The 111,481-nt window shown below is 45.2% G+C and overlaps 1 protein-coding gene across 3 annotated transcripts; it reads left to right on the forward strand.

The window, feature by feature from the left end:
- The first annotated feature begins 531 nt into the window (after positions 1-531).
- SHQ1 (SHQ1, H/ACA ribonucleoprotein assembly factor) lies at positions 532-68,508 on the forward strand. 3 transcript variants are annotated; one of them, XR_008329095.1, is made up of 13 exons: positions 532-620; positions 3,381-3,555; positions 4,839-4,900; positions 5,714-5,836; positions 9,409-9,566; positions 11,540-11,652; positions 13,293-13,423; positions 20,627-20,781; positions 21,807-21,860; positions 24,011-24,134; positions 31,364-31,484; positions 59,781-60,623; positions 68,249-68,508. XR_008329095.1 is itself a non-coding variant. In XM_053378177.1 (12 exons), the coding sequence occupies exons 2-12, from the start codon at positions 3,413-3,415 to the stop codon at positions 60,442-60,444; spliced, it is 1,848 nt and encodes a 615-aa protein (XP_053234152.1). In that variant the 5' UTR covers positions 532-620; positions 3,381-3,412; the 3' UTR covers positions 60,445-61,507. The 3 variants fall into 3 exon arrangements, 2 of the variants coding, with proteins under 2 accessions (XP_053234152.1, XP_053234153.1); XM_053378177.1 differs by lacking the exon at positions 68,249-68,508 and having other exon boundaries at positions 59,781-61,507; XM_053378178.1 differs by lacking the exon at positions 68,249-68,508 and having other exon boundaries at positions 537-624; positions 59,781-61,507.
- Positions 68,509-111,481: the final 42,973 nt, after the last annotated feature.

Here is a 111,481-nt window from a genome sequence, read left to right on the forward strand (position 1 = left end):
GTGGCTCAGGGGCATATGGACTTTAATGTGGGGATACAGGAGCTTCTTAGTTCTTCGAAGTTTTGAGCAAAGTAAGGAACTAGGAACTGAGGATGCAGCTTCGCTGCCATTCAGTAGTATTAGCTGATTGGAATATTACTGGAAAGCCAACACAAGCATTTGCATTGGAAAAAGAAAAAAAAAGCAATGCCTCTTTGCAGCGTGGCCAGCGGCAAACACAGAACTAGGGAAAGTCACACGCAGCTGCCCGCTTTGCTCGCATCGCCCGTTATAGCGAACCGAAAGGAAGGCGCAGGCGCGGGATGGCGACATTCCTTTCCCTCGCCGGGCTCCTGTCACGTGACGCTCACTCCGCCGCACCGCCCTCTTTTTTCACATTTTCGGCGATTTGTGAATGGGCGCGAGCCGACAGCTCCTGCCAATGAGCTTGTAGCCCGGCCTCCCAAGCGGCCCGCCTCCGAGAGACCCTTGTTCTCCATTGGAGGGAATAGATGTTGACCGCAGGCTCCAGCCAATTGGAAGCCTATGCGCCATCGGGATGGGCGGGCCGTGGGCGGTAGGGGAAGACGGGTTCTGCCAGCGCGTGTGTGGAAGTGCGTGGTCTTCGGTCGGGTCGGTGGGTGAGTGTTGGCCGGGGCTGGTTGCCGAGCCTGGCGTTTTTCGTAGTCTTTTAGAGCGGGGATGGAGCTGTGTGGAAATGGAGGCTGTAGCCGACAGTAATACGCGTACAGACACACATGCACAGATATACACTCATGCACACACCAACATACACAGAGACATGCGCGCACATATCCACACACTTATAAACACACACACACTTATCCATGGCTAAAGGGAGCTGGAGGGGAATTTGTAGCAGCAGCAGCAGCAGTCTTTTATGCCACCCTGTGTTGGGATGGCACCATGTGTGTTTAGCTCTTAGAATCATAGAATCATAGAGTTGGAAGAGACCACAAGGGCCATCGAGTCCAACCCCCTGCCAAGCAGGGGGTTGGCTTTTAGACAGGCATGCCCATTGATGTGTGTGTCAGAGAGTAAGTGTGTAAAAGCAGCAGGTTGTACCTTACTGCGGACTCTTGAGTCACTCACCATTTAGAAACATGTTTGCTGTGTTCTCTGTGAAATGGAAGCAGGCTTTATTTGAGGCTCCCAACTCACGATAGATGTCAGAGGCAGCAATGCCTCTGAATATATCAGTTCCTGTTGTGGGGAAGGGGAGTTGCCAATGGGGAAAGTGATATTGGGTTCATATCCTATTTGTGGAATTCACATAATAAAAATGTGGCTGGCGATGCTGAGGTTAGTTAGTGGTTCCAAGTTTTTTATTTGCTAGAAGATCTGAAGCACTTTAAAAAAAGTAAAGCTCATGTATCCCTGAACTCCCAATTAAAGTTTGTATGCTCTCATTTTGTATTTTTATGTTGTGAACATCCGTGTGATCTTTGGATGAAGGCTGGTGTACAAATTTATTCATTTAATAATAATAATAAATATTAGGATATCCCTTGGCTTATATATATGTACATGAACAGGGGTCTCCTTCCTTTGTCCCAACAATAATGTTATTCAGTTAAAATAATCATGGTTGTGAAATGCTCATAAATGTGTGATGGCATCATAATACCTTAAAAAAGTAACTGGGGGTCTGTACACTAAAATGTGCTTTCAACCAGGGCAAATCATATGCCCAGGCAAATAGGAGAGTGTCATCTGAGATTCGAGTGCATCATATGTGTCTCAGAGCTCCCTGTGGATACGTGGCACAGATGAGGGCATCTGTATACAACAAAAATAAACAAGCTGGTGGGGGGGAAGTAACTGTAGGTGTCCACACTGAAATGTGCTTTGGGCTGCCTCAGAGCATCCCCCAGGAATTCCTGTAGAATTGTTGATCTGTTAGGTGAACAGAGGTCTCCTATCAACTCTCTCTCACCACCTTTAACCAAATACAGTTCCCAGGATTCTTTGGGGGAAGCCATGACTCTTTGAAGTGGTGTGATATTGCTTTAAATGTATAGTGCAGATGGGACCTACTATACTAAATGTGCTTGAACACGGGTGTATTGTACTGCTTCCTTTCTTCTTCTAGCTCCACTGTCTCACCAGCTGCTCCAGAGCCTGACTGAACATCTCCAACTCATGAACACTCTTGATAACATCATCTGTTTCTGCAGTGTGCCCTACTTTCCTTCATCTTTGGCAAATAGGCCTGTCATCATAAAATCTATCCTGCGCCCAGTGGCTCTTTCCACTCTGTCATGTGCTGTGACTCCATTCCCTAGCTCTCAGAAACTCTTGTTTCAGATCTGCTTGAACTTTTGCATCTCCCTCGGTATCTTTTTTTCCAACATACTTTCATTGATTACTCATATCAGTCATGTCAGCATTTTCCATCTAGTGTCTTCTTCAAGGTATTAGCTTCCAATCTTCCCATCCGGAAGGCTCTGATGCAGTCATGCTCCTGACAACATTGCTGTGTAAAAGCTGTATTTTGTTCATGATTTCTCAGAAGCTTGATGGCATTCTCCTTAAAACCCTAGGAAAGTGTTTCCCCATTTTGCCAAAGAGGCAATTTTAATTCCCTATGAATAGCAGCATCCTACACTCTTTCCATAGACCTTTTCTTGAGCAACTGCTCTTTGTCCTCAGTCCTACTTACTTCCAGTCATTTAACCGCTCCTAAGCCTCAAAGCATATTCCCTCAAACTTTCAGTAAAGTCCCAAAATCTTGAATAAAACCTTTGCTTTAATTCACACAGGATACACACTTCAAACATTAACCCCAGCCCATTGAAAGATCTATTCTTCCGTCTCCTTTTGATCTGATAGTCATTAATGTCTCTGCTTTCTGCCACTTGCACAACTCATGTAACCCAAAAATGGATTGCCAAATAGCTTTACATCTCCCCAAAGTTACTGTTTCCTTGTGTATTTTCCCCTGAAAAGGTACAGCAGCCTGGGAGGGTGCTCCAAAGACATTGGGTAGTGTTTATGAGATTTGGACCCTGATGGCTGGGCCTGTCCCATGCTGCTTCATCACCAGCATTATTACAAGTGGTGTTCTTGATGTCTCTGAGATGGTTGCCCTGTGCTTTAGACTCCTCAGGCCTTTTCATGGTGCCAGATATGATGCCTCAGGGTCCTACAATTTTAGGATGAGGGGTGGGCCCCACTGCAGTCACCCTGGAGTCAAAGCGGGGGGGGGAATTTCCCCCTCATAAAATTTACGAAACTATTTCAGACTGCCAGTAAATGGACAATTAGAAAAATTAATTAACAGAAATCCATTTATCATACTCAGGTGTTCATATGTCACTGATATTCTCTTATGTTTGCTCAGATGGTGATTCTTTTATTTCCATGACATAATTTTTCAGGCAGCACCTTTGGCTTGTGAACAGTATTCAGCATGATAACTCCAGCGTTTGAACTGAGTCAGGATCCAGATTTTCTTACAATAACAATCAAAGTACCATATGCACGAGTTTCAGAGTTTGAGGTCTATTTTGAAGGGAAGGAGTTCAAGTTTTATGCGAAACCGTACTTTCTCAGGTAAGTAACATCACTTCATTAGGTTGAGTTAAATTACTTATGTATTGTTTGTCACATTGTGTTAATAAGCGCTTCCCCACATTTGTGTGTGAGAGACAGAAAATCCTTAATATAGGATACATTCTGGAATCACATATTGGCTGAATTCAGTCTGTGGTTTGTTTTGAGAATTATCCTGGGACCCACAGTGGTACAACCCTGGCTTGTTAATCTAGCTGCTTTGTGCAAACTACAATAGCCTGTATTCAAAAGAGATGAGAAACTGGTTTGTTCCAAACCATTAATGAACACTTCAGATTTCCTCCTTATTTGTGCAGAAGAGGGAGAAATAGAATGTATGAGCCCAAGGCTTGCTGTAGTACGTTGTTTTGTTTCAGCCGTGTGCTTACACTTCACCCTGAAGACTTTCTGTGAATGTGTTCTATACACACATTGTAAATGACACCTCTGGCATTTATATAGTGTTATTTTGAATGTTAAAAACACCTGGCATACATACTCAGTATATTCTTGCAATAGCTCCTTAAGAGGCACCAGTATTATTTCTATTATAGAGGGTGGGGTGAGACTTATCACTTTGTGATTTCATGGCTGAGGTCGGATGTGAACTAGCTCTTGTTTCTTGTTTCTGAATTTTATTTTTTTTCTCCTGGGTTTTCTCCTATATCAGATACCAGCATGGGCATCTGGAGTAACACTCATGCTTGTTGAGCAAGTCTTTTCAGTGGACAATTAGTATTTATTAAAATATTGAGAAAGCAGGAAAGACTAGGCAGGACTTGAGAGGGGATAGGGCCTTAAGGTCATGCATTCACCATTCTGCAAGGCACACGGCAGTTACCAGTGTGGTGGAGTGGTTAAGAGCGGTAGACTTGTAATCTGGGGAACCGGGTTCATGTCTCCGCTCCTCCACATGCAGCTGCTGGGTGACCTTGGGCTAGTCACACTTCTCTGAAGTCTCTCAGCCCCACTCACCTCACAGAGTGTTTGTTGTGGGGAAGGAAGGGAAAGGAGAATGTTAGCCGCTTTGAGACTCCTTCAGGTAGTGATAAAGCAGGATATCAAATCCAAACTCCTCTTACCTAATCTGTCCTTTTCTGTCTTCATTCTCTGCTCTTCTCGCTACCTTACTCAAATCGCACAGCTTCCAATTGGGCTTTCTTTTGCATTGAAGTGTACATGGAAGGAGGTTTTCTAAAGCCTTGAACCAGTCCCTGCTTTCCTATTATTCTTACCCCTGCATCAGATATGTAATTAAACGCCTTTAATTCCACCTCTCCCAGATTGGCTCTTCCAGGAAGAATTGTCGAGGATGGGAGAGAGAAAGCATCGTATGACGACACAGGTTTGTAATTCTTTTTAATTAAATATCTTCATATGGAAGAAAGTGTGATATGCAAGATTCCACTGCTGTTACATTTGCTTCCACTTCTAGCAGTAGTATAAAATGAAGATAGCTGTCCTGGTTGTTTCAGAATGTTTTGCTTCGTAGAGATAAGTGGGATGGTTTAGGTTTGCTAGATGGAAGACAATGATGCTTCCCATGTCACAATTTTCTTTGTGCAGAGAGCGTCAAGCGCAGCCTTATCTAGTGGAATGTGTTGCATGACAAATTATGAATTTGGGAAGAATGTTTTGTGTGTGTTCCCCATCTTCTTAGCTTGGGTTTTTGGACTGATCGAGCAAGACATGTAGTAGATGTATTTAATTTGTGCCTCTCACTTGCAATATGGAAGGTCGTGGAAGAAAGCAAAAGCCACTTGCCCTCGTTCTGTTTGAAGAGGGGCCTTTTTGAGATATATGAGGCCTAGATGTGGAACTGCATCTTGTGTGACTTCCAAATCTTTCCACTGGGAGGGTGTGCAGATCCTCCTTTTGTAAGTTAGGATGGGAGCTGAAAATGAGCTGTAATCACCCGTGCTCCTCTTTTTCTGCTTTATGAATGTGTGAAATCATTAATGAATGGGGAGCGCTGCACTTGCAGGCCTCTGTCCCTGGAGTAATGCAAGCAAAAATGAGAGCAGGCAGGGTTTTGTTTTTGATTTTTTTAGTATAGTCTGGCCAGCAGTTTTGCTATTGCTTTTCAAAACACCCTAGTAGTAGCTTATCCGGATAAATGGGGAAATGCCTTTTGTTAACTCAATCCTTTTCTTTCAAGGGGTTTTTACAATCCATCTTCCCAAGGAAGTTCCCGGAGAGAATTTTGATGGGCTAGACATGTTGACAGCTCTGTTAGCGCCAAAGAAATCCAGATCTGCAAAACCTTTAGTCGAAGAGATGGGTTTGTATAATTTTAATTTAAAAAATGGCTCACGGGTTCATTCTCTCTCCCTCCCTCCCTCCCTCTCTAAGTTCAGAGAAAGATGAATTTATGTGCTAGATGTTTTACTTGCCCTGCTTCCTGCAAATAGGAATTTAATGCTTTACAATGCTTCTGGTTGTTCATAGAAACACAGGAAGCTGCCTTTTATGCCTTCTTGGTAATCACACCTGCCCTGTGGGAACCCGCCCCCTCCATCAGATGTCAAGGAAATAAACAACTTTTTGACTTTTAGAAGACATCTGAAGGCAGCCCTGTTTAAGGGAGTTTTTAATGTTTGATGTTTTATCATGTTTTTAATATTCTGTTGGGAGCCACCCAGAGTGGCTGGGGCAACCCAGTCAGATGGGCAGCATAGAAATAATAAAATTATGATTATTGCCTTCCCCAATCAAGTGCTGCCCAGATGTTTTGGATTACAGCTCCCATTATGCCTGACCATTGGCTATGCTGGCTGGGGGCTGCTGGGAGTTGTAGTCCAACCATGCCTGGAGAGCATTGATATCAAGGGAGCCAGATCAACACTAACTGACACCATCTCTCCAAGATTTCCTCTCTCGCCTTGCATGCGAACAAAGCTTATGTCTGAGTCTCCCCACCAGCACTATCATTTCATGATGGGAGAGGGAAACAGCTCTTATTGGCTATCTGCTACCGCTCCAATTTCTTGTCTTTAAATGCCAAGGTCAAATAATAATAATAATAATAATAATAAATTTATTATTTATACCCCGCCCATCTGGCTGTGTTTCCCCAGCCACTCTGGGCGGCTTCCACAAAGACCAAAAATACACTAAAATGTCGCACATTAAAAACTTCCCTGAACAGGGCTGCCTTAAGATGTCTTCTGAATGTCAGGTAGTTGTTTATCTCTTTGACATCTGATGGGAGGGCGTTCCACAGGGCGGGCGTCACTACTGAGAAGGCCCTCTGCCTGGTTCCCTGTAGCTTTGCTTCTCGCAATGAGGCCCTCGGTGTTGGACCTCAGCGTCCGGGCAGAACAATGGGGGTGGAGACGCTCCTTCAGGTATACTGGGCCCAGTATGTGCTCTCAGTTGTCACTTTGCGTAATGAAAGCTGCAGTCAGCTCTCCCTGAAGTAGGGCTACATAATGGGGTACGAGAGCTGGGGGGAAAATCACATCTGGGAACCAATGCGCCCCTTTGGTTTCTTATAGTACATGGGTAAAGGTAAAGGTACCCCTGATCATTAGGTCCAGTTGCGGATGACTCTGGGGTTGTGGCGCTCATCTCGCTCTATAGACCGAGGGAGCCAGCATTTGTTCACAGACATGTGGCCAGCATGACTATGCCGCTTCTGGCGAACCAGAGCAGCACACAGAAATGCTGTTTACCTGCCCACCGGAGCGATACCTATTTATCTACTTGCACTTGACGTGCTTTCGAACTGCTATTTTGGCAGAAGCTGGGACCAAACAACAGGAGCTCACCCCATTGCGGGGATTTGAACCGCCAACCTTCTGATCGGCAAGCCCTAGGCTCTGTGGTTTAGACACAGCGCCACCCGTGTCCCTAGTACATGGGATGCAAAATCATGGCCCTCTAGTGGCACTGATGGCTCATTTATCAGAAGGAATGTGTTTAGTGTTACCGTATTTTTCCCTCTATTACACGCAGATTTTTTCTCCTAAAAAGTAAGGGGAAATGTCTGTGCGTGTTATTGAGCGAATGTGTGGTCCCTGGAGCTGACAAGCGCGAGTGAAGGCAAAAATCAGGCAAATATCAAATCGTCCGGAGAAGGGAAGCCTTGAAAGGAGGAAGCTGCTGCTTTCCTGCATTCTGCCTCAGGGTCTTACTGCCCACCCGCTTCTGTTTCCTTACTGTGTTTGCTCAAACGGAACAAAGAGCAGAGAAAACCCCTCCCCTCCAGGCAAGCAGAGTGGAAAGCAGAGCGTCCGTCCTTCTAATTCCTCTCCGTGCGTCTGGGACTCGAAGGCAACATGCAGGTTGGGGGGGGAGAGAGAGAGAGCTGGCTGGCTTGTGGGGGGACGGGACTTTTGCCTTCCTTTCCTCCCTCCGGTAAAACCCCTCTCCTGCATTCTTAGCCAGCTGCTTCTCTGCACACCCCTCTCGGTGCTCCTTGTCGCTTCTATGTTTTTCCTTCCCTCCCTACTTAAAACGTGGTTCCAATCACGGATCCACATGGATCCTCAGGATCTTTGCATTGAGTCACCCCAAATTCACCATCAGATCACATAGCAATGATCTGATGCAAAAACAGGGCTGCAATGGTGCAAAAACATGGCTACAAAGCACGGATCCACATGGATCCTCAGGATCTTTGCATTGGGTCACCCCAAATTCACCATCAGATCACATAGCATGTCCATGGCTACAGCCTGCACCAAAAAAATCACGCACCCACTGTTGCCTGGGGCTGCAATGGTGCAAAAACGTGGTTACAAAGCATGGATCCACATGGATCCTCAGGATCTTTGCATTGGGCTACCCCAAACTCACCGTCAAATCACATGTCTGTGGCCACAGCATGAAGCACAAAAATGATACATCCACTGTTTCATTCAGAATTTTTTTTTCTTGTTTTCCTCCTCTAAAACCTATGTGCGTGTTATGGTCAGGTGCGTGTTATCGAGCGAAAAATACGGTAACTCTGGAGTCGTACTTTGGTTCTCAAATTTAATCCATTCCGGGATTCTGTTCAACTCCCGAAACGGTTTGAAAACCAAGGTGTGGCTTCCCATTGGCTGCAGGAGCTTCCTGCAGCCAATTGGAAGCTGTGTAAGCCGCGTCGGATGTTCGGCTTCCAAAAAACGTTTGCAAACCTGAACACTCACTTGCGACATTCGGGAGCCGATTTGTTTGACAACTAAGGCGTTCGACTACCAAGGTACCACTGTACTTGACCAAACTCCATCTGAAACCAAAGGGGCACATTGGTTGCCGGATGTGAAATATATTGGTATTATTTTCAGCCCCCCCATCTCCACTAATAATTTCCCCATATATTGCCCAACACGCTCTTTGATCTCACCATTGAGAATTAACCTCACTTGTCATTTCCGGGTCTCTGGTGTGCGAGTGCAGTCGCATGCAAATAGAAGATTCATCAATGGGGAGTTGGGAGTATATACACATACTTCATTATAAACCTAAAAGTAGAATTCATTATAGTGAACTGGGCAGATTTATGTGTGATGTTGGCCAAGTACTAATCCTGTCTTTTGCTCAGTATCAGTTTTTCTGGTTCTTTGGTTTATATCTCTGTCTTTCCACACCAACAAATGTAGCGTATGTACCCCAAGTGAAGGTGCACACTTTCCCGCAGTATTAAATGACATGGTTGGAGCCTCCACCCCACAGGCCTCATGAATCTTGTCCCTCTTAATCAAAGTGACTTCCACTGTGTGGATGATCTGGGAGGCAGTGTGAAGCAGCACAATTCCAGTTTCCAAACTGGGGGCTCTGGTGGTGCCTTGCGGAATTTGAGAAGAAATTTTCTGATAGGAAGATTTGTTACCTTTTTGCCCCCCCACCCCGACCTCAAAACTTCAGGTGCTGAAATTCAAGAGGAGGAGGAGGAGGAAGAAGAAGAAGAATTTGACTGGGAAATTGAACAGACTCCTTATGTGGAAAGCAAAGACAGCCCCTTATGTTCGCCTTGCACCTATGGATTTGGAAATCTGAAATCGGGAGTTTTCAGACGTCTTCAGGTATGTTCAGGTATTTAAAAACAAACCACAAACCCATCAACTCTTCTAATAGGCACAGCTTCTTCCCTCAGTCCCCAATCCAGAATGAAACTTGAAACGCATTACGTATTAGCGTGAAGGAAATCGCCATAGCATTGTCATTGAAATGGAATAAAACCAACACACAAACATTGATATCTGGGTGGACCCCACAAATAAATATGCGATGTCAAGGCAACATGGCTGTTCACGTTCATTGGGTAACATTCAACGAAGTTTTACTCATAGGAGACCCGTTGAAGTTGGGGCCAGCTTAGTCACGCTCATTAAAATCAATGGGTTGAAACTTAGTTGAATACCATCCATTCTTATAAGCAAACAATATGTTTGGAACCACCTTGAGGTTGGGCAGTGGCCCATTTGAAACAACCCATACAATGTGAACATTAACTTTTAAGGTGAAATCGTCTGTCCTTAACTTTGGCAGTAGGTCCCATGGAATAAGGCAAAGGGAGGTTGCTTCCATTGTTTTCTGCTGCGTTCTTTCCCATAGCCTAGAACCCTGTGGAGCAGCTTTTCAGAGAGCAAGGCGCCACAGGGGGTAGAAGGGAGTCGTGAAAAATGCCTTCCCGCTCTGGTTGTCTAGCAGGAAAACTCTGTGAGCTGGAGTTCCATTTGTGAGAACTTTGAATCCAAACGCATGCAATGCTTAAATGGCAATCATAACAAAAGGTTGATGCGTTCTGATCATAAGTGCCCTTTTTGCTGATGCCATGGAATTTCAGTATAAAGCCCCACGTGAGTGCCCCCAGGTTCATGATGTTTAATAAAATTGTGCGCAATTTTGCATTGGCTAATTGGCCCGATGCAAAATTTTCACAGCGTCATTCGGGAAGGTAGCCCATTTAGGAGAAGGAAAACTCTGATCCTAAACCTCCATTGCCTTATAGGCAGGGGCTCCAGCTCCTGGGGGCCGAGCGCTTTTGTGTCCCCCAATACCTTTGGGACAAGGGTTACCCCCCCCACGTCCAAAAAGCATGGAGCCGAATGTGGCACTGCTCCAGTGGCCAGCTCCTTCTCACCCTGCTGCAGAGGGGAAGGAAGGTTGAAGTAGCCTCCTGGTGGTGGCGGCACTAGCATAAGGAGGTTCTGGCCAGTCGGCAGGCTTGCACCCTGGGGAGGTTGCTTTGGTGCTGCTGATGCAGCGGTTTGACTTCACCCCCGAATACTCACTCCATTGTCTCTCGAGGCAGGTGGATGCCAACGTTCAGGGGATTTCCATGGTCTGAGATAGTGTGTCTTCAGCTGAAATTTGTGGAAGATGCTTAGCAGCCTGTAACGATAAAAAATTACAGTCAAATATAAATCTTAGAATCATGTTGTCTCTTCTTAGGTGCTGCAGGCTTTCTTGTTTTTTTGGTTTTGGAAAAAAACACATGATTTTCTCTGTATAAGCAAAGAGAAGAATCCACACAGCGCAGTTCTGTGTGAAGAATACAATGCAGGGAATGGAAGTATTGTATTAAATGAACTGTTCAGCTTTCTTCATTATGGAAGCAGTGGGGTTCTGTAAATACTTGTTCTCAGGCTCCTGTTTTCAGTCTCGTTTAGGAGTAATGTGAAGGTGCTTCTTGCGGGAGCTTGGAATATTTTCAAATAGGCTATAACCATGGGTGGGCAGATACCAGCGGAGGTGGTTCCCTTGGACCTCAAGCTCCTTGACCATTTTCAGTAGCGGCCTCATGTAGAGCCTGTTGCAGAAATTCAATCAAAGTTTACTTGGAATGCAAACGACTGAGGCCAGGCAAACTCAGTCCATAGCTGGGCATAGTGCCATTGCTGGTTGTAGACTCTCTTTACTCCTGATACTGTCTGAGTCTCCATTGTCAGCTTAGATTTGAGACGAACCTCACAAGTTTTCTGCCTAGACCTTCAACAAAGTCAACCCCCCCCCCTTTACAGGTTTGCTTATTCTTTTGTGGTTGTCTTTGCAGGATGAACTTAATGATGTTATCGATATCAAAAATCCAGACGTGACCCCTGCAGCTGAACGCAGAGAGAAAAGGCTGGCAGCAGAAGATGCCAAATTCGATCCTGATCATTACCTGTAAGTCCTTGCATATGGCGTGTTTCTGCAATATCTGGTTGACCATCTTGTCATCATTTAATAGAAAGTGGATCGAATAGGCCTATTTTTTAAATAGGAAATGAGTGGTTTCCGTATCTCCTACTATTTTGCCTTATGCTGCATTTTAGACTCTCTTTATGTATAATTGCCACGGAAGCTGATGACTGATATGATTCAGGTTTGGTTTTTCTGAGACACTGTTAGAGCCAAAGGCCAGCTGAAATTCAAGCTGAGTAGACACAACTATTGCAGAACGTTGTCAACGTAAGGAACCCCACGACTCCCTGAAATTACCTTTCTTACTCCACATAATAGAGTATAATATTCTTGAGTATAGTACTCTAAAGTGTAATAGGTGCAATTGACCCACTGTGGCCAAGAGAAAGAAACTGGGTTTTTGCTGCATATTTCAGCTGTTCGCCCTTGAGAAATGGGATAATAACTTGCGTAGGGGTTGCCTCTATATCAAGTCCACTGGTCCATTTATTCCAGTATTGTCAACAATACTGGCAGTAGAGATTGCTTCATTAAGACAAATGAGGCACTGCCCCACCAACCTTAGTCCCTACCCCCAGCCAGCTCCCACCTGTCTGCCTTCTTACTTACAAGCAGCTCAGGGTGACACTGCCTGCTTGTTTCCTCCCCCTTCGTCCCAGTGTACCCGCTGCCTTGCGTGACATCTTTGGGAGGAGAAAAGGCTGAGGAGTAAACCCTTCCTTAGTGGAGTCCCTAAGACGGTTGGATGGTGCCTGGTATGCCTCCTTCCAGCAACTCCTGCAGCCAAGCTGGTGCCAAACGTATTGCTGTGATTTATTTTGGACCACATCAGCGAGGCCAAGAGACCAAGTCTTGTCATCTGGGCAACCCAGGACCTCCTTACAGACCGCACAGGCTGCTCCCAGAGAGTTCACTTCAGTGCTGCCAATGCAGCAGAAACAACGCAGGAGGCAGCAGTTATGATTTACCAATCTCTGCAAGCCACAGCAGGGGCTGTGATTCTCCAGCTGTTTGACTTCACCCCGTGAGGCACACTCCATTGTCTCTCGCAATAGATGGAGAGTCCCAATGTTTCTCTTGTAGAACTTGGCAGGGAGGATGATGGGGATGAAACTAGGATTAGTGGACTACATCTGCTCCCTGTTCTGTCTGCCTGCATTGTGCCCTACTCGTCTCAATGGACTGCAGTCACCACTGCTACCTGGCGATTGAGCCTGGGTCTTTTTCCAGGTAAATCATGTGCTCTACCAACGGGCTACAGCCCTTCTCCCATATCTCATTGTGTTATTCTATTTAGTTGCACGGACAAGGGGTGGGTGGAACAACAGATGTGACTCTTTAATTTTGTAAAGTGGGGTACATTTAAATCTGCACAAAAGTCTGTACCTTCCGTTCCCTCCATCCTCCATTCCGGTGAGCAAGATATAACTCACTTGCATCACCCCTGTAGCAAGATACACAAATCTCAGGTGGGTCTGGGAGTCCTGCACCTCTAGGTGTGTAAAACCTTTGCATGCTACTGAGAAGCTCAAGGAAATGATGATTATGTATTATGATTATTTGGCAACATACACGAATGCCTAATCTTGGACCGTGATGCAGGAATCCTTTTATCTTTCCAGTGCTGACTTCTTTGAAGATGAGACTATTCACCATCTGTTGAAATATGAGCCTTGGTGGGTTAAAGCCTCTAGAAAGAAGATGGATTCCCAAGAAAGCCATCCTTTGAATGAGAGCAGACAGGCAATAATTGGTAAGACCCCACTTTCCAGATCTTCTGTGGATGTTGATGGACAGCTGCAGGCCTCTTTAGTGGGTATTTTTCAACCAGGTATTTGCTCTTCTTTGCAAAAAAGGAGGGACTATGCAAACATCCCTCCCCTTCTTTTTGAAAGGACTGTCAAAAGTTTGCTTGAGATTTTACGGCACAGTAAGAACAGAGAAAAGAACCATTGGGAGTGAATTGCTGCTTTGCTCTTCCTGTTTTCCCAGAATCCTTCCTTTCACTCTCCCAGGCCAAACAAGAAGCCTAAGAACCCTTAGAAAGGATCCTAAACGTAGGCAACGTTTTCCTGCTTTTTGGTTTCTCAGTCTCGGAGCTGGTCTCATATACTGTGTGGTGTGACTGGCGTGGGTTCTGCACAACACTGGACCAGTCCCAGAGTCTGCCTAGCAACAAAGTGAGAATATCTTAAGCGGAGAAGGGTCAGTGCACAACACTATCAAGAGGGGCAAGAACCTATTTTCACTGTATTTTCCTAGTGTGCCCAAGCAGCCTGTTAAGACCACTGCACATTTATGAACATATGAAGTTATTAAAATTCAAATTTTCATTTGACATTTGTCTTAGCAGTTGAGTCAAACAGCGACTTGTTTCATTTTGTTGTTGCTGTGCTTTGACTAAAAGCCGTTTTCAAATTGGATGATACTGATCTTTTTGCTATCTTCCTTCAGTTAACTGTACTGTACTGAATGACAGTATTAAGGACTGCTTTATCTGCCCTTCTATAGTTGAACCATTGACAGTAGAAGTACTTTCTGTTCTTGCCAGATATCTCGTGGTGAGGAAAATTAAACTTGTACTATTTAAAGAAATCTTAAAAGCAAACGGTTATTAGCTTTTGTTTGTAAAGGCATTTTGGGTTGCAAAATCTGAATAAGAAGCACACATTAGAAAGTTGCTGCTGCTGCTGCTGCTGTTAAAATCTGTATATGGCCTATACCTGCAGGTCTCAGGATGGTTCAAATTACAATATAAACACATATAATACATAATAAAAATAAGAACAAAAACAACCCAATAACATTCCTTCAACACATTTTGTTAGAGGGGGTGTTTACCAATGGAAGTCATGGATTGTTCTTCCATGGAGACTCTAGAGAGGAAATGGATGAGCATTTAACTTCTGGCAGTTAAATAAGTTGAAACAGGGCTTGTGAGGACCCTCATAATTCTTATAGTGTGTAACCTTGATACAGGTAAAATCTGAAGAAGGGCTGTTAAGAATAAGGGGGCTTTAAAAATGCATGACACCTGTCTTCCCTGCTGTATCGCAGTGCTTCATAATAAAATGAATCTGAGCCTGACTCATTTTATAATAGATGAAATTCTTACTGTATTGCTATGTGGTGAGATTTACTCTTCAGAAGAGGTATTGCACCCGTGTCATGTAATACAATTGTATAGGTGACATTTTGAATGGTTATCTGCGGCGCTTAAATAAAGCAAATTAAATAAAGCAAATGTTTTAAAAAAATATTGATTGCTTTTGTAAATTCTCTTTATTGACAACAGTCACTGTAACTGCAGAGGCTTTAATATTTTCAGAAAGAAATGCAAGGTCTGATTATATCAGATTAACAACATTTTTTCCCTTTGGAACCTGCAGCCAAAAGCATGAGGCCACTTGCATTAGATTACAACACTTACAGACTTTCTTATAAGTCATATTCAAAACAAAACATAGTTTATCTTTGATTTTTTTGATTATTATTTTTTTTTTGCATTTTTTGGTTTGCTTGATTTGCTATACTTTATTTCCAAGTTCTGAGACAGGATGTGTGCCTATCACAGCTCTTAGCTGCTTTAGCTTTTGTGCGATGCATCTGTTTGCTTCCTTGCCTCTTCTTCCTTTGCTTCTTTCTGCTCCAGCCTTCCTACACCAGGCTGCTGAAAAGACACCCCCCCCTCAAAAAAGTCAGCAGAAATAAGAGTGTGGTGCAGGCCGCCATCATTTTTGGCTTTGTGACCAAGTATCCCTCCAGTAGAGGGCGCTTCATTCCTTTCACTGACAGGCCGAAATTTCCTTTCCTTCCATTATGCAAAGCAAGTCAAACAAATTCTTTACATAAGCTTAACTAATTACTTGGCTTTTCTCATGGGGTTGGGGGAAGGAGATGGTTAGCTTTGCTCCCCAAACTGAAGCCTTGCTCCCCAAACGTCAGGTGAAAGGATTTAACTTCTTTTAAAAGTCACGTTTGGCTTGCCTAACAGCAGTTCATTTTTATTTGGTTTCACAATGCAGAATTCTAAAGCTCTGTTTCAGGCGACAAGCAGTCTTCATAAGCGTAGGCAGCCACATGCATTTAATATATCATTTACATGCTCTGAGGTAATTTATTTTGTCTCCTAGTAATCTATCATGCTTACTAGCGATCAGTCTCCGATTTCCTTTTATAGGAGAAGAAAAATGATGCTTTTTTTTTCTTTTAAGGCCTCGTCTTTCCCTTTGCATCTATGGCTCCAATCCTATGCCTGCTTTCCTGGGAGTAAGCTTCCTTGGAACTTGGTGGGAATTACTTTAGAGTAGATATTTGTGGGATTGCACTGCTGCCGCCTAAATGAAATGTTCACAAGTCTTATTTATTAGGTCCTTGGATTTAATGAAAGGGTTAGTGTTCTGCATCCCAGACATTCAAATGTCTTTTGTGACAGTGATAGGCAAAGGGATTTCGGAAAGGTCCTAAAAAGTTATGGCCACAGATTGACAGGGCCCAGACCAGGTTGCATGTGTGACTATCCTGTAAGGCTGAGGTGGTGGTCCATGTGGTACGAACTAAAGATCTAGGTATGGATTCTGCTTCCTTGAGTGCCATGTTTCCACACCATTATGATTGCTTGCCTTTTTGTTGTTGCCCTAAAGTGGAAGTGGGGAAACTGCCCCTCCAGATATTGTTTGGACTTCAACTCCTATCACCCCCCAATCTTTGGACCACGGTGGTTGAGTCTGATGCGAATTGGAGTTCAGCAGCGCCTGGAGGGAACTGATTCCTCATCCCTGATCTTGAGGAAATAGAGCACCTCATCTTTCATACCAGAGACACTTGCTCCAGTGTAGTATAAGAAAGTATAGGCTTTGTCATTGCCATTCAAGACAATTAGTTTGGGTCATTATAATTGCTTGTCGTAAAGGACAGCAAAATGAGTCTTAAAGATGGACAAATTTACTACAGCAGCAGCTTCCATCTCATTTTATCAGATGCATGAATAGCAGTCCTAGGTTGGCACATACATGGTTTGGAACGAGGCCAGGAGGAATGGAGAGGAATATGTATCTGTAAGAAACATACGAACTGTGTTTCTTCAGAATAATCTCCAAACCTAAGGGAGGAGAAACTCAATTTTTCTACCTCTTCTGGATTGATTTCTTTCTTCTGTAGTATAAATGAATCATAGGATTGTAGAGTTGTAAGATACCCTGAGGGTCATCTAATTCAACCCCTGCAATGCAGGAATCTCAAAGCATCCATGACAGATGGCCATCCAACCTTTGCTTAAAAACTTCAAAAGAAGGATTCCACTGTTGAACAGCACTTGCAGTCAGAAAGTTCTTCCTGATGTTTTGTTGGAATCTCCTTTCTTGTAACTTGAATTCATTGGTTTGAGTCCTACCCTCCGGGACAGGAGAAAACAAGCTTCACCATCTACCATGTGACAGCTTTTTAGCTATTTGAACATAGCTATCATATCTCCTCCCAGTCTTCTCATATTCAGGCTAAACATACCCAATACCCAATTCCCTCAACTGTTCCTCACAAGGCTTGGTTTCCAGACCCTTGATCATCTTGGTTGCCTTCCTCTGCACATGTTCCTGCTTGTCAACTTCCTTCTTAAATTGTGGTGCCCAGAACTGGCAAGTGTAGTCTGAGCAAGGCAGAATAGAGTGGTACTATTACTTCCATTGATTTTGATACTATACTTCTGTTGATTCAGTCTAGAATAGCATTTGCTCCCCCCCCCCTCTTTTTTTTCATGTTAAGCTTGTGGTCCACTAAGATCCCAAGATCCTTTTCACATGTACCATTGGTAAGCCAAATGTCCCCCATTTTATATTTGTGCAGTTGGTTCTTCCTGCTTAAGTGCAGAATCTTACATTTCTCCCTTCTGAAATTCATTTTTCGTTTTGGCCCAGTTCTCTAATCTGTTATGGTATTTATTTTATTTCATTTGAGAATGGTTTGATAATATGTTTGGACATATCTCAGTATTACTAGAGTGGCTGGGGCAACCCAGCCAGATAGGTAAAGGTAAAGGGACCCCTGACCATTAGGTCCAGTCGTGTCCGACTCTGGGGTTGTGGCGCTCATCTATCTTTATGGCCGAGGGAGCTGGCGTACAGCTTCCGGGTCATGTGGCCAGCATGACTAAGCCACTTCTGGCAAACCAGAGCAGCACACAGAAACGCCGTTTACCTTCCCGCTGGAGCGGTACCTGTTTATCTACTTGCACTCTGACGTGCTTTCGAACTGCTAGGTTGGCAGGAGCAGGGACCGAGCAACGGGAGCTCACCCTGTTGCGGGGATTCGAACTGCAGACCTTCTGATCGGCAAGTCCTAGGCTCTGTGGTTTAACCCACAGCTCCACCCGCGTCCCTTACCCAGCCAGATGGGTGGGATATAAATAATAAAATTATTATTAGTATTATTAGTCCTTGAAAGAATTTAGATGTAACTAAACCACAGAGCCTAGGGTTTGCCGATCAGAAGGTCGGCGGTTTGAATCCCCTGGGCTGAACGATCGGGGTGGAGATGCTCCTTCAGGTATACAGGACTGAGGCCGTTTAGGGCTTTAAAGGTCAGCACCAACACTTTGAATTGTGCTCGGAAACATACTGGGAGCCAATGCAGATCTCTCAGGACTGGTGTTATATGGTCTCGGCGGCCACTCCCAGTCTCCAGTCTAGCTGCCGCATTCTGGATTAATTGCAGTTTCCGGGTCACCTTCAAAGGTAGCCCCACGTAGAGCACATTGCAGTTCTGTTAACATCTTTCCTTATCTCTATCAACTTAAAATCGCGTCTGCAGTTCAGTTATTGCTGCATGTTTTGATTTTTAGTTTTAGTACAACCTGTATATGCATTTCTAATTTTCAGCTTCTTCAGATAATTGCTATGCTGTTTCATACGTCTGTTAAAAAAAAAGAATCAAAGCTTGGTCTATGTTTTACCCCCCCCCTTCACTCAACTATTGATGCCATTTACATTCAAAGGGATATACCTGAAAGTACTTGCATTGACTGTTTAAAGGGAGCAATCTTTATCCAGTCTAGATTTCAAAATAATTGACAACTACAATAAGTTTTGAAGCGAGGGTGGAACACGTCTTGAAGGGATGTCTTTAGAATCTAAAACATTTGCATTAGTCATCTATCAAAGGTCTTGCATTAGGGAATCGACTGCTAGCCTGACTTGTTGATCACTAGCAGACTCGGATATGTTTTGTATAATGTGGTTCTGTTTCATTTGATCTAAGGCAAATGACATAGGACAGACTGACGGTCCATCTAGCTTAGTATTTTTCCCATTGACTGGCAGCTGTTTTCCAGGGTTTCAGAAAGGGAGTGCTTTTTCTAGGACTGCTAGAAAGTGCTGGGGTGCTTGAACCTGGGGAGCTTAACATGCTCTGCCATCATTGAGCCACATTCCTTGCCTGACCTAAGTGTTATATCTTCCTTGCTGCCAGAAGCTTTGCTACCACATCCTCTGCTTTTAGGCAAAACTGCCTCTGGTGCGTTCTCTCTCTCAGCTGTCACCTAGGAGCAGCCATTTTACTTGGCAATAGCAGAGGGAGAGATGGGAAGAAGGGACACTCCTTCATCTCTGCTGACCTTCGGTTCCTCCTTTCCCTCAGCTATCTCCATTTGAGCCGATTCTTTATAAGAGTTTCGTGGGCAGTATCCAGCGAACTTGTTCCCTCAGCACAGGGATTTACCCTTCCACGGTGGGACTTTGCCCCTCTTCTCTGTCTCCCTAGGTGTGCCCTGTTCCCTCCCCAGAACTGCTCCAAAAGGTTGGGGAAACAACATAACTGGTGGGGTTTTTTTGGGGGGGGGTGCATGATGGTGGAGGTTAACGGGAGTTGTGTTACACAAGTGGAAATCCTTGCAGTGATGGAACAAGTTAGTTGGACACCACTCTGTACCTTGAAAAACAGGTACCCGAGTTTGTTTTCAACTTCCTCCCTCCCCGTGCCCTTTTCCTCTAAGTGTTGTGCCTACCAGATTGTAAGCCTGAGTGCAGGAACTGTCTTTAAAAAAATTATTATTATTATTATTATTATTATTATTATTATTATTATTATTATTATTTTATTTATACCCCACCCATTGGGCAGCTTACAGCACATTAAAATTGCAAAACATTAGACATAAAAAATTTCCCAATACAGGGTTGCCTTCAGATGTGTTTTAAAAGTCAGATAGTTGTTTATTTCCTTGACATCTGATGGGAGGGAGGGTGCTGCTACTGAGAGGACCCACTGCTCAGAGAGCCCTTTTGTCTGAAGAGTGGGTTTATTTTTTTAAAAAAATTACACACTTTGAATACCCGAAGAAGTGTCTCCACCTCCATTGTTCTGCCTGGACAATGAGGTCCAGCTCTGAGGGCCTTCTGGTGGTTCTCTCACTGCGAGAAGTGAAATTGCAGGTAACCAAACAGAGGCCTTTCCCGCCAGATGTCAAAGAGTTAAACAACTGTATAAATTTAGTAGACATCTGAAGGCAGCCCTGTTTCAGGAAGCTTTCAATGTTTTATTCTTATTTAATGTTTTGCTTTGTATTTTTGATGGAAGCCACCCAGAGTGACTGGTGCAACCCAGTCAGGTGGGCGGGGTGTAATAAATTTTATTATTATTATTATTATTATTATTATTATTATTATTATTATTATTATAATATACTGAACAGAAATCAGATTGACATATGTCCCTGTATGCAAGAGAATGGAATAGTTGCAGCTTTTTTGACTGCATGTGGTGCAAGTTGAGAAGGAAACTTCTGTTAATTCTGAATGGATGCAGGCAAGCAGGTGTAATTAACACAGGAGTAATTCTGGGGCTTGGGAAGAAGTTCTCATCAATACTACCCTTGTTAATTCAAAGTATGTGGTTTTTAGTGTGGCTATGGATATGGTGTGTTAAAATAACCTCTGTGTGTGTGGGTTTTTTTGGTTTTTTTTAGTTTCCTTTACGGAAGATGAGAAAGAGCAGCTAAGAAAATTCACCAACAGAACTTTCCTGCTTGATAAAAGAACCTGTCATCAAGTATATCTGAGCTTAGTTGATATACTTCTGGCTTATTGCTATGAAGTCTGTGCCACTGAAGGAGAGAAGAATGTGAGTTCCTCCCCTCTACTCCCCTGTATGAAACTTCAGTGAAGTGGATCCGCTAGAATAGCTACAGGGAATTTCTCTGTCATCTGGGAGGCAGGGCTTTTAAAGCGGACTTTGTTCCTGGTGTTGAAAGCGCAGGACCGAAATGCTATATCACTAGGGTGGTTTGCCAGGCAGCTGTTTGAAATTAACAGTCCAAAGTGTGAGGTATTCTCTTCTCTCGCTCTCTCTCTTGGATGCTGCTACGGCAACTCTGCTGAGCTGTATTTAGCAGTAGAGGAAAGGAGGAGGAAATGATTTTACAGCTAACAGCTGAGGGATCTTCATTGTCCACATGTTGAATTATTTTATTTTTTTTCTTTTGTGGGGGACAGGTTTTCTTGGATGCTTTTTAGACTCAGGAGCATTATTTTGTTGGAAGCAAAGATTATTTGTTGAGAATTACTGTTCTTGAGGCAAGGCACCAAGTCTTCTGTAGCATATCCTAGTCTAGTGGTTCTGTACTTAAGAACAACATGGGCATTTCCACTGCCCGTTTGGGGAGATCTGTTGTGGGTTACCTGGGAATGCGATCTTTGGAGACAGAGAGCTAGAGGTGCAGGTTTGGGTGGGAGGAGGATTGAAGAAGCACCAGAACCTAGAAAATCTGGATGTCTGTAGACAGGTTGGAACAGAGACTCAAGCCAGAGAACTGGCTGATGGAAAATGTTCACAGTGCATAGAGGGTAAGGAAAAATAAAGGTCCAGAAATGGACATGCCACACATGTTCAGGGAGATAGTACTGACCTAGGTGCTCTAACTCTTAATTATTCCCCCCCCCCAATCATGGTTCTCTAAAGTCTAACACCAAAATATACAGAGGGTGAAGGGGAGAGGAATTGAAGTTGGATAGTATCTGCAAATATATGGAGATCATCTAAATGTGCTTTAATTGCAGTTTTCAGTTTCTTAGTTCCTGTGCAAGTGGTTTCTTTTTACAAACACAGTGTTGTGTTCTAATTTGGTTTCCTGAACCCCTCCTTCTCAGGTTGAGTCTCCATGGAACATACGAAAGCTTAGTTCAACTCTGTGCTGGCTGGAGGTAAGATCAATTATAACAAGTTAACATGTTAAACAGAGGCATATCTGGAAAAGGTTTACTGCTACCTTTCACCCTATCATTTCTGAAGTGGATATTTCTTCTTAGGTGGGCTTTTTATTAGTACTATTTTATTGGTTCTCCCAATGCCATCTCTACTTGTATCTTCATTTGTATTGTTATACTATCTTTTAAATCTTTGGGAATACAACTAGATTGAAAACAGGGATTTCCCTTCTTAAGAGGACCTCCCTAGACCAAAAGTGTTAGATGCCCAGTTATAACATCTATTGCACAGGAGTGAATATCCCCTTTGGGGACAAAGGACTTGAGAGGGCGATTCTGGTTTTAGACCTGGTCATGACACTGAAACTGCCTTGGTTGCCCTGATTGATGGCATTTGCTGGGAGAGAAAGAGGGTGTGTGAGCCTGCTCATTGTCCTTGATCTCTCAGCAGCTTTTGATACCGTTGACAGTGGTACCCTTCTGGAGTGGCTCTGGAAGTGATAGAACCAGAGAACTGTAGAGTTGGGAGGGACCCCAAGGGCTGTTTGCTCCTACCCCCTGCAATGCAGGAATCTCAGTTAAAGCATCCATGACAGATGGCCGTCCAACCTCTGCTTAAAAACCTCCAAGGAAGGAGAGCCCACAGCCTCCCATAGGTGACCATTCCACCGTCGAATAGCTCTTACTGTCATAAAGTTTTTCGGATGTTTAGTCGGAATCTCCTTTCGGGCCACTGTATTACATTGGTTCTACTCCTACCTTCAAGGCTGTTTCAAGAAAGTAGTCATCTCACAAACTTCCACCTTGTCATCTGTACTATTTACCATCTTCACTGAAACTGCTGGGAGCTGTCATCAGGAGATTTGGAGTGGGATGTCCTCAGTATGCAAATGATACCCAGCTCCATCTATTCATGCCGTCCGAATTATGGAAGGCAATTCAGGTGCTAGACTGCTTGGGCTGGATGTGGGCCAATAAATTGAAGCAGAATCCTGTTCCTTCTTCCAAGTTCTTGGATTCAAGAGTTTGGGAGATGGCCTGTCCTGGAAGGATTAGCCTCAACTTGAGATAGCTAGCTACAAGACAGTTAAGAAGATTTCTCTTCTTAGGCAGTTTGCCCAGATTTTAATTTTAAAATCTTTTAAAAGAATGGCAAACATATTTGCTCTTTCAAAAGGACTCTTAAGGTCTATTGCTTGTTGAAGCTGCTCCATTCTCTAATGTGTTATTCTTTTTTAATTTGAAAAGGGTATTAAGGGATAGCTGTGTTCTCTTTGAACAACGTAACTGTAGCATGGGAGTAAGGAAGAGAATACCTGTATAAGTTCACCCTATGAGTATCGTGCAAATGTGAATTAATCAGAGTCTCTCATAGGAGTGGGCCCATTTATGAATAAATCCCAATTGTAAAACTTAATGGATGGAAGGTATTTCTTTTCCTTTTAGGCTGCGGGGATATATTAATTCCCCGGTTAGATGACAAGAAGCCTGATATTTTAGATTTCAGGCGTATTAGTTAACATAAAATCAATAGAGGTCCTTGTGCTGAGAGCATCAGTCAAGTAAAGCGAAAGTAAGACTCTGCTCAATAAGAGCTTCCGATAATTGCTCTGCCATCGTGGCCAGAACAGAAGGGGCAGATGATTTGCTGCGTTTTACAGGACATTGGCAAATATATTCCTCCTTGACGTTTTTAGAATGTTAACTTAATAGCCGTGCTTATTTCGGTTAATCAGGGTATATGCCCTGTGGCCTGCTGAACTGTGGGGATGATGGTATGGGGCCTGTAGATGAGGCTTAGGGGCTTTCCAATGTGAAACTGCCTGTAATTTCATAGGAAAGTAACAACCTGCTGTTTCCTTTTGTCTTACAACTACTGTTGAAGTACAGTGGTACCTCGGGTTAAGAACTTAAATCATTCTTAACCTGAAACTGTTCTTAACCTGAGGTAATACTTTAGCTAATGGGGCCTGCTACGCCGCCGCCGCACGATTTCTGTTCCCATCCTGAAGCAAAGTTCTTAACCCGAGGTACTATTTATGGGTTTGGAGAGTATGTAACCTGAAGCGTCTTTAACCCGAGGTACCACTGCAAACATGTTTTCTCCCCTAGTAATTGTGGCCTTTAAAAATGTTTGTTCCATGCAGAGTTTTACTAGCATTTCGGAAGTTCTGATGTCCTTTGGGAGAAGAGTTATGTGTTATCCACTCTACCGACACTTCAGTTTAGTGACTCGGGCCTTAAATGACACCATTACGATATTACAACTTGGTAAGATATTTAAGTTTTATCTTTACAGTTTGGCTATGGCAAATTAGTTGGGTATTTGTGTGTGGTGAACACATTTGTTCACAAAGGCATAGTTTTAGATAACTTTACAAGGAGTCTGGGTTTATTCATGGGGCATCTTTTTAGGAATTTAATGTATCATTTTATTTCTGTTTATAAACATTCTTAAGGCTGCAACATTGGCCTAGGACTAAGTTTTATTTTTGAGTTGACACGAGTACGATTGCAGCGCAAATCTATTTTATACTGAATTGTCATAGTCTAATCAATTTTTTTATGGGGACGTGGGTGGCGCTGTGGTCTAAACCACTGAGCCTAGGTCTTGCCGATCAGAAGGTTGGAGGTTTGAATCCCCACGATGGGGTGAGCTCCCGTTGCTCGGTCCCTGCTCCTGCCAACCTAGTGGTTCGAAAGCACGTCAAAGTGCAAGTAGATAAATAGGTACTGCTCCGGAGGGAAGGTAAATGGTGTTTCCGTGCACTGCTTTGATTTCGCCAGAAGCGGCTTAGTCATGCTGGCCCACATGACCTGGAAAAGCTGTCTGCAGACAAACGTCAGCTCCCTCGGCCAGTAAAGCGAGATGAGCACCACAACCCCAGAGTCGTTCGCGACTGGACTTAACTATCAGGGATCCTTTACCTTTAATTGATTTTAAAAGTCAGGTTTAATTTCGCTGTTACTGTTTTATTTTAAGTTAGCTGTTACTGTTTTATTTTCAGAAGTTATTTATGAAAATATTTCTAAGCTGCAATTTCATTTAAAAAATCAAAGCACTTTACAACAATTATAATAAAAATGCAACAGTTAAAACAAATCACCATAGTACATGTCATGGTACATGACTTGCTTGTTTAAAAAACAAGAACAAAAGCAAGGCAACCAACCAACTGTTGTCTACGGTGCAGTAGGATTTGTCCCTGTGTTGAGCTTCATGAGATCCTTTGTCTACAGATAATCCTGAATATACATTGAATGGAAATGTCTCGGACAATTGGCTCGTAGCAAATTCTGACAGTGGGTGATAATCCATTAAGTTTTACTCAGAGTAGACCTATTGAATTTCAGTAGGTCTCTTCTGAGTAATGCTTAGTTGAGTGACACCCAATGTGTTGTTGAAACCCACCTGTAACAATGAGCAAAGCCTTCTGTTGAATGAACTAGGTAGAACCAAAATATCACTGTACCCCTTTGAGTCTCCCAGTCTCTCTACTCTTCATAATGTTCAACTGTGGGTTGTGGGGTTTTTGTGTTTTTTTTAAGCATTGTAAAAAGTCAAAAAGGAACTGATTTAATTCTTTCCATACTGGCAAATGCTTTCCTTTGATTGTGTAAAGTTACCCAGGAAACCATTGTTAAGATGAAATGTGATTGGCTCAGTTGAATGATTGTTGGAGTTGTGGTTGGAATTTAAATAACTTAGGCTTGAGTGTATAGTTGACAAAAATGAGTTCTTAACCACGTCCACTTGTACTATTTCATTGGAGAAAGGAGGAGTGTGTAGCATGATCGATAATGATTTTCCAGATGCTTTGAGAGAACTTAATGACACGTTATTTGACTAAATAAGTTGGAAGAATAGTCCTAATAATGGTGTGTAAAGATAATTACTACAAATGTAGTATTATGAGTGGAAGTGAGTAATAATTGGCATTAAAATGTCAATACTCGTGCACTGAAAGCCTGTCGTATCTATAAGTAATGGGTGTAATCCTGCCCACATTTATCTACAATTAGAGGAATAAACCACTGACATTTGCAATATGCCCTAGAGTGGACAAAAATACTTAAATGAAACCTGCTTTTTAAAAGAAGTTGAGATCCTAAAAAAGATTACAAAAAAGAACCTTTTAGTTTTAACACAGACAGAAAACAATTCATCACAGTCCCAAAGACTGATTTTAAAAGCTTGCAATAAGGAGGTCTTCAAAGCTTGTTTTAAAGACAGCATTGTAGGGGCCACGCATACCTTCCTAGGGAGGGTGTTCCAGAAACATGGGACCACCATTCTGCAGCTCTGTGGGTTAGAACTTCTTTTTTGAATGGGACCCTAGCATTCTTCAGAGTACAAGAAGGCCTCTCTTGCTACTGAAGGTTAGAACTGTAGTGGTGGTCTGGGGTGAGAAGTGCAAGCAAGATGGGATAAATATTTTGCATTAGTCATGTTATAGAAACTGCACTTCAGTATTCTCTGATGAAAAGGCTCAAGTGGTGTCTGTTGTCTATCTGTGCTTTGGCTTAGGATGGGCGTTTGAATTGACTAACCTATGAGAAGCATTCTGGCACGGTATTGAGAGTGGATGACCCTTTAATCTTCAGGCCAAGTAGCAAACATGAGTAGCAAAAGCAGTGGCTATATGGGGGGCAGTATGCCTTTCACAGCAGCTCTTGTGCCAGAGCTCTAAATTACTATTTAAACTTGGAATTTTAAAAGTTTCACTGTTGCTAGGGAAACACTACAAAAGAATCCAGGTCCCTGAGCATGTGGTTGCCTTTTTGTGTGTGTGTGTGCAGACTTTTGTCTTGGGAACAAAATATGTTAGTGCATTACGGCTCGGTGTCCTTTGATCAGCAGGACATTGACATGTTAACACTTTTACTTCCTCTCATGTCGTGTTAGATCTAATTTTAAAAGGCAGCATGTACAAGCTCGGTTGAATTTGATAAGCATTTGATTAGCGAGTTAGTAGGACATGAAATATTAAAATGGCTTTTGACATAATTAGTAAACTAGAAGAGAGAGATGGTGTAAAAATAGATTAATTAAGTAGCTCAGATGCATTTTGTGAATTTTGCAGATGTTCTTCTGCAACCTGTATAGCTGAAACATGCTTTCAGCTACGGTAGGAAGAACGTATTTAGTTTGTTTCCACGTGTAAGGATTGTGTTTGATCTAGATAGCTAGCAGTGGCAGCTAGACTGGTGACTGGGAGCAGCCGCCGAGACCACGTAACACCGATCCTGAAAGACCTACATTGGCTCCCAGTACATTTCTGAGCACAGTTCAAAGTGTTGGTGCTGTTCTTTAAAGCCCTAAACGGCCTCGGCCCAGTATACCTGAAGGAGCGTCTCCACCTCCATCGTTCACCCCAGACACTGAGGTCCAGCTCTGAGGGCCTTCTGGCGGTTCCCTCCCTGTGAGAAGGGAGGTTACAGGAAACCAAGCAGAGGGCCTTCTCAGTGGTGGCGCCCACCCTGTGGAACGCCCTCCCACCAGATGTCAAGGAAATAAACAACTACTGTACCTGACTTTTAGAAGACATCTGAAGGCAGCCCTGTTTAGGAAAGTTTTTAATGACTGATGTTTTAATGTATTTTTAATATTTTGTTGGATGCCGCACAGAGTGGCTGGGGAAACCCAGCCAGATGGGCAGGGTATAAATAAATAAATTACTACTACTGCTACTACTACTACTACTACTACTTTTGATAAAAGTAGGTGAAGTATGTACTCTGGCTCACTTTCCCATTCTCCCTAGGTTCTTTGTATATCTATGCACTAGACCCAAATCCATCTTCTACGAAGCAAATCCCATTTATTTTAAAGGAGCTTGCTGCCTTGAAATACTGATTGGCTTAGGATGCCAGGTCTGGTTCATGAGCCTTTGTAACAGGAAATGAAATCTTAGGTCTATTTGATTCTATCTGAAGGAGCGTCTCCTCCCCCATCGTTCTGCCCGGACACTGAGGTCCAGCTCCGAGGGCCTTCTGGCGGTTCCCTCACTGCGAGAGGCCAAGTTACAGGGAACCAGGCAGAGGGCCTTTTCGGTAGTGGCGCCCGCCCTGTGGAACGCCCTCCCATCAGATGTCAAAGCGATAAACATCTACCTGACATTCAGAAGTCATCTGAAGGCAGCCCTGTTCAGGGAAGTTTTTAATATGTGACATTTTAGTGTATTTTTCATCTTTGTTGGAAGCCGCCCAGAGTGGCTGGGGAAACCCAGCCAGATGGGCGGGGTACAAATAATAAATTATTATTATTATTATTATTATTATTATTATTATTATTATTATTCAGGCAACAGAATATTAAAATGTGTTTTGAGTTTCAACAGTTTACTAAAAGGGACATACCAACAGCATTTGATCTTGGCTGAACATTTGGTTCAAACTCCTGACCCAGAGATGGAACGTATCCAACCTGAAAACATACCTCGCTTGTTGCATGACTTTGTGTAGCTACCAGCCTGGCAATTCACCTCAAGCGTTTGGTATCTACTTCTTTAAACGTGTTGGTACCAAGATGGTGGTTTTGCCGCAATATCTTTTTAGAATACAGTGGTACCTCGGGTTAAGTACTTAATTCATTCTGGAGGTCCGTTCTTAACCTGAAACTGTTCTTAACCTGAGGCACCACTTTAGCTAATGGGGCCTCCTGCTGCTGCTGCGTCACCAGAGCACGATTTCTGTTCTCATCCTGAAGCAAAGTTCTTAATCTGAGGTACTATTTCTGGGTTAGCGGAGTCTGTAACCTGAAGCGTATGTAACCCGAGGTACCACTGTACATTCTGTCTTGGCATAGCCAACAAGGTCCCAGCAGCACAGCCGGTGGATGGGAATTGTAGGAGTTGTAGCCTAACAACGTTTGGAACGTTCATGTTGGTTGCCAACCTTCTTAATCGCAAAGTCACTCTCTCTGGATCCTTCTTTAACTAGAGCAACATCTGCGCACAAGAGGAGCGGATCACCAGGCTTGGATGAACCTCAGTGTTTGCAAAAGTACAAAAATGTTTAGAGAGAAAAACATTCAGGGCGAAGGCACACCAAAAGAGGACTGAGCATTCTCAGTAGGAGAGGGGCAGGGGGACGGACTCTCTCTGCACCACAGTGCTGATTTGGAACCAGGGGGGTGGGTGGAGAGATATGTTTTGCATTTTTGTTAGAGACATGTGGTAGGTTCTGGCTGCATTTTAAAAACAGCCTGTTTAACTTGAAGTGTGGCCCAGTGTCTTTCGCCCAAACGTAGCTAAAGTTTGCTGTAATGGTGCACTGCATTGCTTTCAACGGGGTTTAATCCTGATGATCTGTATCTTTATTGGCTAGAAGCTATTTGGACTAGCCTCAGCATCACTACAAAGGCACATGGGGCAATAACTCTGCTTAAGCTGAGCAGTTCTGGGTCTGGTCAGTGCCTGGATAGGAGGCAGTCTGGGAACCTGTTCTACAGCCTTCAGAAAAGCAGGATGTTTCTACAAGTAAACAAATAAATCTCCCTGGTGAAAAGGATCTTGCACGAAAGACTAGGGGTTGCGTTCAGCTAACTTCTGCTTGTAGGAGACCCTTTGAAATTGATGGCCCATAATGTTAATTATGGCCAATAATTTCAGCTGAGTAAATGAGGGTTGAATGCAGCCCTAGAGCACAAAGTCGTGATCGGCCATGTTTTTAGTATATCGGTATCTGAATAGTCTTGTTCCTCCAGATTCTGCTAACGGCTGTTTCAGATGCCTCTTTGGCAATGTATCTGAAAAACCATAACTTCAAGCAGTGTGTCTAATTAGGAATAATGCTTGTGATTCAAGAAATTACTTTTTCTCATGTGAAGTATGTAGGCCAAATTTTGATTTCCACAACTTTCCAGCAGTAAGCTTTAGGGTGGAGAGGAGGGCAGTTAATACCTCTAACTCAACGGAGAGCAAAGTTTTCTGGTTAGTTCTTAGGCCAGTAATTGACTTGCAGCTTTGTGCATGTGTTCTCTCACTAGCTTGTTTCTTCCCCGCGCTGCAGGGAGCAGGGAGCCCTGGACTTTGTTTTATAGCACATTCCTTCTCTGCAAACCTTTTACCTATTCTGTTCCGTCTCAATCTCTCCCAGCTGGAGATATTCCAAGTCATGGGATCTTCGACAGCAGAGGGAGTTTTGAGTCGAATACAACCAAGGAGCATTTGATTTGTCACATCGCCCATTACTTATCCCTTTCAGATTCTGATGTGGAGTTACAAGGGAGAACAAGGCTCAAAGTCTTTGAAAGCTGCCACCCCACCCCTCTTTCATTCAGGTGCTTATGTTGACAAATTGTAGGTTTGTATTCTCCCCACCGGCCCATGAGCATTTCATGATATATTTGAACTTTTAGCATTGCTTTTTGCGGAAGAAAAATCCTCTGGAGAACAGGAAGTGATGGTGGAGAAGTGGGTTGAAGCTGTTCAGTGCAGAGGTCTCGTGCTTCAGAAATCAATTTAACGTTGCTGTATAACTGGGCTCTCATTCATTTTAAAAGCTTGCTTCGTTTTTCTGCACACAGGAGTCTTGAGATGGTGCGTTACCTGTAATAGCAGCAGTCCGCCAAATTGCAGGAACTGGTCTTGTTTGTTACCTTATGAGAAACTGAGCATTTCATTAATATCTAGGCACCTGCGCTGACATGCAAAAACCCCCTCAAAACAAGATGTAGCCTTTACTCTCAATGTGTAATGGAAAAACCAAGTTTCTATTCTCTTGCCCCTTTAAGGCAGGACTGGGGAGCTTTTTTCAGACTGACGGCCACATTGTCATCTGGGCAACTTTCTGGGGGACCATCTGCCAATGGTACCAATAGTGGATGTGGCCAGAGGCAATTTTTTCCTTTGTACAGTGGGCTAGTATTGGCACACACTTGCATATGTACACAGCCAAGAATTCAAGGGCATATTCCAGCCAGGCAAAAATACTCGAGGGCAAGAAGTAAGCCTCCTGTGGGAGAACAAATGGGGATGGGGTGTGTGTGAAAACGCTGCCTTGACAGGAGAACCTTGTACCATGTAACTTTGAGGAAGACTATCTTCAACCAAACCACATAGTACATTTAATTGTTTTACACCCCGCAAGGACTATTATTACTGGATGAAGATTTACCTTTGAGTACCATTTTGAGGTTTCGCCTCTTCTTTGCTTCCTTCAGTTCCTAAACGTGCCACCTTCAAACCAGAGGTTGTTTTAAACCACTATTTCAAGTGTTTTTGCATTATGTGTGAACCAGCCTGCTAAAGTTTTGCTCTTCTTCCTTAATTCTGACATGTAAACAGGGGTTTTACTATGCTGGCAATCTGCAATCTTCTCAGGTTGTCATGAACCACTGATTTATCCTAAAGGGATAATTTGCTGCAACTAATAGCATGTTACTGATAAGGTGTTCAGTCAACTTCCACCCAAATTTTCAAGTAGGAGAGTTTTATAAGGACTGGCTGGTGGGGATAAAAAATGTAAATGTGTTCATATGGTTTCCTCTCTTACAGGCAAAAGTGCAGTTCTGAAGTGTCTGTTAGATATTCACAAGATTTTTCGAGAAAATGATCCTGCGTATATTCTTAATGACCTTTATATCACAGATTACTGCGTTTGGATTCAAAAAGCCAAGTAAGTTTTATGTCTTGTCATTCTCTTGATGAAAGCATTTTGGTATGATTGATCATACCAAATCATAAGGAATCATAAGGAATCATAAGGAATCATATGATTCCTTATTGCAAATGGCACTGTTTTCTTGGAAGGCAAAAGCAGAAACTTTTAATTGAATTCTACATTGATGATAAGATTTGCTTTCTTCAGACAAGTTGTATATGCACACACATACAACACACACAAAAGTAGGCTGCGAGTGTTAAAAAAATTCCTGTGTTGTGACAATTTTGAGAACCAGGAAAATGGCTTAACTATGTTAAAGTAAAATTGCTAAGCAGCGTTTTGCAGAGTACAATAAAAACTCATTCAGCTGAGGAGATATATTGTAGGCTTTTCATATTGTGTACCAAAGAACTCCCAAATTCTGACAAAAAAAAGATTACGCAGTGTCTTTATTTTGCATAAAGGCACCTAATCTGTAGGCATTTATTCTGAATCAAAAATCTTGATTGCTTGCAAATCTGGAAGCAAAAGAGTATTGTGGCAGAAAGGAAAGGCATAGCTAAATATGGATAAGCATATTTGTGCTGAGGGTAAGTAAAAGTGTTTGAAAAAATGATGGAAGGGATATGCTTGAACTATGGGGTCTTTTGCAAGTCTTATCTCCATGGTTTCAAATATAATTGCCACCACTGGGCTTTGAATCTTTTTCTCACTGAGAATAATGAATTGTTGTTGTTGTTGTTGTTGTTGTTGTTGTTGTTAAAATTTGTATACCACTCTTCAGCCGAAGATCACAGGGCTGTTCACAACATAAAAATACAAAATGAGAACGTGAAATATATAATCTTCTACATCCAATCTCTCTTACTGAGTAGTGTTCTCACTTTCTAGTTTACTGTCTAAATAGTTGCAATCAACAAACTAATAATAAGTTGGTTGTCCTTCCTCCTGATTTCATCTAAATCACACTAAGGCAAACATCAGATTATATAAAGTTTAATTAATGTTATAAAATGTAGAACCATATCTTAGAAAGCTTGTGCCTTAGAGCAGTGGTTCCCAACTGGGATAGAGATATCAACATTTCCAAAAGTAAAGGGTCCATGGCTTGGCTTTCGAAAAATAGGGGGGTCTGCAGCACTTAGCTTATTGGGAACCACTGCCTTAGAGCATGCCCACCAGAGGTGTAATAAACCAGCTTTAACTAAATTGCATTCCAAATGTAAGCATTTAGAAGAAATAGTCTCTGAAGAGTTGAGTACTATTGATGGATTAGTTGCAGCTGAGTGTCCCAAGTTTTGGTGTAAAGAGAACTTACACTTCAAGTTTTCTAATTTGAGATGTTTTCTGATAATAGAAATAGTCATCTGGTCTACTGACTGACTTCTATACCTGCTAACCCCAGAAATGGTGGTATTAGATTGTGCTTTTTGCCACCACTACAAGACTTGTCAGAAGTCCCTGAGCATTTGGAATGACTGTGTGGCAAAATTGGAGGTGTGGAGATAAGAGTAATTGCCTGTGTAGAGAAACTTTGTTTTAATGTTATGGTTGTGGTAAAACTGCTTAGAGGTTTTATTTACAATTAAGCAATATCTAAATTTTGTTAAATAATTTATATAAAAATACTGTTTGGCATACATATTTAACTGCGTGAAGAAGAAAACCCTTGTCCTTTGCTCCAGGCCAGAGCCAAATAATATATACATAGTACATAGCATATGAATTCTGCTGGCAGCCTGCCATTTGGCAGTCAAACCCTCACAGTTGCCCACTGTTTATAAGGTTACAGCAATGTGCAGGCAAGGTTTCAACTTTTATGTATGGGGCAGTAGCATCTAAGTAGTCAGTTTTGTAGTTTAGTTGTTTAGTCGTATCTGACTCTTCGTGACCCCACGGACCAGAGCACGCCAGGCACTTCTGTCTTCCACTGCCTCCTGCAGTTTGGTCAAACTCATGCTGGTAGCTCCGAGAACACTGTCCAACCACCTCGTCCTCTGTCGTCCCCTTCTCCTTGTGCCCTCCATCTTTCCCAACATCAGGGTCTTTTCCAGGGAGTCTTCTTTTCTCATGAGTATTGGAGCCTCAGCTTCACGATCTGTCCTTCAGTGAGCACTCAGGGCTGATTTCCTTAAGAATGGATGTGTTTGATCTTCTTGCAGTCCATGGGACTCTCAAGAGTCTCCTCCAGCACCATAATTTAAATGCATCAATTCTTCGGCGATCAGCCTTCTTTATGGTCCAGCTCTCACTTCCATAGTGGACATTCCATTCAGATCTATTGGACCATAATTATAGGTTTTGAATCTAGCAGAAACATGTTGATTGGTTGGAGGTCCTGGCTGAAGGGTATATAAAGCTAAGCTCAGTGCTGTTGCAGAGCCAGTTGGGCAGTCTGAGGAAACGTTAAGGAAGCCTGGAGTGAGAACCTGAAGCAGCAGCATACCTGAAGAGTATGGGATCAGCCTAGAGGCTGAAATCATGGAAGACAGAAGCGAGGAAGCTCTGCAAGACAGGAGTTGGAAGGCTCCCAGCAACAGATTTGGGGTATAACTGAGGACAGTGTGGCTGTAGCTGTCAGTTGACCGCAGGAAGCAGCGAGTTCCTGACTGTGTAAGGCTGTGAACCCTGTCCAGAAGGAAGACGTCAAGTAAAGCCTGTTGAACAAGCCTGTGAGTTTACTGAGGCGGACTTACAAAGGGCAGCTGGTTATGGTTATCTGTGTGGCTGCAGAAACTAAAACAAGCATCCAGACATCTTAAATCAACACCATTAAGCAACAATAACATCAACTACTGAACCAAGTCTAATAACCTAGCTGTAAGATTTATTAATTATCTTACCTTCAGCTTTTAACTACAAATTTCTGGTCTGTTTGTTCCATGCCAATACCCAGTTACGATATGTTTGAAGGATAAAAGGTGAATGAAAGTATTGAAATACATGGTATTAGTGGAACTAAAAAAGAGGGCAGGTAATTTATCATGGTGACACAACTGGTGGAATGAGAAAACGCCAGGACTACAGTTTCTGGCTAAGTGGAGAGGGTGGTGGGATAGTGAATAGTAGTGGGGTGTTTTTTTAATAATTAAAAAACCCAGTTGGATCCAGTAAATTTTTGTCCCCTGTGTGCTAAGTTGTATCCCTGTGGTAGTACTAATTCATATCCTTTCCAGTTACGTTGGGTATTGCTTGCTGTGGTAAAACATGAGCAAAGATTACCGTATTTACGCCAATCTAATGCTCCATTGAATCTAACGCGCACCTCAGTTTTCAAAACCAAAAAAGTATTTCCTGGCAAATGTAAATGCGCCATCAAATCTACTAATGTGCACCCTAATTTTCATGTCGTGATTTGGCCCCCCAAAAAGAGTGCATTACTTTTGAGTCAATATGGTAATATCCCCCCTGGAAAACATCCTTAAGTCAGAGACACGGCATGTGGCTAATCTCTTCTCTTCTCTTCTCTTCTCTTCTCGGCTCCTCCCTTCAACTTATTTCAAGAAAGCATTTGGCAGTATCAGACTCAGCATATGCTGCACCATAAAGCAAATACTGCATGCCCAGTAATTTTCTAATAGTTATTGCTTTAATTATTCCCTTATATGCATTCCACATAAACCATTCTATTTGTATGCAGTGCAGCAATTAGGGGTGGGTGAGCCATATTGCACAAATCTGCAAAACACGAAAGGGGGAAGCTGTTAATAGGCTCTCCCAGGTTGCAGCGGATACATAGAGAGCAGCCGAGGCAGCTCATACAGGCATCTCGGCAGGTGTCGTCAACATTTTATGTTGAAAAGCCAGATGCAGCCAGATGGAAAATTGCATCTTTAACCCCCGAGGTCATGCAGCGTGTCACCACTTTGCTTGATCCTCCTGCTAAGCGAGCTTATAACATCCCCTGCTGTCAACCTTGTTACTGCTTTAGTTTTCACAATAGAATTAAAATTAATTTGTCAGGGGTTTTCCCTCCCTTTTTCTTTTTGGTCAAGTATTTAAGAAGTGGCACTAAATGCTGCTTTGGGAGTACTGGACATCTGTCATAGATAAAGAAAATCCAGCCATTCCGTTAAGTGCTTGGTTTTTATTCCCCCTCTCCCTTCTCGTTACTTACATAAATTTGTTGGGCCTCTGGAATCCCTCTTGAGTTATGAAAATATTTGAAAGGCGGCAGATATGCTATATAATAGACGAGCTGCAAAAAAATTGAGGTGGGGGTGCAGAGGCTGGCTTTTCATTTGTTTGGATCAAGAAGACCACCAGAGCTGGTGCAGTTTCTTTCCCTCTGGAGTGATTTAAGACGACCTGGTCCCTCGCTGAAGGAAAACCGTATTCCTTAGTCTAGCTCTCATGCTCCAGGACAGAAACATATCTCTCTTTTCCTGATCAGTGCGAAGAGTGCACTGACTTAAACCTTCAAAGTGGCTTTCTCTCTCTTTATGGTAATAACGAAATTCTAATACAGCATGGAACTAGTCTTTCCTTTCATGACCGCTAGTTACATCAATCCAGTGCATGTGTCATGTTTATTGTTCATAGACCAACCTGGGACCATGTCCTTCCTCTCTTCCCTTCCCTTCCTTGCCTTCACTATTATGTAGCAGTATATGTCTCTGTTGTTAATCTAGGGTGAAATGGGACATCGAACCCTGTTTGAGAGGAAACACAACTAGTGTTTTCCATGGTTAGCTTTGGGGTCCATGTAATACTAAAATTCAGGCAGGGAAGGGAATGGGCCATTGGATTTTCTCTTGGCAGAGGCGGAAGAAACATGTCTTCCCAAGGCTGGCTCCATGTTTTTCCTTGGCTAGATCTGGACCTTTTCACTTTCAGTCTAGGTTTGTCTGCGTAAAACTACATAGCTTTCAGTATAGGTTGTTTCACTCAAAATAACGGTCATGTAGTGACTCTCTTATTTGAAGTCATGAACGTAGACTTAGAATCTTTTCTTCACATGTGTCTTCAAGCACAGTATATTTTGTGAATGTGTGCACCAAAGGCGATTTAGTGATTTGCATGAAATCCTTTTGAGTATGCCCTTGGTGATGCCTCTGACTGTGTCACTTTTCCAGCAGCCCCAGAGTGTTGGTTTGCCTCTGAGTGACAGATATGCTTCGGATATAGTGCAATCCACGAAGGCCTCAGCTTTGCAGCGGCAGCTCAGCCCTCCATGACCCAAAGGCTCAATTATTGTAATTCCCTCTTAGCGCAGCTTACAAGCAGAACATCGCTGTAGCTGGCAGCACTTTCAGGACGTCGCATCACATCTGCTTATGCCTTGGAGAAGACATGCTGTGTTAAGCTTGTCCTTTATTTATTGCTTGGGTGGCCTTTGGTCATGGATAGGGTAGTTTTCAAAGCCCCTGGCTGATAGAAGGCATTGTTGCCTTTTTCATCTGCCTAGCAATTGTCCTTAAGAGTGTGTTGTTAAGCTTGTGTTCTACCTGACTTGCTAGTGTACAAAGGGGCCCAGGTAAGTGCATTTCTAGCTTTTTGTGGTGGGGTTTCTCTAAAGCTATCTATGAGAGCCAGTGGCCAGAGCATTGGTCTTGGGTCAGGAAGGCCCAGGTTCAAAACCCTTCTCAGCCATGAAGTTAACTGAGTGACTTTTGGCCAGTCTGTTGACATGATCTGATCAGGCCTGTTATCAGCAGAGTCCAGGAGGATTTGGAAAGAATCCCATCTGAAAGAGAAGGAAAGCTGGCCACATCCACGTGTCACAATAAGCCGGGGTTTGTAGTTTATCCTGATTTATTGTGCATGAGCAGAATGTATGCTGCCCAGTTTGCTCTTGCTTTACTCCTCCCTGAGGCATACAGAAGAAATGAACAATGAAGTTGTGGTGAAGCTCAGCCTCCCACTAGTTCTGAGCCCAGGGTTCTAAACAAGCCAGCCACAAACCATGGTTTTTAGGTTGAATAGTGATCATGATAGGGAGAAGCAAACCACAGTCATGGATTCTGATGAAATGGCAAATCAAGGGTGAATAATGTTGTTTGTTAGTTTTCTACTCCTTGGTGGGCCAAATGCAGGCCTGTGAAGAGGGCGGGGCAGCAGGGTATACTGACCTTGGGCCTCAGAGGGATAAGCCAGCTGGGGGACCCTGCCAGGGGCATGCCAGACTTACGCTGTCATGCCAAGAACAAGACTCCTGCCCTGAGCCTCAGACAAGCTCTGCATGGGCCTGTCCCAAACATGAGAGGTTAGTGGGACAGCTTGCCTAATCGGTCACTTGATGTCATCATGTATGAGATCAGGTGTTGGCTGGGTGGGAAAGGCTTTCTTTAAACAGCCTTGCAGGCCATATTGGGAGGTGTGGCTGGCCAGGTTTGGTTCGTGAGCCAGAGGTCCACTCATACATACATACATACATACATACATACATAAGTTTATTTGTCTGCCTCCTTTCCATAATTCAAACCGTGCTCAAGATGGCTTACGACATGAAAAAATACACAATAAGGGTGTAACAAAAGTAGTTGCAAACAATAAACAAAACATAAAAATGCACAGCCAAACGGAACAATTTCCACATAATCGCAACAAGATCTCAAATAAAGATACAAAAAACCAACAGCAGCAACCACCCCATCACACCCAAACAGCACCCTAGCCCAAGAGCAGCCTCAGCTTTTGTAGTCAGGGCCCCACCCTCCCAGGCCAGGTGGAAAAGGCTTGCAAGGCAGGGAGAAGGTCCCACAGGACTCACAGCCAAGATGGTCCAAATTTCACTCTGGCTTTCTGGAGTGCTTATCATCCACCTCTAGACCAACCTTTGGAACCACTTAAGCACTATTGCATAGGGTTGCAGCCAGTGTTGGTCCTACTCAGTGCAGATCCATTGAAATGAATGGGCATGACTAACTTAGTTCCAATAATTGTTATGGGTCTACTGTAGGCACTGTATAACTTAGCTGAATATAATACCCCCCCCCCTTTTAAATGCCCTATCCCGACCTATCCATATTCCAACCACATTTCTTTCCCTTTTTAGTTTCCCTTTCTATCCTGAAGTACAACGCACCATATCTACACCCTGTCACCATAATATATCTGTAAAAGCAGCAACTGCACCAAGAGCATTTTGTGAGTAACGGAGGCTGTGTACAACAGCGCACAGGCTTTGAACAACAATAGAGTTTGCCCTGCAGGCTGGAAGGAGCGACAGACGAGTCTAGGATGCCAGAAAGTGCCCTTTATTATGTGCTTTACCAACCCTGTATGACATGGCTTTTAAAGGGGGTAGATGGGAGGATTTAAGCTCTCTTCCCAGCTGTTGGCTCACGTTTTCCTTTTGATGCTCCATCTCTCTCCTCTTCCTTCCCCGCTGCTCATTCCATCATCTTCCCCCCTCCCCACAGTTCCTCTTCCTTGCGGCTGTGTCTGAGCAATGCACCTTGCCACAGGTAGAGAGAGGGGATGCAAGCAAAGCTCTTCACTCCCTTTGGGTTCTCGCTTTGATTTCTCTGAAGTTGCGGGGCAGGCAGCAGTTTGCTATCAGCTTGCAGAAAGGGGGGTCAGCGATTCGTGTCATCTCTCTTCAGTCAGCACTTCTCCGCTGTTTCCTTCTGTTTTGACTACAGGGACGACATGTAGCCTGTGTAGCTGCTGCCTTTTTAAGCAGGTGCGGCTTGCAGCTGTGATCAAAGAGGGGAAGCTTCTCTCCATGCAAATAGCATCTTTCTGTTCTGTTCGCAGCCTTGTCAGTAGCTGACACCCTTTGGCAGCGATTCTACTATCAGCCGCTTAACTGGGGTGAGCAGAAACGGAAAGGAAGGGCAAATGTTCCTTTCTCACGGTCCTTTTGATGTTATATTGAAATGATAATCTTCTAGTGGGGAATGGGGATTTTGTGCCTCCACTGTCAGCTCTTTCTACAAGGATTCCCCATGCTGCCACGAGTCGCTGTAAGCTAATGCCCGGGACTTGAGACAGCCTGCGAACGCCCAGAGGAACGACCGTGCGATAATATATTACGATAGACAGGTTTGTGTCGTTGGATGAGAGAGAACGGGGAAGAACCTCCTGCCATTTGTCATTTTGTAGGACTCTGTTTTGTAAACCCAAAAAGATCAAGATTATGCCAGGTTCGTGGAACAGAAAAAATACGTTTTTTGTTGTGGCTTCTCCCCCACCCTTTCCCAGTTACCTACCATGAATGTCAGGGCATCAGTTACGGGAGCACAGCTACAATTTAAATCATGGTCAGTCCTAGAAAGGAAATAAGTTTTCTTATATTTCATCAGCTGACATGCAAGCCCCAATCTTGTATGTCATTTCTACTGTGTCCAGAATCTACTTCAGTGCCCCTGCTGGCCAATATTTTTTCTGGAAAGGAATTTGCAAAAGTCTCAATGGGATGATGGTGGCAATTTGAACTTCCCCTCTGTCTGAACAGAATCGGAGCCTCCTGCTCATTTCTCCCGACCTCCCCACTTAAAAGGGAGAAGAAGAAGAAGAAGAAGAAGAAGAAGAAGAAGAAGAAGAAGAAGAAGAAGAAGAAGAAGAAGAAGAATAGTAGTAGTAGTAGTAGTAGTAGTAGTATGGATTTGATATCCCGCTTTATCACTACCCAAAGGAGTCTCAAAGCGGCTAACAATCTCCTTTCCCTTCCTCCCTCACAACAAATGCTCTGTGAGGTGAGTGGGGCTGAGAGACTTCAGAGAAGTGTGACTGGCCCAAGGTCACCCAGCAGCTGCATGTGGAGGAGCGGGGAAGCGAACCCAGTTCCCCAGATTACGAGTCTATCGCTCTTAACCACTACACCACACTGGAGCATAAGTCAGATGATGAGTTAGCTCTTACTGCTTAGTCTGTCGTGACCCATACCTGTGAACATATGCCTGAGAATCTAGAGCTTGTTTCCTATCAGCACATGTATGAGGAAAGATGTGGAATAAGCTTGGGAAGTTCATGTATCTTACAAGGGGGGTGTTGTCTGCACACATGCGCATAGATCCTACATGCACACTTAAGGGTCATGCTGGATGTGATGCTCAATCCAATTTAAAGTAGAGAGTGGGATTTAAAGTGCAGCACTTTAAAACTGGAAGAGGCTGAAAGTGACTCTCACTTGGAGGAAAAGAACAGCTTTAGTAGTGTTGCTCTTTAAATCTCTCCCCACCTTTCCACTTTCCTAGGGAATTGGTGGGACCTGGCTTAGGCCTTGCTGCTGTCACAACTTAATTGCACCCTTGGTTAGATGGAACACTATTCCAAAACAAAATTTATTCCTGAAACCAGTGCTCATAACTGTAGTTTAATTAGAGTTTGTACTTTTTGTGTGTGCATGTGCACTGAATGAGTCATCTCTTTCGTTATTAATATTTTTCTGCTGCACTGCTGAAGCGTGAGACGTGCTTTTTCTGGCTCAGGTGGAGGGTCCGTCTAGTCCAGCACTCCTTCCAGCAGTGGCCAGCCCACTGCCAGGAAACAGCATCACTGCCGCTGCATCCTTTGATTGGTTGCCAGGCTTTGGACTTCGTTGACATTTTTGGGGGGGGGAGGGGAGGCAATATCAAGCAATTTCCAAAGCTCAAGTAAAAACCTGCCTCTCTCTCAAAACTGGAGTGGTATGGTTTCTTTATTAAAAAAATCATTTAATATTCCAGGTCCCTCTCCCACTCCGCTCCTCTTCATAGCACACATCTGTGTGGACTATAAATTCTCAGCGGGTGTGTTTACTTTAAGAGATTTCCTGTCCAGATTATGAAAATAAATGCCACACCTTAGCATTTTATCCTCCTTTAGCATCTTGTGTAGATGCTTTACTTGAAGCGAGCCTCTGAAGTTCTGGACATTCGGAGTTAATGGAGGAAGAGATGATGTTCAATCCCTAATCAGACTTTTGGCACCACTGCCTGCATGGGGACATCCCTTCCCTCTCCCTTCTTCCTCCCCATTCATTCATTCATTCATTCATTCTCTTTTTTATATTCAGGTCCTTTCCCCCCCCCTCCAGCTAGCCAGTCTCCCTCTGGGACCTTCAGCCTCTGCTTGCCTCCAGCCTTTTCACTCCTCCCTCCACCCATCCATCCATGAATTCTCTCTCGCCCTCTAGGCAAAGGCTGCTTCAGCCAGTCAGCCTGCTGCGCTCCAGCCTTCCTCCTGCCTGGTGCTCTGCTCACTTTGCTGCAAGGAGAAAAGCCCAGCGGTGCTGTACCAAAGCCCTACCATATCTGCAGCTGCAGAGAGGGCCAGCGCTACTGAATGGAGGGAAATGGCAGAGAGGCAGGTATTCCTCTGTCCATGGGCTCACACACCGGGGGGCGTGAATCATGAAGGGCTGCTCAGTTTACTGTTGTTCTAGCTCTCGCAGCCAGACTCACCCCCCCCCCGCTGCAAACCTGCAAAACGTGGGGGTGATGGATTGTATTTGGCTTTGGAATTGGCATTTTAAACATTTTTTTTAAAAAACGTTTTAAGAAAAATATATCACATGTTTCATTTGAAGTAAGATCTGCCTCAGAAAGAGTGTGATGTCCTGTTGTTTTCTGCTGCCCTTTGTGAGGGGCGGGAGGGGTGTCCCTGTCACTGTATGCTGAAGAAAACTAGATTTTTCCTCTTCCACGGGCTGCTGTCACTTCAGCTCGCAGAGAAGGAGAAAATTGGCTTCCAGTGTGAACCCAGACATTTCATTTTCAGACCATAACGATAGGTTCCTCTGAAATATTCTCATGCCTGTTTACACACCCAAGTTCACTTCTAGCATTCATTTGCACCTTGTCCTTTCCTGCTACCAGTATCTCTTCACCTTACCAACTCAAGGAAAGGAGGGGGGGGGGAAACTATAATTGGGATAAATGCCGTTTATTCATAGTCCGTACAAGAGTCTTGTATGTTCAGCTACCTCTCTGGGCGCTCTGCTCTGTTACTGCTGCTTTCTTCCTTGCAAGACCTCTTGTGTACAGTGTGGAATCGGCCGTGTCATTGTTTTGACAGCTGATAACCACCAGAGGAGGTTTCGCATCTACTGTGTTGCTTGTTATCCTGCCCTGTTGAGGAACTGTCATTTGCCCCAAGATGCTCTAGTAATTTAATTCCGGCTTCCTGTATGTAAGTAATGCTATTTGCAATGCACTGCCGTAGCCTGCATCCCCCCCCCTTCTGCTTCTGATAAGGTTGTGAATGTTCTTTTTTTTAAAAATACCATTTCCCAGAACCGGAAGAGCCAGGTCCATTAATTGGGCCATTTCAATATCCGTACCTTCTGTTTCCTGCTACTCTTTCCACTTGCTGATTAGCTGCTGTCGAAAGGGCCTCTCTCTCTCTCTCTCTCTCTCTCTTGTACTGGCTTTGACAAACACTAGAAAGTGAATGTGCGTATTTGACGGATGCATCTTTTGCGTCAGATGTCAAATACTTGGAGCTCTGCATTGCTTGAACTGCAGCCTTTCCAGTGCTCTCCAGCTGAACAACCTCATGACGAGCCTCTTGGTGTGAGGAGAGCTCTCCAGGGAATGGCCTTGGTGCGTGAGGCGCACAGTGGCGTGTGGGGAAGCCGCTCGCCACTTGTTCTCTCCAGGGGTGCCTTGACAGGTGTTTTCAAGAAGTGTTGCGGCCAAGCTGCTTTGCCACATTGGAGAAGCTGGTAAAATGCGGTCTTGACTATGCTACCACTCAGTGGATTTGTAACTGGCTGACTGACCGGACCCAAAGGGTGCTCATCAATGGTTCCTCTTCATCCTGGAGAAGAGTGACTAGTGGGGTGCCACAGGGTTCTGTCTTGGGCCCGGTCTTATTCAACATCTTTATCAACGACTTGGATGATGGACTCAAGGGCATCCTGATCAAATTTGCAGATGACACCAAACTGGGAGGGGTGGCTAACACCCCAGAGGACAGGATCACACTTCAAAACGATCTTGACAGATTAGAGAACTGGGCCAAAACAAACAAGATGAATTTTAACGGAGAAATGTAAAGTATTGCACTTGGGCAAAAAAAATGAGAGGCACAAATACAAGATGGGTGACACCTGGCTTGAGAGCAGTACATGTGAAAAGGATCTAGGAGTCTTGGTTGACCGCAACTTGACATGAGCCAACAGTGTGACGCGGCAGCTAAGAAAGCCAATACAATTCTGGGATGCATCAATAGGAGTATAGCATCTAGATCAAGGGAAGTAATAGTGCCACTGTATTCTGCTCTGGTCAGACCTCACCTGGAGTACTGTGTCCAGTTCTGGGCACCACAGTTCAGGAAGGACACTGACAAACTGGAATGTGTCCAGAGGAGGGCAACCAAAATGATCAAAGGCCTGGAAACGATGCCTTATGAGGAACGGCTAAGGGAGCTGGGCATCTTTAGCCTGGAGAAGAGGAGGTTAAGGGGTGATATGATAGCCATGTTCAAATATATAAAAGGATGTCACATAGAGGAGGGAGAAAGGTTGTTTTTTGCTGCTCCAGAGAAGCGGACACGGAGCAATGGTTCCAAACTACAAGAAAGAAGATTCCACCTAAACATTAGGAAGAACTTCCTGACAGTAAGAGCTGTTTGACAGTGGAATTTGCTGCCAAGGAGTGTGGTGGAGTCTCCTTCTTTGGAGGTCTTTAAGCAGAGGCTTGACAACCATATGTCAGGAGTGCTCTGATGGTGTTTCCTGCTTGGCAGGGGGTTGGATTCGATGGCCCTTGTGGTCTCTTCCAACTCTATGATTCTATGATTCTATGAGATGGGAAGTGGGTCCCGACAGCCAGGCTGATTCAAATCGCCTATAGCATTTGGTGCAAGGCCTTCTGGATCCCCTGCTTTTTGTTGTGCCTCAGTTAAAATGGCAATGTTCTAGTGACTAAAAAAAATTTCAAGCAAGCCTTTTTTGTTGTTGTTCTGGAAAGGTAAAAAGGTAAAGGTAAAGGGACCTCTGATAATTAGGTCCAGTCGTGACCAGCTCTGGGGTTGCGGCGCTCATCTCGCTTTAGTGGCTGAGGGAGACGGTGTACAGCTTTACCGGTGTACCTTTACCGGGTCATGTGGCCAGCATGACTAAGCTGCTTCTGGCGAACCAGAGCAGTGCACGGAAACGCTGTTTACCTTCCCGCCAGAGTGGTACCTATTTATCTACTTGCACTTTGACGTTCTTTCGAACTGCTAGGTTGGCAGGAGCGGGGACCAAGCAACGGGCGCTCACCCCGTTGCGGGGATTCGAACCGCCAACCTTCTGATCAGCAAGTCCTAGGCTCTGTGGTTTAACCCACAGCGCCACCCACGTCCCTGGGAATGCAGCTATCAAGCTTCAGCACAGAAGTGACACTGCTAGCTTCTCCCTGTTTCCCAAAATGCTGTGGAATTCTCAGGAACAAGAGAGAACCCATCTGCATATCCATGGCACACGAGTAGAAAAAGTATTTCTTTGCTTCTCTCTTTGTTTTCTCCTACCATTCGGCTTCGGCGCGCAGAGTGCCTCAGGAGGACAGCACAGCTGTGAAGATGCTATCCTGCCCCCTTTTCCCAGCTTCAGTCTCAGGAGGAAGACTTTCCATGCTTCACGCAGGGTGGCAGAGCACTCATCATGACTCGTGTGGCAAGTGGAACTGTGGACCCTTGCTCGCAGAATCCAGCTTTTTTCTTGGGGCAGGAGTTTGGCTTTTTACATAGGCCTGAACGTGAGGGCCTTATGCTCACGACTGTTTGTGGCAAGGGTTGTGCCCCTGGGTTGTCACTTCTGTTATAAATTCGGTTTGCAATATAGATGGACAAATGGGAACTGCGCCATGGTTGCAGTGTATTCCCAGCACCTAAGAAGACAGGTGGTGTCAGTGCTACAGAAAGCCTGAAACAGGTGTTCTGTAGTGTTGACTCTCTGAGGTGAGGGATGTTTCAGTAATGGGAAGGGATTAATGACACTTCTTTTCCTCACTGTGACAGGTCGCCTTCTGCTGTAAAGCTGGATAATTTCTTTTTCTGAAACATCCCTGCATATTGCAAGACAGTTACCTTCTCTACCCCCCGCCCCTCAAATTCACCAGGATGTGAGATGTCAGGGTCATGAACACATGTTTTCTCTCCTCTCATGATCCTTTAAAAAAATACCAATGTTTGTAGCTGCCACCCTAGCATTCACTGCTCTCAAATGTAGACTTAATAAATATACCTCAAACAGTATGTCTAACTTCTTGTTTCTTTAGGGATCCACCGATCCCCTCTGCTTCTCTCTCTCTCTCTTGGCTCAGCTGCTGTCAGCAGTACCCCAAGGGAACTCATATTGGAGTTTTCTGGATCTTTAAACTTAACAAAAAACAAAAACATAAATGTAGGCATTTCTACAGAGTACCCAAGTATGTAGGAAACAGTACTGTATTTTTGGACGGACCCAGTGCTTTTTTTCTGGGGGGTATGCATACTCCTAAGTAATTTTTGAATCTTTTTACTTTTGTCCATTTACTGTACAGTGGTACCTCAGGTTACATACGCTTCAGGTTACATACGCTTCAGGTTACAGACTCCGCTAACCCAGAAATAGTGCTTCAGGTTAAGAACTTTGCTTCAGGATGAGAACAGAAATCGTGCTCTGGCAGCGCGGCAGCAGCAGGAGGCCCCATTAGCTAAAGTGGTGCTTCAGGTTAAGAACAGTTTCAGGTTAAGTACGGACCTCCGGAACGAATTAAGTACTTAACCTGATGTACCACTGTATTTATTTTTCCCAATTTGAACAATAAAATAGTGATTTTCTTGAGTCAAAATGAGAGTACCCCTGAATATTTTTTTTTAAAGAAAAAAAGCACTGGGTGGCCCCATTTCACTTCCAGGCTGAATAGACACTTCACCACCCAAGTTTGCTGCTAGAGGAAATGATGTACTGTTCAGAAGTAGCTTTGCAGTGCTTGGGGTAAGCTCCCTGTGGTAAATGGCATCTGTATACCATTGACGACAGCAACGCAGCGCAGTCTGGTTTTTTGCTGATTGATCACTGCTGTTGGCATCCCCTTTAGACCAAGCCGGCATGTAGTGAGAGGGCATTGCATCACTGCGCTGAGCATAATGAACAGATGCAGGAGCTCTCCTTTCCAAGATTCCGCAGCTATGATATTTACACAGCCACTTAGCAAAAGCTGCAATTATAAAACCAGTGGTATTCAGATGGTGTATAATTTGTGTACACAATACCATGAAAGACTAATCCACCCTTTAGGCGAAGTTCCTGTTGAGTCTAGCTAATTACCATGGGACACATCATGTTGCATGTGTTCGCAAGGAAGCCGGAGCCGGGTCTCAGTGCTTATGCAGTGCGTAGTAGCCCTTGGTATTAACTGTGATTCTGACTTGTGAAATTGTAGAACAGAAGTCCATACGCATCTGCATTTGGGACAGAAGCATAGCTGTTAACTTTCAGTTTTGAAAATAAGGGATCAGCAGCCTCGAAATAAGGGATCAGCAGCTTCACCTGTCCCGGGGACAGCCTACGGGATATCTAACAATCCGGGATAGCAGCAGGAAGCAGCGGGAAACGGTGCTGAAATAAGGGAATTTCCTGCAAAAAAAAGGAAGGTTGACAGCTGTGGACAGAAGAATGCATCAGTTTTGTTTGTGTCTTAAGTCTTCTACACTGAGCGTACTTTCAGTTCCTAATAAATATAGCAGAGCACACTCACACATACATGTGCATGCATGCAGAGAAATGGCACATACATGTATGATTAAATTTACATCTATTATTTTTGAAGCTTGTTAATGGCAACCTCAGATGTTAATTAGAAATAACCTTGAAGCTGTGAGGAAGCACATTGAAATACAGCATATCTGCTAAGACATCTACGTTAAAAATGCAGTCACTGAAGATCTGTCTCTCCAGGCACACCTTTCAAGGCTTTTACCTTTTGAGAAGAAATGCTTCAGTAACATAGGGACTTTTGCAGCCTGAGATATATTCTCTCTCTCTCTCTCTCTCTCTCTCTCTCTCTCTCTGTGTGTGTGTGTGTGTGTGTCGGAACACAGTTAAATACTCAATTGTAAAGCATTTTTGTCTTTCAAGTGCTGCTCATAAAATGGTTCTGTTGGTTCATTTATGGAGTTCTCCCCTTTAAAAAGTGGCTGAATTTTCTGTTTCATTATCTGTTATGTTGTTGACCCTAGCTGCTCCTGGATGAGAGGGGCTGCTTCAACACTCCATCTGTGGTATCGTCTATATTTTATTGAAGCATAATTGAGCTTTTCATGTATTTTAGTTCTGCACCTTCTGTAGTTAAATTGATGTCAGTCCTTGTCATCTGTCTGCAATTACTGCCCCTAAATTATATAGAAATTTTTATTTCCAAGGTGTGTGGTCTTAACTCCCTCACCACTTAAATGTTTTAGAACTTTAGTGCAGAAATGAACACCTTGGCTCTGTCTGGATGTAAAAATGAGCTTTAATATTATTATTTCTTATCATTGGTAGCTCTTTACTTGTTCCAACAAGAGAGATTTCCCCTTCCTTGAGATCTGAAAACACTCTCTTTGGCGATCACTTGTAGCCAAGTAAGATTGTCTTCCATAAACACGGAAATGAGTCCGTAAGTGACCGTGGAGGCCAATTCTGGATCCACACGTCCTTCCACAGTGGGGACATTGGTTTCCAGGTGGAAGTTGATCACTGTGTGGATTTGCCAATTCTCCATATGACAGCAACAATTGCAGATAACAATGGCTCTCAAAGTGAACCATTCACAGTGGGATCAGGTGTTAAACAGGGTTGTGTTATTGCCCCAATTCTATTCATTATTTTCATTGCCATGATCCTACACTATGTTGAAGGGAAACTCCCCACTGGAGTAGAAATCATATATCAAACAGATGGAAAGCTCTTCAATCTGAGCAGGCTGAAAGCAAAGAGTAAGGTTACTGTAACTTCCATCATAGAGCTTCAGTATGCTGATGACAACGTAGTGTGTGCATGCTGAGAGGATGACCTCCAAACCATCCTAAATATCTTCGCAGAAGCTTACGAAAACACTAGGGAAGCCTTTAACAATGGCAACTCTCATTTTTGAAAGAGAAAGGGGTGCCTCTGTCCAAAAAGTTCAGGAGAGCACCAGGTTGAGGAAGGCTGGTTTAAATTGTGAGAGGGCAGCAAGATCCTGATGCAACAGCATTAAAACCCAAGTAGGCAGAGGACTTGCAGGCACATCCAGAAATATTGAGCAAGCATGATCTTTGCACCCAGGTGGTAAGCAGGCCAGATTCCAGGTAGATTTATTCTTCTGACATCCTTCACTGTGTGTGCGAAATAATCCGTCTAGCCAGCTTTCTCTTTGTAGGTGAAGCAATTATGCTGAATTTTAAGCATCCAGCTCTACAATTCTGATGGGTCACTTTCCAACCCTTTGTTCTGCTAAAAGCTGTTAAGTCTTTTTTGGCAGAGTAGTTAATGGAGAAGCAAAGTGATCAGGCACACCCTACAGTTCAGCATGCCAACCTTCCCTCTCTTCTTAATGCAGGAACTCCTTGGCTGGTCACCTGCAGGGTACATAGAAATTAAATAACACTTCCTTGTAAAACCAGTGTGCTGTCCAGATGACCACAGTGTGGTGTCGTTTTGTATGTGAATGCATGCTAGCCCCTGGTATACATTGAAAGGGAATAGTGTTTGTTGTCTGCTTAATCGTATGATAGCCTGAGAGTTTTGAAGAGTTTGCGTGCTTTTTGGACATTTTGGGAAGAACCAAGGCTTTTTTTATTCACAGAGATGATGCACATTCTGCTAAAGACAGCAAAATCTCTCCCCGTTCTCTCCTCCACCTACACAGCCCCAGTACAGTGAATCTCCAAAGGGTATCTTCCAACTCCAGCATGGAGACTGGATACCCTTGGATTAAGTTATATCCATTTTGCAAGTGACCTTAGAAGCCAATTTAGTTGGAAGGTGAATTAGAGTGTTTAGGTTCTTGGCCTCAGCCATGCCTGCAATTCAGCAGGGTACAGTAATAGGCATCTTTTGCTCTGTAGGTGAATCCTGCCAAGATGTTTAACTACAGTGGAAAATGAATTTAATAGTTGTCTTTCAGTGGCATGTTACTTGGATCTTACAATATGTATTGTTGTGTGCTGTTACATCAGTGCATGATATCAGCAGAAGTTGCCTACACACACACACACCCTTTACAGATTAGACATGATATATGTGCATAAGAAACCTTTCTAAGTAGTAGAAGAAGAAGAGTTTGGACTTGATATCCCGCCTTTCACTCCCCTTAAGGAGTCTCAAAGCGGCTAACAATCTCCTTTCCCTTCCTCCCCCACAACAAACACTCTGTGAGGTGAGTGAGGCTGAGAGACTTCAGAGAAGTGTGACAAGCCCAAGGTCACCCAGCAGCTGCATGTGGAGGAGCAGGGAAGCGAACCCAGTTCACCAGATTACGAATCCACTGCTCTTAAACACTACACCATGTTGGGTTGCCATGATGTTGCATTCCTGTGATTAGTTTTGTAAGAAAATTACACTTTAGTAGGATTTGCATAGCCCATCGTTGAATGCAAGGTTGTGTCTCTGATCTGTATGTGCAAGTTTTAACCATCAGCTAGGATGCTCATACTCAAAAGGATGCTGAGAATTCCTTAATATGCATTATAAAAAATAAAAAAAGAGTTATGTTTTTACTGTGCAATAAACCTAGATGATAGAATGCTCTTAGACCAGGGGTTAGCAACCTAAGGCCCATGGGCTGGAAGTGGCCCGCGGAAGTTGTTTGACTGGCCCCCGAGCTGCCCCCGAACCAAGCCGCCTGCTTGCATGCTGTGCTAAACCAGTGTAGCGCGGTGTGGGGATCTTCTCGGGATTGATCCAGCCCAGGCAAGATAAACCTTGCTGACCCCTGTCTTAGACCATGCTTGTTGAGCTACACTTATTATTATTATTATTATTAATAATAATAATAATAATCTCCTACAGAAATCAAGGCAACCTTGTATATAATACAAGGTTATCTTTCCATATAGGTAGATTCAAACATGATACTTTTTCATGCCCCCCCCCCCAGCTTGGGAATGGTAGCAAATGGAAAATGTCGCCTGCGCATATATCTGCATTGTGACATCATTATTTGCACTTGCACTTCTTCACAGGCATCCTTCCCAAACACCACTGTGCAGTGAAAAATGTTAGATCAAAATCTGCCCTGCCTCTTTAGATGAGCTGTGCTGGGATTGTCTAAAATAAGAAAAGGCACTAAATTGTTTTTGCCACCTGATGTTCAAAGACTATGCAAATCATGGGGGATTAAGAACTTCTTGGACAAAATTTAGCAGAAACAACAGAATGAAAGCAGGGTGACTACTAGGCCCGCCAGCAAAGGAATGTAGCCTTCCCTATCAGTTGTCACTCCAGGTGTGTGGGCAACTTCTGAGATGCTGCCTCCCTTGCTTTGTCTGTTCCCCGAAGCTGTGTGTTAAATAAAAACATGCATACGATCAATTTAGCTTGCAATTAAACATTTTCCTTAAGCAGTTGGCACTACGACAACTGATAATTACCATGCACAACACTTTGAAAAAGCCTTATTATGCTTGTTTATGTAGGATCACTCTTGGCATAATAATAAGCTATCATTACTACAAATGTACTTACTGTACGAGCACACCTTAATGTAATCGCAAGGCTCAATTAATCACACGGGAGAATTAAAATGAGTGACTTTAATCTTCCTAAATTAAATGCTTATCAAAAGAGCCTTGAAACTTCAGGGCACGTTTACCTATGTTTTGCTTTATAGGTATCTCATATATATATATATGTGTGTGTGTGCGCGCGCGCGCGCGCGCATCTTATCTAAACTGCCCAGGGTTACATTCTCACTTCCCATCTTCTCGCCTTTTATCAAGCTGTTCCCCCCCCCCCCGTCTCTCTTGGGAAGTCGCTTCCACTGTGCTTGGCTCCTTTGGCAAAGATCACAAGGGCTAATAAGCTTTCCTTCTAAGTTGGCAAGTATATTCCTGACACTTGGTTCATCATGCTATGCAGTCAGTTTACTTAAAGGAAATAGGCTGGGGCGGGTGTGCAATAACAACACAAAAAAGGCTAGATTGGCGATTCCTGTGAAACTGATCTCTGCCAGCTTTGGCAGAGCCTTGGAGTGGCTGCAGCTGAATGACAGAGCATGTACTTTGCATATAGAAAGTCCAAGGTTCCATTCTGGGAATTTCTAGTTAAAATTGTCCTTGGTTAGCAGAGCTGGGGAATACAACCCCCCCCCCCCACTTCCTGTATGAGATCATGACGGTGATATTAGCCACTAGGTGATAGTTATTCAACACTTCTGTGTTTTGGGAGATTATCTTAAGGAAGGGAAGACCTGATTTTTGCAGCGGTACTGAAGCTAGTAATTCTCCACCCAGTTGGACTAGCCCATTCTCTCAAAAAGCCAGCAATTTCCAGAGGCAGAATTATATGTTACCAATAACATGAACTTCCACTGGAGCCCCCTATGGAGGTCTCCCTTTCATGATAGATCAAGATAGATTTGCCCCTTTGCAAAGATGATGAGTAACTTGGTTTTCCAGCTGTTGGGTGAGATACTAAGCAGGGAAAGTTAGCAGTGCACAACAAACTTTTTTGAACTATGTTTTGCATATGTAAGTATTAGATCCAGAGGAAGTGGAACAAGTTTATGGGAGACTTAAGGTGTTTTCTGTTGGAGGTGAGCTTTGATATCTGTCAAGGTGGTCAGGCTTTGGCTGGGTATACGACTCTGGCTTGGGCTGAAAGCAGGGTATAGTAGGGTCTAAGTGTGCTATGGGAGACCAGAAATCTGATGTTGCTTCAGCATGTACCAAACAGACTGAGCTCTATATAGCCGTTGCTGCTGTAAGCTCCAGTCCCCTAGGAAGGTGCCCTTTCAGTTAAAGGACCTCAGCTAGCTCCTTCACTCACTAACGGAGTAAGGGAGACTCTGGTCTCACTGGGTCTCCTGTGATGATGATTATCCTGTGATGCAGTCCTCCAGTTCTAAGGATGGCAGTGCTGTGTCCTCAGACCATGGCACAGACACAGATGGCTCATGGGGGGGGAGAGGTGTTTTTGGGAATCCTCATCCCCTGAAGACCAGGAATCAGGGTCATGACATCTTCTGACACAGGAGATAATTGAACAAGACTTAGGTTTCTTTATTACCACCTACTTTTTGTAAAATATCAGTGTGTCTCTCCCACCCCACCCCCAGCTACAACCACCCCTTTCTGTGAATTTACAGTATCTTAATGGACGCCAACATAAGAGCTTGTTGTCCTAAAGCAAGTATCTCCAACCTTTGGCCCTCCAGATGTTTTGGACTACAATTCCCATCATCCCAGACCACTGGTCCTGTTAGCTAGGGATCATGGGAGTTGTAGGCCAAAACATCTGGAGGGCCATAGGTTGGGGATGCCTGTCCTAAAGCCATCCCCCACCCCCCACCCCAGAATATAGCAATATTCTGTTAATTGGTGAACAGACTTACAGCATTTCCAAGCTGTAAGTGTTGGTTTCTCAAAGGGAGTTTGATTGTTGGTGCTTCTCTGTGGAAAGAGCAATTAAATCAGCGGGGCGGGTGGGCAGAGGCAGAACTGCTTATCTTGAGAAAATTTCTAATCTTATTCAAAAGGGATAGAGGGGGGGCACAGAGGAGGATTGTGGGAAGAGATACGGCAGAGGGAAGATCTCTCCAGAGGGAGCAGCTAACTAGTAGACCGGGGGTGGGGTGGGGTGGGGGGAGAAGCTGAAACTGAGAGTGCAGGTGCCAGTGGGAGCGGGATATGAACCCTTTTAAGCAAGAAGTTAAAAGTTTGGTATGGGTGTGAGAGAGAAAAGCAGCAGTGGTACAATTAGAGCTGAAGATTTGCCTGTAAGGGGACGAACGCTCTGGCTGTCACTGCGGGTGACTGTTTTCACTGAAGCTTTAGAAAAACAGGTACCATGAAACCGGAACAGGGAAACTTTTTCTTTGGCAACTGCTTGCCTGGGGAACGCATTTGCTGGAAAGCATGCCCGACATCAAGAAACTCCCAGAACGTCAAGAAGCTTGTTCTGACAAGGATTCTTCTTTCCAGGGACTGCAGCCTAAAGAACAGTTCTTGACAATGTCTAACTGCCTTTGTCAGAATGTTTACTCCAGCCACTTGGCTCTGTAGTTGCGCTTTTATTCTTTTTTAAACGGCAGAAGTTTCGCTTGCAGGGAAAGGGATCCTTGTAGGGCAGGGGTGTCAAACTCAAATTCATCGGGGCCGCATCAGCAGTTTGGTCACCCTCAAAGGGCCAGTTGTATCTGTAGGACTATGTTGTATCTGTAGGACTATGTTGTATCTGTAGGACTATAAGCAGACCCCCCCTCCCCCCCCCACATACATCATATGTACTTACAGTACAGGAGGGAAGGGTTCAGGCAGCCGTTGGATCTGTCACATCACAGGATGGCATGCGCTCAATATAAAAACAAGTGGAGGTTTCCTGAATGCATGTAAAGTGGAGGTTTCCTGTGTAGAACGGCCGGCGCCGCTAGAGGGCAGACGTTCTCTGGCTTGTAGGCTGCCGCGCATGCGCTGAAGAGGCGGCTTTCTTGTGTCAAAAAAAAAAAAAGCGAGAATAAAAGGTGAAGGCTGGCGGCCGGCGGCAGCTACACGGGCCACATGACGAGGTCTGGCGGGCCGGATTCGGCCCGCGGGCCTTGTGTTTGACACCCGTGTTGTAGGGGATTCTTGCACAATGAGAAGCGCTGGCTTTTTTTTTTTGCGTAGGCTGCATGATGCATCTCTACTTCAAATACGGCCTCGGAACTATCTCCTTCAGCCCAGTTGGGAGACAAGGAATGACTTCCCTATCTTTGAAAATAAATGCCAGCGTCCTTTTTTGAGTGAGTAATTTGTGTGCCTGGCTGGAAGCCAGGGCTGTGAACTGCTCTAACGCTTTGGAGTTCTGAAGCTTGCCGATCTGGCTGGTAGCCAAACACATGTAATATTCATTCTGATAACACGACTGCTTGCCTTTGAAATGTGTGGGTGTTGCTCTGTGGTTTCTTTGCACATGCCAGAGTTTGCACCGTCTCCCACTTCGATGCCCTAGTTGCATCATCTGAGAGCTACTCTGTCAGTGGTGCGTTCGGTGTTTCTGGTGCATACAGATTGGATTTCTTTCCCTTAGATTTACACCTAAGCTCCTATTTCAACAGAAGGTTTCTTGTCTTGGATACAGTGGGTGGATTAACACATAACGCCAAGCAGTGGTTTGGTGCTCCCGACGACAAGCTCTGTGCAAGCAGGCTACCACCATTCCTTGTGTGCTCAGCTTAATTAGTCACTCCTAGTTTGCAGGCGAAGCACAATCGATAATTTGCCAATGTGGGGGTCACAAAATAATTAAGTGGAGCAGCAGAGTGTGCAAATGCAGGATTCATTCCCATAGTGCTGAACTGTGGCAAGATGTTCCAAGGTTTGCATTGCTTGGATCAGAGAGTGGGCTGAAGAATTAAGTGGTGGTAAATGGGAACATACCACAAGGTTTATTGCCCCTGCAACAGGCATGGCCACCCATTTAGGCCTGAGGGCCACATTGAGGATTGGTCAATCTTTTGAAAACCGCATGCCAGTGGTGGCATGGCCAGAGCATGCACATGCATACTCTCCACACAAACAAGCCATGCACAGAGAGTACGCTTTCATTGTGTGGCTCCAACATTGTCAGTGGAGGCACAGGTGTGGCCTTGGTTGCTAGAGATATACTTGGCCTTTGCATTCCATGCTCCAGTAAGTTCCAGACTGGACTACAGTGGTACCTCGGGTTAAGTACTTAATTCGTTCCGGAGGTCCGTTCTTAACCTGAAACTGTTCTTAACCTGAAGCACCACTTTAGCTAATGGGGGCCTCCTGCTGCTGCTGCTGCGCCGCCAGAGCACGATTTCTGTTCTCATCCTGAAGCAAAGTTCTTAACCTGAAGCACTATTTCTGGGTTAGCGGAGTCTGTAACCTGAAGCATATGTAACCTGAAGTGTATGTAACCCAAGGTACCACTGTATTTTAACATGCTCTTCATGGAACCTGCCCTTAACAATGACTTGGAAACTTTTAACTGGTCCAAAGTGCAGCAGGGGTACTGGCCAGGGTTCATTTTATAACTCATGCAATCCCTGTTTTAAAATGGCTACAGTGGTTGACAGTCTGCTTCCAGGCCTGATTTGAAGGTCCTATGTCCCCCTAAAGCCCTAAACAGCTTAGGTCCCAAATATCTGGAAGACTATCTCCTTCCCTACAGTCCCTCTCAGGTGTTAAGATCAGCAAAGAGATCCCTCTTGGTAGTTCCATCACCCTCAGAGCTTTGGGACATGGTGTCCCTGGAGAGGGCACCCTCTGATGAAGCCCCGAAGCTGTGGAATTTCGTCCTCATAGGTGTGTCTAGCATCTTCATTGTATAGCTTTCATCATACCTCATTGCCCTGTCCTTTGACACCTGAGAGAGATATTTAAGGATCCGCCCTATTCTTCTGATTATACATTGTTTTAACTGATTCAGGGTCTGTATTTTTATATTGTTGTAACCTGCCCTGGGAGAAAAGCAATGACAAACTTAGACAGCATCCTAAAAAGCAGAGACATCACCTTGCCAACAAAGGTCAGTATAGTTAAAGCTATGGTTTTCCCAGTAGTGATGTATGGAAGTGAGAGCTGGACCATAAAGAAGGCTGGTCGCCAAAGAATTGATGCTTTTGAATTATGGTGCTGGAGGAGATTCTTGAGAGTCCCATGGACTGCAAGAAGATCAAACATATCCATTCTTAAGGAAATCAACCCTGAGTGCTCACTAGAAGGACAGATAGTGAAGCTGAGACTCCAATACTTTGGCCACCTCATGAGAAGAGAAGACTCCCTGGAAAAGATCCTGATGTTGGGAAAAATGGAGGGCACAAGGAGATGGTTGGACAGTGTTCTCGAAGCTATCAGCATGAGTTTGACCAAACTGCGTGAGGCAGTGGAATACAGGAGTGCCTGGCGTGCTCTGGTCCATGGGGTCACGAAGAGTCGGACACGACTAAACGACTAAGCAACAACAACAACCTGCCCTGGGACCTTATGGTGAAGGGTGGTTAGGAAATCCAATAAAGAATAGTAACACACACACACACACACACACACACACACACACATTCAGACAGCCTCTCCATTCTGTTGCTGATCAGCAGAGGGACCTCTCCTCCCAGCCCAGGACTGGGATGGCGAGGAAAGCTGTCCACTTAACCTTGCAAAGGCACATCTTCTCCCTCTGGCATGACACCATTGGAAGAAGGCCTTAGTGCTCGGGCAACAGGAAGGCTCTGTCATTGTTTAATAATTATTTTTATTCTTATTTTATACCCTGCCCATCTGGGCACCAAGACTTTCTTGCAGGATGCCCTGCCAGAGGGGAAAGAGGTGCCTTTGCCAGGAAAAGCAGGGATGAGCTGCCTGATTTTTTTGAGGGTTGGTGAACCAATAGAAGTGGCTTGACAAGCTAGATGAAGCCTGTGCCCCCCATAACATATGAACAGATGGCACCGTCTCTCCAAATTGTCAAGAAAGAAGGCGTACAGTTTCTAAAACACAGCTACTTTAAACCACAGTGCTAAAAGGTCGTAGAATCATAGAGCTGTAGAGTTGGAAGGGACCACAAGGGTCATCTAGTCCAACCCCCTGCAGTGAAGGAATCTTTTGCACAATGTGCAACTCGAACTCATGACCTTGAGGCTTAAGAATCTGCTCCTCTACCGACTGAGCTATCATTTTGCCTGAATGCCTCCTGCTTTGAGGAAGACGGATTATTGACCAGCCTCATGCACATGCGGTTCCAACTGTCCCCAAAAGCAGGTGCTTTGCCCAAATATGCCAAAGCGCCTGCGATTTAAAGGATTTGGGTTGTACTCCTTGCGGCTTTGAGGACGGCCCTTGCCAGCCAAGTGTCTTCAAGATGTTAATGGGAGTTGCAGTGCAAAACATCTGGAGGCCAGCAGGTTGGCAAAGGCATCTGTATATTTCTGCTGTGAGGGTTTTGATTTTTTAAAATAACTTTGCTATGGGACAATAATTAGGAGATGTCACCTCTCCTGGGAATTATAAATGGGGAAGTTTGCAGCTTTGCCAGAATGCCAAAAATATATCCTTTCCTAGAAGGCTCCCCCTCTTTTCTTTTTACACAATGAAGAGAACAACAAAGCAACAGAGTTGTATGAAATATGGATCAAGGAGGGAGAGAGGAAGAAAGGGAAGCCAGGTATAAATAGCAGCCGTGCATCCTGTTTTTTTTTTTTTTTTTGCAGTAGAGCTTTGTCTCAGGCTATCAATCAACTTTTCACCACTTCCTGCAACAGCAGGTCTGCTATAAATCCTGCCGTAACTGACTGGGTTTCATTTCCTCTGCCAAACCCTGCTAACCTGCGAGGCATGACACAATGACACCAGAGCGAGCAGCTGATAATGTAATACACAACTCCTGTGAGGCGAAAGTTAAAGTGCTTGTTCTCTCAGCTGAATGATTTTAAAGATCTTTATATTCTAGTTCCCAGGGGGGATAATTACTCAGTATAACACACAGTGCATGCCTTTAAAAAAAAATCCCCTATAGGAATTGTATTTTAAAGTGTGTGGTAAAGCAGTTGCCTTAAAAAAAATGCTCTAACCCTTTCCCAAATTGCTTCCATTCCAAGAAGCAAAGCAACATCTTCCCCCCTTTTTTTTTAAGGTTCCAGGAGAATGTTTTAGCTCAACCCCAATTATAAGGCTATTAAAGGCAAGGTTGTAACTCAGCAGCAGAGCACATCCAAAAGGTCCTAGGTTCAGCTCCTGGTGCTTTGAGTTACAGAATCTCAGGTAGCAAAGCAGAGACAAACTAGTGTCTGAGACCCTGGAGAGGTGCTCTGCTGTGAGATGGGGAAGACTGTAACTGAATGAGCACAGCTCCTGTTCTGCGGAAAGCGGATAGTTGCATTCTGCGAAGGCCAAAATTGCAGCTCAGTTTTGCTCCGTTTGACCTCTGTAAAGGTATTGAAAAGCACTCAGCCAGCATAGAGAGCACCCTTCTCCGTTAAAAGGAAATAACACACGCAAGCGTAGCAGTAAAGGCTCCCTTAATTCAAGTGTTACAGATTAGTTACTGTGCCATCATTAAATGCTTATTGAAGCCATTAATTTGTTTAAATTAATCCCCATCATTCTTTTTTCTTTTTTTAAAAAGTCAAATGAAGCAAAGCGTCCTCCGTTTGTGGCGCAGGGTTAAAGTGTTCTGACACATTGTCCTGCTTTCTTACACGCACAGCTCATCCCACACAAACATGCACTTGTTTCATGCCATTGATCTGCTCACTGAAAAGGATGCTAATCACTGTGTCCATAGAGGTGGGCAGGCAGCTCCTAATTCTTAATTTAACAGCATTAACTCTTATTAGTGGCTTTGGAGACTTCCCATATTAGTGGCCTCGGACAGTTCCGTAGCGCTATTGCAATGAAAGTATTCTTGTAATATTTATTACCATTTCTTGAGTTACTGTTTGATTCATTAACAACAAGTTATGTAAACACCAACGTCTGTTACGTTATGGTGTCTCGGAGCGTATAGTTGAGATTCCGTTGCAACCTTTGAAACTTGCTTTGTCAAATGCAGCCTATTGGAGGAGTGAGAATTTACCTTTCAGACTCCCCCTTTTGCAAACTCCTAACCGAGGGGAACAAAACCATTCACCAGGCTGTACAAATTATTGCTTATTGCGATTTATTTGCATGACGTTTACCACAGAACTGTACCAGGTTGCCTTATCCTATCATAGGCGGTGGTGGTAAAAAGAGACCAGGTTGTCATCTTTCTTGTATAGATAATACAAGCACGAGAAGGTATGGGACACATTTTCCTATCCAATTAAAAATAGAGCCCACAGATATTTGTTTCCAAGCCCAAGTCCCTGGCGACATACACACTTGCAGATTAATAGTTGCCCCCCACCCCCAGTCTGATATTAGGCTCAAAACCAGTTTTAATAGTGGTAGGAACTCAGCAGAAGGAAGTGATCTTCTCTTTAAGCTATTTCCTTCTGTTCCGTCTTCTGACATAACTTTTGCACTTTGCTCTAGGCTAGAGAGATATACAGCTTCATGTTGTCCCAATGACTTGAGGGATATCAGCTAATCAAATCTTCAGATAGAAGTGTTCTTTCATAATGTGGTGCTGAGGGTCTGGAAAGAGTTAAATGGAATGCGTAGTGAGTTTCTGCACGTTCTGGGAATTTGGGCAACCCCAGTTACAGTTTTGTCATCACTGAGGTTTGTTGGTTTTGATAATCTTTGTATCTGTCAGCCGCACAGAGTGTAACCAAAATGTATGTGCTCTCTCTCCTCCTTTTAAAGGTCAAAGAAGTTGGCAGCCCTTGCCGAATGCGTGCAGAAAGCAGAGCTGAGCAAGGCCAAATTAGGTTTCGAGCTTGACGAGCTGGAAGCAGCGGCCCTTCTCGTGCAAGAGGAAGAAAAGGAGTTAAAAGCTGCTGGCACAGACGTCTCCAAGCTGCAGCTGCCTCCCTCCGAAGGAGCTGCTGCGAGTGACTCTGAAGACTCAAGCAGCACTTCATCATATGAGACAGGAGACTCCGATTCAGATGAACAAGAGTCCTCAGCCAGCGAAGATGGGGAAATAAATCCTTTACAAAGCACACTCCAAGAGGAGAGGACAGCCCTGCTTATTGACTGTAATGGATTAAGGCGAGACATAGGCACTTTGACGTTAGATGCTAGTAATGAAAAATCAAAGGCTCCTTTGCAATCTACATCTGTTCCCGGGAAACTGATAGAGGAATTAGGGAAGCAAATGCAGGCGGCAATTAGGCTTACGGAGCAGCCTGAAGGTTCGCCTTCTGTAAGTGGCGGCAGCAGCAGCACTTCAGAAGAGACAGGAACAAGCTGCACAGCTCAGCCTCAAGGACTTTCACCGGATCATAATGGAAAGAGACATTTCTTAGAGGTGACTCCAAAGCCCAGCGCTCTTCTGCTTCTTGGCAGCACAAATGAAGCTTCTTAAGGAAATGTGGATGGGGTGGGCTAGGGGGTTGTGGGTTTTTGCAGCGCTAGCTGTTGTGGTTCATTTTAACAGCCAAAGGCCACTTCAGCAAATATTCCTCTGTCAGATACCAGTGATGCATGCAAATAAAACAAGACTGCCTATTCTCTGGAGTTAGTTTTGAAGTGGCATCATTCAAGGTTAGTAGTATTACAAAAGGTATGATCAAACATCAGTGAAGCTTGCTGATTTGTATTCTGCAGATTGCTTATAGTTCAAATCTATATTTAAATGTTGTATTTCATTATCATGGTTTCCTAGCTCCTAAATTTTCCACTCGGGATATTACTGTCCTCCTTATTTCAATTTAACCATTTTGAAGTGTCCATTGTACAGCAACTAGCAGTAGGCTTTGGTCATCACAGGCACTCACATCTAATAAGATGTGCTTCAGTAGTAGTTGCATATGCGATATCGTCAATGCCACTGCTGCCTGATCCTGTACTTTCTCACAACTTATTGGGACTTATTGCCAGGTAAGAATACATAGGATTGCTCTCATCTTTCTTTTTTTAAAAAAATCTGCAATACATGGCTGTGTATGGTGTTTTTTCTTTCTTTTTTGAACATGTCAGAATATATTTTACCTTTTAAGTATGAACAACTGATTTCAGGTTATCTGTACTCCAGCTGCGCTGCTAATACGTGATTGGGATGGAGGAAAGGTGGGTTTAGTGGTTGGTGCTGGTCTGAAAGGAACAAAACATTCTTTTTAGCTGTAACTCTTAACAGTGGCTCACCAAAAGATGCACCACCATTCAACGATGGAGCTGAGTATATATTGCGTTTTTCTGCCTTTTAGACTTTTGCCTGAACTACCAACTTATCCTCTTGCTTCGGTCTTGGGTAGCTGAACTTCATTAACTAACTGTAGGCAGAGTTGTATGTGTCTTCTGCATCCCTGTCCGAACGGTATGCACATCTCTTGAACTTGGCATCCTGAATTCCACTGAATCCTTTCTTTGACAATATGTTGCCACTGTGGTGGGCAGAGGCAGAATAAATTTTCCAGACTATGCCAGTACATTTTCACACGCTTGAATTGTTGTGGAGATTTGAAAAGAAGTACGTGTCTGTGTATATGATACATACATCCCAACACTGCAGCGCTCCAAAGAAACCTATATTGCAAAAGTTTATAGTGTCCCATTCTTCACACTTGCACTTCTGTTTTGTGGCTGCCAGCTGGGGAAGGGAGCCTGCCTGTTCTGTTCTCAGAACAGCTCTGTTTCTCTCTGAGAACTGACAGCTTCTGTGTTTGTGAAAGCAATCTCTTTATTCTGTCCAAAGCATTGTCTTGCCTCCTGTGTAGGTTACTCCATTCTAACTTCATTCTGGCAGAGTTGGAGCCTGACCTCTCCACCTTTTCTTTTCTCTGCCCTGCCCACCAAACGCTCAGGAAATTTCAATAAGTGGAGATAAAATCCCGCTTCCCCTTTATGTGTTGGGAATATGTGGAATGCAAGAACTAGTGTGCAATGGTACCCTTCAATTCAGCCTAGGTGATACGCCTGGGTAATGCACGACATAAGGTTGCCTCTGAAAATGGCACCCACTGTCAGGTGTGTTCCCCCACAACAATGTAACCCTGTGCCGTGACATCATTGCGTGCATTGCTCCATCCCTGTCAGTGGCAGCCAACTATGTGGAGTGGGAGAAGACTGTGGTGATGTTACAACACAGCCAAGTGTTTCTAAATGTTGTGAGAGGAAAGGGAGGAACCTCTGTGTGGGGATGCAGCTTTCAGTGGCACTCACAGGATGCCTGTAGCATGTGTTTCAAACTTCTGACATTGTTAAGAAAGAGGAAATGCCTCATTATACCCCACCAGCAGCTAGAAGCCAGTGCCTCACATTTGCCTCCTTCCCCCCACCATTGGGAAGTCTGTGTTCCTGATATTTTTGTTCCCGGCATTCTAATCTTGCAGATATCTGTTCCTGCCCTGCTATAATCCCTGTTCTGTTCAACCATCTTTATACCTGCCAAATGAACAAGCAAGGTTGGCTGTGGTGCTTTCACCAGCCAAAGCCAACAAGGGAAAAGGCCCAACTTTTTCCAAAACTGTGGCTACAATAATCTATTGCAGATGTGTTTTGAGTTCAGTCATCTGTATTTTTTTTTATTATTATTATTTTATGGTCAGCCAGCCACCCTCTCTCCCAGTGCTTTAACTGTTGCACTTGAAAGCTGTTGCACTTTTGCATTTGCACTCGTAAGCGGTGTATAAATTTGTTAAACGAAAAGGGTCCCCCTCACACATCTTCCTCACACTGTCATTCCCCATGCTTTGCTTTGTGAGGGAGGGATAGTGCTATTTTAGATCACTTCTCCTACGATAGATAAATCATACCCATTCAGTTACTCAAATTCATATATACACTTCGGACAGCTGCATACTTTCTATAGCTGACGCATTACAGTATGTTCCTCTGTTGTTTACCTTAGTAAAACTTGTAAACTTTGAAGGAGGATGCACGCACCTAAACCTGTGTCTTCCTGATGCATCTCCTCTTCATTCTGCTTTGTGAAGAAGCCAGCTCTGCTGCGACCTGTGTTTGAAGTGTGAAGCTGCTCTGTTCTGTTCCTTATGGAAAGTGACCGCCTTCTGTGTGTCCCGTTACAGTATCTGGACCTATTTTAACCATGCTGTCCATATTCTAACAGCAAAGCTTATTTGGAGAGGTTTTTCCTTTACTTACGGACGCGGGTGGCGCTGTGGGTAAAACCTCAGCACCTAGGACTTGCCGATCGCATGGTCGGCGGTTCGAATCCCCGCGACGGGGTGCGCTCCTGTCGTTCGGTCCCAGCGCCTGCCAACCTAGCAGTTCGAAAGCACCCCTGGGTGCAAGTAGATAAATAGGGACCGCTTACCAGCGGGAAGGTAAACGGCGTTCCGTGTACTGCGCTGGCTCGCCAGATGCAGCTTGTCATGGTGGCCGTGTGACCCGGAAGTGTCTGCGGACAGCGCTGGCTCCCGGCCTATAGAGTGAGATGAGCGCACAACCCCAGAGTCTGGCAAGACTGGCCCGTACGGGCAGGGGTACCTTTACCTTTACCTTTACCTTTACTTTACTTGGAACTCTGTCCAACTGAAGGCTTTTCAGAACCTCAGGATCTTTTGCAAACATTGCAAGAGCTTTTCTCTTTGAGATGTTTAGGAGCCCAGGTTAAGTCAGTGGTTAGGGCTTCTGCCTCATGTTAATAAATGCTAACTGACGATTAATACCATTCTTTATTTCATAGCTCTTTACCCCAAACCTAAGTGATGAGGTGACCAAATAAACATTTAAATAAATGACTGTTTTCCAATTTGCATTAAAAAAAACTTTCGGGGAGTGTGGTTAGCCACTTCAGAATGCTGTGGGTTAATTTTAATTGGAGGTTTCCCATTCCTTGCCTGGCTTGAATGTTGTAAACTGTCAATCATCTACCTGAAGCAAAAAAAATGGAACAGTTTGTCTTAGCCCTGGTTGGTGATCTGTGTACATGTTAGCTGATTCACATAATTAGTTCACATACCTGCTTGATCTGAGCAGAAAATAGAAAAAAAATTGGTCAGACTGAACAGGAAGTCCCCAAAAGGATCAAATTAATGAATCCTCAAAAGGACGATATCTTAGCATCTGTATATCAGTGTGACACAATGTAAACAGAACACTTGTTTTCAGTATTCTGATTTGTTGTTGTTTAGTCATTTAGTCTTGTCTGACACTTCGTGACCCCATGGACCAGAGCACACCAGGCACTCCTGTCTTCCACTGCCTCCTGCAGTTTGGTCAAACTCATGTTTGTAGCTCCGAGAACACTGTTGTTGCCTTTGTCCATGGAGTTTTCTTGGCAGGGATACTGGAGTGGCTTGCCGGTTCCTGCTCCAGGTGGATCACGTTTGGTCAAAACTCTCCACTATGACCTGTCCATCTTGGGTGGCCCTGCACGGCATAGCTCATAGCTTCTCTGAGTTATTCAAGCCTCTTCACCACGGCAAGGCAGTGATCCATGAAGGGGATCAACAGAACACTTGTGATCCATGAAGTGATCCATGAAGGGGATAAACAGAACACTTGTTTTCAGTATTCTGATTATCAACATGTTAATCAACATGTATACCTGAAGGAGCGTCTCCACCTCCATCGTTCAGCCCGGACACTGAGATCCAGCGCCGAAGGCCTTCTGGCAGTTCCCTCATTGCGAGAAGTGAGGTTACAGGGAACGAGAAAGAGGGCCTTCTCGGTAGTGGCGCCCACCCTGTGGAACACCCTCCCTTCAGATGTGAAGGAAATAAGCAGCTATCCTATCTTTAAAAGACATCTGAAGGCAGTCCTGTTCAGGGAAGTTTTTAATATTTAATGCTGTACTGTTTTTAACACTTGATTGGGAGCCGCCCAGAGTGGCTGGGGAAACTCAGCCAGATGGGCAGGGTATAAATAATAAATTATTATTATTATTATTATTATTATTATAACAACAACAGGTTTTTCACTAAATGCACTCAGTGTGTTCATGACAGAACTGAAATTCTGAAAGAAAAGTTTTCTGGCTGGTAACTCTTGAAGGGTAATGCTGTAGATTGGCCAAAGCTTTATCTTTTATTTTAAAAAAGACAACTTCCCACCTTTGACTCCTCTCCCTGAAAGATATGTAGAGTTCATTTCATATCAGATGAAGGAAGCACTGATGAGCCTCTATTTACTCCAGTATATGATGAATGTACCAAAGAATTTGATTCATACCTCTGGAGTGAGTGAGCTCAGCAGCCTGCCACAGTTGACACAGCTAAATATTGTCAAAGCTGGTGTCTCAAGGCTAGAGAAAACAAACAGGGAAACACATGTCAGGCAGATAAATGGCTCTGCTGCTTAAAGCTGTCCTGGACGCCATTTGTTTCTGAGATAAGGCAGAAGGCTCTCCAGAGCAGCGAAAAGATAAGACAGAAGAGTGGAACGAATGTGGAATTGTGTCATTAGCTGGATGCTTTGCTGTCGGAAGGAAAAGGAATTTGCACCAGGAAAAGTTTGGGTTATGTGTCTACAAAATAGTATACACCTTTGGCACACTGTCTGAAACATGCATAGACTACCCTTTTCAAACTTCACATGTGGATGTTGTGGGGTGCTTGCTTCCTCTCCACATATTCATGGAAGCAATGTGTGTGTGAGCACCCTAGAACAGGGGTCAGCAAACTTTTTCAGCTGTGGGCTGGTCCACCGTCCCTCAGACCATGTGGTGGACCGGACCATATTTTTTTGGGTTGGGGGGGAATGAACGAATCCCTATGCCCCACAAATAACCCAGTGATTCATTTTAAATAAAAGCACACATTCCACTCATGGAAAAACATGCTGATTCCCAGATCGTCCAGATTTAGAAGGCGATTGGGCTGGATCAGGCCCCCGGGCCTTAGTTTGCCTATCCATGCCTGGACTGTTTCCCCACCCACATCATGCAGTGTTGGGAGTGCTCCATAGAATGACATGGGGAAGTACTTTTGTGTTGCACTGGGTTGCTGTGGTTGACAGTAGCTCTTTCTCAGAATTGTTGCAGTTCTTTGAATGAATTGGATCCAACAATCTGATTTCTGACCATTTCTCCCCAAATCACCCAGTGGCAACCGCCTATGCTGCATCCGGTGAAGTTCTGGAGGGATTCCAAAACCCTAGGGAGCAGTTTTGATGAAGCTGCAGTAGGAAGGAGGAGGCAGAAAATCCCACATTGGACAAGCAGATCTCCCCTCATGGTTCATAGGATTCAGCTGATAATTCAGTGATCAAAGATCCAATGCTGTTCATGCGTGGTTAGGGGCCATATTTCAGAGGGAGAACATCTGCTTTGCAATCAGAAGGTCCCAGTTTCAATCCTAGATGGATCAGTGGTCATACTTGCTATAAAGCAATGTCCAAAATTGATTTTGGAACTTGACTGAGTTGAGATATTCCCATCAGGTTTTACTTTGGGCTGTCTGGGATTTGTAGTACGGTATATTATAAGCTCATTAAACCTTACTATGCATAGGTCAGAGGGCTATTGTAAAAACTTAAATGTCTGTAATAGTCTAAAGTTAAGTAACCTGTAGGTTGTACTACTCTTAAGCAGGAGAAATTAACCTAAGCCCCCGTAAGATGTATCTAGAGGAGCCCAGAAATTTGTGAGAGTCAACGTGCAACAAACATTGTTTGCCCTTTCTGCCCATTCCAACCAATAGCTAGAAAAGGTGGTGGTAATGACTGTTTTAGCTTCAGACAGCAGTGGATGCCTAATTTTTTTAAAAAGCCACTGCTCATTGTTTGAAATCTCACACTATGTTGAAAGCTTGTCTTTCAGTTTTGCAGTCACCAACACAGGTTACCAACACAGGCCTTTGGGCACCTTTGGATTTTTGAGCAAGTACTGCAGATATGATCTCCTCTGGTACTACTCTCTTCTCCTCGACCCCCCTCCCCCCCCCCAGAGAGACAGAAAGAAAGCACACACATGTTGCTTTTGCAGGGGATGTAGGTAAAAATTGGATCCGGTAGTATTAATATGGGCCTTGAAAAACATATAGAGCTGAAGTGGGGAAAGAGAGTCACTCTTGTAACTTCCAGCTTCAGCTCTATGTACTTTTCCAGGGAGGAAAGGGTAACCACGTTCACCATCTCACAACCAATCGGCAGTGTGCAAGAGGACTCAGAGGCTTTGTTAAGACCTCTGGGTATAGGGCGGTATTCAATCCTATTCAATAAATAATAATAATTGTTGGTGCCAGGGGAAGGCCTTAAGGGTAATACTGTGTCACATGATGGCAGTGACCATCATACTGCAGGCAGTAACCTGCAGTAACATATATTTTTATGCCATTTGCACATCCATGTTAGCATTCAGTTAAGTTCAGCCTTTATAAGCGAAGCCTTTAGTCACAGTAGGAAAGAAGAGGCAAGACACAAATCTAACAAGAAACTGATCAGAATCAGCTCTGGCACTCAGCAAGTGGCCCCATGAGAGGAGAGGAGGTGAAGTCAGGACCTGGTGTCTGTAAAACATTTAAGACGTTAGCAAGGCTCTATGCGCCATCTGGGCTCCATTTCAGACTATGGCCTATCTTAGGTGGGTGCTGGACTTCCAGGCAGCTTCCATTTCAAAATGTGAGAGAGTGACTGGTGGTTTTGTCATGGCACCTCCAAAACAGGAAATTCTAATATTACAGGACTGACATTTCTGCCAAGCATCCTTTGTGCTCGTATCGGAGCTGTGCAAAAACACCGCTATTTATATGACCTTCAGCTAATGTAGTTTCCAGAATGCTGAGCATGCTTCTCCCCAACCCAACCCCAATTCTATGCCGTCTGAAGGAAGCTAATTGCTTTCTACTTTCCTCATTTCCCTAGTTCCGAGTGCATGTCCCTGATTTTAGGAAAACACCTTTTCACAACCACAATACTCACCCCAAATTTTTATTCTCCCACAGAACAGAGTTCTTATGGCCATAGGAACTGGGGCTCGGAGAGAGAGAATAGCTTCAAAACCTATTGCCTGTGTGTGTGTGTGTGTGTGAATACACCTGCTGTGGATGGGTGCTTATATTTTTGTTGAGGCACAGAGATGGGCACTGGAAGCAGGAAAGCAGCACAGCCTGAACCTTTGGAATTTCACATGGCATCACAGAACGCACTCTGCTCTGTGGAAGGACTACTGAGTTTTGGATTTCTTTACTAGCACCATTCACCCACTTCACCAATTTTAGCCTAGTATATTATGATCTATTATTTAATATTGCTCTTGTCTGTCATAGACATTGACCCCTGGACCCTCCAGGACTGTAGGTTTCACACCTTTGCAGAAAGAAAGGAGAGAGGCATTCACAGCAGCAGCAAAATTGCAGCTGTGAAGAAAAGGAGAAGGGGGGAACATCATCCAATGATTTACAGCTCAAGGTCTTGGCTGTTCCGGCTTCTACACTTGGACTCCAGGAAACACCAAGAGCTCAAAGTGCCAGGGGCAGCCCAGTCAGATGGGTGGGGCCCAAATAATAAACATATTGTTATAAAATTATTAAGAAGTCAGCACACGGTCTCAGCATCAGCTCAGAACAGAGGGTACATGGCTCAAAAGTCCATAAGCAGAATTCTAGGATACTTGGCAAGAAGACTGAGCTTGCAAGCAAGCACTTCTATGGGGATTCGGCGGGGGGGGGGGAGTGCTGGGTTGGTTTGCGCTGACACAGGTGATAATGTGTCCTTTGCAATGGGACCTGATCCCAACCCTCCATCTCCAGTTCAGCTGGCTCCACTGATTGGCCAGCCAGCTCTTCGGCTACTCCTTGAAGCTCGTTCTCTGGAGGTGGGGTAGGGACTGACTCAACCAACTCCTCCCTCGCCAGGACATCACTGCCTGAACTTTCCCCACCTCCAGTGCCAGGGGTTGTCATTCTTCTCCTCTGTCAGATCCAGCCATTCCCATAATTTCCTGGCTGGTGTCACAGAGCCTGTGACACCAGTGTCTGGACGTGTGAACCCCATTGAGAAGCATTGAACCATTGAATATTGAAAAGCACTGCATTTGAGAGGATGTCAGGCTGCCCTTTTGTGTGTTCTGGGCCATCGTGTTTCAGCCAAGCAAGCCCACTGCTCTTGATGCTGCAATTCTTGCGCGTGCATTAACTCCAAGATGTAGCCTTCCTGGTAAGGCTGATGTTTGCCCCCAGGAAGGCAGGAGCTGTGCAGTTCAACCTGTAACCGGGATAAGACGGAACAACGTGCCATCTAATTACGCAGGAGCAGCAAGACGGTTCCAGTGAGTGAGTCATAAATGTTAATGGGACTTGTAAGCATAAATCACCGGTGAGCCAAGCAAGGAACTAATCCCATAAATTCCACTCTTAAATATTTCCTTGGCAGTGGCCAAGGCTGGAGAAAGACACCCTCCTGCCCCTGCTTAAGAGTGGCATAATTGGTTTCTGCCTCCTGTCCACACTCCCCCCCCCCCCAGTAATTTGAGAGGAAACTGTCCCATTCACTACAGTAGATAAATTGGCCTGCCTGCTTTGCTGGCTGCAGCTCCGCCCTCTAATCTGCTGCACTGGCCATTGACTTGCCTAATTATGTGTATTACAACTGCAGAAGGCTTACAGGCAGCAGCAGGGGGGCAAACTGTGGAATGAGTGCAATGATTGTTCCATCTGTTCCTGCAGAGCTGGAAGGGGGTGGGCTCTGAGGCCAGGCGAGAGGATAGCATCCAGCACAGGTGCCGGCGGGAAGGGGAAGTCCCTCCAGCGAGGGCTTTACCAGCAGCAGAAGAAGGAGGAAGTCAACTTTTCTCTTTGAGCATAATTACAGCATATTGAAGCATTGTACGTTGAATTAGCACAGCCAGGATACAATGGCAGTGTTGAAATAAAACCAGGGGTTTTAATAGGGTTTTTGAGACTTGATGCTTTGTTGTGGGGTGCGGGATTCTTCAGCAAAGGGTGGGAGAGCGTTACTTACCTGCTGCTTTTCTCAAGTGCATTCAGATGTACCTTGGCAGATACATCTGGGGAAGCAAAGAGAAGCAGCTGCCATGCAGTAACATAATAATAATAATAATAATAATTAATAATAATAATTTATTATTTATACCCCACCCATCTGGCTGAGTTTCCCCAGCCAATCAAGTGTTAAAAACAGTACAGCTGTTTTTCCCTGAACAGGGCTGCCTTCAGATGTCTTTTAAAGATAGGATAGCTGCTTATTTCCTTCACATCTGAAGGGAGGGTGTTCCACAGGGTGGGCGCCACTACCGAGAAGGCCCTCTGTCTGGTTCCCTGTAACCTCACTTCTCGCAATGAGGGAACTGCCAGAAGGCCCTCGGCGCTGGATCTCAGTGTCCTGGCTGAACGAAGGGGGTGGAGACGCTCCTTTCAGGTATACAGGACCGAGGCCGTTTAGGGCTTTAAAGGTCAGCACCAACACTTTGAATTGTGCTCAGAAACGTACTGGGAGCCAATGCAGATCTCTCAGAACCAGTGTTGTGTGGTCCCAGCGGCCACTCCCAGTCTCCAGTCTAGCTGCCGCATTCTGGATTAATTGCAGCTTCCGGGTCACCTTCAAAGGTAGCCCCACATCAGGAAACATCAGGAAAGCCTGCTGGATCAGGCCAATGACCCATCTCATCCAGCATCCTGTTCTCACAGTGGCCACCCAGGTGCCCTTGGGGAAACCCACAAGCAGGACCCAAACACAAGGGCACTTTCCTCTCCTGGGGTTTCCAGCAACTGGTATTGTCATGGACTGGCTGGATGCAGAGCAGAGGTGGGTGATTCCAGCTGGGAAACCCGAAAGGGAAGCCCAAGGGAAGAAGGCTCAGAGCCAGGGAATGGGTGGTGGGACGATGATGAGTAGTCAGAGGGAGAAGAGGGAGCAGACCATTGGGAGGAGGTGTCAGCAGCTGAAGAGGCAACAGGGTTTCGTGAGTAGGAAGAGGCTGTGGCAGACAGCAGTCCAGAACCAGGAGGAGGAGAGGAGGGGGCCATGAGGCAGGCTGCTGAAGAAGCTAGGGAGTCTCCCCCTCTTGCTGCAACCAGCTTGTCTCCTCCCTGGTCTTCTAGAACACAGAGAGAAATGAAAAGAACAGAGCAGAGATTGGTTGTGCACTGACACAGTCTATGACTGTTGCGGGGGGACATGGACAAGAGGACTAACAGACAGGCTGTAGGTGAGGAATGGGTGAAGCAGCCCTCCCCTTGTCCCCTTCCCCACTGAAAATCACCTGCTCCCCAGCTGCCTTTCACAATATTAAATTACTGTGCATGACATGCACCTTGAGGTGCAGTTGCCTCCCAGTTTGGTGTCATCTGCAAATTTGATGAGCATCCCCTCAATTCCTTCATCCAAGTTGTTTATAAAGGCACTGAATAACAATGGGCCCAGGACAGAACCCTGCAGCACCCCACTTGTCACTTTTTTCCAGGATGACAAGGAACCATTAGTGAATCCTCTTTGGGTGTGGTAACCTATCAGCTACCTCATCCAGCCCACACTTTGCCAGTTCTCCACAATAATATCATGGGGGACTTTGTCAAAAGCCTTACTGAAATCAAGATACACTAAGTTTGTAACTCTATCAAAAAAGAAAGACATGAGATTTGTCTGGCATGACTTGTTTTTGAGAAACCCATGCTGCGTCTTAGTAATCACATTCAGTTATCTGCCCCTTCTGTCATTTGGAATACACAGTTAGAATGCTGCAGTGAGGCCTCGGACCATCGGCTGGGTGAGGACTGCAGGGCCTGCTCCATTCCAGGGCCTTTTCCAACTGGCCCAGGGGGCGTGGCCCAGGCCCTCTCTCCCAGCTATAAAGGGACTCCTGCTGCAGTGAGGCCTCGGACCATCGGCTGGGTGAGGACTGCAGGGCCTGCTCCCTTCCAGGGCCTTTTCCAACTGGCCCAGGGGGCGTGGCCCAGGCCCTCTCTCCCAGCTATAAAGGGACTCCTGCTGCGGGGAAGCCTCGGACCATCGGCTGGGTGAGGACTGCAGGGCCTGCTCCCTTCCAGGGCCTTTTCCAACTGGCCCAGGGGGCGTGGCCCAGGCCCTCTCTCCCAGCTATAAAGGGACTCCTGCTGCGGGGAAGCCTCGGACCATCGGCTGGGTGAGGACTGCAGGGCCTGCTCCATTCCAGGGCCTTTTCCAACTGGCCCAGGGGGCGTGGCCCAGGCCTTTTTTGGAACAAACTTTTTGGGAAGGGTGGGAAGTGTTCTGCCATTGCTTCCCTGTTCCAGGTGGTTAATGTGCTTTAAAATGTCCTCAAGCAGTCGGTGGCAATTTAAATTTTTATTTCTTTTTTTCCTTTTTTCCTTTGTTGGGGGTGGGTGGGATGGATATTTAGTTGGGGATTAATTTTAGTATAATTGTTCTGTTCTTTTTTGTTGTTGTTGTTTTATTGGTTCTGTATAGTTTGCGTTTTGTTTTTAAGGGGCGGGATCAGGGCTGCCTGGGAGTGGGGTCCCAGCCAACACGATGGCTGGGACAAGTTCCACAGGGGGGGAAGCACTGGGACATCCGATCTCGGTGATCATGGGCAGGAGGCGGAGTTACGCTAAGACCAGACCATGTCATTACCGAGGAGGCAGGTTTAGTCGTTGTCTGAAGACTATCCCTGCCTCCGGGTCTGGCCTTGACCGGATGGATACTGGAATCAACAGGGGAAACCTACATGACCTGAAGGTGTTGCTGTGTAATGCCAGGTCAATGATGAATAAAACCACTGCCATCCACGACCTGATTGTGGATGGAGGATTTGACCTGGCATGTGTGACAGAGACCTGGTTGGAGGAAGCAGATGGGCCTGTCCTTGCCGCTGCTTGCCCACCAGGTTTCTCTTACGCACAGCAACCCAGGTCATGTGGGCGGGGAGGGGGGGTTGCAGTGATTTTTAGGAAGTCACTAGCTTGCACCAGGCGTCCTACTGGGAAGATCCAGTTTTCTGAGTGCATGTTCTGGAAGTTGGGCAATAGGGGCAGTACAGGATTCCTTTTGGTGTACCGACCTCCCCGCTGCACCAAGGATTCCCTGTCTGAGCTGCTTCAGGTCGTGGCGGATTTTCTCCTGGAGACACCTAGTTTGGTTGTCCTAGGGGATTTTAACATCCATGCCGACACGACCTTACAAGGGGCCGCTCGGGACTTCGTGGAAAGCATGGCCTCCATGGGGCTGTCCCTGAATAAGTTTGGCCCAACTCATAGTCATGGACATGCCTTAGACCTGGTGTTCACCTCTAGTGACGTGGGTGATCTGACACTAAGTAAAAGTGAAACAAAAGAAGTGCCATGGTCAGATCACTTCCTGGTGCAACTGGACTTCTCCGCGACCCTTCCCCTCTGCAGGGAGGTGGGACCAATTCGGATGGTCCGCCCCCGCCACTTAATGGATCCAGATGGTTTCCAGAGAGTGGTAGGGGATGCTTTATCCCATGTTGATGGCCTTTCAGCTGATTCCCTGGTGGCCCGCTGGAATGCGGAGTTAACCAGGGCTATTGACTGTCTGGCTCCGAAGCGCCCTCTCCGATTGCATGGAGCCCGGACAGCCCCGTGGTTTTCTTCGGAGCTGAGGGCGATGAAACAATCGCTGAGACGGCTAGAGCGTCGGTGGCAAAAAACTCACTCCGAATCTGACCGGACACAGGTTAGAGCTCAACTTCGAGCCTACCAAGTGGCGATAGCGACGGCGAAGAAGACTTTCTTCACCGCCTCTATTGCATCTGCAGAAAATAGTAGCAGGAGACTCTTTCAGGTGGTTCGCAATTTAACAGAACCACCTTTACCACCGGGGCCTTGTAAAGACCCCAAGATCTCCTGCAACGATTTTGCAAAGTTTTTTGCAGATAAAATCACTCATATTCGGAAGGAGCTAGACACCACCGTGGGAGCAGGGCTGGGGCGGGAGAGTGCTAGAGCTCTGTCTGGTCAAGTTGCATGGAATCAATTTCAATCCGTTACCCCCGAGGATGTGGACAGGCTGCTTGGACGCGTGAAACCAACCACCTGTCTCCTTGATCCTTGCCCATCCTGGCTAATAAAAGCAAGCCGGGAAGGGCTGGGCGATGGGCTCTGCGGGGTGGTGAATGCTTCCCTCTGTGAGGGAACATTCCCAGATCCGCTGAAAGAGGCGGTCATTAAACCGCTTCTTAAAAAACCATCTTTAGACCCGGCCAGTATGGCGAACTATCGCCCAGTCTCAAATCTTCCATTCTTGGGCAAGGTGATTGAGCGCGTGGTTGCTGAACAACTCCAGGCACGCCTGGAGGATGCGAACCATTTGGATCCCTTCCAATCAGGATTCAGGCCTCATCATGGGACTGAAACTGCCTTGGTCGCGCTGGTTGATGATCTCCGGCGAGCTAGGGACAAAGGTGAGAGTTGTTTCCTGGTTCTGCTGGATCTCTCAGCGGCCTTTGATACAATCGACCATAACATCCTTCTGGACCGTCTAGAGGGGCTGGGAGCTGGGGGCACTGTTATGCAGTGGTTTCGCTCCTTCCTCCTGGGCCGTGTTCAGAAAGTGGTGGTGGGTGATGAGTGTTCAGACCCCTGGGCCCTCACTTGTGGGGTGCCTCAGGGTTCCGTCCTCTCCCCCATGCTTTTTAACATCTATATGAAGCCACTGGGAGAGATCATCAGGGGGTTTGGACTGGGTGTCCATCAATATGCAGATGATACCCAGCTCTACCTATCTTTCAAATCAGAACCAGTGAAGGCGGTGAAGGTCCTGTGTGAGTGCCTGGAGGCAGTTGGAGGATGGATGGCGGCTAATGGATTGAGGTTGAATCCTGACAAGACAGAAGTACTGTTTTTGGGGGACAGGGGGCGGGCTGGTGTGGAGGACTCCCTGGTCCTGAATAGGGTAACTGTGCCCCTGAAGGACCAGGTGCGCAGCCTGGGAGTCATTTTGGACTCACAGCTGTCCATGGAGGCGCAGGTCAATTCTGTGTCCAGGGCAGCTGTCTACCAACTCCACCTGGTACGCAGGCTGAGACCCTACCTGCCTGCGGACTGTCTCGCCAGAGTGGTGCATGCTCTGGTTATCTCCCGCTTGGACTACTGCAATGCGCTCTACGTGGGGCTACCTTTGAAGGTGACTCGGAAACTACAACTAATCCAGAATGCGGCAGCTAGACTGGTGACTGGGGGCGGCCGCCGAGACCATATAACACCGGTCTTGAAAGACCTACATTGGCTCCCAGTACGTTTCCGAGCACAATTCAAAGTGCTGGTGTTGACCTTTAAAGCCCTAAACGGCCTCGGCCCAGCATACCTGAAGGAGCGTCTCCACCCCCATCGTTCTGCCCGGATGCTGAGGTCCAGCGCCGAGGGCCTTCTGGCGGTTCCCTCATTGCGAGAAGCAAAGCTACAGGGAACCAGGCAGAGGGCCTTCTCGGTAGTGGCGCCTGCCCTGTGGAACGCCCTCCCATCAGATGTCAAAGCGATAAATAACTACCTGACATTCAGAAGACATCTTAAGGCAGCCCTGTTCAGGGAAGTTTTTAATCTGTGATATTTTAGTGTATTTTTGGTTTCTATGGAAGCCGCCCAGAGTGGCTGGGGAAACCCAGCCAGATGGGCGGGGTACAAATAATAAATTATTATTATTATTATTATTACAGTATTCTAGATAATATTAATGATTGCAAGTCTGGAGCCACAGTGCAGTAAGGTAAAGTAAAGGGACCCCTGACTGTTAGGTCCAGTTGCGGATGACTCTGGGATTGCGGCACTCATCTTGCTTTACTGGCTGAGGGAGCCGGCGTACAGCTTCCAGGTCATGTGGCCAGCATGACTAAGCCGCTTCTGGCGAACCAGAGCAGCGCATGGAAACGCCGTTTACCTTCCCGCCGGAGTGGTACCTATTTCTCTACTTGCACTTTGACGTGCTTTTGAACTGCTAGGTTGGCAGGAGCAGGGACTGAGCAACGGGAGCTCACCCTGTCGTGGGATTCGAACCGCCAACCTTCTGATCGGCAAGTCCTAGGCTCTGTGGTTTAACCCACAGCACCAACCGCGTGCCTAGTGCTACCCACGTCCCTATTCAGAAGTAAATCCCACTAAGTTCAGCTGGACTTGCATCACAGTAAGTGATTTCAGGATTTCAGTTAAAACTAGCCCACTTTAAGATAATGCCTTTCAAAGTAAACATAAAGCCTATGGGGGGGGGGACTTAGAAGCACTATGCAGTTAAACAAACTCAAAATTATCTTAAAACCACAACAGAATCTCTCTCTCCCTCTCCCCCCCCCCTCTCTCTCTCTCGTGAAAGGTTTCTAAATAAAACAACAGTCATACTCAGTTTTAGACGGATAAATCTTGGGAGGGTGGGGGATTTCCACAGTTTTGTGTGCCACTACCAAGAAGTCCCCTTTTTACATCTTGATGTCGTAACTTGGCGCCCACATGCGGTATCTTTGAGCAGCTGTTCCCAGTCAGCACCCAACCAAAGCAGGGGTAGTTTATCTGCATATGTGTTTGAATCACTTGAAATGGCTCCTCCGAGTGGCATGAAAACAAGAAATCTGCAGAGCCTCCACACTGTGAGGTGATTTCCCTTGGTACTGCTCAGTTCACAGTCTCAGTGCTAACTGCTTATTGTGCTAATGGCCTCCTCTCGCCAGAGAAAACATTATACTTCACATCTGAAGTGGTTGGCAGAAGCTGTAATCGAGGTGTGAAGTGACTTTCCACAGAAGAACATGGCGTTCATACTCTTCAGTGTCAGGTTCCTTGCTTGCATTGCCACACAGAATTCTGTTATCGGAGACTCTAAAACCATTAGAGTTTATGAGATGGTCTGGTGGGGTTTTCTCTTGGGGGTGTTATTACTCCCTGCGGGTGATGTTCTAAAACCCGCATTTACAAAGGGGAATCGATACTGCCAAACATTATTTATTGTATTTAAGCAAAACCACCCATAATAATTTAACCTGAAAACCAGCAACATTTTGGCAGGGATGAACTCTTGCCTATAACAGTTTAAGGATAACATTTTTAAAAAGAAAAAAATAGGGTCAAGCATGTTTGCTTTTACTGCCTTTGTCCTTACAGGCCCGGATGTAGTGTGGAAAACATCAGGATCAGGATAATGTCTCTAACTTTCTCAAGAGCAGGTAAAACTGGGTGTGGTGTGGGCACCTTTTCATCACTACTAGCACCACCATGAAAGTCAGGTTCTTATAGTGATTAGAGTGGCCTAGGACTGCGGAGACCCTGGTTCAAGTTGTGATCTGCCGTGGAGCTCACTGAGTGACCTTCACCAGTCACTATAGGCTACATTGAGACAGCGCTTTGTTCCGCATCCCCGATGTTTCATTAACTGACCATTTTCGTGTCTTATGTGATCTTTCATACACACAAAAGCCACTTCTGCATAATTCTTGATTGCTTTAATATTTTTTTTCCTAAATAAAACTTTATTACAATCAAGCATTATATAAACTCTGTTAAAGAAATAAAAACAAAATACCATATTTTTCGCTCTATAAGACACAACCAACCATAAGACGCACCTAGTTTTTAGAGGAGGAAAACAAGAAAAGCCAGCAAGAGCCACAGACACACTCGCTCGGTGCAGCTCTTTAAAGATAGAGCGGCTCTTGCTGGCTTTTCCGGGAGGTGGGAGAAAGGACGGATGGGCTGCCATCCGTCCCTTCTCCCACCTCCCTGAAAAGCCAGAGCAAGCTGCGCAGCTATTGCTGAAGCCAGCAGAGCAAAAGTGAGAGCTGCACAGCGCTTCTGGGTCGCTGGCTTCCCAGCGAAGCAGGATGAGAGACGGAAGGGGCTCCATAAGGGCTCCTTTGCGTCCCTCCTCCTCGCTTGTTCATCATGTGAAATCTTGGGTAACTTGCCATCTTCCTAAAAAAGGAGGTTGGGTAGCGGCCTCCTTTGTTGTGATGGTAGCTGGATTCAGTGAGTTAAGGATCACAAAACAAGCAGACGTTGCAATCAATATCAGAGAGTGAGGCAGTTATGCTAAACAATAATACAGTGGATGATGCATACTTTATGATGGCCTTTACTGATGATCAATTATCAATTGCCCGCCCTACACAACAGGACAAAGAACTAATCACTCTTCAAGGCCTTACGATGTAGATACAAGGAAGGAAAAAGTGGAGGACAGACCAAGGATGGGGCTGAGATTGGTTAACCATGAGCAGCCATTGCATAAGAACTGAACAAGAAGAGTCCTGATGGGCCAGACCAAGTGTGGTTAACCTTGCAACCCCCCCCCCAGGCGCTAATGGTTCCACCCAACATGGCTAATGGTCAGGGATAAAGAGCGCTGTCCAGCAAAATCTGCTTGATACTCTAGGATACACATTAAGCCCATACTATGTTTTCTATGTGCCCCTAGAAATGCCAGCTATGAATGCCACAAACATGTTTGCAAATGTCAGGGTGTACTCATAGATGAAGAAACCACCCAGCGGTCCCAGCAGTCCTAAGGTATTTCCTTGTGGTTGGGTTCCTCTATTCCCTACTGCTTGTGGTAATCTGTACCCAGAGCAAAAGGGCTCCTTGGGCATCTAATTTGTTTAATTTATCAGATTTGTATACCGCCCTATACCCGTAGATCTCAGGGCAGTTCACAACATAAAATTACAATATAAAAATCTCAGAATACAGTGGTACCTCGGGTTAAGAACTTAATTCGTTCTGGAGGTCCGTTCTTAACCTGAAACTGTTCTTAACCTGAGGTACCACTTTAGCTAATGGGGCCTCCTGCTGCTGCCGTGCGATTTCTGTTCTCATCCTGAAGCAAAGTTCTTAACCCGGGGTACTATTTCTGGGTTAGCGGAGTTTGTAATTTGAAGCGTCTGTAACCCGAGGTACCACTGTACGTGATAAGAACAGAAACAAACCAACAATCCCACCTTCCACAACACATTTAAAAGGACATCAGATATCAATAAGCCAAAGGCCTGGTTGAGGAGGAGCCTATTTGCCTGGCACCTAAAGGTGTATAATGAAGGCGCCAGGTGAACTTCCCTGGGGAGAGCATTCCACAGATGGGGAGCCACTGCAGAAAAAGCTTGTTCTCGCTTTCCACCCTCCAGACCTCTTGTGGAGGAAACACACAAAGAAGGCCCTCGGGTGATGATCTCAGGGTCCAGGTAAGTTCATATGGAGAGAGGCGGTCCTTGACGTATTGCGGTCATGAGCCATTGAAGGCTTTAACGTTTTATATTTTGCAGACTACTGCAAGCCTTCAGTGAGTGAGCTGAGTGATGGCAAGGAAAATTTTGGCATAGCAGGCCGGATTCAACTAAGTTGTTGGTTCCCCTAGAGCAGGGGTCAACTAAATTTTTCAGCAGGGGGCTGGTCCACTGTGCCTCAGACCTTGTGGGTGGCCGGACTATATTGGGGGGGGTGAATGAATTCCTATGCCCCACAAATAATCCAGAGATACATTTTAAATAAAAGTACACATTCTACTCATGTAAAAACACGCTGACTGTCCGTGGGCTGGATTGAGAAGGTGATTGGGTCGCATCCGGGCCCCGGGCCTTAGTTTGCCTACCCCTGCCCTAGAGCCAGTGTAACGTAATGGATAAGAGTGTTGGACAATGACCAACTGGGTGAGAAGGGTTCAAATCCCCACTCAGCCACGAAGCTCACTGGGTGACCTTGGGCCAGTCACCATCTCTTAGCCTAGCCTGCCTCACAGGGTTGTTGTGAGGAGGAAATGGGGAGGAGGAAAACTATGTACACCACCTTGAGCTCCTTGGAAGGTACAGGAAATATATAAACGTAATGAATAATAATCATCAAAAGAGGGAGCCAACACAATTCCAGCTAGCACCATGGGACTAACCCCCAATTGGCTCAGAGAAGGGGTGTTAGGGCACGTGGGGGAGGAGAGAGGAAGTCAGTCTCCTGGGCAAGAAGAAATGCTTGGGCTGATGGACTTACTTGTTTTGCCATAAGGTTCAATTTCTCACACAGTCCTGATGAAAGATCGAGCTGACTCTTGTTTATCTCAAATACTGAACAGGAGAAGCAGCTGTGAGCCCTTGCATTTGTGAGCCCTGCTAGTAGGAAATTGGAAGCACTGCTGAATACTTTTCGTTACTATACTGGCATTGTCTGAATAATTAGTTAACTTTACACCGGAACCCCAGTTTGATTCTTCTGTAATATGACTCAAGCTGTGTGCGCGAACCTCCCGATTTAGAAGCACTCAGTATAAAGATATGCAAAATCTTTATATATACATACACATATATATTAGACAGCTGCAGCTATTATTTTACTGGTAAGGGAAGATGAGTCCCAGAGAAGTCTTTGGCAAACATCTGGCACACAGAAGATGATTACAAGAAGCAGGCAAGCAGCTTTCCGTGAGACTACTGGCTCTCCTCCTTTAGTTCTAGGACAGGGGTTGGCAAGGCTGGGTCGGTTCACTCCAGCGGAGATCCCTTCATGGGTCAGATTTTGTGCGTGAGTGCGCACACGATTTCTGGTGCCTGTGCAGATGTGATTTCCGGCACCGTGGAAGCAAGTCCCTGTGCCACGCTGTGCCATGCTGGTTTAGCGTAATGCGTGGGGACTCGCCAAGTAGGCGGCACCGTTCGGGGACCACTTGTGTTCTAGGACATATTGCTACACACACCCCAATTCTTCCAGTGGATAAGAACAGCAGGAGTGCAGAGTTTACCTAAGCTGTTTACTTTTGAAATGAGATCCCCAGCATTTTATTGGTGTTTTATCATATATGGTTTATTTACACAGGTATAGCAGCTGATCATAGATGGAGATTCACCAGATTAAGCATCCCAAGAGATGTCCCAGAGTTGGCAGCTTTCCATCTGATTTCTTGGAGGGAGGGGAACGGCCAGCACCTTTTCCTACAAGGAGGAACTCAGTGCTCTGTGTCTTTCTATTTCTGTGTCTTTCTGTGTATTTTTGGTCTTTGTTGGAAGCTGCCCAGAGTGGCTGGGGAAACCGAGCCAGATGGGCGGGGTACAAATAAATAATAATAATAATAATAATAATAATAATAATAATAATTATTATTATTATTATTATTATTATTATTATTATTATTTCTCTCACCCATCCAGGTGCTCAGGTGGAGGATGAATGGATGGATGAGTCATCTTCCTAGCTTTCTAGCCCATTCAAATCTCTTCCTGCTATTGGAAAAGACAGCCGCCACCGCCATCTCCCTAACGTGAGAAAACCTGCCAGGATAAACCGGTCCAACCAGCCTGACCATTTTAGCGAGCTCACCTTACCATCGAAATGGCTGGGCTAGAGGAGTCCCCATAAGATCTTTTAGACTCACCCCAACAATACAAATAATGTGCCCATGAGGACTTCATCACTGAAGGACCGCAGGTAGCTTCCAAAAACCTAAATATAGGAGACGGGACTCCCCAGAGGCTTCTATTTCAGATATTTAGGTGCTTCTGATAATCACAGACAAGCACAAGCATTCTGGCAGCAAATTTGTAGATTGCATCAAATAATCCTGCTAGCGTGGCGGAAGCGTGTGTATGTGTGTGTGTGTGCGCTAGCACTAAAGTTACTGGGATATCTGTCTTCCTTGTACCGAACAGCCCCTGGTTTTCTTTGCAAAACGTTGATCTGCAGTTAAAAACCAGAAGGCGCCTGCAATTGATTGGCCAAGTCCTGAAGATTAAGAGCATAGGGGTTGTATTAGCCTATGTTCTCCTCAGAGTAAACCCACTGAAATAAATTGAATCTAAGCTAGTTGTGTCCTTTACTTTCAACAGAGCTGAGCAAGACTAGCAGTGGATGCAACTCGCAACAGCCTTCTGTCCTTCTCTGTCCTGATTGTGGGGGCAATAGAAGAAGAAGAAGAGTTTGGATTTGATATCCCGCTTTATCACTACCTGGAGGAGTCTCAAAGCGGCTAACAATCTCCTTTCCCTTCCTCCCCCACAACAAACACTCTGTGAGGTGAGTGGGGCTGAGAGTCTTCAGAGAAGTGTGACTGGCCCAAGGTCACCCAGCAGCTGCATGTGGAGGAGCGGAGACGTGAACCCGGTTCACCAGATTACGAGTCCACCGCTCTTAACCACTACACCACACTAGGTTGGAGTATGCACGTGCACACACGCACATGTACACACACACACCCCGGGTTAGTTCTAGGTATGTCTGCCCATGGCCATAGCCATGATACAGGGATTACAATGATACAGGGATTACTTGGCACTTTACATGTTCGGAAGACCTCTTCCAATAATTAGCAGCAATTATTTGCATTTATTATTTGCTGCTTGATATTCTCCGGGGAGAATCTCTAAACGCATTTCAAATTGATAGAGGGGGGATTTCAGCATCCACAAACTTGTCCAGAGTTATAGGAAGCAAAGTTCTGGTTATTATTTTTTTCCTGTGTTCCTTTTGCCCTATTACTAGAACAATTAATTAAAAATGGTAGCACTGAGCCCTATTGATTCATTTAGCACTTGGAAGCTTAATGAGGTGTAAATCCTACAGGCAGCTGCATGGTGGAGCTGACAAAGTAATTTATATCAATTGATGTGATTAGTAGAGGCTCTCAATCACTCCATTGTTGCTCCCTGCAATCTGTCATATTCTGAACAGGGAAAACTTAACTTTTGAATTTCTGTTAGGCTGAATATAGTATTCTCAGTGCTGTGCTAATAAGACTGAAAATGGGATGCTCTGCATAGACAAATAGATACACATTGCTCTTTGTCGCAAAGGGAATGATTCAGGGCCCCAGCCTTTTTGCTGGCTCCTAATTGCTGGCTTTAAAACCTGAATCTACAGTTCTACAAACTGCAAGCAATATGTCAGTAGATTCCTTGAATGGCTGGTTATCCTTTAAAGCTGTAAACCTCTTTGAGTGTAGCACCAGAGCCCCAGCCTAGATGGCAAAACTCTGTTCATTATGCAGGTGCAGGTTGCTAGGCTGCCTTTTCTACGAAACCTTGGACTTAAGCCAGCGGTTGCCAACACAGTGCCCTGCAGAACGTAGTTGTAGTCCATCTCCCACCTTTCCTGACTGTTGGCTATGCCATCTGGGGCTGCTGGAAGTTGCTGTGCAGCAAACACCTGGAGGAAACCATGTTGACTCTTCCGTCAAACCTCCTCCCCAGAGGAAACAAAGCCTACATGCATACAATGGACTTAGCTCAGATTCATACTTTCCCCTGACCATTGGTCTTGCTAGCTAGGGATGATGGGAGTTGTAGTCCAACAGCAGCTGGAGACCTAAGTTTGGGAAACCCTGCTATAGATTGAAAATATCAGGGACATCAAAGAAGCACATGCATTGGTACATTTATATCCCCCCCACAAACTGTATATTCTATGTTGCATAAAACTGTCTGTTAAGTACGAGCCACTGCAGACTATTCTAAGGCAGGGGTCAAAAAAGAGTAAGTTTTTAGCAGTCATTAAGAGTACAAATAACGATAATAATGGGTGTAGCAGCCATCAAGAGTGCAAATAATAATAATAATAATAATAATAATAATAATAATAGGTGGGGTAAATAATCATAATCATAATCAAAATTATTAAGAGTACAAAAATGCCATCAACACACTGTGCTGAGACTGTAAAAAAAAAAAAAGCAAGCAAGCAATTTGTTTAGAGTAAGAGCAGGGAATGTACGCAGGGCTTCTACAAAGCAAGCAGTTGTCCTTGGCTTGGGACATCCTCTTCTCAAAGCAAACAAGTTATTCTCTGCTTTGCACGAATCACTTACTTCATTTTTTAATTGGTTTTGTATAATTTTATACAATTTAACTTCAACTATTTCAAAACATTAAAATAAAAAGGTTCTTTTGAATCTTTGGGCTTCCTTTCGTCCCTCCCTGGGTTCCATTTCCAAAGAAAATATTTTCTTTTTTCTTTTTCTGCATCTTTTACCGTTATCTATCTGTTATATATTCATAGTTTCCAAAGTTCATTTCACATTACAAGTGTCATTGTATCCCTGCCAATGATTTTAGCCAGGCATCCCCAAACTTGGCCCTCCAGCTGTTTTGGGACTACAACTCCCATCATCCCTAGCTAACAGGACCAGTGGTCAGGGATGATGGGAATTGTAGTCCCAAAACAGCTGGAGGGCCAAGTTTGGGGATGCCTGATTTTAACTGTTTACAGTGGTCTTTTAAGTATGTTAAAAAATTATTCCAGTCTTTTAGAAATACTTGATCTTCCTAGTTCCTGATCTTTCCCGTCAGTCTCGCCATCTCTGCATATTCCATGAACTTGGTCTGCCATTCTTCTCTGCTCGGCACTTCTCCCTCCTTCCGTCTCTTCTCGCAGCCGTAGTTACAAGCCGCATACTTCAAGCCAGCAGAAGCAAGTTCAAATTTTCAGGACCCTTTTAGTTCACAGCAGCTGTCTTACCCTGGCTGGAGGCTTCCAGCCCATTTTGAGGCAGCAAGGCCAAAGATAAGCATCAACTCATGGCAGCAAGGCACAACATGAGGGGAGTTGTAGTAGCTCAGTGGTACAGCATCTGCTTCACATGCAAAAGCTCCTGGGTTTGATCCTCAGCATTATCTTCTGAAACCCTGGCGAGCTGCTGCCAGTCCGTGCTGACAATATGGAGCGAGGTGGAGTAATGTACTGATTCTGCATGAGGCAGCTTCCTGTGTTCTTACAACACTGAAAACTGACCAGCCTGACCAGGCTTTCCAGATTCAAAGCTGGAGAACACATAGCTTTAAATCTCCCAGGCAACTGTTGCTTCTGCTGCCTCTTCCTGCCACAGCCCTGTCATCTACTAATCTCCCCAACCTACTGCAATCGATCAGGTATGTCAGGCGGAAAGGAGAACAGGGTGGTGGAGAAAAAAGGCCAGGGAGGGAACAGACAGGAGAAGGCATAGGCTGCCTTGGCTCCCACTGAACTGGGAGATTTATAGCTGCTCTCAAGCTTTGAAGCTGACATTCCTAAGCTTGAATGGCTGGAAGTTGGGGGACTTAATTCAGTCTGGTAATAGGGAACTGGTTGGACGTGTATACAATGGGGATAAAGACGCCTGCTGTTTGTATCTCTGGACAAAAACCCTTTACAGCCCTTCCCTTAAACCCCACAGCCGTCACCAGATTCGTTTTCAAGGCAGACATAGACAAGATAAATCTTTCAGGTTCGTAAGACTTAAATGAATGAACTTGGTTAACATTGTGAATGATTGTTTATTTATTTATTAAATGTGCAGACCGCCCTTCATCCACGGAGCTCAGGGCGCTTCACAACATAAAAACACAATACCAGAAACACAAAATACATCATAAAAACAAGAACAAAGACCAATAATCCCACCCTCCCACAACACATTTAAAAGGGAATTGGATGTTAATCAGCCAAAGGCTTGGTTGAAGAGGATTGTTTTTGCCTAATAATGAGGGCGCCAGCCAAACCTCTGAGAAGAGCATTCCACAAATGGGGAGCCACTGAAGAAAAGACTGCTTCTCATGTTGCCACCCTCTGGGCCTCTCATGGAGGAGGCACAAGAAGAATGATGATCTCAGGGTCCAGGTAGGTAGAGAGCCAGTGTGGTGTAGTGGTTAAGAGCGGTAGTCACCTAATCTGGGGAACCGGGTTCGCGTCTCCGCTCCTCCACATGCAGCTGCTGGGTGACCTTGGGCCAGTCACACTTCTTTGAAGTCTCTCAGCCCCACTTACCTCACAGAGTGTTTGTTGTGGGGGAGGAAGGGAAAGGAGATTGTTAGCCGCTTTGAGACTCCTGAAGGGGAGTGAAAGGCGGGATATCAAATCCAAACTCTTCTTCATATGACGAGAAGAAATCCTTGAGGTATTGTGGTCCTGAGCAGTTTAAGGCTTTGTGGGTCAAAACTAACACTTTGGTTAGATCTGTTAAGAATTCAGCTGAAGGGCCAATGGGCATCAATGTTCATTGTATTGGATCAAACCACGTCTCTCCATAAAAGCCAAAACAGTGTAATGTTGTAGCAATTGTGGAGTAAATTGGACCATTAAAAAAAGAGAGGGCATGGCTGGGGCACCCCTGTGAGAATTCATGTGGATTTCACAGGCCTTCTAGCACAACCAGGCAGGGGTAAATTATGCTGGTGGGGGCATCTGAAGAAAATACGTATGTTGTGGTTAACAGTCACTAGCATTTGCTGTCTTGCTTTGTGATCACACCTTCTGTTCACGTGAAGGAATCTATATGCAGCACTGGAGCTTATCTACTTCTTTGTGTCTGGCACATTCCTTTCCCATTTTCCTTGGGGTCTGGATCAAAGATGACTTCAATAGCCTGCACTGAAATCTGAAGCACAATCTCCCAAGGCTTAGTCAGAAGGTGTGGCATTTGCTGTTGTCTTCACCCACTTAAAAAAAATGTGTCTAGAGATTCACAAAGATGGAGAAGCCATGAAAATGGAACAGGGACAGGGGCAGTTACACATTGTGTAATCAGAGCTGCTGAAAGCCATGCAGATAGATCTTAGGAGGCTATGCTTCTTATCCATAGCAGGAAGACATCACAGATAAGAAAGGAACCGGTGAGCGGAGCTGGAAGCTTAAAATGTCAAAAGTTCTAGAATATGGATGGAGCAGAGTCAGACAGAATCCGTCACAGTCCCCATGGCACCATATTGTTTCCTGTATCTGGACAGTTATGGAGGGACCCCAGTTATGTGCCCTAAACGTGCATGAGTATTGGTACCCTGGAGCTAAGCACAACAATCAGAGCCAGCCAAAGACATGTTGGTCCTTGAGGCTACGCGACAAATAACACCCCTCTCCAACCCAAATCAGGGCACAGTACCCAAGGCCAGCCAAGTTCTTTTGGCGCCTGATGCAGAAAATTCTGCAAGTACCTCTTCCCCTTCCCTGGCAGTAAACATGCAATAGCGATGCATGAAACAGCAAACAGCTTTCTTCTCATTCACATGGCATCTAAGTAAGAGCATTAGAAGATCCTCCTATTGTCTAGCATCCTTTTCTTGCCTTGCTTTGTCTCGTGGTTGGGCCAGGACACACAAGAATCGTGCAGATGTGTGGGCTAAAGTTTTTACAGCGTGTCTAAGTGTAAATGACAGTGATGGCAGATTTAAAAAATCTGGCTTTACTCAGAAATGTCACAGCCAGGCCAGTTGTCTGGCATTTAAAATAAACTAAATTCCTGGCAATTGGCCCAGATACTTTTTTTTTTTAAGCCCATAACCCTCTGGCCAGGCCAGTTTTTCATGGAGTTTGCAACTGTACTCCAAATTTTTCAGTCTCTGGTGGTACAGCATCTATTCAGTCATCTGACACTCTTTGGGGTGGGTCCAGGTGGGCCCCGGGTGGCGATCGTACACCTGATGTAGCTTTCTTGCTGCTCTTCATTGTTCTCTGTTTCTAAATGTCCAGTGTTCAGTATCTCAGTGAGTCAGCCTGCTAAGTGATTTGCTGTTAAACAGAGAAGATCCTCATGGCATCAGAGGAGCAACTGGTTTGTGGCATAAACTTTCATGGACCAGAATCCGCTTTGGTCAGATTCATATCGTAGTAACCTATCAGTAAGGAGGTGCACAGATAATAAAAACAGAACTGAAGAGACAAGGGGATTTTTTTATTATGAAAAATAATAAGAAAGAAATGGGTTCAGAAACCAAACCATGCAGATTAGGATGTGGCGCTAATGAAAGTTCGATCCCAGCTAAAGAGTAAAAGGTCCAAAATGAGTGGGTGTAGCTCACTCCCAGCTACTGATGAAGAGTCAAAGCAAGATGAATAGTGCCTAGAGAAAGAAAAGTGGCTTCTGAAGTGAGCTAGCCACCTCTAGTTGCTGTTGAGCCCAAGTCTGATACTGTCAAATTTGCAAATGAAACAGGAGCAAGGTTACTTCAGCCCCACATGCAATGTCCCTAGTGAGTTGTCAACATGCAGCCTGGAGATCATATCAGGCTGATGCTTCCTGTATAGCTGACCCACGTCAGTTCTGGCGTGGCAAATGTAAGCTGAGGAACACGCAAGGAGGCTTTTGTGTGTTGTGGGTCACAGCCTGGATCCGGCTGAGCTGAGCTGACTGACTGCAGCCTAGGTGAAAACACTCTGAATCGATCACAGGGAGCCATTTGCACCCCCTTCAGATATGAGACTATTTCAGCAGGAAGAGTTGTATGCTAGCAGGGTGAGTCTGCGCTGAGGGGATGAAAGATTGCAGCGATCAGCTGTGTGAGGAGAAGAGATTTTTCTCCATCTGTCCACCCTCAAGGTCCTATTTCCTCATAAACTATTCCCTGAGACATGGAGAAAATTGAAGCTGCTCAGAAATGAAAAAGATATTTAGCGCCCAAAATGAATGAATATCTGACACACTGGCTGACTTCCATGGAACATATGGGGAGCAGCCAGCTGAACTGATGGATTTTCTGCAGCTTGCTCTATTCTTTTTCTTTTTTAAAATGAGAGTCTGCCCCCCCCCCACTTCCGCCTTCTCCACCAAAATGACTCTTCTCACAAAATAAGAAAAAAGTTTCCAATAATATACTTGGGAAATCTAAAAACTAATAGGAACCACAGCCATACTGTTAACTGCTTGTTTCCTAGCTCCAAAACAAAAGACTGCATATGGGTCAATATTAAGATCTCTCTCTTTTTAACCATATCATTTTCCAGAGAAGGTGTTGATCCTTTTCACCTGATCCAGGAAGGTGGGGAAGCTCAGGCCTGGGGGCAAAGTGCTTTTACCTGGCTGGAATGTGTCCTTGGACTCTGATAATGTGATTGTAAAACCATAAAGATCTACATTAGTATCTGCTGCCTCTGTGAATCCTGCCCCTGAGGCAGTTGCCTTGCCTTGCCTTGTAGGTGGGCTGGCCCTGGGGTCAGAGAGGCAGTGAGGAGAAAGAAAAAGTGCTATTCTTGGCTACCCAGGTGTGGTAGCAGTGGGGTTGGTACCTGCATCTCTTGGCCCTCAGTGGTGGGCAGTGATGAAGGCAGGAGAGGGGACACACTGAATGGAAACCAAGCCTTATGGGAAACAGTTGAAGGAGCTGTGCGAGAGGCAAGTGCTGTGGTTCTTAGTGTTAAGCACTGCTGCCTTTTTAAATTAGCACCTTCAGAATGGAGACCACAGCATTGATGTGGGACATATGTGTCAGAAGAAGCAAGGTGGAGAGACAGGAAATACTAGCCTTAACTAAGAAGCCATGAGCTTGCGGGTTTCTGAAATTATCAGTAGTCACAGCCCACTAACTATTTTGTTTTATCTCTGACTTCTCGCACCGCAGTCACTACTTTTACACTTTTACATGTTGTGTGCAGATGAATGCAACACGATCTCAGACCGTGGAGATTTCTTTTTTTATTTCTCACAGCATCTTACTTTGCATCCCTTGCCTTCTGCCTTATTCTCCAGATGAATCCAGGCTGAATCCAGATTTGAGGGGTCCTGAGCAAAGTCTCTCTGGTGGCTCCTTACCCCCTCCCTGCATTTGACAGTGGCTGAGGCTGAGAGCTGCCATTTTAATTTCCCACAATGCCCGAAAGTGCCCCATGTCTTTTCACTCTGGGGTCATTGTGTGAAATTAAAGCAGAAGCTTCCAGGCTTACAGTAGCTACCCAGTGTAGCTGGGGCCTGGGGGAGAGGTAAGCACTGGTAGGCCCTGCTGGGGTCCTGGCCACCATCTTAGGATGCATTGTTGTCTCTGCAGAATGAGACCATTCCTCTTGCTCTTCAAAGTCACGTAATACAAATTGGTGGCTGATGGGAAACAGCTTGGAAGAACCTAAAACCCCATTCAAATTTAGACCCATAACAGATTTCTTCCCCCTTCAGGAGAATTTTCACATCCTTAATACAATTTTCCATGTTTCAGAAAGCGTTAAACAACTGAGACTTTGCCCTAATGTGATGTAAACGTGATCCCCCTTCCCTTATGGGGGATTTCTTCATGTTTTCCCATTGGCGCAAACCAGTATGCCTTCTATGCCACATATCACATTACAGCAACTCGGAGGAAATTAAATCCTTAGCATTATATTTTGCTTGCTGCTGGACAATTAGGTATAGCAGCTGCAAACAAAAGTTACCCCACCATTAGGCATTCTGCATGCTGTCAGCACAGGGGAACAACTGAGCGAGAAAGAAGCTGGGGGAAAATGTGGGCCTTGTTGGTAAACTAGGAAGGATTCTGTTGGCAGTTGCTTCTTTCTGCCACCCAAAGCACACCAACTCCTGCTCTTAAGGACAGTTCGGTTGGAGGGGGCATTTTCCGCTGTAAACTGTGCTTTCCCCACTTATTTTAATGTGATGCATCATGTTTCTCGCTCCACATCAGAATAATCACTGTGCCATAGTAGTTGACTCTGCTTCTATACCCACGGGGTTGAATTCAACTAGTTGTTGTTGTTGTTAGTATACCTGTCTAAATTAATAAACCCTAGTCATGTCCACTACTTTCAGTGGGTCTCCTCTGAGTAGGCCTGAATTGCACCCATAATTAGACATAAGTGAATATGTGAACCTTTGCTTGCTGGTGGAATTTTATTTTTAATTCTATTTACTTTGCCCCCCCCCCCCCATGGAAAATGTGTCTGTCAGATTAGGCAATAGATAGATAGATAGATAGATAGATGATAGATAGATAGATGATAGATAGATAAGCTGAATCAGGATTTGAAATCAGGTCCTCCCAGTTCTAATTTGACACTTTAACCACAATACCACACTGCCCCGGGACATTTCAACAGTCAGAATTACAAAGACTAAGAGTGTGTTCACTTTACTGTTCACAATGACTCCAGTGCGCTCCCACCACTGGTTTTCTAAGCTGGGTTCAAACGGCATTAGCTGCAAAACAGATGATGACTCATTTGCAGGTGAAAGAACTGGAATTCATCATGGGGAAAGAAATCACCAGGGGAAGACACCCTTGTCCTCAATTTGTTGTGTGGACAGCAGTGGAGGAACGTGATTTAGAAGCACAGCACTTGGATTGGGGAGAGGGGGACCAACCTTGCGTGGTTCAAGCTATGTGAAAATACTCTTAAGGCCATAATCCTGTACACACACACACACACACACACACACACATACACACACACGGGTGTTATCTAATTGAGCTCAATGGGCTTTATTTCTAGGTAGGCTTGCTCAGCAAGCTTCTGTGAAAGTCTACAAAGCCTAAACATAACAGAAACATTAACATTTTGCAGTGCTCAGACCAAATAGCTCTCCCGTTTCCGTTCTGCAAACAAAATTACTCATTTTCAACTTGATTTAGGGCCATTCAGTTTAAACGCAGAGCCAGATTTTTTCTTTTCTTTGAGTACCAGTCTTGTTCTCTCTTGTTTGGCTTGGCTACATTTGGTATCGCCAACTGATGGGGAATGTGTACACGGCAGCAGGCAAGCGACCACTGCAAGATGGACTCGTGCCCAGCCTAGCTGGCAAAAGCCATCCGGCAAGCTCTGGCTTCCTTATTGGCTGGGATGATACTCAGGGAGGGCAGACTGACAGATGGTATTTAATCTGCAGTTGTTCACCCCCTGCTCAATCTGCCCACCCCGCTGAAACCTGGAAATTCTCCACTAGCTGTTGCCCCATTTTAGAAGGTCCTTGAGAAACTAACCATCCTCTTGGTTTAGATGCACCTGGCTTCTGTAGGATATTGTTCCCACTGCTCCCACTTTCAGCATACGCATGTCCTCAACACTGCAAGCGAAGCTTTGCTTGAGGATTCCTCCCAAGATAATGACAATGTCAGGAACTGGCTGGACAAAGAGGAGTGGTGGGAGGCACCAGCTGGGGAACCCTCAAGGGAAACCTCAGAAGAGGAAGGCTCAGAGCCAGGGGATTGGTAGTGGGACACTGAGGAGAGGTCAGAGGGAGAAGATGGGGAGGAGGGGCTGGATGCTGAAGGGGCAACAAGGTTTAGTGAGCAGGAAGAGCCTGTGACAGAGAGCAGTTCAGACTCCAAGGCGGAAGCAGAGGCTGCTGAAGAATCTGCTGCGGTGACAAGCTCCCTCCCCTCCTGGTCTCCAAGAATGTGCAGAATGAGGAGAGCAGAACAGAGGCCAGAGGTGCACAGGCGCAGTTTGAGACTGCTTGGGAAACATCTGGGAGAGGAGGAGTCTTAGAAAAGGTGGAAGGCTGGGACCTTCAGTCCTGGCCACTGCTCCATAGGGACAAGACCAACTGGGAAGTGTTGCAGAGTTGTATGCCATTTCCTTGAATTAAAGAGTTAACTTCACTGACAACAGAGCCTGCGTCTTTTGTGCTGACTAGTGTCTGACTCTAGCCCTGACAGGCAATTACACCCTGTTGTTGCTGTTAACATCTTTTGGTATTGGATGCGACTATGGGACTTGGCTGGCAGACTTTCCTAGGACTGCTCTTGTGCGGCCAGCAAGCCATGCCTGCTCCCTTCCTTGCAGTTCATTGGCTCATTCGCCAGAGAAATTCTGATGCTGGGCAAGGAAGAGGACAGTGATGAATCCAAGAAGATGCATTGCTTCCCATGACGCTGTATGTCATTCTGAATGTCTTCCCCTCAAATAAATACTCCCTTCTTAAAGGTGGAGCTGCCATTTCTGTGGCTCTCAAAGCAGGCTGTTTAGGCTCTCCAGGCATCCACAGTGAAGGAGAGGGATCAGGAATATGGGTCGGAGGATACACGATGACAGAGTGAGGTCCATGACAGGTAAAGGGGAGAATGCCTTTTTCACAGGGAGAAATATGAAGAGGGAAGATGAGGTAAGGCGGAGAGAGAGACACACACACCAGGCACGTGGGCAACTGCAGGCTGCCAGGGCCATCCACTCATGTCAATCCGAACCGCTGGTGCATGGTTTCTGGCAGCTGGAAGAACTTCCTTTGAGCCGAAGCATTTCTCATGCCATAGATGGGAGCTTTATATTCAACCCTCAAAGGCTAAATTGTCCCTGTCAGCTAGACTGCTTTTGGGTTCAGTGTAATTAGTTCTTATTTGTACTGCTGTAAAATACCAAGAGGAAAAAATAGCCCAGCCCCTTAGCGATTACTCCATAGTATATGTGAATGCTCAGGTGCTTTCCTGACAGACATGACTTCAGGGTTTAGGCACTTCTCCTAAGATTTCATTGCCAGCATATTGGAACGAGAGAGCATTGCTCCTAGTTGCTTTCTGCTTGCAGGAAACAGGGGGTTCCTTTTTGGTTTAATCTCGGGGACACATACCCAGTTTACAAGGGCATGCGTGCTGTACCAAAGCGTGTATGAGCATGCAGAGTCTCTGGGTGCATGAGCGCATACTCCCTCTCCGCCTCTCCTAGCATCAAGCTACTAAGCCAAATTGTGGTAATGAAAAGATGAGTTTAGAGGAGGAGCAGGCAGGGCCACAGCACAGAGGTAGCAAAAGGTCCCAGGTTCAACCTCTGGCTTCTTCAGGTAGTTCTGGGAGAGACCTCTGCCTGAAACTCTGCTGAGCCAATGTCAGGCTGTGTAGATGGACTAAAAGGTCTGACTCCGCATAAGGCTAACATTCCTAGCAAAGGGTCAAATGGTCTTGTGATGGACAAAACATGCAGGGAGCAAGCAATTCCAACCACATTTACACACCTGGGCAGAGTGGATCTGGTGGCAAAGTTGGAAGGGCTGCAGAATACATGCAGCCCTGTGTTTAAGGGACTCTAGTCATCAGTGAGCAAAAGACAGTCATTGAAAATGAAACTTTTGGAAGCATATCTAGTTGCTACTAACTTATGCCTGCTCCATTTAAAAACAAAAACAAAACAAAAGTGAACATTATCATATGCACATCCTATCAGTGAATTTCATGGGTTAATGATTTTTGTGTATAAATTTTTTTCTTCTTGAACCTCTGATCTTTCAATGGTTCTGTTCAGTAACACAAGAATGAGCCTAGCCTTAAGCATATCTGCTTCCCACTTCCCTTTTTTCCTCTGACGTAGCCATGATAAGATCGATTACATTTTAGATTAACCTCAGTTTGGTGTATTGTCTGAAACCTAAACTGTGGCATGTGTTAACTATGGTTAGCTCAAAACAGTCTCTCGCATACTGAATGGGGTGCAAATAAATGCACTTCTTCTTCTCTGTATGCTCTGCCTGCACTATCGGCTACTTCTTCTTCTCTGTATGGATAAAGATCCCTATGTTTCACTTTCAGGTCCTCTAAAACCATAGGAATACAGCTGGAAGAGCTCTCTTTGGTCAACCTTGCTGTGCACCCAAGTGCAGACAAAGAAAAAGAAGTAGCCTAGAATACTTGCAGCCCTTAGAAATTGTCCCTGGTGAACAGTTCGTTCTGTCTGCAACAGACAGATTTTTTTTGGGGGGGGGGGAGCAAGAGTGAAATTGACAGCTGTGAAGCAGCAAGGCCAACCGTGTTTTAGTCACTGCACAATCTCTTATTTTATACAGTGGTTTTCATGCTAAATTAGCAAATAGTGAGACACTTATTTATGGCAGTAGGGATACCATTACCTCATTCTAGACAGACTCTCATTGGGAACCCCAGCAAGTGACCACACAATCTGCTCAAAAGACACGTGCAACACTCATATTTACAAATTTAGCTGGCTTGGGGTGCCTTTGAACTGATATGCCAACAGAGGCAACACAGCCAACCAAAGGTCCTTTTAATCACAGCAGACTTCAATAGGCAGAGAAAAGGATCTATGGATCTTATCAAGCGGATTTCATCTTCCAGTCCAGGCTCACTTGCACTCCATCTCCTTCAGCAGCCTTGGGTAGAAGGAAAAGCTGGGGCAAAGAGGTACAGACACCATATCACCACAGGATTCACACATTACACTGAGGCTAATCTGGGTTTGCCTCCAAGTCCTGCCTGTGGGCTTTGCAGGTACATTTGATTGGTCCCAATGCAAAACAAGATGCTGGACTAGATGGAGGTTCAGCCTCACCTGTCAGGGCTGCTACTGGGTTATATATGGGGCACCTTGTGGGTGGCTTCCCTCCTTGATGGGTTTTGCAATGTTCATGGCGATAGGCAGAACTGTTCCTCACTGAGAGTAAAAAATGTAAAGGGAATGAGGGGAATATATTGCTCATAAAAATACATACTCTTCATGTGTTCCATGCACAAGCTACTCCTGTGGTAAAAGGTCCCACAGCTGCAGGATTAATAAATCAGCATATACTCGTGCTTCCTCTGTAAAGGTCAGTGCATTTGCTGCTCTCACTTTCTCTTGAGCTAATGAATGGGATGCAAACATGTTGGCAGTTGGGTCATCCTATGTAAACCTTATTTCCACACTCTGCAATGGGGTTTAAACCTCATTTCCCCAGTCTGCACCCTGCCATCATCCTGTTCTTTTCTACTCAACACTCACCAATTAAAAAACAGTCTTTAAAACAGAGGGATGCCAGTAGCTTTAGCAGTTCCCTGCCAAAAGACTTAAGACATTTAGATATTTACAACTCTCTCATGTTGAGTCTAGAAAGATTTGCAGTTCCTTTGTGTCCCAGATGTTAATAAATAATAATTCAGCACCATCACCATGCCGTGCCATGACCATCGTCAAATGACCTTTGGGAAAGTTTGCTTTTCCCAAATAGTTTTTCCACGATCAAGCTGTAACGTGAACAGGTTACCTCTTTAACTAGATACAATCCTTGTTGACTCAGTGTACTAGTTTAAGCAAACATTTGACATTGTCCATTATCCTAGCCATTGTTCTACTGGCTCCTGTCTGTTATCAGGTAGTGTGGAGGGGGTGAAGAATCGTGCTCCTTTAGGCTGGAAGACTTTGTCACTGGAGACAAGCACAAAGCAGTCACTGTCACAATTGGTCAGTGTCACAATCCCACACAACATCTGCATTCTGGTTTTTGTTAGCAAAACACCTGGAACTGGACAGAAGCCAGGCAGGTGCTGAACAGTCTGCACAGGAACACCCCCATGTCTTACTCATGTTTGCAGAACGATACTGGCATGGCAAAATGCACCCATTTGCAGTTCTTTCCATGGGTTTTGCTCTGTGTGCAGCCTGCCCTGGGCTGACATGGGCCCATGGGAAATACATGACAGAAATGCTGCCAACCTGCATAATACTACAGAAAGGCATTTGAACTGGAGGCAAACCTATTATGTGACAACGGTGCTAATTTGTTGAACGTGCAAGGTTATAGGAACTGTTTTGTGCTTCTACTTCCTTTTGGATGAAAGAGCACTGGAGATTTATGGCAATTTGTATGCTAGCACACTGTTTACTTACAAATATACAGGCTCAGCAGGCCCAGGGGGCATCAGTCCCCACAAGCAGCAGCACCTATGGAGTTCAAAGTTCAAAAATTTGATTTCTCTGGCCCAGTTCTCCTTTCCAGATGTCATGGCCCACAGCTAAGACGGAGTAAACAAGTTTCTCAGCCTCTTGTGACCTGATGGCTGAGGTGACCTGTTGCTTTGAGCAACTGTAAATTAACATCTTTTATGATCAAAGCACACCAAGAACTTGTTCATGCTTCCACCTGACCCATGCCGGAAAAAGCACAGGGTTGAGAGGTTTTCCACTTGTCTCGAGCTTTCTAGGCACAGGTCCATGCAGTTTCTTGTTTGCTCTGCAGCTTTCTTTGGGAAAACTCGGTCTTTACCGCTGAATCGGAACAAACAGCAATCTGCGGAAAACCCAATTGCCGTTTGTTCCGATTCAGCAGTAAAGAGCAGGTTTTCCTGGGGGAATGTGGCAAGGCAAATGGAAGGATGGACGAGCCCTAAGCTGATCTCAGGAGAGCACAGCTGGTAACTGTGTGCAAGAAGGAATTCCTCTGGCAAAGTGGCGCTCCTACCCAGTGCAGCAGTAATAAATACACGACACATATTTTGGAAAGGATTGTACAAGCATTCGGGAACTATCGCCAGAGGAAGGTTTAACAAAGGAATGCTTTGCAGTTCTGTTTACTCTACTATCACAGAGTGATATTCCCTACTGTGCAGAGGGGCCAGAATGGGGCCTGTGTTCCACTTAAACTCTTGACAGCATGAACTCCCTACAGGATTTGTTCAGCAGCTCGAGGATTCCATAACAACAGCTTGCAAACTCTCTGCACCACTGCCTGGCTGCATCCTCACATGAACAAAGGCAAACAGCATCAGCTTCTCCGGTGGGATGTGTTGTATATATTTTTTCTATGCGCTCTCTCTCTCTCTCTCTCTCTCTCTCTCTCTCTCTCACACACACACACACACACACACTTATTTACAGAAGTACATTCCTTCAACTAGAGATGAAATCCTATGCCTTTTTACTTGGAAGTAAGTTTCATTAAAATCAAGTTCTGATATAATGCAGCAATCTTGCTGAAACCTGGGGTACATTCACATTAGTGACTTGAAATGCAGCCCCCTCCCCAACATTTTCACAGAGCTGTTCACATCAGAGAGGGGGCAGGGATGTCTTCACTTGACATGCATGACCTTTTTGGTTTCCCTGCCCCTGCAAAGTTGTGTGTGTGCTCATCTGCGCCTGCACAACCGCTGTTAGGGTATGTCCACATTACTGCTGATACATCAAACAGTTGTATTTGTCAAGAAACTACAGGGTCAGTATGGATTGTGGCCAACGTGATGTGATTGCAGCTTCAAAAAATTGCAGTGGAAGCACACTGGATGCGGAGTAAGCAGTCCTGCAAACCTACCCTAAAAACGTTTGGGGCTGGATAGGAGACCAGGGATGCCCGAGGGTTTGGTTTCGTCAGTACTTTTAAGCAAAATGATCTGACTCACGCTTCCTGTAACTAATTTGTGGATTGGAATGCAGTTATTTTTCAGCTTTCATGCTTCTTCAAATTTTGTAATGTACAGTAGTTCTCTGTTCAAAAGAAGAACCAAAATGCATATAAAATGTGCATTTTTAAGTACGTGCAAGAATGCATGTTTTTTATTGAAATGCAAACAAAGGGGTGTATTTTATAGTAAAACACAACCCAGAAATGTGAATTTCTGTACTTAAAAGGGGGGGGGGAGAGAACATGGAAATAGGATGGAAAGGATTTCTAAATTAGCATATGCAGAACTGGCATGGACTGATGGATCTGTCCATCCCAGTGGGAGACCATCTGAGAAGCTTATGTGTATGTCACATTGAGTTCCATCATGGAAGAAAGGCAGAATGTAAAGCTAATGGGTGATACTCAATAATAGTTAAGACTAGACCCACTGAAATCAATAGACTTAAGTAACTTAGTCGATAGCGTGAGTGGCCATGTGTGAGAGAGGTGCTTCTCAGTGATGGCTCCATGGCTAGGGAATTCTCTTCCATCAGATCCACATCACATTTCTGTGCTGCAGGCTTTGCAGGGTTTTGGAGGGCCCCCAAGAAATGATGTTTCTAGGCGTGATGTTTATTAGCTGGGTACTGGCTGGACTGAATCATATTTTATCTAGCCCTGTTTAAAAAAATTCTGAGCTGCTGAGCTGCAGTTTTTAAGTTTAAGTTTTTATATCCTTGTCTTTCTCTTTTGTTGTTTTGACTGCAAGGCACACTGAACAGGTTTCTGTCCTGAAAAATATCTTAAATAAAAATATAACAAACCCACTTAGGTCCATTAATAGGTCTGCTCTGAGTATGACTTAGTTGGAAATCACCCGGTGTAATAATAAATCAAATACTTGAGAGTTTCTTCTGTGTATACATTGAGGTCACGCAGCTGCCCAAACTAGCTTGGGGTGAGCGCTCTGGCATGCGTCTTCTTAGTTATCCCTGTCATCTTGCCAAGTGGTTAGGCAGTTCAGGTGTGTGGAGCAACAGAAATTAGAATTTGTAGTCAACATGGCTGCTTGTAAAAGGCCCATAGCTTGTGAAAGGATTATGCTACAAGATGTCAGGAGAGGTTATCCCAGTATTGTCCTCTGCTTTTCTTTTTGGAAAGGATGTGATCCCACATCCCATGCTGAGCAAAAGCATTGTGGGAAAGAATGAAGTAGGCCTCATCCAGGGCAGTGCATACCCTTTCAAATTCTCTGGAAAAAAGGGACATCACGCTTTTTTGTGTGAGATCTCAGTGGCCATTTGGGGTGCCATGATCTTGCACTTTTGCCTTGGAAATGTGTTTGGGGGGGCGAGGTGCATGTGACTTGCCCGGGAGCGCACCCCAGAATACACGCTTCCCAGTTTGAGGTTGGAAAAAGTTGGACGATTTGGGATACGCTAACAGTGCCGAAGCTGAGCAAGTCTGGGGATGACGTTCCTCAGCCCAGCTCAGCTGCTATTTCCTCCTGTTAGTGGATTCAGACACAAGCCTTCTCAGAGGTTCAGAGGCCCTTGGCATCATAAAAGCAAGGCCCTCAAGTTTTGAGGCCCCTAGCAATTAAAAATATGAAGACGCAAAAAAACAAAATATGGCACAATGGGGCAGTGGGGAGGTGAGAAATTATCTGAATTTATTAAAACACACACGTTTTCTAGCATTTTTGAGGGCAAATGCACCAATTTGCTGCCCCAAGCTAAGAGAGTGTCACATTCTGGTCTGACAGGCATAAATGCAAGTTGCTAAACTTATCAAACACAAAAACAAGACAAGACAGCAAGTGCCTAAATTTGAGGCTCCCTTTGAGTTTAGGCTCCCTTTTTAGCTTTAGCCCAAATGGCCCTGTACTGCCCCACCTGCCACAAATGGCCCTGATCAACTGGCCAGATTGCAGCAATGGGGCAGGTAGGTGAGAAGAAACCTCAGTGTGGAAATAGTTATCCCGCTGTACCAAGGTACCGATCCAACTCACCAAGAGAGAATTGCTGCAAATATAAGGGTGGATTGGTAGGGAGAATCCAAATCACAGGAGATATTTCCAGTCGCTGGTAAGGCATAGAAATAAACATCAGACTGCTGAGAGAGTAGCAAAAGAAAAAAAAGGGGAACGCTGGGAAATTGAAGCAAGAATACCACAAGCAAATGAGGTATATTGTTTACCGTCTCTCACACAAAGCCCACAAAACAAAACACGCCTTTTTCCCTCACGGTGACTTTACTCCCTGCAATAACCTTGATTGTTCTTCGGGCCGGTCTTCCATTCCTCCCGGGCAGCGCTTAATCATTTCATTTCTAGGCTCAAGGTTCACTGTTTGTCATTTATCTGCATTGGCTTTTTGGCATCTGCTAGCCCAAAGTATGGGACTAATCTGAGCCACTCTCCACCTGCCCATATTATTCTTTATTATTGACTGTTCCCCTCCATTTGGCACAGGCTGCACTGGAAAAACCTCACTTTTCTGTATAGGCACCCGGCAGAGTGGAGTCGTCCCCTCTTCCTTCTGAGGCCCTCCTGGCTTTAGGCTCACAGTATTATGCTTTCCAGAACCCTCCCTTTTTCATAATCTCCGATAGCTCCTTAATAAACTACTTAGCTGTATAAAGTATTTAACTGGTCTGTAATTTCCTGGTAAGCCAGCAGGTTCCCTAATAAATATACTAGTGTTTTGCTGGCAGCAAGCCAGGATTCAGGAATCTCTCATGAACTCCACTCCAAGGGAGCTTGTAAAAACATTTGCTCAAGCTTCTCCAGTTTCCAGCCTTCCTTCCTTTGCCATTCTCAGCTGTACATTAACCAAAAACCTCTCTCACTTATCAGGCTTTATTTTATATTTTTTTTTAAAAAAGAAGTCTACACTGTGAATTATGTTCCACCCCCCTTTAAAGCACCCCCTTTAAAGCACCTATCATTTGCAACAAAAGGCTTGGGGTGTGTACTTCTTTAAGCACAGGGGCAAAAGGTTTATGTTGCATGAGCATCTCAATCCATTGTGAAATTTCAGAACTCTTAATTTCAGCTGCCCTTCATTGCTTACCCCAACGACCCCACAGTTCCCTGCACCACAATGTCTTGAGGTCAGGCAGGGAAAAAGTGCAGCTATGACATCTTGTCCATACCTGGAATACTGTGTCCAGTTCTGGGCGCCACCACTTAAGGAGGACATAGACAAGCTGGAACAGGTGCAGAGGAGGGTGACCAAGATGATAAAAGGTCTGGAAACCAAGCCTTATGGGGAACGTTTGAAGGAGCTGGGTATGTTTAGCCTGGAAAAGAGGAGACTAAGAGGAGATATGATAGCCATTTTAAAATCTCTAAAGGGCTGTCACATGGAAGAGGGAACAAGCTTGTTTTCTCTTGTTCCAGAGGGTAGGACCAAAACCAATGGCTTCAAGGAGATTTTGACTAAACATTCGGAAAAACAGTAAGAGCTGTTGGACAGTGGCACGGTCTCCCACGAGAGTTGGTGGACTGCCCTTTCTTGGACGTTTTAAAGCAGAGGTTGGACATCCATCTTTCATGAATTCTTGAGATTCCTACATTGCAGGGGGTTGGACTAGATGACCCTCTGGGTCCCTTCCAACTCTACAATTCTACGATTCTATGACTCTATGACAATCCATTTGGCACCAGGCTAAACATGTTTTATTATCTCCCTGGCCATTTTAAGTGTTGGGTATTGGCTGTATTGTTGCATTTTATCTCGGTATGATTATTTTAGTTTCGTTCAGTTATAAGGCTGAAGGGTGATTTTGAAAAATCTTTTGATTTAATAAAATACAATTTCCCCAGCAGTAGCAGTGCTGCAGTAATAATAGTAATTATTATTATTATTATTATTATTATTATTATTATTAATACCCTGCCCATCTGGCTGGGTTTCCCTAGCCACTCTGGGCGGCTCCCAACAGAATTACAAACACAATAAAACATTAGACATTAAAAACTTCCCTAAACAGGGCTGCCTTCAGATGTCTTCTAAAAGTCAGATAGTTGTTTATTTCCTTGGCATCTGATGGGAGGGCGTTCCACAGGGCGGGCGCCACTACCAAGAAGGCCCTCTGCCTAGCAAAGGCAAGATGAGAGCAACACCAAGATGGCAGTGATGCAGACATTTCCTTCCCTGTCAGGAAGCCTGAAGATGGTCAGCAGCTGTTGCCAAGGTAGGTGAAGTGTGAGCATTCCCAGTGTACACACTCGCCATGAAAAAAAGTGCCTGTGACAAATGACACACCCTCATATGTAGATTCTTAAAGAAACCAGGTAATGGAACCTGCAAGTTCTTTCGTTCATTTATTTATTTATTTATTTATTTATTTATACTTTATGACTTGTGATTATTAGGCTATTGTGAGCCACCTTGAATATGCTTAAGTAAATAAAATAGATAGACCTGACTTTTCCTTCTCAGCCTGTAGCCAACACAGAGAGAGTTGAGTTGTCCAGTGCAGGGATTTCTGAAGCCCCGTTATATTTGGATTGGAAGAGAAGTAGAACCATATCCAGGCTTCAGTGGGGCTCTGCTTAGCTGCAAAGAGGGGGGAAAGAGGGGAAATAACAACAAAAGTTGAAGATTGGCATCTAGATTTTGGATTTCATAGCCAAATCTGAATAAAACCTTCAACGTTCTACTTTATTTTTATTCTGAAGCAGATGTTTGGTTTATCTGCAACAAGAATTGCTTCGTTTTTTAATTAAAAATATTTTGCATGTATTCTGTATATCTTGGGGGAGGGTGTGTGTGTGTGTGCATGCTGGCTGTTTGCCTTCTGAAAAACATTTGTGCTGCACTCCAGGTTCCCTCTACAATATGATAGCTTGGTTGAAAGCCTGGCCTGTTCCCCTAGAGTGCGTTGTAAATTGTGCATTAGAAACAAAGGAAGTAAGGAGGGACCGGATGCCATTTTGTTTGAAGTAAAACCATATGGCAAGAGCAATATAAGACTGAATTGCAGACTCCCTAAAATGCCAAGCGTTATAGCTTGCTCCCCAAAGGACAGGTGTTACCTTAGAAATGAGTTGATCCTTGAAACAGCTAAATCCTCTTAGACATATGCCCATCTGTTCTGCAACTAACTTCTCTAAAAGGGTTGCATTTTTAACAACAAAAAAAAAGGAGTATTTTTCGGCTGCAGCTGGGGGTGGTGAGTTTCTACCTTCTCCCCACAACTGCCTGCAAACTTTTTTCAAAATAAAAAGTCACGATTTCCCCATTTGAAAACAAACCAACACAATGTTCATTTGAGATAAACCTGCTGCTGTTTTATTCTTAATATTCCAGCCCCATTTTGCCAACTGCTTTCTGGTGCATTTAATAGGTACAGTACAGTGGTACCTCGGGTTACATACGCTTCAGGTTACAGACTCCGCTAACCCAGAAATAGTACCTCGGGTTAAGAACTTTGCTTCAGGATGAGAACAGAAATCGTGCTCTGGCGGCACAGTGGCAGCAGGAGACCCCATTAGCTAAAGTGGTGCTTCAGGTTAAGAACAGTTTCAGGTTAAGAACAGACCTCCGGAACGAATTAAGTACTTAACCTGAGGTACCACTGTATAAGGCAACAGAGAGAGAAGGCTCACAAACACCTTTTGTTTTTCCTGTGTTTTCTTCCATTTGTCCTGTAATTTGTAGGCACGGGTCTGATAGATTTTTCTTTTCGCTGCTGCAAAAGAAAACTAGTGCCCATAATCCCTGACCATGTTAGTTGAGGGCGGCTGATGGGAGCTGGGGCTCAACCATATCTTGATGGTGCTGCTTGGCCACCCCTCCCATATTCAATATTCAAATGTTGTGCCCCTGTATAGACCTCAGGGGATGCCAGAGGCAGCTCAGGAGGTCAAGGTAGACTGGGGTGAGGTACCGCTGAATTGGAACACACATCAATCCGCAGAGAAACACATGAACATTTGTTCTGGTAAACAGTGGGATTTCCTGAGGGAAAGGAGCGGAACAAGGAGAAGTGTGGACAAGCCCTTCGTCTGAGAGTAAGATCCTTTGAACTCAGTGCGACTTATTTCTGAGTGGACACGTATAGAATTGTATAGACTCCCAAATGAATAGCTCCATGTACCTAAAAGAGAAGGTAGCTTTCCTTTGATTTTGTTAAAGTGGGGGACGGACCTAAATAGGTATAGTAACCAGACTGCTAATGGAGTTAAAGGGGGCCATCCGTAAAAGGAGAATTTCTGTCTAAAACAAAAACACCCGTCACCATCTAACAGAGGAACTATAGCCTGTCAATGCTCTAAAAAGCAGTCGCGAGAGCTAATTATCCGCAGCAGTATAAGACCAGCAATTCCATCTTGTCAGGCTGAGTAGCAAATCCAAATTGACCCATTTATCTGCCATGCTCTCGCACACTAATGACCCCCCTTGTACCTGCACTGACCAAATAACCTCCCCTTCTGCCACTCACCATATCCCAGGAAGACATTGAACTGTAATCATTTAGAGGTGCGTGAGCATAACTCTTGGCCCTGTCTCTCCAGCAGCACTTCTAAAGATTTACTGTCTCGGTACTTTGGAGCAGCAAAGTGGAAATACAGTGAAGGACAGTTTTGAGGTTTGCCACTTATCTGAGGGAGAGTAACAGGCAAGAGGCAAGGGAAGTATTAATAATAATAATAATAATAATAATTATTATTATTATTATTTCTATTCTGCTGTGTGTGTGTGTGTGTGTGTGTGTGTGTAATCCCACTTTCTTGCCCCAAGCTTGAGCAGGATACAAATATACAGGGTTAAGAACTTAATTTGTTCCGGAGGTCCGTTCTTAACCTGAAACTGTTCTTAACCTGAAGCACCACTTTAGCTAATGGGGCCTCCCGCTGCTGCTGCGCCGCCGGAGCACGATTTCTGTTCTCATCCTGAAGCAAAGTTCTTAACCTGAGTTACTATTTCTAGATTAGCGGAGACTGTAACCTGAAGCGTCTGTAACCTGAAGCGTCGGTAACCTGAGGTACCACTGTAATACCACTGTTTAAATGCAGTCTGGTTGTGATTTGGGTTGCACGTCTGGCCTGCAGTGTCCTGTTCAGCACAGTGGGTTAAACTTTTCCTAGCATGGAAGGAAGCATTATCACCTGCTAATGTCTGTACCGCAGGTTTCAGCTATAGTGGCAGGTTGAAAAAGGTTGCATCCCTAGCTGTGATTTGCCCATTTCGTGAATTTCACACGAATACTCTCCATTCATAGGCTCACAACTGGAACAAAACGGATTACGTGAGCGTGGTTTATGTGTAAAGTTCAATGTGTGTACGGCCTGTGTACCTGTTGGTTTGCAAATAGTTGAGCTGTAAAAATCAAGAAGTATGCACACAAACACTTGCAGGTAAATGTCCAGAGACAATTTGTGCCCTGTGTTCAGTGTACAAGCCTATTCTCTAACACCCACGCACCCACCCAACAAAGTAGGTCCAAGTGTCATCCAAAGCCTGTAGGTCAATATAGAGATGGACTTACTGTATCTTTCAATTTTGGTTCTCTCAGTTTCTCACTTTTCCAATCTTTAATGCAGCTCTCCACATTTCTGCAGCAATTTGCGATTCAAAGAAATCCTCATGAAAATTGGTCAGAAATTTTCCCCAATAAACAATTATTTTATGCATATTCATTTTTACGCACATTTTCTTCCTAATACAGTGTGTGATGGGATGATGAGCTGCTTGTGCATAAAGTCCTAGTCCCTCAGAGTTTGGCTAAGTCCACAAACCTCTGTCTGTGACGGAGCTCCTTAAGCATGGCTCCATCAGTCGCTCATAGAATCAGACAGTGGCCGTTTACGGAACTTCTTCCAGCATAAAAGTTCCTTAACGGAAACGCGTCTTCTGGACTCTCGGCGTGACAGTTTCCGGCGAGGAGTGGGTGTCCCTATGGGAGGTCCTGAAACCTCCCCACTATTTTCGCTGGAAGTGTCTCTGAGCCCTCCCTCCGACTCACTTTCCCTTGGAGCCCTTCCTCTCCCCCTGCTGGTTCCCTCCTCAGCTGATAAGTCTCTCTCAGCCTCTGTGAGCCCTTTCACCTCCTGTTTCTCCGATGGCAGTTCCCTGACATCCACCTCCCCTCCAGGGCCCCCTTCACCACCTCCCCTCCCCTCCTCTGCGGGAGGCGAGGGAGCAAAACCCCTGAAAGAACCTCCCTCATCTTCCGAAGTTTCGAACACTTCCCTCTGTCGGAGACCACCCTCAAGGGGGTGCCATGCAGCCTAAAAATATGTTCTACAAACAATTTCGCTGTCTCTTCCGCCGTGACTGCATGTGAGCAAGCTACAAAGTGGCCCATCTTAGTTAACAGGTCTACTACGACCAGTATGGCGGTTTTCCCCTGGGATTTCGGCAGATCAGTCATAAAATCTATTGATACCGCCTCCCACGGTCGTTCTGGTGTGGGTAACGGTTCTAATAACCCCGCCGGCGCCCGCCTTTCTCCTTTGGCTCTCTGGCATTGGTCACACCCTCTTACATATTCCCGTACATCCTCCCTCACCTTGGGCCACCAAAATTCCCTGGTCACCAACCACATGGTCTTGTGTTGCCCAAAATGCCCCGCTGTGGGGTTGTCGTGCAGCTGTTTGAGTACTCTCCCCCTCAATTCCCCTTCAGGTATATATAGTGCCCCTTTGTAATACAATACCCCGTTTCTTTCTTCAAAACCTCCGGGGTCTTCTCCCTCTCTCCTTAAACCTCTGAGCTTATTCTGGCGTATTCATCATTCACCGTTCCCTCTACCAGTTCCCTTTGCCCCACCCAGGCCGCCCCACACACCCAGCGGTCCTCTGGGATGATATGTCTCTCTTCAGGTGCTCCCTCCCCCTCCAAATATTCAGGTTTGCGTGAGAGAGCGTCCGCTCTGACGTTTTCTGGACCTGGCACATAGCAAATTTCAAAATGGAATTTGGAGAACTCCTGGGCCCACCTCACTTGTCGTTGGTTGAGCACTCGTGCCGTTCTCCAATACTCCAAATTCTTGTGGTCCGTACACACTTGCACCTTATGTTGTGCACCAATTAGTAAGTGTCTCCATCTCCGGAACGCTTCGTGAATGGCGAGTGGTTCTCGGTCATATACGGTGTAGTTCCTCTCGGATTTGTTTAGCTTACGCGAGAAGAAGGCACACGGTCTCCACTCCGACTTATTCTTCCCCGGCTGAAGAAGCACCGCCCCCACCGCCCGGTCTGATGCATCAGTTTCCACTCTCATTGGTTTTTGTAAATCCACATGCAGGAGCTGTTCTTCCGAAGCGAATGCCCTTTTCAATTCCTCAAATGCTTGCTCCGCCTCCGCCGTCCAAACAAATTTCTTCTTGCTGCTGAGACAGTCCGTGATGGGAGCCGTTAAGTGGGCAAAGTTCTTGATGAACTTACGGTAAAAGTTCCCAAACCCTAAGAATCTTTGCACATCCTTTTTCGTTTTCGGTGTCTTCCATTCCAGCACTGCCTGGACCTTGCCTGGATCCATGGCTAATCCCTTGTCTGACAAGCGGTACCCCAGGAATTCCACCTCCTTGGTGTGAAACTGACACTTCTCCAATTTCACCCACAGCTGGTTTGCTTGCAGTTGGCTCAGCACTTCCCTGACATCCTTTACATGCTGCTCCTCATTCTCTGAATATATTAACACGTCATCTAGGAAGGCCACGCAATTCTTGTAGAGCAGAGGTCCCAGGACGTGGTTCATGAACGATTGAAAACATGCTGAGCCTGATTGTAATCCGAAGGGCATAACTAAATATTCAAAAGCCCCCAAAGGGGTGAACATGGTGGTTTTCCATTCATCCCCTTTCCTTATCCGTATCAGGTTGTATGCCCCTCTCAGGTCCAGTTTAGTGAATATCTTTCCCTTCCTCACCCTGGTCAAAATGTCATCAATTCTGGGCATGGGGAAAGCCACTGGTTCTGACACTGCATTTAGGGCCCTAAAGTCCACTACAAGTCTCGGTTTATCCGTGTTTTTTTTGTCCACAAAAAACACTGGGCTGCCCCCCACCGCTCTGGACTCTCTGATGAAGCCTCTCTTCAGGTTTTTATCAATAAACTCCCTTAACTCCTGCATTTCCCTGTCTGACATGGCGTACAGCTTGCCCACTGGGAGCTGGGCCCCAGGGACTAGATTGATTTGGCAGTCAAAGGCTCTATGCGGTGTTAGTTTATCTGCTTCCCTTTCGCTGAAGACCTTGCTCAGGTCAGCGTATTGTTTGGGCACCTTCCCTTTGTCCGTTACTTCCGTCCCTGCTAGAAAGGCTTTTGCCCCTTCCGGCACCTTCCCCTCTCTGCAGTGTTCCAGGCAATGTGCTGACCCAAAGGAGACCACTCTCTGATGCCAGCCCACTAGCGGATCATGCAACGCTAGCCAGCTCATTCCCAAAATAATGGGAGCCCCTCCCAAGGTGGCCACATTGAACGCTATCCTTTCGGTGTGCCTGGCAACCCTCATAACCATTGGGACGGTCTGTAGGCTAACTTCTCCTCCCAACAGCTCCCTCCCATCGATCGTGGTCACCTGCAGGGGGTTACTTAAAGGGAGTATCTGTATCTGGTGTTCAGCTGCAAACTCCTTACTCATAAAATTACAGGAGCTGCCTGAGTCCAATAGCGCCTTTGTCTTTAGTGGGTGTCCGTTTGCCAGCTCTAGCAACACCTCTATCACTAGGGCTGGTCTTGGAGGTTCCGGCGTGGGCACTTTTACTGCTCCTTGGCCTGGCTGCTGTGCCCTGACGGTGGCAGCCAGGCGTTGGCTTTTACTTGCTCCTGGACTCCCTCCTCCTTTCCCCCAACAGCTCCCGCCATCCCTTGCCATTCCTTTCTTTGCAGGCAGACTCTGGCAAAGTGACCTGGCTGCTGGCAGAGATAACATTTCTTGATGCTCTTCCCCTCCTTCTTCTGCCCTTCACTGGGATTTGAAACTGCGCGCGCGCGCGCTGTTCCAATTTCCATCGGCTCTCCTGGCGGGAAATTTGGCTCCAGAATCTCTGGAATGCGGAAATCCCTCCAACGCTCTCCTTTCCCTTCCCGCTTCTCCAAGGCTCTCGCCTCCTGGCGCGCTCCAATGGTCAGCGCTGATTTGGTCAGCTGGTCCATAGACTCCGCCCTGGGCGCCCGGGAAAGTTCGTCTTTCACCGCCGAAGAAAGCCCCTCTTAGAAAAGCATTTGAATGGATTCCGCTGATAGGTCCCACCCCAATTTATGTATCAGCATGGTAAACTCAGTCCAGTACTCACGAACCAATCGGCTCCCCTGTTTACAAGCCATCAACTGTCTGCGCACGACTCCCTGCTCAATCTCGCTGGAAAACATCAAATCCATGGCGCGAAAAAACTTCCTCGTGTCCTTCAGCATTTCATTATTCCCTGCCATCAGGGTTCTAACCCAGTCTCTCGCCCCCCCCTTCGAGATGGCCAACCACAAACGCCACTCGCGATTCCTCGTCGGGAAAGTCGTCAAACTGCAGATTGAGAGCATACTGCATCTCTGTCCTAAAGGCTTGATAGTTCCTGGGGTCCCCCCCAAACTTCTGCACCAATCCTGGCATCTTTCTTGCTAGTGAGGCGCCTTTTGCCTTTTCTGCATCCTGCGCCCTCCTTTCCTCTAGCCTCGCCGTTTGCAGCACTAGCTGGACCTCCAACACCCGGTACCATTCTTCCAGGCTTGGACCCTCTCCAGCTCCTCCTGCTCCTCCGGTTCCGGCTGGGTTGCTCATGATGCCTCTCTGCACAAGCTGCTTTCAGGGACTGTCTGATTGCTGTGATGGGATGATGAGCTGCTTGTGCATAAAGTCCTAGTCCCTCAGAGTTTGGCTAAGTCCACAAACCTCTGTCTGTGACGGAGCTCCTTAAGCATGGCTCCATCAGTCGCTCGTAGAATCAGACAGTGGCCGTTTACGGAACTTCTTCCAGCATAAAAGTTCCTTAACGGAAACGCGTCTTCTGGACTCTCGGCGTGACAGTTTCTGGCGAGGAGTGGGTGTCCCTATGGGAGGTCCTGAAACCTCCCCACTATTTTCGCTGGAAGTGTCTCTGAGCCCTCCCTCCGACTCACTTTCCCTTGGAGCCCTTCCTCTCCCCCTGCTGGTTCCCTCCTCAGCTGATAAGTCTCTCTCAGCGTCTGTGAGCCCTTTCACCTCCTGTTTCTCCGATGGCAGTTCCCTGACACAGTGGTACCTCGGGTTACATACTCTTCAGGTTACAAACGCTTCAGATTACACACTCCGTTAACCCAGAAATAGTGCTTCAGGTTAAGAACTTTGCTTCAGGATAAGAACAGAAATCGGGCTCCGGTGGTGCGGCAGCAGCAGGAGGCCCCATAAGCTAAAGTGGTGCTTCATGTTAAGAACGGACCTCCGGAACAAATTAAGTACTTAACCTGAGGTACCACTGTATATGGATTTTTTGGTTGGAGAATTGCTTCATAAAATCTGGATGAGTGACGTTCTGAAGGGCAGGTGTTTCGGTTCACTTATTGGAAAGAAGTGTGAATTAGGTTGTTTCTCATTAAGATGCAAAACTGAATTTCTCCCCTTCCCTAGGTCAACAGGCATAATGAAGTCCAGAGTAGCAAAAGCAGGGAGCCGATCCACTGCCGAAAGCTGCCAGCTGAAAAAAGAGATCCTGGTGGCATGAACAAACCAAGTGACATGTGAACCTCCCATACTCTCTAGGGCAAGAGTAATGAACCTTCCGCCTTCCAGATGTTGTTGAACTACAGGTCCCATCATCCTTGGCCATTGGCCATGCTTGCCATCGTTCTGATCACATGTGTCAGAGGCTCAGGAGCAGAAGAGCAGGGGAGAGAGCAAATAGAGAGCGGAGGAGAGGAATCAGAGGGGAGCGTAGGGGAATATGACAGTGGACCGAGAGATTCCATGAGCTTCTCCAGCTAATCAGAAGATTCCCAGGAGGGGGCGCCTATGGTAAGGGCGAGGCGAATCCCAGAGGGGACGATCCATAAACAAGGAACCAGAGGGGAGTCCCAAAGGAGTAGCGGAGGAGTAGGGCCAGTTCCCCCACCAGAGCACAGTGGGGGGGAAGAGTCACGTGAGTCAGGACCAGCTTCTCCTCCATCGGGGAGTGGGGAGACGGAGGGAAGGCCAGGTCCAGCTAGCCTCCCCGAAAGGGGGAGCAATGACACAAGTGTAACGGTCAGAAGGAAAGTGGGAGGCTGCGCGCGCGCGCCAAGTTCAAATGTGGAGGAGCGCGGGGCAGCAGAAAACCCGGATTGGGAGCCAGGTCCTAAAGCCCGAAAGGGGGGGGGGAGGAGTCGGGAGAATCAGCGTCAGAAGAATCTCGGAGGGCTGAGACTCCGACTAGCAGAAGGACCCAGAGAAAGAAGGAACAGAGGAAGAGGTGGAGTAAGGCTAGAATCTTAAGCTGGTGTCAGGGGGGAGGAGATTCAGATGGGATAAAGACTTTTAAACTTGAGTAAGAAGCAGCGTTGGTCTTGTGTGAGCTGGGACCTTGGGCAGCGCTGACAGTAAGTCCCATCTCAATATAAAAACTTTGCAAGCTCATGAAGATAGGCAAAGATGACTACAGAGGAAAAAGTCAAGCAATTGCAGGAAGCGGTCTCAACGCTCTACGCAGAATTGGCTGCATCTAAGAAAAAAGAAGAAGACACAGCTGCGCTCTGCCAGGATCTGCAAGCCAGGTGGGACAAATGGGGAAAGGAGGGGCAGCTGGGACCCAAGCCGGAGGGAGTTTGCCTCGGGAAAAGGGGGGCGAGCCTTGTGACCCATTTTGACGGGAACCTGCAGCAGTACCCTAACTTCAGAGCAGAAGTAGTTTTCGCGCTCAATTTGCTTCGGAAAGATTTTAGAGATGAG

The sequence above is a fragment of the Podarcis raffonei genome, chromosome 2, assembly GCF_027172205.1.
Source record: "Podarcis raffonei isolate rPodRaf1 chromosome 2, rPodRaf1.pri, whole genome shotgun sequence".
NCBI lineage: Eukaryota > Metazoa > Chordata > Lepidosauria > Squamata > Lacertidae > Podarcis > Podarcis raffonei.

Excerpts from the sequence above, each read along its gene's own strand:
- SHQ1 (XM_053378177.1), top strand. The coding sequence starts at position 3,413 with ATGATAACTCCAGCGTTTGAACTGAGTCAGGATCCAGATTTTCTTACA. Across the intron at positions 9,567-11,539 it reads GAGTTTTCAGACGTCTTCAG|GATGAACTTAATGATGTTAT; the intron begins GTATGTTCAGGT and ends TTGTCTTTGCAG. Across the intron at positions 13,424-20,626 it reads GAGCAGACAGGCAATAATTG|TTTCCTTTACGGAAGATGAG; the intron begins GTAAGACCCCAC and ends GGTTTTTTTTAG.